The sequence below is a fragment of the Sorex fumeus genome, unplaced genomic scaffold (genome assembly GCF_029834395.1).
Source record: "Sorex fumeus unplaced genomic scaffold, SorFum_2.1 ptg000001l, whole genome shotgun sequence".
NCBI classification, from domain to species: Eukaryota; Metazoa; Chordata; class Mammalia; order Eulipotyphla; family Soricidae; genus Sorex; species Sorex fumeus.
The window spans coordinates 5,755,163-5,899,341 of NW_026606058.1; the positions used below are offsets into that span (position 1 = coordinate 5,755,163).

The window sequence follows — 144,179 nt, forward strand, 5'->3', positions numbered from 1 at the left end:
GGTATCTGATAATTTTCTAATAGTTCTCCTGCCTACTTGGTGAGGGGATTAGGTAGATATGTAGCCACATTTTTGGGTTGACTTCTACACGTGGCTATTTATAGGCATTTTTTCTTAAACTGGTTGATTTTTCTAAAAGGCATCTTTCAGCCAGGCAAGTCTGACTACAAGTCTAACCCACAGAAAAATCTATGGACTTTCACCTTATCTCCACTCATCTCTCATCTAACCTCCTTCAGAATGGGTTGCCAACCATTCCTCTCCCTGTTGTTAATATTCCTCAACCCACATCCTTTCCAATTTTCCTTCTGCAGAAAGTAAACCTCCATCTTTCATAGGTTGGGCGGGAGCACTAGCCAGAGAGCATAGACCCCGCAATAGGGTCTGGGTTCTTCAGCCAAATTTTCTTACAGACCCTCTGACATTTTGTCTACTGCACAGTCTGACTTTCAAAAGCATCTGGTGGCCCCAATTTTAAGCCTTTTTGAGGCTAAAATGCACAAATCAAATTGGATTTATTTCTCAGAGAATCAATTGGTTCCTTTGTCCCCTTTCTAGTTTTGATATTAACTTTCTCAAGTCTGCAAAGTTAGCAACTGCTCATTTAACTTCTCTGCAACTTCCAGAAGTGTGGCAATCACCCACTGAGTTGTGATTCCTTCTGACATTCTCATTGTGATTATAGACATGTTTTCTTCCTCGTTCTGTAGTGTCTGTTAGGCATAAGTGAATGCAGAGGTTAATGCTTCTGCTCAGTCTGTCTTTGTGTAATTGAATTAGTGTTTGGTTTTTGACCTTCTTTTGGAAGAGTTGTCAATGTTGTATTTAACAAAACCAGTGCTGTAAACCCTGAGATATGAAGCCCAGATATTTATTTTTAAAAGCTCTAAACAATATGGAAAAATCTGTATTTTTTCATGTAGTTTTTATTTCTTGTACCCTTTGTTCCTTTGCGGAAATCCAAGTGTCTATTGCCTATCATTTTTCTTCTGTCTAAAAAACTTTCTTTTGATAGTTCTTATAAGGAAGATCTGCTGGTTATAAATTCTTTTGGTATTTACACGTTTTAAAAATACTTTCAAGCCTGGCAAGCTACCCGTGACTTGCCAAACACAGTAACAACAGTTCTCAAAATGGAGACGTTACTGGGCCCGCTCGAGCAAAATCAATAAACAACGGGAGGACAGTGTTTGCAAGGTTAGAACAATAGTATGGCAGGTAGGTCTTGCACATGCCAACCTATGTTCAGTCCCTGGTACACCATGTGGTCTCCTCAGCCCACCAGGAATAATACTAGAGTACAGAGCCAGGAATAAGCCTCAAGCACTGCCAGGTGTGGCCCCCCAAACAGTAAGTAAATAAGTAAAAAGAAAAGTTAAAAAACTTTTATTTTTTAGAGGTAGCTTACTGGTTATAGAATTTCAAGTCAATCGATTTTTCATTATTTTTCTCTTTCAGTGCCTAAAGTATATCATACTGTTCTTGCTTGCTTTGTTTCTAAGAGAAATCTTATAGCATTTGTTGTTTTGTATTAAGTCATTTAAAAATTCGGCTCTTAGAATATTTCTCCTTAGCACTGGTTTTGTGCCATTTGATTACGCTGTATCTCAGTGTGGTTTCCTTCATATTTCTTGTCATCCAAGGTTCTTTGAACTTCTTAGAATTGAGTGTTTGTAAACTTTTATCAAATTTGGGAGAAAATGGCAATTATCTATTTTTTTGGCAGTTATTTCTAAAATTGTTTTATTTTTTTCTATCTCCATGTTCCACTTTCAGGAACCATAATTAAATATATATTTAGGCATTGTCATAGTTCTCTGGTTTCATAAAAAATATGAAATTCTGTTCATATTTTTAAATATTTTTTTCCCTGGTGTTTTATTTTGAATATTTTCCATTGTTAGTTCTTCAAGTTTATGAGTCTTTTGGTCACAGTGTCTAATCTGCTGTTGTTCTTGTTCCTTTTTTGGAAGGAGGACTCTCAACAGTGTTCAACGGCCCCAGAGACTCCTCCCGAGTGATTCTCCCTATGAGATAGTGTTGAATCAAGGACTGTGACTAGGATACTCCATCCAGGTTGTACCGAGCTTTGCTTGGAAATCATGTAGTACCAGAGAACAAACTGGAGTCTGCATGCAAGGCATATGTCTTTACCTGGTATTCTCTCTGACCCCTCACCCAGGATATAACTAATTTCTTTTTTTTTTTCAGCCTTTTGGTCACACCCAGTGATGCTCAGGGGTTCCTCCTAGCTCATGCACTCAGGAATTACTCCTGGTGGTGTGTGGGGGACCATATGGCATACCGGGTACTGAACCTGGGTCCGCTGTGTGCAAAGCAAATGCCCTACCCCCTGTACTATCGCTCCAGCCCTGATATCATTAATTCCACAAGCTATGGTTGCCCGTTTGAATTCTATCTTTTTGTGGGAGTCAGGGGCAGCTGCCAGGCTGTTCTCAGAGTGCTGGTTGTACTTCCATAGGTATAAACTATACCTAGATCACAGTCTACCTTGTTAACTAGACTTCTAGGCCTGCCGTTCAGTACCAGGATCTGAGATGTGGTGGTGCTGCTTGGGCCCTGCAGTGGCGTGGACTGCTAGGCCACCTCAGCTGTGTCCAGGGCCTGTAGGCTATACCCAATGACACTTTGCAAGCATGGTGGTGTCAAGGATTGAACCTGGCCCAGGCACCTGGTCCCAGCCCTTCTTTTCCATTTTTCAGAGAGGCTGTGGGCAGATTGGGGGTAGGGGGTGTTTGGGCCCACACCCAGTGGGGATAAGGGTTTATTCCTGGTTCTGTGCCCCAGGATCCCTCTTGGCTGTGATTAGAGGACCATATGGGGTATCAGAGATTAAATCTAGGCCGCTATGTATATAGCAAGCTCTGTAACCCCTCCATTATCTATCTAGCCCTGCCTTCTACTTTTTAACTTGTACAGTCTTTTTTGCTGCTTTTTGAAAATATGGAATTTATAATCACATTTTCTTACTTCATTTATTTTCACACCAAGCTCCCGGGAGAGAACAAGGCAGAATCTCCTACCCTGTGCCTGACCGTCCTCACCAGGGCCCAACAACTGAAGACCTCCGGGCCCCAGCCAAGGCCATGCTTGGACCACTCTCCACACACTTGGATGAGCCTCACGCATAAAAGAACTGGCAGAGGAACCCAGGTGTGTGGGACCCAGGACTGAGATCTCCAAGCCTGCACAGTTTGGGACTGGACCTGCCAGTAGCTAGACAGTTACACCCACCAACTGCCATGTAACCCCAACAACGGCCAGGATCCAGAGATTATCACACTCAGCTCCCAAAAGCGCGTGGCCGCATTCGCAGCTGCATGACATTTTATCATCTCATTCCTACTTTGGACAAACTGGCAGGCTACCAAATGTAACCTGCCCACACGGCAGAGTCTGGCAAACTCCCCGTGGCGTACCCAATATGCCAAATACGAGTAACAATGAAGGGTCTCATTCTCCTAACTCTGAAAGATCCTTGAATATGGCACTTTTTTTTTTTTTTTAATTTCAGGGCTAGGATGAAGGAGATGTTACTGGGGCCTGCTCGAGGCAATCGACAAATAACAGGATGGTTGTGATTGATTGATTGTGATATACTTTCTAAATTAAAATGCAGTTTTTACCAAATCATTTTAGGTTCACAGAAAAATATAAGCAGAAGGTTACAGAATTCTCATACATTCCTCATTCTCCCCTTTCCTCTCTAGAATTTCCCATATAAAATATGGGATCATTCTGCATTAATGTAGTATTTTTGTTACAACTGTTGATTCAGTATTGATAACATTATCCTCAACTAAATCCATGGTCGACACTAGCAGTCACTCTTGTACATTCTATGGGCACTGACATAATGACAAGTAATCATCTTCCCATTATTGTGCAAAAGTTTTTCACTGCCCTAAAAAAAATCTCTTGTGCTCCACCCATTCATCTCTCCCTCCCCACTCCAAACTCATGAAACCACTGACCTTTCACTCTTGCCATAGCTTTGTCTTTTATGAGACATCATATTGTCGCCTTTATATAATCATATAATAATATTGCCTTTTCAGGCTGCAATGAACATTCAGGTGTTGGTTTCTGTCTCACCAGGAGCCTTCACCTCCTTTGGGTAAAATTCTGGTGCGTGAGTGCTGCGTGTTTTACGGTAAAGGTATTTTACATTTCATGAGAAATTACCCATCTTTTTCCCAAAGTAATTGTACCATTTTGGAATTCCAGAACTCTGAGAGAGAGCTCTTACTGCTTTTTCCTAGCATTATCAGAGTTCTGTGTTTTGGCTCTTCTAATTGTGCCAGGCAGAGTGGGGAGGGGGCAGGAAGGGGGACTGATATAAAACACATAGCCCAAATGCATGAGGAATACATCCTTTTAAGATGTAAATCCTGAGCTCTTTGGAATTGGAGAAACTGAGGCACCACCCAGATGGGTTGGCCAGAGGAAGGTGGATCCCTCAGAGAAGGAAGAAGTCCAGGAGACTCTAAAGGTCTGATAAGAATATGAAAGAAAGCGAGGGGCTGGAGCAAAATCACAATGGGTAAGGCGTTTTCCTTGCATGAGGGCGACCTGGCTTTGATTCCCAGCATCCCATATGGTCCCTCAAGCATCCCCATGAGTGCAGAGCCAGGAGTAACTCCTGTGCATCACCAGGTGTGACCCAAAAAAGAACACAAAAGAGAAAGGCCCACCAAGAGTTCATGGCTTTCTCGGTGACAAAACCCACATTAAGGTAAGCAGAGAACTCTGGGCCAAGATGATTTGGAAGAACATCATATAACCTTCACCCAAAAGTGAATCTAGGCTTTTTCCCCCTCTGGAAAAGCCCACATTCTTCTTTTAACACATCTCTCCTTCTCTCTCTTTCTCTCCCCTCATATTTATTTAAGCAAATGTCCTTAATTAAAATGATTTTACTACACTATTTTGCCCCCTGCTGAAATCATTTTCTGCAAGGGAAGGCTATTGGCCTGGAAAGCCCATGCTACATCCAGAAGAACAATCCGTGCTGGCATGAATGTAGGAAGAAAGGGACTCTCACTCATGATTGGTGGAAATGCTCTCTGGTCCAGCCTTTTTGGAAAATAATATGGTCATTCCTAAAAAACTAGAAATTGAGCTCACATATGACCCAGCAACGCTCCTTCTGGGAATATATCCCAGGGGTGCAAAAACACAGGAAAAACACCACCTGTACTTCTGTGTTCATTGCAGCACTATTTAATTAGCCAGAATCTGGAAACAACTTGTGTGTGCAAGAATAGATGATTGGTTAAAGAAACTATGGTACATCTACACAGTGTATATGTATACATATACATATGCATAAATAGCTTATGGGAATATGTATACACATATATATTATGCAACTACCAGTGAAAATGAAGTCATGAAATTTTCTTATAAATGAATGGACATGTAGAGTATCATACTGAGTGAAATAAGTGAGAAGGAGTGGGACAGACATGGAGTGATTACACTCATTTGTGGGATTTACAGAAAACATAGTTAGAGACTAATATCCAAGGACAATAGAAACAAGGGCCAGGAGGATTAGTCCACTGTTGGAAAGCTGATTCAAGTGCTGGGGAGAAGGCAGATGGGGTTGAGAAGGAACCACTATGACAATGATAGTTGAAAATGATCAGTCTGGATAACACTACACACTGAAACAGGTAAAGAACAAACATGATAACCTCTCAGTATCTGTATTATGAACCAAAATGTTCTAAAGGAGGGAGGACGGAAGGGAGAGAGAGAGACAGAGAGAGAGAGAGACAGAGAGACAGAGACAGAGACAGAGACAAGAGAGAGAGTACCTGCTATAGAGGCAGGCTGTGGGGGGTGGGGAGGGAAAGAGGGTGTTAGTAGGAGGGAAACTGGGGACATTGGTGATGGGAAATGTGCACTGGTGAAGGGATGTGTTGGAACATTGCATCACTGAAACCCAATCATGAACAATTTTGTAATTGTGTGTCTCACGGTGATTCCATAAAAAATTTTCAAAGAAGGAAAGCCTGTGCTGAGGTGAGAACTGACTTTCCTTTCTAACCAAGAGCCCTTCCTGAGTCCACGGATCCCTGAGAAGCTGGGTAGCAGGGATCGTCTTCCAGGCTGTTCAGAACAAAGACTTGACGTGCATCTTGACAGCTGCCTTTTGGGGCTGGTGGGACACGAGCAGATTTTACCAATCCTGACCCAAGTCAGGCATTTCCAGGGTGGCCCAGGGTGGTGAGGAGAGGTGGGAGCACTCTTATAGAGTGTTCCCTCACTCTCCGCTATTCCAGCTCACAGCTGCATAATGTGTCATAACCTTTTATCACCTGTTAACTTATTGTAAGTTACCTTACATTCTATCACTGATGTCAGGTCAATTTCAATAGATTGATTGTTTTTTCTCTTCTCTCTATGGATTGTATCCTCCTGCCATTTTGCATGCCTCATGACAGTGTGTGTGTGTGTGTGTGTGTGCGTGTGTGTGCGCGTGCACGCACGTGCGTGTGCGTGTGTTGACCTGTACTCAGCACTTACTCCTGGCTCTGCACTCAGGAATCTCTGCTTGTGAGCCCAGGGCATCATATAGGATGATTCTGGGGATCAAACACCATACCCGCTGTGCCCATTCTGGCCCCACATTTTTGAATTTTTCTTTGAGTCTCTATTTTGTATTCCTGTAAATACCACTGAGGAGTCTTGTTCAGGATGTAGTTAAGTTACTTGCAGTCTGATCCTTGAGAATTTTTTCAGCTTTGTTAATATCACAGCAACATTTTATCTGGGGCTAAACAGCTCCTGATGTTGAGGCAGACATTTTTGCGGCCCTCTAATCAATGCCTCATGAGTGATAAGGTTTTAGATTCTGGCTTATGGAAATAGGAACAATTCCTGGCTCTGTGGAGCACTGGTGGTGGTGGTAGTCGGGGTTGGGGGATCCCTCTAATTCTTTAGGGGGGTAATTTCTTTTAACACTGAGTGGTTTCTTTATATGTTTGTCTTGGTCAGCACCCCACTGATACCCACTGGAGCCCTCTGACAATCTTTTTTTTTTTAATTTTTTTTTATTAGTGAAGCACCATGATGTACAGTTGTAGATTTAAAAATCTTTGTGCCTGAGTTTCGGTCATACAATGATCAAATACCCATCCCTCCACCAGTGCCCATTTCCCCCCACCCCCCCTCCCACCCTGCCTCTGTGGCAGGGCATTCCCCTTTGTTCTCTCTCTCCTTTTGGGTGTTGTGGTCTGCAAAAGAGGCATTGAGTGGCAATCATGTCCTCTGACAATCTTGGAGCCTCCAGACAACCTCGTCCATCTCCAAACTCAGCTTCCCTTGGCTTCCTTCTCCTTGTGCCAGACTAGAAACTCTTCAACAGCCCCAGGAAGCAGAGGCAATCAGAAATCTCACTTTGTTTCCCATCCTCCAAGGACTCTCCTGACTCTCACATCCTTTCCTGACCGAAATCCATCCAATGTCTTTGATAGCTTCCGTCTGGTTTAAGTTTTGTCAGGCAACAGTGGAGAAGGATGTTTTCATATCAGCTTGACCGGGAGTGAAAGTCTGAACTTAAAAAAATAAACTCACTAATTCATTGAGAGGAACAAATCCTTATCCCGGCAATGGACAGAATTGGCAGAATCTACAGAAGTTGTGATCATGATAGAAATAAAATTTACACAGCACAACTCTTAGCCCTTTTCACCAGCCCCGGGAGGTAGCCTCAGCCATGAAGCTCACTCCCACTACTTGAGTTCTCAAGGAGCTATGAACCCAGGCAGTGAAGGATTGCTCTTTGCAGGAAAAGGGAAGTTTGTCCTAACCTGAGCACAGGAATTCCAGGGCTGTTGCCTTCCCTCACAGAAAAAAAAATCAGCAGAAAGCAAAACAGGGAAGTAGTTTTATTTAAAGAAATTTACTTAAAGAAATATGAGTGGATTAACAGTTCTGTAAACAGACACATGTTCAAAAGATCTATGATGGTTTTGTAATCTTAATCTAATCTGTTTTAGATATTTCAATGTTTTTCCTCTTGGGAAATACATTTAGTGTAGTGTAGAAAATAATTCTTGACATTTTAATATATTTTCATATAAGTTTATGTAAGCTTTCAACAAAATTTGTTGTAGAAAATTTTTTAAAACATTTTTATCTAGGAGTTCAATTTCATCTGTTCTTTGGATATGTTTATATGTGCCCCATAAAAATATACTACAAAACAATTGCTAATGTAGCAATAAAAATACTTTGGATACTTCAGTCTCTTTGGAGTGTATCTATAAGTTGCAAACTTATATTGGTATTTTTTTCTGTGACAGTGATATATCCTACTAAATTACTGATGACTTTTGTAACATTTTTTAAAAAAGATCTTTTCCTTTATGTTGGTACCAGATTTGCTGTAAATAACTGCTGCTTTGGGGATTAAATTTCCTGTTGAGATACCACTGGAACACTAAGTTACAGATACATTTTTCAGAATAGATGGCATAGGTAAATTTGTTTGGCTTTGTTCAAATCTGTACACTATCAAACCTTGCCCTTTTTCCTCCCTAGAAAGTAATAATTTGTCTTTCAATGATAGGTTATAGTTTGTGCAGTAAAGAGAAAATTATTTGGTTTATGCTGTAATCTTCACTTATACTGCATTTTAAAGTTCTCTGATGTGTAAGGTAGCACTGTAGCACTGTCCTCCCATTATTCATCGATTTGCCTGAATAATGGGAGGACTTGTTACTATTTTTGGCATATCAAACACGGAATACTCTCAGTAGCTTGCCGGGCTCTCCGAGAGGGGCGGAGGAATTGAACCTGGGTAGGCCATGTGCAAGGCAAACACCCTACCTGCTGTGCTACCGCTCCAGCCCTGATGTGCATTATGCTAAATAATTCAAGATTGCTCGATTTGCTCGAGCGGGCCCAGTAACGTCTCCATTGGAGACTTTGTTGTTACTGTGTCTGGCATATCGAATACTCTCGGTAGCTTGCCGGGCTCTCCGAGAGGGGCGGAGGAATCGAACTCGGGTAGGCCATGTTGGCCGCTTGTAAGGCGAACGCCCTACCCGCTGTGCTATCGCTCCAGATTCAAGGCTCCTAAGAGTTTGGTTTGCTACCTTTTTATCTAAAATTAAATACTGTCTTTCCCAACCGTTGAAAGAAAAAGAAGTAAGAAAGAAATATGAGTAGAGAGGAAGAGAGTGAGAGATATGTGTTCAAACATGGGCTTCTCAAGAAGGGAAAATGTTTAGGATGGATTTTGGGAGAAGGTTACATACAATTTCTCCAAACTCTCTTGGTCTGGAGTTTTCTGCATGCATAGTTAATCTGGGGTGGGGGGGGCAGAGAGATAGCACAGTGGATAGGATGCTTGCCTTGAACATGACCAACCTGGGTACATTCCCAATACCCTTCGGGTCCTCTGAGCACCACCATGAGTGATCCCTGAGCACATAGCCCAGAGTAAGCCACATAGCCCAGACTAAACCCTCTATGCCAGTAATATGCCCAGAGTACTACTGACTGCGGTGATCAAGACTCTTACCCCACCCCCAACCTCAAAATTTAATCTGGGTCTTGCCTAGGAGTCTTGATGGTCTTTTCATATCCTTATATCACTCTCTTTTTCTGAGGGATCTACACTTCTCTGGGTGATGCCTCAGGTGGTGTTTAGTTGCTCCCATCTCCCAAAAACTCGGGATTTGCATCTCATTGTGGTCCTCCTGCCCTATTTACTCATTTCCTTGCATCCGAGAGAGTTTCTTCTTAGTTTTATTAATTCCTGAAAACCTATTACCCATCTACCTGCCTGCAATAATTTTAATCTTTAAATAAAATCAAAGCAGGATTAGATTGCAAGAAAATATCTGATTCAAAACTAAAGGTTGCATTTTTATTTTAAGAATCATGACGTTACAAATCTTTGGTGAGAATTTTACCCTTCTTTACTGTTTTACCGAGTTTACAGAGGATGTAAAGAGTCATCTTCTGTGAATTGAGGTGGGTGTGTGGGGGGGGTCTCCAAATTGTAAAAGAGAAAGAAATCCTCCATTGTCACTTCCCATTTCTACCAAATGTCAACCTCTAATCCCAGGCAGAGCCATCCAGGAAGTAAATTCGTGTTATCCCTCCCCCCACCTCTTCCTCAGAACAGGAAGCTGGTGGAGCCGTGAATCACCATGGGAGACTGAGGTGGGTTTCACCCAAAGGCCAGGGCCTCAGTTGCCTCAGTTGTCTGTCTCTGGAATGCTTAGAAAAGACAGGAGGCGGGGAAAGGGAAAAACTACTGAAGAAATTCTAATATCCAATCAATGCCAACAATGTTACTGTTTTTTCTTATTAGGCAGCTTTTTCTGTTCCTTGTTAAATCTCTCTGAGACCAAAGATTAGCCCTTGAATTTGGGTACTTCAAACGTTCATCTTCTTGACAGAATTCTTTCTGAAATTCCTTGCATGCTTGCCTGCCCCTGTGAAAGTAATAAAACGACAATACCAATAATAGCAATGGTTAACAACAAGTTTGGCACAGTCTAAAATTGATTTCCATGAGGGGCATAGGGAAGGGGTCGGTTACTCCTGGCTCTGCACTCAGGAATCACTCCTGGTGGTGCTCAGGGGACCATATGGGATGCCAGGGATCGAATCCAGGTCAGCTGCATACAAGGCAAATGCCCTCCCCACTGTACTATCGCTCTGGCCCTATACTACATTTTTAATTTGTGCAGAGGTCAGCCTGTTTCAAGAACCTGTCCTTGCTGAAGCCTCAGAAACGACCCTGGAACCTGGCATCATGCCTTGTCTTCCACTGATGAGTGAAGTTCTCCTCACCCTAGGGCATCTCCCCTCCCCTGTATTGCCATCTAATCACCCTGTACTTAGTGATTTTTTTTTTCAAAGAGGACACCCGATAGAGCTCAGGGCTTACTCCTGGCTCTGCACTCAGGGATCACTCCTGGCAGTGCTCGGAGGACTATAAGGGGATGCCAGGAATCAAACCTGGGTAGACCACATGCCAGGCCCCTACTCATCTGTCTTTGTGTCTCTTAGTTTTTCCAGTTTTTGAGCAAGGGTGGGGATTCACTGGTAGCTCTTGTACATGTGTAAGTTCCTGTCTTTCCCAACTGTTGTAATGTGTAATGTGTAAACTTACACATGTTGTACATGTGTAAGTTCCTGAGTTCAGTGTCCTAAATACACACACACACACATACACACACACACACATTCACACTCACTACACAAACCAACCAACCCAAAAAAAACCCCTTAGATTCTGACAGCAGAAAGGTTTTCTAGGTGCAGCATGGTAAAGGAGCTGTGAAGGTGTGCCGCATGTCCTTGGAACTTATCGGTCGGTCTCGGTCCTCCCGTTGTTCATCGATTTGCTCGAGCGGGCCCAGTAACATCTCCATCATGAGACTTGTTGTTACTGTGTTTGGCATAGCGAGATACTCTCGGTAGCTTGCCGGGCTCTCCAAGAGGGGCGGAGGAATCGAACTCGGGTCGGCCATGTTGGCCACTTGTAAGGCAAATGCCCTACTGCTGTGCTATGGCTCCAAGCTCACGACTCATATTTCTGTTGTGAGTCAACTGTACCATCTTAAGAGTCATTATACAGCAGACTGGGTGCTTACCTTGCATGCATCTGACCCTACACATCCCATATTATTCCCCCAACCACTGCCAGGAGTAATTCCTGACTACAGAGCCAGGAGTAACCCCTGTGCGTTGCTGGGTGTGGCTCAAAAGCACTGTAGCACCTAGCACTGTCCTCCTGTTGTTCATCGATTAGCCCGAGCGGGCATCAGTAACGTCTCCATTGTGAGACTTGTTGTTACTGTCTTTGGCATATAGAATACGCCACAGGGAGCTTGTCAGGCTCTGAGGTATGGGCAGGATACTCTCGGTAGCTTGCCGGGCTCTCCGAGAGGGGCGGAGGAATCAAAACAAAATAAACAAAAATTTATTTTTAAAAAAACTTGCTTTTTTTTCATTCTACAGAATAAATCATAAGATTTAACTATCTTACTAAAGGTAAAGGTAAAGCCCTCCCGTTGATCGTCGATTTGCTCGAGCGGGCCCAGTAACGTCTCCATTGGAGACTTTGTTGTTACTGTGTCTGGCATATCGAATACTCTCGGTAGCTTGCCAGGCTCTCCGAGAGGGGCGGAGGAATCGAACTCGGGTCGGCCATGTTGGCCGCTTGTAAGGCGAACACCCTACCCACTGTGCTATCGCTCCAGATGGATACTTTTATTTGCTGTGGATTTAGTATATGTGGCTTCCATGCACTTGAAACGTTATTTAACTTTTTTTAAGCCTTAGTTGCCTCGTGAGAAACTGTGGTTCAGAAATGATTCCAGAGCCTGCTCCACATTCCTGTCTTATTGGAGACAAGATAAGATAAATATATCAAACAAGGGTCACAAATCACTATGGGATGGAAGAAAAGAGAAGTAAATAGTTTCTACAATTTAATGACCCATTATTCATTGGACAGATACATGAATGTAACTTCAAGCAAAGAGAGTTTTCCCATCAACTTGGAAACTTCACTTTGAACCTTCCAGAAGTGACATTCTTATGTCAGTAAGCCAGGGGACCCTTCGGAGTGGCACCCTGAGTGGACTGCTCTGATGCAGTCTCTACCACATCCTATTACTAAGGTCTATCCTATCCGGGGACCACTCTCCACACGTCCAGATGGGCCTCTTGCATGAAAGAACTGGCAGAGGAACCCAGGCAAGCGGGTCCCGGGGCTGAAGTCTCCAAGCCTACTCGGATTGGGACTAGGCCTTCTCCAACCAGACCCCCCCACCCCCATCTTCCAGTAGGTAGGCGTCACACCCACCAGCTGCCGCCAGCGCCAGGTTGATCCCACCAATGGCCAAGACGCAGAGACTATAAAACCCAGCTCCTGGACATCTTATTATTTTATTTTTTCCTTTGGAGAACCTGGCAGGCTACCAAAAGTATCCTGCCCGCACGGCAGAGTCTGGCAAACTTCCCGTGTTGTACTCAATATACCAAATACCAGTAACAATGATGGGGCTCATTCTCCTAACCCTGAAAGAGCATTGAAATGGCTCTTTTAAAATCTCAGGGCTAGGAAGAAGGAGACGTTACTGGTGCCTGCTCGAGGAAATTGACGAACAACTGGATGATCGTGATCATGATCGTGATCCTATCCTCAAGATGCACATCGAAATTCTAAGTGTAATTCATTTTTTACTAGCCACTTGCATTTTGCAGGACTGAAATTTCACTGTCACGACCAACCCATTTTACCAAACTATTTTTTTCTTTTCCCTTTTGTTTTTGGACCACACCTGGTGATGCTCAGGGATTACTCTGGCTCCGTGCTCAGGAATTACTTCTGGGAGTGCTTAGTGGACCGTATGGGAAACTAGGGATTGAATCTGGGTCATCCATATGCAAGGCAAACACCCTACCTGCTGTATTATTACTCCAGCCGCTTACCAACCAACTTCCATTCGCCTCTGCCTATTAGGTCCAACTGTCCTGGTCAGTATTCAGGTCTCCCAAAGAAGAATAGAAAGAGCTATGCTTGGAATATCACGTTTCACTCAAACGAGAGAAAGAATCCGGAGTTCTGACATCCGTCGACGATCAAGGATCAGGGACGCTGTCTCATTTGCCAAGGTGTCGAAAATCAGATGGGCTGGTCACGTAATGAGATTTAAAGACGACCGCTGGACTAGAGCTGTTACTGATTGGATTCCACGGGATGTCAAAAGACCGCGTGGCCGCCCACCTACCAGACGGTCAGACTTCTTCGTCAAGATCATGAACGATCGGTTTGAGGCTCTTCATGTTCCCAGAGCGAACTGATGCCATTGGGCTACACTAGCTCGCGACAGGGACAAATGGAGACGTTACTGGCGCCCGCTCGAGCAAATCGACGACTAATGGGAAGTTAAGTGATTAAGTGATTAAGTCCTGGTCAGCATTACACTAACTCTAGCGTTTTGACATCCTCAGGCCCCCAAAGTCTTATCTCCATGCATTCAGTCTTGAGCAATGGTGAGTTTGTCACTTGCAGACTGTGATTTAATCTTTCCCCAGTCTTGGTGCAGGGACTGGAGAATGTTTCAGAAATGAAGAGTTTGGGGGAGGGCGCTGTGCATTGCCTTCACTTAGGTTTGTTTCACTGAAGCCAGCCAGAAACAGGAATCAGAGCCTTTCCCTATGGCAGTGTTGTCCAATAAACTCTTCGGGGGTGGGGGGGATATTTTTGTCCTTCTTATTTGTTTATTATTATTTAATAGTTTTTGTGGTCACAGCTGGCAATGCTCAGGGGTTACTCCTGGCTCCACAACCAGGAATTACTACTGCCTGTGCTCAGGAGACCTTATGGGATGCTGGGGATTGATCCCGGGCTGGGTGCATGCATGGCAGATGCTTTATCTGTTGTACTTTCTCCATCCCTCAACATGCATTTACTTTAGTGGTCTGGCTTCTGCTCCGACCAGAGCAGAGCAAAGACAGAGATAAGGCCCTTTCTGCTCTTACTCTCACCAAAACACTGGTTAGTTTTCTCTTCTCTCTATTAGTATGTTCTGTTCTAGCTTCCTTCCTTCATGCAGTGTGTCTTTAGTGAGTATCTGCTAAGTGCCAGGATTTAGATGACTAGTAGAAAAATGACACCGTCCCAGTGTCTCATACTATAGAGGACGGTGTTCATTTTATACATCAGTGACATTCAAATGAATTGGACACAACACGGATTTTACCTAGTATACAGGTGTGCATGTAGGAAAAAGACCTCTATCTAAATTATATGTACAACACATTAGTATGTTCTGTGCTGATAATTTGTATTAATTTTGGGGGGGGTGGCATTGCTGAGAATCAAACCCAGGACCACACACATGCAAGAGACAAGTGCTCTACTATTGAGTAATTATTTATTTCTTTATAAAATTTTTTAAATGAATCACCATGAGATACAGTTACAGACTTACAAACTTTCATGATTATGTTTCAGTCATACAATGATATGGAGCGATAGCACAGCGGGTAGGGCGTCTGCCTTGCATGCAGCCAACATGGCCGACCCGAGTTCGATTCCTCCGCCCCTCTCGGAGAGCCCGGCAAGCTACCGAGAGTATTCGATATGCCAGACACAGTAACAACAAAGTCTCCAATGGAGACGTTACTGGGCCCGCTCGAGCAAATCGATGATCAACGGGAGGGCCTTTACTTTACTAATGATCAAGTACCCATCTCTCCACCAGTACCCATTCTCCACCACCAATGTTTCCAGTATCCCTCCCACCCCCCCAAACCCCATCCGTCCTGCCCCTCCCCCGCCTCTGCTGCAGGCACATTTCCTTTTACTCTCTCTCTCCTTTTGGGTGTTATGGCTTGCAATGTAGGTACTAAGTGGCCATTATGTTTGGTCCAGTCTGCTTCCAGCATGCAACCCCCCTCCTGAGTGAGCCCTCCAAGCACCCTTTACTTGGTGGTCCCTTCTCTATCCCAGCTGCCTTTCCCCCCAGCATGTGATGCTGGCTTCCAAATTGTGAAGCAATCCTCCTGGTCCTTATCTCTACTATCCTTGGGTGTTAGTCTTCCGTTATGTTACTTTATATTCCACAAATGAGTGCAGTGATTCTATGTCTGTCCCTGTCTCTTTGACTCATTTCACTTAGCATGACACTCTGTGTTGATGATCCACTTGTGATGATCCACCAGTGATCAACACTCTGTGTTGATCCACTTACATGCAAATTTCATGATTTCCTCTTTTCAAAATGGGAGTTCAATTTCTAGTTTTTTTGAGAAACATCCAAAAAGGCTGGATGAGTCAGCATTCCCACCAGCAGTGAAGAAGAGTCCCTTTCTCGCTACGTCCACACCAACGCTGGTCGCTTTTGTTCTTTTGGATGTGGCAATTTTTTATTTTTAAATGCTGGTGAAGACTAGCACATTTATGTCAGGACTCACACATAGTCTGAAACACTTGACCTAAGTGCCAGAGGTCTGCAGCCTTGCTGATACCACTCACCATTCCGTGCCTCTGACTTTCCTGATGCCTCGACCTCAGTGTACTCCTGCCCTGCCCTTCCCTGTATCCCTGCTATAGGGAACCAGGGTCAGCCACAAGTAGGCAAGCACTTAACTGCTGGACTATCTGGTCAAGATAACTGTTTTGTTGTTGTTGTTGTTGTTTTTTGTTTTTTTGTTTTTTTGCCTTTTTTGGCCACACCCAGTGGTGGTCAGGGCCTCCTCCTGACTCTGCACTCAGGGATCACTCCTGGTAGTGCTCAGGGGACCGGATGGGGTGTCAGGATTGACCTGGGATTAGCCACATGTTGGGCAAGTGCCCTACCCACTGTACCATCTCTCTGACCCTCAAAGGTCACATTCTGAGATTCAGTAGCTCTGTGCATGTCACTGACCTTGTCCAGACCCAACTCTTACATTGATGCGTCCAAATTTGACTTTTACCCCCTTTATCGGAATCCTATTACTTTTCCTATACTTATTTTGCTAGTGGATCCACCCATTCACCCTGGGGAGATGCCGAGAGAACATCCTAAATGTACCCCTCACACACTGCATCACAATTAAGTATCTCAGAGAGACACCTGCCCTGCCCCATTCTCATGGCCATTGCTTTAAGTTAGGAACCTCCTCTCTTCCACCAGAGATAACATACCTCAATAATCTTCTAAGCCAACTCTGTCCATTAGAATTCTTAGAAACGTTGAACATTTCTGCATCTGTACTGGAGCGATAGCACAGTGGGTAGGGCGTTTGCCTTGCACACGGCCGACCCAGGTTCGATTCCTCCATCCATCTCAGAGAGCCTGGCAAGCTACCGAGAGTATCCCACCCGCACAGCAGAGCCTGGCAAGCTCCCCATGGCGTTACTCAATATGCCAAAAACAGTAACCACAAGTCTCACAATGGAGACATTACTGATGCCCGCTTGGGGAAATCAATAAACAACAGGAGGACAGTGGCAAATAGACAGACTTTTTGATATGGTAACTATGCATGACTCTTGAGCTCTAAAAATAAGACAAATACAGCTCAGGAACTAAACTTTCATTCAGTTTTAAATAGCATACTTTGCTAACACATTGGTCAGCTCTCAAGTCTAAATGATCTCCCTGCCATATTATAACTACTCACAGTCCTTGAACAAATAGACAACAAATTAAGTCCTATTGACTAAGCTAATGAATGAAATGCCAAAACCAAAAAGCCATATAAAAGTGTTAGCAATACCATTTGCTCGATTTGCTCGAGCGGGCCCAGTAACGTCTCCATTGGAGACTTTGTTGTTACTGTGTCTGGCATATCGAATACCATTTAGCAATACCATTATCTAGCAATACCATTTATTATTACAAAATAGTGTAGTATCACAATTCAAAACCAACTCTACTTCTCAGATAAATTTCTTTTCATAGGTAAAGGTAAAGGCCCTCCCGTTGATCGTCGATTTGCTCGAGCGGGCCCAGTAACGTCTCCATTGGAGACTTTGTTGTTACTGTGTCTGGCATATCGAATACTCTCGGTAGCTTGCCGGGCTCTCCGAGAGGGGCGGAGGAATCGAACTCGGGTCGGCCATGTTGGCCGCTTGTAAGGCAAATGCCCTACCCGCTGTGCTATCGCTCCAGCCTTTCAAGCACACGTTTTCCCTTGAACATCTATCTCTCTTGTTTGTGTCCTTTTGTGTTTTGTTTTGTTTAGTTTTGGTTTGGGGTCACAGCTGGTGGTGCTCAGGGCTGACTCCTGGATCTGTTCTCAGGGATCACTCCTGGTGGGGCTCTGGGTCTTATGGGATGCTTGGGACTGAACTGAAGTTGGCCATATGCAAGGCAAATACCTTACCCACTATCCCACTATGCCATCTCTCTGGACTCAATCCTGTTTTTTTTTTTTGACATAGAATTTCTTTTACAAATTCAGTCATAGTTGGAGGCTTGATTTGTTTGTTTTGGTTCTGTTTTGCTTTGTTTTGATATTTTTGTTTGACACAGAAAATATTTTATTTTGCTTAATTCAAAGCATTTGAATGTCTTCGTTGTTTCTGGATTATTATTTTTTTTTCATTTCAAAGCATCATGGTGTAAGAGAACAGTTGGCATGATTTCTGTCTTCTTGATTTTATGTAGATACCCTTTTAAAAATGAATTTTTAACACTTGAAACTGTTTTTAATTCATTTTAACGTAGACAAAAGCCAAGACTCTTGATACAATTCTGGAGTTAAAACTGATTAGATAACAGGGGGCTGGAGCAATAGCACAGCGGGTAGGGCATTTGCCTTGCACGCAGCCAACATGGCCAACACAGGATCGATTCCCAGCATCCCATATGGTGCCCCGAGCACCGCCAGGAGAAATTCCTGAGTGCATGAGCCAGGAGTAATCCCAGAGCATTGCCGGCTGTGACCCAAAAAGCAAAAAAAAAAAAAAAAAAAAACAAACAAAACCCAAACTGATTAGATAACAAAGCTCCAATATTAAAATAAATAGCACCGCACTGTAGCACTGTCCTCCCTTTGTTCATCAATTTGCTTGAGCGGGCTCAGTAACGTCTCTGGGTTTGGTTTTTTTTTTTGAGACTTCTTGTTACTGTGTTTGGCATATTGAATACATCACAAGTAGCTTGCCAGGCTTTGCCATGCGGGCGAGATACTCTTGGTAGCTTGCTGGGCTCTCTGAGAGGGGTGGAGGAATCGAACCCGGCTCCACCAGGCTGGCTTTATGCAAGGCAAATGCCCTACCACTGTTCTACTGATCCAGCCCCATTAAAATAAATAAGTATAAAAATCAAATTTTATGTGAAAATTATTATGTCTCATCATAGGGTTGTTAAGTCCTCGTTTAAGAATTTACTAAGCTGTTGGTTATTAGTTGAGCTTTCTGTGTCATTATTTTTGTTTGTTGAATTTAGTTGTCTTCTGTGTTACTTTCCCATCAAATTTGGAGTGCTCCTTCCAGAATTTCAGTATTGCAGAATTTGGAGGTGTCAAGCAGCTTCAGGGTCTAAGGTCTGACCCAATTAATTAGTCGACTTGGCAAGGGCTGGAGGCAGTTGGGGGACAGGAGAGTGGCTGCTGGGGCTTCTGGATGTATGGGTGAGTGGGGGGAGGCTGCCCACCCCCACTCCCTGAAGACCCTAGAGTTGTCATCCCGAGCACTGGACACCTAAAGTTATTCACAGTTTGACATCTCTGCAGAGAACATTAGTGAGGTGGTGGAATTGAGTTGTTGGTGTGACTGCAGTGGTGGGGTGTGGACGCAGCTGCTGGGGTTTAAGCTGGTGAGGACTTGGTCCACCGAACTCCTGAGGGTGCCCCAGAGTTTTCAGTCATGAGAAACAGTGTGTCCATAAATTTTAGCTGCTTGGCTTGTGGCTGCTCAGAGATTTAGTCCTCAGTGGGTAGAGCAGGGCTGGTGGTGAGTCAGCATGGTGGTGGCTGTGTTTATGTAGATATCTTTTCTGACCCTGAATGTGATCTTGGAGAATGTCCCATGTGCACTGGAGAAGAATGTGGACAAGCCTGGGCTGGGAACGGTCCTGCAGAGATGCCACAGGTCAGAAATGGAGGCTCCGGGAGAGCTTTACCATTATTACATTGTCTTTGCTCTCGTTCCCCTTGCTCTTGGGATTGAAATCCCAAAGACATCTCTAACACTGATGTCTTGATCAGCTCTGTGATCGCCTCTGTACTTTGAGTTTTTTGGTTTTAAATCCAGATTTTTAATCCATTTCAAATATGTTTTTTTGGGGGTGGGAGGGGTGGTCTAAATATAATCCAGTTAGCACAGCGGTAGGGCGTTTGCCTTGCACGCAGCCAACCTGGCCGACCCGAGTTCGATTCCTCCACCCCTCTCGGAGAGCCCGGCAAGCTACCAAGAGTATCTCGCCCGCACGGCAGAGCCTGGCAAGCTCCCCGTGACATATTCGATATGCCAGACACAGTAACAACAAAGTCTCCAATGGAGACGTTACTGGGCCCGCTCGAGCAAATCGATGAACAACGGGAGGACAGTAACAGTGATGGTGACATCCTTCTGCATGTGACAGTCCAGTTTTCCCAATTTTGCTTGTTTCTTCTTTTTTTTTGGGGGGGGTTATCTTTTTTTTTTTTTTTTATTGAATCACCATGGGAAAGGTTACAAAGCTTTCAGATTTAGGTCTCAGTCATGCAAATATCAAGCACATTTCCCTTTACCAAAACTTATCTTCTACCATGAAGAACCCCAACAAAACCCCACCCCCCACCCCTCCCAGTCCCCGTGGGGCAGATGAATTCTAGTTAACACTCTATCTGCTTTGATTAGATTCATTGTTTCAATAAAAGATTCACCACTATTATTTAGAGTTTACCAACCCCCCCAAGTCAGACATGCTGACAAAGCATTGTGAAGTGATTTGCTGTCTACAGCTGGGTTCAAGAATTAAATGTTGGTTTTGGATTTCTGCTATTTTACTTATTGACCCTGGAAGTATTTCTACTGAAAGTCAGATAGTTAAGAAATTGGTTTCTGTGCTCTGGAGTCGTGACCGTGCTGGAGAGCCGCTAGTGGGGGGCAACTGGTGGCCTCGGTAGGGCGTGAAGGGCGGACCGAAACGCCCCCCTTCCCATGAGGTTTTAGTCGCCCCCAGTCCCCCGGCTCATACCTGCTGTCCACAAGGCTCCCATGCGGCCGCCATCTTTCTTTCCAGAGAGGAGAAGGCGACTGGGGCAACACCCTTTCCCCTCCGGACAGACCTGATGGCCTGGATTAACGCATAGTCCCTTCACTTTTCTGCTCCAAGCTGTGCTTGTTTCTTCTTTGTCGTATGGTCTTAGCTACTGTATCATAAATTAAATGTTGGTAAATATGCAGGTTTACTTATGGTCTTCAATAATTTCCTTCAGTTTGTGTGTCTTTTTATTCCATACAGTTTTAACTAGTTACTTAAAAAATAGTTTGAGGGGCTGGAGAGATAGTACAGTGGGTAGGTGCTTGACTAGCCCTGGTCGACTCAGGTTTGATCCCTGGCATCCTATGTTGTCCCCTGAGCACATCCAGGAGTAAGTTCTGAGTACAGAGCCAGGAGCTACCCTTTAGCATTATTGGGTGTGGCCCCAAAACAAAATCCAAAAATATCTAAAGGGCTGAGGAGAAAATACAGGGGTTAAAGTTTGCATGTGCACACAGCTGACCCTGGTTCAATCCTCAGCATTGCTATGAGTAGCCTCAGAATGCAGAACCAGGAGTAAGCACTGAGCACTTCTGGCTGTGGCCCCCAAAACAAACATTTGAAATCTGAAATCAAGAGATCTGATACCTCCATTTTTGTTTTTTGTTTCTTTCGGGACTAGCTACACCCATCCATGCTCAGGGCTTACTTCTGGTTCTGTGCTCAGGGATCACTCCTGGCATGCTCAGGGGACCATATAAAATGCCAGATAAGCTATACACAAGGCAGGTGCCTTATCCATTGTACTATCTCTTCTGGTCCAGAATAAGCTGGCATTCCTTTTTTGGATGGATGGGGGGAACACCCAGCTGTAATTTTTCTTATTTCTTAAAAAGGTTCTATGTCAATATTAACTTCCGATTTGGTGCTGCTTTTTCTGTGTTTCATAGGTTATGATGCTTTGTGTTTTAATTTGTCTCCAACTGTTTTTTAAATTTCTACTCATTGATCCCAGTAGTTACTATTGGCATATTGGTTAGTGTCCATGTGTCTAAGGTTTTTCTATTTTTATTTTTGCAGTGGATTTATAATTTCTTTACAATGTAGTCAGAAAATATTCTTGTCATTTTTTTTTGTCTTCAAAAGTTTATTGGAATTGTTTTATGTTCAAGAATATGAACTATCCTCTGGGGTCAGAATGATAGTACAGCTGATAAGGTATTTGCCTTTCACGATTCCTGACATCCCATATGGTCTTCAGAGTCCTGCCAGGAGTGATTTCTAAGTGCAGAGCCAGGAGTAACCTGTGCACCACTGTATGTGGACCCCATACCAAATAAATAAGTTAATTAATTAATTTAAAAATATGGGCTATTCTCAAAAAATGTTCCATACGCATTAGGAAAAATGTAAATTTAACTATTTCAGGATGAAATGTTTTATTAATGTTTAAAAATATATGATCAATCTCATCATTTAAGGATAGTTTTCTTATTCTTGATAGCACAGCGGTAGGGCATTCGCCTTACAAGCGGCCAACATGGCCGACCCGAGTTCGATTCCTCCGCCCCTCTCGGAGAGCCCGGCAAGCTACCGAGAGTATTCGATATGCCAGACACAGTAACAACAAAGTCTCCAATGGAGACGTTACTGGGCCTGCTCGAGCAAATCAACGATCAACGGGAGGGCCTTTACTTTACTTTACTTACTTTATACATACTTATAGGTGAGGTGTTAAAATCCCCAGTTATTATTATATTATTGACAATGTCACTATTTAGTGCTATTATTGAGCCCGACAAGCTACCGAGAGTATTCGATATGCCAGCCACAGTAACAACAAAGTCTCCAATGGAGACGTTACTGGGCCCGCTCGAGCAAATTATTAACTACTTAATGTATTTGAGCACTCCTCCATTTGGTTCATACATAATTAAGTAGTGTAGTATCTTCTTGTACTCATATAAAGTATGAGAGGATAGTTCATATTCTTGAACATAAAACAATTCCAATAAACTTTTGAAGACTAAAAAGTTGACAAGTATATTTTCTGGTTACATTGTAAAGAAATTATAAATCCACTGCAAAAAGGAAAATAGAAAGACCTTAAACACATGGGCACTAACCAATATGCCAATAGTAACTACTGGAATCAATGAGTAGAAATTTAAAAATCAGTTGGAGACAAAACATCATAACCTATGAAACACAGAAAAAGCAGCACCAAATCAGAAGTTAATATTAGCTAACAGTCTTCATATAAAGGTTATCCATGTCTTTAATTACATTTTATTTTATTTATTTTTTTATTTATTGGTTTTGGGGCCACATCTGGCGATGCTCAGGGGTTACTCCTAGTAATTCAGTCAGGAATTACTCCTAATAGTGCTCAGGGGACAATATGGGATGCTGGGGATTGAACATGGATCAGCCGCATGCAAGGCAAATGCCCCGCCTGCTTTACTATCTCTCTGGCTCCTTTAACTACATTTTAAATCTGGGACGTTAGCCTGTGTAGTTATACTTGCAACTTTCCTTTTTTTTAAGTCTACTCTTTGCATGAAATATTGTCTTCCAAACCTCTTAGTTTAAGCCTGTTTTTGTCGTGATGTTTAGATGAATTCAGATGTAGTGGGAAAATTGCTGGATTTTTGTTTGATTTTGAACCACACCTGAAAGTGCTTAGGGTTTATTCCTGGCTCCGTGCTCAGGGATGACACCTGGAAATGCTCAGGGGATCAAGTGGTGTCCGGGATCACTTTTTATTGGTAAATTTAGAACATCAACATCTAGGATAATTATTTAAGTATAAGTATTTATTACTATTTTGTTTTTAGGTATTTTCTTAATTTTTCGGGTGGGGCGATAGCACAGCGGTAGAGCGTTTGCCTTGCACACAGCCAGCCCGGCCGAGCCGGGTTCGATTCCTCCGCCCCTCTCGGAGAGCCCAGCAAGCTACCGAAAGCATCTCGCCCACATGGCAAAGCCTGGCAAGCTACCCATGACGTATTCAATATGCCAAACACAGTAACAACAAGTCTCAAAATGGAGACGTTACTGGACCCGCTTGAGCAAATCGATGAACAACGGGAGAACAGTGTTTGTTTCTTAATTTTTCGTTGCTCTTCTTATTTTATTGTCTTGTACCTTAACATGATTATGTTAGAAGTTCTTTTTTTTCCTTCCTTCCCTCCCTCCCTCCCTCCTTCCCTCCCTCCCTCCCTCCCTCCTTTCTTTCCTTCTTTCTTTCTTTCTTTCTTTCTTTCTTTCTTTCTTTCTTTCTTTCTTTCTTTCTTTCCTTCTTTCCTTCTTTCTGTCCTTCCCTCAGAGGTGACTCCCAAATCAGTGCTTGAGGGGTTGCGCTTGGCAGTACTCAGAGACTAAGCCTGGGACTCCCGCATGGTACCCATTCGCTCCAGACATTGACCCAACTCTTTCATTTTATTTATTTATTTATTTATTAGTGAAACACCATGAGATACAGTTGTAGACTTACAAGTTTTCGTGCTTGGGTTTCAGTTATACAATGATCGAGTACCCATCCCACCACCAGTGCCCATTCTCCACCCCTACCAATCCCAGTATCCCTCCCACCCCCCCATCCCCCATCCCACCCTGCCTCTGTGGCAGGGCACTCCCTTTTGTTCTCTCTCTCCGTTGACCCAACTCTTTTAAACCTCCCTTTCCATTTTCTTTTGGTTTATTCCATAAATTTTGTTTTAAAAATTTCCCGAGTTACGTATGTAAGTTCTACATTTGCATGACCTATTGGGTAGATCAATTTTATACTCACTTTAGAAGGCTAAAAACCTTAACTTTTCTTTCCCCACCTACCCATTCTGTTTTGTATAATTTTGGTCTTATTCTATAAAAATTGCTTTTCATTTTCTAGGAGTCTATTTAATAGTTTGCTGATGCTGAACTATATTTTGTTGTTGTGGAGGGGACCACACCTATTGATGGTCAGGGGTTACTCCTGGTTCTGCACTCAAGAATTACTCCTTGTGGTGCTCGGGAAGCTATACGGGGTACAGGGATCCAGTCCAGGTTGGCCACATGCAAAGCAAGTGCCCTAGCCACTGTGTTATCACTCTTGACCCTGATGATAAACTGCCTTAACTTTTTGTTTATCTATCCTGCCCCCCCCCCCATTCTAATAGTAATCTGACAGGACAGAATACTTTTGATTAAAAATCTTTTTCCTTAGGACTTTTAATTAGTTAGGGGTCATACCTAGTAGTGACCAGGGACTGTTTCAGGTTGATGCTTAGTACTCCCTGAGGTGCTCAGGTGGTGGTCAGGGACTGTTTCAAGTTGATGCCCTGAGAATAATTCCTGAGGTGCCCAGGGGACCACGTGGTTTTATATAAATCTCTCTACTATGTTCTTTAGTTCAACTATCGTATTTAAGTCTGTTGTCTGTGCTTGAAGCTTTTTCAAATTTTGTCTTTCCTTGTTGTATTTACAGCCCTGCTTATTGTTTTTATTTCAGTGAATGTTGCCATAACTATTTACCTTAAACTCTTCTTTTGGTCTCTTCACTTGATTATATGACACTTGACTAGGTCTTTGTTTCATTTCATCATTTTTAGCGTATTCCTCTGTCTTTTTTTATTTTGTTTTCATGACACATTCACTCCTCTGTATTGAATTAAACAACTATATTTTATTAGTTTTTCAGTGTGGGCTTTCTATTAGATTTATAGACTCTAAGGCAGAACTGTAGAGCTGCAGGATACCATGGTATCTGTGGTTCTGCTTGTGGATATCCCTGTCCTTATTTAGATAACTGGAAATATGGTCCGATGCTGGGGAAAGATCAAGATCATGAACGATCGGTTTGAGGCCCTTCATGTTCCCGGAGCGAACAGATGCCATTGGGCTACACTAGCACGCGACAGGGACAAATGGAGACGTTACTGGCGCCCGCTCGAGCAAATCGATGACTAACGGGAAGTTAAGTGATTAAGTGATTAAGTGCTGGGGAAAATCTGAGGCAGGAGGAGTCAAGTGCTTACTATTTCTGTTTATTTGCCTGTTTGGGGGCCACACCCAGCAGAGCTCAGGGCTTCCTCCTGACTCTGCCCTTGGAATCACTCCCGATGGTGGTTGGGGGACTGTATGGGATGCCAGGGCTCAAACCCAGGACAGCTTCATAGAAAGCAAGCAACTTACCCCCTATATGATCTCTCTGCCCCCCCAAAGCAGTTACTATTGAGGGTCTCACAAATGTGAGCCTCCCGAAGGGCTAATTATATCTGTTTGATTTTTTTTTTGATGAAGCAATGTAGTTTTTATTGAACTACTTAGAAAGATGTGAGGAGAGAAGGAGAGGAAACGTGTTCGAGAGAGAACACAGGCTTCTCCAGAGTGGAAATAGGGACATGCTATTTAGGGTATACCAAATATATCATATTAGATAGAAATACTATTTAGTAAATACTGTAGCACCATAGCACTGTCCTCCTGTTGTTCATCGATTTGCTTGAGCGGGCACCAGTAATGTCTCCATTGTGAGACTTCTTGTTACTGTTTTTGGCATTTTGAATACACCATGGGGAGCTTGCCAGGCTCTGCTGTGCGGGCGGGATTCTCTCAGTAGCTTGTAAGGCTCTCCGAGAGGGATGGAGGAAGTGAACCTGGGTTGGCCGCGTGCAAGGCCAACACCCTACCCACTGTGCTATCACTCTGCCCTTGGTAAATACTATTTAGTATATACTAAATATGACATACTAAATAGGAAATACTCATTCAAGAGAGAACATGGGCTTGAAACCCCTATGTCTGAATGGAGTGGGCAAGACCTGCAACCACCCTCTCTTTCAGCCTGGCTCCATTAAGTCTGTCCCAGCCATTTAAGGTTCCCATCTTAAGTACGGGCTCTGGAGTCCCATTCTGTCACAGGGATAGAAGGAGAGAAATCTAGGAACTGTGATGTTTTAAAGGAAGAGGGAATCTGTCAGGTAGAGACAGGGAGATTCTTTGAGTTCAGCAAAGAGCCTGTGTGTATCTGTCTTTGACACAGCAGCTCACAGCGATATGTATTATCTCACACTTTCTATAGGCCAGGGATTCAGAAAGTAGTCTTGTGTGGTTGGTCTGGCCCAGCATGTCTCTGAGGTTGTTGTCAGGATGACACTGCAGGTTTTGACTGAAGTTGGAGGGTCTGTCTTCAGATGCTCACTTGCACTTGGCAGAAGCCTTGTTCCTGGCCTGCTATGGGCTGGAGAACTCAGACCTTCTCCTGGGGGCCTCCCGAAGGATACTCTGTCTCTATGACTGAGCAATTGGACTTGCAGCGTAATGAGAGAGACAAGAAGCAGAAGCCACAGTGATTTTTATAACCTTGCCTCTGGAGACACACAGTGACTTCTGCAGTTTCCCCTTTGTTGGAAGAGAGTCCTGAAGTCCGGCTTATGCCTCAAGGGGGTGAATCAGGTCCAGTGTCTCTTAGAAAGAAGTCGAATGGTTCTGTGATCATGTTCTCAAGTTCTCACCATGTACCAACATGTAGTGAGGCCACTCGCGGTGTGTTTGAAGAAGTGATGGTCGAGCAGAGTGTGGGATGGGTGGAGTGAGAGGGTCCTTGGGGAAGCAGCTGGGGGTTGAGGCCAAGTGCTCTGACAGGGGTCCGAGCTGCAGCCCTTGAATTGCAACTTGTTTTTTCTTAATATCTGCTCCCTAGGACCCCAGAGCTGTGACGGCCAAGTCTGTGGTTAACATGGGTCATCTCTGGAAACCAGGACCTTTACTGGACACCTCAGGCAGGAGTCAAGTAAAGGGGCTTTCTAGGCTGGAACTTGGCCTCAAAAGAGCTTTGGGACCTCAAGTCCAGAGTCCAGCCTGCCAAGGGGACAGCTCTGTGGCCAGTGCCCAGCTGTAGCCAGCTGTGTTACACAGCCTGAGCTCAGGTTCCAAGCTGCCCACCATGACCTGACTTAGAACTGTGGATGTAACTACCCTCTTCCACACACTCTCCTGCCATCTGGGGCTATGGAAACCCTGACTAACGCCCAGTGGATACCCCAGCTCTGTCCCATGTTTACTTTGATAAAGCCAATTTGGGACTTCTTCAGTTCTCGAGAGCCGGAGTGATAGCACAATGGTAGGGCGTTTGCCTCGCGCGCAGCCAGCCCAGCCGAGCCGGGTTCAATTCCTCGGCCCCTCTTGGAGAGCCTGGCAAGCTACCGAGAATATTCAATATGCCAAACACAGTAACAAGAAGTCTCACAATGGAGATGTTACTGGGCCCGCTCGAGCAATTCAATGAACAATGGGAGGACAGTGTTCACTTCTCGAAATGGTCCCAACAACCCAATCTCCCCAACACACATCTGTACCTCTCAGTCTTAGGAGAGGAACTTAGCTGACTTAGCACAGGGCTTGCAGCCAACACTCTCCCAGGGGCAGTGCAAGAAGGCAGGGGTGAGAGTTTGGTTCTCTGCCAGTATTCAGAGCTCTGGGTGCTCCAGGGTGTTCCAAATATAGCCCAGGTGTCTCTGGCTGCTCCTTCGCTTCAGTTCTAAAGATTGGCTAGATTAGGTTACCTCCAGCCCTTACACTCTGTCTTTGGAAAGTTCCACCCCTTTCTAAGAATTGCTCCCAGTTACCTTTTATGGTCACCTCTGACTAAGCTCCTGGTGCCACAGCATTCCTTGGGTCCCATGGGCCTCTGCATCACTGAGCTTCCTGCTCTGTGCTCTGATGATCCTGGTGGCAGCCCAGCCCTTTACCAATCCATAGACAACTTGACTGAAAAAGTTTAGGAAGAGGGATTTCTCTCCCAGCAGGAGTATATCCAGATCAAAATCCAAGATATCCAGTTAAATTTGAATCTCAGGTAAACAATAACCACTTTAAAAAATTCTCATTCTGGGCTGGAGCAATAGCACAGCAGGTAGGGCGTTTACCTTGCATGCGGCCAACCCAGGTTTGATTCCCAGCATCCCATATGGTCCCCCGAGCACTGCCAGGAGTAATTTCTGAGTGAATGAGCCAGGAGTAACCCCTGTACATCACCGGGTGTGACCCAAAAAGAAAAAAAATTCTTATTCTAAATATCCTTGTTCTCAACCTGGCAATACCAACAGCAATGCCAGCCTCCTCCAACTCAATGTTTGGTACCTTGTTTTTGGTCCTCCCCATACTGGGGGTTCCCGTGGGGGACCTCTGTGTCCCCAGCTCCCTCCTTCTTGCCATCTCCCACTCTCCCTCACTTCCTTCTGCTCCTGCGGGTCAGCTTGATGTCAATACTCCTGGATTTTTTCAAAAGGGCCTTTCATTCACCTACTTCTACTCTCCTACAAGATAGTTTCCCCTTCTTAGACGAACATCATGTGCTAAGGCATCTGAAGAGGACTCCCAGGGGAGGGCCAGGCCTTCTCTTCCCCTCAGGAATGTTGTTGGAGACTTTTGGCTGACTGTGGTGCTCCTGGGGGTGTCCCTGAGCCTGAGTGGGGCTCAGCACTGCCCACTGCATTAGTCACTTCACAGGATCCTGGTATAAAATGACCAAGGTCCTGAGCAGTGGGACACAGCATGGTGAGTGAAGCAAGCAATGAGTGTAGTTGGCACAGGATAAAAGTACACATATGGCCCTAAAATGCCAGCAAGGGACACAGCCTCGGAGGGTGTCCTGGAGAAAGTGTTATTTCAGCGAATGTGGGACAGATGACAGTGCATTGAAAGGCTGAGAACAAAATTGGTCTGGGGAGTGCAGGAAAGTTGGTGTGAGTGTAGATGTGTTAGAGGAGATTGTGTGTGTGTGTGTGGGGGGGGGTTGACGGGTGTCTGTGAGCGCCTCTTTGTAGGTCTCCCTACTCATGGTGGAAAGATGTCACCTATGTTCATTCTATTCAAACTGAGAAGAATATAAATGAATCCATTTCTATTGTCAAAAAACAACTTAAAACAAACATTGTGTGTGTGCATACGTGCATGTGTGTATATAGTTTTGGGGTCACAACCTGGGGTCCTCAGGTCTTACTCCTGGATCTACACTCAGGGATCACTTCTGGCAGGTTCAAGGGACTATATGGGATGCCAGGGGTCAAACCCAGGTCAATCATGTACAAGGCTATTGTCCTACCTACTGTACTATTTCTCCAACTTTAGATTTTTAAAAATTAAAGGCCTCCCTTTCGATGCTCAGAAGGGCACTGGGGGTACAACGATAGTGACAGTCCAGAAGTGTAAAAATGATAGTTCGATGTTCAAACTAAGCAATGCAACATTATTTAGGCCTAGTGATGCTGGGGATCACTGGAGCCAAACCTGATAGTGGTCAGGGTCCAATCCTGTTCACTGGGAGGGCACACAGTGTGGAGGATAGATCTCAGGACCCTAAACATGCAAGGCATCCTTCTTGGCTCTCTGAGCTAACAACCCACCAACGACATAGCATCTTAAAACATATTATTCCCTCAGTTCCTGAGGGTCGGGAAGCAGAGCATGGCTTACGTGGATCTTCTGCTTTAGGGTCTTCTACTGAAATCAGAATGGAAAATAGGGTGTCAGTAAGGACTGGGTTCTAATATGAGACTTGTTTGAGGGAGAATCTACTCCCAAAGTCATGAACAGAGTTGGTGGTAATACTCAGCATCTTGCAGGTGGCTCCAGGGAAGGCCTCAGACCTCTCTGACCCTTGTACGGGGAGCCCTCAACATTCATCACTTATTCCACGAAAGCCAATACGTCGATAGTTTTGTTGCAAATCAGAATGGCAGGCTTATAGGGACTGGAGAGAGAGTACATAGGGTATACTTGCCTCCCAGGTGGCAGACCTGGGCTTGTTCTCTGTCACCCCCGAACCTCACCAGAAATGCTCAGAGTCAGGAGGATGTCCTAAGCACTACTGGGTGTGACTCCCAAATAAAAAAAAGATTGTAGAATTGAAAGTTTGTGGACAAGAATATTCAGAGTGACACCTCATCATTTTTTGTCATGCTGTGTGAGTTAGAAACATGCCATAGATTGTGCACAGATCTTAGAGGAGATTGAACAAGGGCATGAGCGTCAGTGGGGCTGCTGGAACCATCTTTAAAATCTGCACCGCACTAAGCAACAGTGAGTCATGTCAACGTGACGTGTGGGAGCCGTGAGCTGGACCTGGTGGTTCCCTGGCATGAGGGCAGGTGGACCTCTCCTGGAGGGACCTACAATCACAATACTACTCTTGTCGATCAGAGTCTGATCTTCTTCCTCCACCTCTGCGCGACCTTCACACACTCCCTCTGAAAGATGCCAGGCTGACGCTTGCTGTTGTCATGGCCATGTTGAAGGGATTTGGTGCCCTCACCCTAGTTTCATCCTTAGAGCCCTGCATTTCTTGCCCAGGAAGCTGAATGAGGGGTTGGATCAGGAATGGGGAAGAAAAGCTGTTTTGGAACTGAGAAGGTAGTGTTGGGAGACTAATGATGGATTGAATGTAGCAGTAGAAGTGTCAGAGAGGGAAAAATAATTTTCCATGCCAGGAAATGGGTCAATAGTGGTATCATTCACCAGCAGAAGAAATACAGGTTGGGCCTTTGGCTATGCTGGGGTTTCTTTTGTTTTTGTTTTGGGGGGGACCACAGCCATACCAGCTGTGCTTAGGGCTTACTCCTGGTTTTTCATTCAGGGATAATGCCTGGAAGTGCTTGGGGGGACCATAAGGGATGTCAGGGATTAAACCTAGGTCATGTGTAAGGCATGCATCTTACCTACTATCTTATCACTCTGGTCCCCCATCCTGGTTTTGAGGTGCTGATGCTAATAAAAAGTAAAAGGTAAAGGTAAAGGCCCTCCCGTCGATCGTCGATTTGCTCGAGCGGGCCCAGTAACGTCTCCATTGGAGACTTTGTTGTTACTGTGTCTGGCATATCCAATACTCTCGGTAGCTTGCCGGGCTCTCCGAGAGGGGCGGAGGAATCGAACTCGGGTCGGCCATGTTGGCCGCTTGTAAGGCGAACGCCCTACCCGCTGTGCTATCGCTCCTGATGCTAATAACTAGGATAATTCCAGAGCACCAGCAAGGATGCAGGCTAGAGGTGAGCAGCTGGGAATTAGTGAGAGAAGGTGGTAAGGGTGTTTTCTGAGCACCCAAGCAGAGCCAGAGTTGGCCTAGTTCAGACTCCAAGAGGAACATCCAGCTGCTGAGAGCTGGCGGGAGGGAAACCCTGGGACAGATAGAAAGAACAGATAGAGTTGCAGGCAAAGGTTAAGGCAAACCAGGTGAGTTCCATGCATGTGGGGTGGCTGACAGCTTCAGAAATGGATGTCAGAGATCAGGCACAGTGTATCACTATGGGATGCTGAGTAGCCTCTAGACAAGACTCACTGTCTCTGAGTCTCGTTGGCCTATTGGTTGCACAGTCCCAGAAGACCAGGGGCAAGAAGGATGCCCCAGTGATTGTGAGGTTGGCAGGAGCTGGTGCAGTGGCAGTGTGGGGGAAGTGGGTCCCAACTGATTGTGGGTTCTGCACTTTTGAACATATTTCGATCCCCAGTTCTAAGTTTCCTGTGTGTGTAAAACACCCACAATTTCTGTAGGCATGAGCCCTGTCTTCTCTCCTCTCCTGCAGTGCCTCTTGCATCCTTGAGCTTGGGAGCTTCAGACCCATCCATCTGGAGTTACCCCAGTTTGGGAAACTTCCTGATTGTCTAGTTTCCACACGAGCTTCATGTGAATGATGGCGTAAGTTCCTCTTGCTAAAGAAGTCACCAACCCCTAGATGTAAGTAGGGCTCCCTGGGTCTCCTCTCCAAGGGCTAGCCCAGTTCTAGGCATGAATGGAAGTGGTGAGAAATAATTCGCCAACTGACTGTGTGACTTCAGACTCATCACTTGACTCCTCTGGGCTTCAGAGTTCTCTCCTCTAGCGTATGGAAGGAGGATTATTTACCTCCGGTATCTCTCCAGCTCTGCTAATCTCTGACTCTAGCTCCAGGGACCCTCTGAAGCAGCCACTGGTCAATGCATGTGGCCAGACTTGGGAGAAACAAAAGGGTGACAGAAGGGAGAAGAAACTGAGGTGGAACATCAAGGTGTGAGGCCCACCCACCCAAGGGGTCAAAGAGCCACGCGTGATTTGATGGGAGGAGCTGAATGACACAGAATGGAAATCAGGGCCTTGAATTTGTACGCTTGCGGTTCAACTGGGAGTGAGTCTAACACCACCGTGAGTTTTGGTAAGTCCACATCTGGAGAGTAAGTCATTTGCATGGCCACACACACACACACACACACACACACACACACACACACACAAACGCATGCATGCACTCATGTATGCACATACACACTCACGCACAACACACACCAGAGATGCACACTGTTCACTTCAAACGCACACAGAGTCTACAGCACTCACATCATCAGAACCCTGGAGGGTCCCCCCTGACCCTCTGAGTCCCATGGTCACTCTTTCCTCAGGCTTCCCACATTCCCTGCTGGTCTCATGTTCAGGGATGCCTGCCTGCCTTCTGTGCTCAGGAAGGAAGGGTGACGTGGCCCTGCAGGTGTGCAGCTATTTGCATGCCCAGATACCCTGGGCTGAGCCACCAGAAACTTGGAGTTATGCAGGTGCAGCTTTCAAGAGAACTAGAAACTAGCGGTTGTGTGTTGGTGGCCCTGGCCTATTACCTGGGTGCTTTCGTTGTACACAAACAGGCTCATCCATGGTCTTGATTGCATGTGCCCACCCCCCCACCCCCGTAGAAGGTATTTCTAGGCAAGGAAACTGAGACTTGTGCCCAGCTGGTAGTTCCCCACAGGATGTGTGAGAGCAGCAGGTGTGGGCCTTGCTCTTTCTGGCAGCTTCAGTTCTGAGCTCTGCCTCTGCCTCTCAGGGTCCAGCTTTAATGCCAGCATGCCCACTTCCCTTGGACACGGACTTCTGGTAGACCTGACCCTGCTGAGTGGGGTCGTTTGGGGTGACTGGGTGTTGAATGGGTCACACAGAGGTCAATTCTCAAAACCTAACAACCTAAAGTTAATTAGAATCCCAATGGACTGTGGACAGTTTCATCAGCTTGCTGATAAAGCACAACTTCTCCTTCCCTCCCTTCTATCCCTCTCTCTCTCTCTCTCTCTCTCTCTCTCTCTCTCTCTCTCTCTCTCTCCCCTCTCCCCCCTGTCTGTTACACACACACACACACACACACACACACACACACACACACACACTGTGACGTGAGTGGAACTGGAGCAGGCAAGATGTTCAGGTCTAAAGAATCTCATCACATGGGGTCCAGTATCTCCCACATCACACTGATGTGGAGGACCACCTGAGCACCCCTCCAGTTTTTGTGACCCTCCCCTCGCCACCCTGAGGTGCTCAGGGACCATACCTGCAGTTCAGGTCATTGAGCAATCTCTCAAGCCACCTGCGGTACTTATTTATTTGTTGTTTTTTTAATTTTGTTTTGGGAGCCAGACCTGGTGGTGCTCATGTTTTATTTCTGGTTCTGTGCTCAGGGATCCTTCTAGAAGTCCATACACAGGCAAGTAAACTGGGACTGGACTCATGTGAGGCAAGCACATGACTGTCTTCTCTCCAGCCTTGCCACTGAGGTACTCTTTTAAGTGATGCATTTTGACCTGCCTTCATTCCAGATCTCCAGAGCTGGAGTCCATAAGGGAGGAGCTAGAGAAATGGTATCTTTAATGGAATTCCAGAAACTTTTTAATTTTTATCCCAGGAGAGTTTAAAAACATTCCACCTAGACAATGCCTTTATCTCATACTCAAGTTTTAGTTATCTTGAGAGGCCCGGGGTAGAGTTGTACATGAATTTATAGTCCCCAGTCCACAGGGAGGAGAAAGGACAAAAGGAAACTGGATATTAAATGTCAGCCGTGGGGTCAACTTGGGATTTGTGTTCAGAAGTCATAGCAAAGTGCCCGCTGGGTGCCACCTTGCATGTGAGACACTCGCTTGTGCCACTTGTTCCTAACTGGAAGTCTTGCTAGGGACGCAGTCCCTCTTCAAGTAAATAGGTAAGAAATCAGGTATGCGGGACTGTTTCCCCTGCCACAGAGGTAACAGGAAGCAGAATAGGATTTGAACCTGAATTCTGGAGAACCTCACTTAGAAACTCTGTACGATGAGCGTGGAAAGCTAATTGACTTTTCCCTGTCTTATTCACCTGATACTCACAAATGCTTGCAATATCAGCACTTTCTTTTCTAAAGATACAGGACCTGAAACTCAGGCAGAAAAGAAAGCTAAGATCACACAGCAGCCAAGATGACTGGCTTCTGTCCTGGTGTAGCTTCTGCCAAAGCCCACATGCTTCTCAGCAGGGGGGCGCGAGAGGCACCCCAGCATGCCCCAGACACCCCTTCACTGGTGGTCTCTGTGCCACAAGGATCCTTTCCCACACATGCTGTAGCACACCAGAGTCAGAACTTCATGGGCTAGACCCATGTGTGGTTCCCTGTGTGGTTCCCTGACCCTTACTCTGCCATATCACTGACAATATGAGAATCGCGAGTATGACTCACTTCTTCTATTTCCTCACTGTTGTTGACCCATTCCTGTTCTAGACGAATTCTCAAGCTGCCCATTTAAGCAGATGTCCTTTTTTATTTTTTTGCTTCCTTTGGGCAAGAAAACATGTCTGTGAGAAGATTTGTGACAGAAAAGGGCCTCTATGTGTCTGCCCATTGAGAACCTCCTACCCCAAAGCAAGAAGGTCCTATCTTTGATGATTGTTCATCCCTCTGTTTTCCATCATCCATCCATCATCCATCCCTTCATTATCCAATCATTATCATCCATCATTCATCTGTCATTCATCCATCTCTTCTTCCCATTATCACCCATCCATTCATTCATTTGTTCATCATTCATCCATACGTACATCCGTCCATGCACTAATTTACCTATCCATCTGTCCATCTGTCCACTCATCCATACATCTTTCATCCATCAGTGGCCAGGGTGAGTGTGGGCATGTACAAACCTCACACTCTTGTACGTCCATGTACATGTGATGGTCCTGTTCCAGAAATTTTCTACCTGGTTGTCAGAATTGTTTTATTTTCTGGGGTGTTTCAGTGATAGGATGTTTGCCTTGCACGCAGACAACATGGCCGACCTGAGTTCGATTCCTCCGCCCCTCTCGGAGAGCCCGGCAAACTACCGAGAGTATCTCGCCTGCACGCCAGAGCCTGGCAAGCTCCCCGTGACGTATTCGATATGCCAAACACAGTAACAAGTGTCACAATGGAGACGTTACTGGGCCCGCTGGAGCAAATCGATGAACAACGGGAGGACAGTGACAGTGACAGTTTTCAACTGAGAGAGAATGTGCTCTGCCCTGACCCCATGCGCAGAGCCCTAGTAAGAAGTCTGCTTTGTGCTCCATTAAGGACAAGACCCTGGGCCCGCCCAAGCATCTGCCTCGCCTCCATCTGTCCATCCCTTCTTCACTGCTTCTAATGACAATAAGATTTACTCTACTACCTGAAGACTATTTTTATGTAATTAATGTATGCCTTCTTGTTTATAAATGTTTGATTTAAAAAGAAAAAAATATACATCCATCTGTACTTCTGTCTGTGTCCAACCATCCACTTCCTCAGAATGTCTCAGCATGCACCTGCCATGTGGTATGGGCACTGTGCTGAATGGGCATGAATCAGCAGATGGGTCTCTGCCCTCCAGGATGGTGGAGCTCAGTGGAACCACAGGCTACCACTGTGGGAAGAGATGAGAGGATCATATAACGGGAACCTTCCTGAGCAGTGCTGGGGGAGGAGTGACGCTTCAGCTGATCCTGGAACTATGAGCTGCAATCACTGAAGTAAGTAAGGCCCGGGAGAGCTGAGATGCTGAAAGAAACAAGTGGTAGGCTGCCAAAGGCTGTCTGTGAGGTAGATGTGCACAGCTGAGGTGTCCCTTCACACTTGACTGTTCTTTAGTTCATTTTGAGCCATACCAGGCCATGCTGAGGGGTTATTCCTGGCTTTGAGCTCAAGGATCATTCCTGGTGGGGCTCAGGGGACCATATGGGGTACCGGGGATTGAATTTGGGTGAGCCACATGCAAGGCAAGCACTTTGCTGCTGTACTACTGCTTCTGCCCTGGACCTGACTGTGTTCATCCTGTTCAATGACCCAGTGGTCTAGTCTTCATCGTGGGAGGAAGGGGTGCAGCTGTTTGAGTTAGCTGGGGAGTAGTCATAGATGGGACCAGTTCTCTGAAAGATGTCTGTTTGTTGTTTCAATTTATGAGTTGACTCTCTCACCTCATTTAAGAAAAAAGAAAAATCCAAATCACAGATTATGGTAGTTAGAGAGTTTCAAGTTTCAAGGTGAATGCTTCAGAATAAACATTTGTGATGTATTCTTTATTTGACACATATCATGACTTACTGTCATTAACTTTTGAAAAGATTGAAAGAGGCCTGGAAGATGGTTAAAAGGGCGAGAACATGTGCTCTGTGGGCAGTAGCACTGGTTTGATCTCTGGTGCTATATGATTCCCTGACCATGACCAAGTGTGGCCCTAAGCCAAAAATAAAATAAAATTTAAAAATATAACTTAGTAATTTCTTATTCTTTGTGTTCCAAAGACTCAGTATAGCTTTAACTCCTGTGCTAGCTTTCCAGTCTTCAACACAGATTTATTTGTTTATCTATTGGCTTTTGGGTCATACCTAGTGATGCTCAGGGCTTCCTCCTGGCTTTTAACTCACGGATTACTTCTGGCAGGGCCCAGAGGACCATATAGAATAACAGGGATGGAACCTGGGTCAATAGTGTACTAGGCAAGAACCCTACACGCTGTACAATTGCTCTGGCCCCACAACACAGACTTTTAATAAATATATCAGAAACACCAACTGTGTAAGTTAAATGGAAAGTTGATGCGAATACTCGTTTTGCTCTTGCCTTTCATTCTACTTCCCAGGACTCTTCCATTCTCAAGAGAGTCTATGCTTTGAGCGTCGGAGCGTTGGGTTTTATTTATCCCCTTGTGTGAGAACCTTCTTTGTCAAGCAGGACAGTAATAGAAGCCGTGTGCCCCAGGCAGGGACTTACAGCGTGTTTGGGAACTATGACAAAGGTAATACGGAGTGTGTGGTGCTTTCGTGACAGCAGAGCCACAGGAAGCTGATGCCCTGATGGAGACCCAAGATCCCTTGGAAGGACATTCTTGGCAAGTGCCTCCTGGACTGCATGCTGTGTTCATCCCCCCTGAGCCCTGCAGGAATGAGGGAGCTGCCGAGGGCTCTGTGCTGGCAGCTAGAACAGTCTCAGGGGTGGGGCAGGGGCGGCTGAGCTCTGCTGGCAAGAAAAACGAATAAAAATGGCAGGAAGCAGGTTGGCATGGTGCTGCAAACTGGGTCCTCTCCAGCAACCCCGGGGGGAGGCCCCAAGACTGGGAGACGGGGCCGTTGCTGAAGAGAGGAGGGGTGGGTGTGTGGACATGCGGGGGAGTGTGATTTCTAATCTAAAATGACAGGCACCCTGAGAAAGACCACTGGGTCAAAGGTGAGCAGTAGGAAGCACCCCAAGGAGCCTGGTGCTGGGGTGTGGAAAGGGTCACTGCATCAGCGCACAGATGTTGACTGCGGCTCTGTGGTCATGTCTGGGGTTTCCTGAGCTGCAGAGCTGCTCAGCACCACAACAAGGGTCGAGGCAGTGGGGCAGGCAGGTAGTAGCCTTCTCGTGCTCCCAGGGCTGATTCTGTAGGCTTCTAGAGCTCAGTGGGCTGGAGCGATAGCACAGAGGTTAGGGCCTTGCATGCGGCCAACCCGGGTTCGATTCTTCCATCCCTCTCGGAGAGCCCGGCAAGCTACCGAGAGTATCCCGCCTGCACCGCAGAGGCTGGCAAGCTCCCCGTGGCGTATTCGATATGCCAAACACAGTAACAACAAATCTCATGATGGAGATGTTACTGGTGCCCACTCGAGCAAATTGATGAACAACAGGAGGACAGTGCTACGTGCTAGAGCTCAGGAGCTGAGCATTTGTAGTCATTTACTGCCTGCAGAGGACCCACCAGGGTATGCCCCCACTCCCACTCCCAGGGTGCCAAACGGGTCTTAACCCCTGCAGATCTACGGCCTCTGCCACTCAGGAGGCAGCCTGGCCTCATGTGGCAGTGCTGTTCGTGCACAGTCCCATGTACAGTACTAAAAGGAAGATTTACAGCCCCAGGGACGTGGCTCTGTGGCAAAGCACCTACCTTGGCAGACTGGAGGCCAAGAGGAAAGAGGAAGGAAGGAGCGGGGCCGGGGGTGAAGGGAGGGGAGGGAAGGACCCTGCGTGCGAGTGGGTCCTGCTGCACCGACATTCCGGATCTCGAGATAAGTTACAGTCAAGTTACAGTCAAGTCCGTAGCATCCTCAGTGTGTTGGCAGCACACCAACAAAAGTAAGGGGAAATAAATAAACACAGAAATAGAACACAGAATATCTCACAGCACGAACCTCCTCCCTCCTTCCCTTCCTCCCTCCTTCCTTCCTTCCTCTCTCCCTCCCTCCCTCCCTCCCTCCCTCCCTCCCTCCCTCCCTCCCTCCCTCCCTCCTTCCCTCCCTCCCTTCCTTCCTTCCTTCCTTCCTTCCTTCCTTCCTTCCTTCCTTCCTTCCTTTCTCTTTTCTGTCTTTATTTCTTTTTTTCTCTCTAGTTTTTACTTTTTCTTTATCTCCCTCTCTCTTTTTCTTTCTTTTTTTTTCCCCCTTTATTTTATTTTATTTTTTTTACAGTTGTAGATTTATAATTTTTTGTGCTTTGGTTTCAATTATACAATGATCTGATACCCATCCCTCCACCAGTGCCCATTTTCCACCACCATGGATAATATCCCTCCCACCCCCATCCCCCCATCCCCCCTGTCTCTGTGGCAGGGCAATCCCCTGTGTTCTCTCTCTCCTTTTGGGTGTTGTGGTCTGCAAAAGAGGCATTGAGTGGCAAACATGTTCAGTCCATAGTCTACTTTCGACATGCATCTCCCCTCCTGGGAGGATCCTCCAAACATACTTTATTTGGTGCTCCCTTCTCTATCTGAACTGCCCTTTCCTCTAGGATTCCTGGCTGGCCTCTAAGTTATGGAGTAATCCTCCTGGTGCTGATCTCAGCTATTCTTGGGTATTAATCTCATACTTTGTTACTTTATATCCCCCAGATGAATGCAATCTTTCTATGTCTATCCCTCTCTTTCTGACTCATTTCGCTTAGCATGATACTTTCCATATTGTACCACTTGTATGTAAATTTCATGACTTCATCTTTTCTAACAGCTACATAGTACTCCATTGTGTAGATGTACCAAAGTTTCTTTAACCAGTCATCTGTTCTTGGGCATTCAGGTTTCTTCCAGTTTCTGGCTATTGTAAAGAGTGCTGCAATGAACAAACAAGTGCAGATGTCACTTCGACTATACATTTTTGCCTCTCTGGGATATATTCCCAGGAGTGGTATTGCTGGGTCAAATGGGAGCTCAATTTCTAATTTTTTGAGAATCGTCCATACTGTTTTCCAGAAGGGCTGAACCAGTGGACATTCCCACCAACAGTGAAGGAGTGTCCCTTTCTCGCCACATCCACGCCAGCATCGGTTGCTTTTGTTCTTTTGAATGGGTCAGTCTCTGAGGTGTGAGATGGTATCTCATTGTGGTTTTGATCTGCATCTCCCTGATGATTAATGATGTAGAGCATTTTCTCATGTGCTTTTTTGCCATTCGGATTTCTTCTTTGAGAAAGTTTCTGTTCATTTCATTGCCCCATTTTTGGATGGGGTTGGATGTTTTCTTCTTGTGGAGTTTAACCAGTACTTTGTATATCCTTGATATCAACCCCTTGTCAGATGTGTATTCTAAGAATATCCTTTCCCATTCTGTAGACTGTCTTTGTATTTTGGTCACTGTTTCTTTGGAGGTGCAGAAGCTTCTTAGTTTAAGATAGTCCCATTTATCTATCTCTGTTTTCACTTGCTTGGCCAGTGGCGTGGCATCTTTGAAGATACCACTGTCTCTTATGACCTTCCTCACTCTGAAATCGATGTGGTCTGATATAAGGATGGCTACCCCAGCTTTTTTATGGGAGCTGTTTGCCTGTAGGATTGTTTTCCAGCCTTTGACTCTGAGTCTGTGTTTGCTTTGTCTTTTTCTTTTTTGTTCTTCCATTTTCTTTCTTTCTCTTTTTCTTTCTTCCCTCCTCCTTTCCTTCCTTTCTATCGCTTTCTCTTTCTCCATCTCATTTTTCTTTCTTTCTTTTTGTTCTTTCTCCCTTTTATTCTCTTTCTCCTTTCCTTCCTTTATTCTCCCTCCCTCCTTTCTTGCTTCTTATCCTCCCTCCCTCCCTCCCTCCCTCCCTCCCTCCCTCCCTCCCTCCCTCCCTCCCTCCTTCCTTTCTTTCTTTCTTTCTTTCTTTCTTTCTTTCTTTCTTTCTTTCCTGTCTTTCTTTCTCTTTCTTTTTTCTCTCTAGTTTGTACTTTTTCTTTCTCTCCCTCTCTCTATCTTTTTCTTTCTTCCCTCCTTCTTTCCTTCCTTTCTCTCACTTTCTCTTTCTCCATCTCTTTCTTTCTTTTTGTTCTTTCTCCCTTTTATGCTCTTTCTCCTTTCCTTCCCTTTCTTCCTTTTTCCCTCCCTCCCTCCTTTCTTGCTTCTTATTCTCCCTTCCCCCTCCCTTCCCCCTCCCTCCCTTCCTTCCTAACCTTCCTTCCTTCCTTCCTTCCTTCCTTCCTACCTTCCTTCCTTCCTTCCCTCCTTCCCTTCTTCCTTCCTTGCTTGCTTCCTTCCTTCCTTCCTTCCTTCCTCCCTTCCTTCCCTCCTTCCTTCCTTCCTTTCTTCCTTCCTTCCTTCCTTCCTCCCTTCCTTCCCTCCTTCCTTCCTTCCTTTCTTCCTTCCTTCCTTCCTTCCTCCCTTCCTTCCCTCCTTCCCTCCTTCCTTCCTTCCTTCCTTCCTTCCTTCCTTCCTTCCTTCCTTCCCTCCTTCCCTTCTTCCTTCCTTCCTTCCCTCCCTTCCTTCCCTCCTTCCCACCTTCCCTTCTTCCTTCCTTCCTTCCCTCCCTCCCTCCCTCCCTCCCTCCTTCCTTCCTTCCTTCCTCCCTTCCTTCCCTCCTTCCCTCCTTCCCTTCTTCCTTCCTTCCTTCCCTCCCTCCCTCCTTCCTTCCTTCCTTCCTTCCTTCCTTCCTTCCTTCCTCCCTTCCTTCCCTCCTTCCCTCCTTCCCTTCTTCCTTCTTTCCTTCCTTCCCTCCCTCCCGCCCGCCTTCCTTCCTTCCTTCCTTCCTTCCTTCCTTCCTTCCTCCCTTCCTTCCCTCCTTCCCTTCTTCCTTCCTTCCTTCCTTCCCTCCCTCCCGCCTTCCTTCCTTCCTTCCTTCCTTCCTTCCTTCCTTCCTTCCTTCCTTCCTTCCTCCCTTCCTTCCCTCCTTCCCTCCTTCCCTTCTTCCTTCCTTCCTTCCTTCCTTCCTTCCTTCCTTCCCTCCCTCCCTCCCTCCCTCCCTCCCTCCCTCCCTCCCTCCCTCCCTCCTTCCTTCCTCCCTTCCTTCCCTCCCTCCCTCCTTCCCTTCTTCCTTCCTTCCTTCCTTCCTTCCTTCCTTCCTTCCTTCCTCCCTCCCTCCCTCCCTCCCTCCCTTCCCCTCCCTCCCTCCCTCCCTCCCTCCCTCCCTTCCTTCCTTCCTTCCTTCCCTCCCTCCCTCCTTCCCTTTTTCCCTCCCTCCCTCCCTCCCTCCCTTCCTTCCTTCCTTCCTTCCTTCCTTCCTTCCTCTTAACTCACTTGGATGAGCTGGGAAAACCATGTGGTGCTGAGGATTGATGCCTAGGCTCCTACATGCACCCTCTTGAGTCTTCTCTAAGGTCCATTTCATGAATTTTTCAATTACAAAATGACTTGAAATTCTAGGAAGTTACTATTGCGAGTCACACAGCTCTACAAAGATCATGCTCTACCTAAGAGCAGAGCCTTTGTTTTCTGTGCTTTGAAACACAAAGTCGCAAAGCGAAAACCAACTTCCCATTGAGAGTCCTGTACACTCCCCTCCGCTAGTGAACTGGGGGTCTGTGTCAGTCAGGATGTTGCTGGGCTGCCTTCCTCTGCTTCAGAGGCGCAGGTTGCTCTGGGCTGGGGGATGAGGAGAAGCCCCACTTCCTTCTGCCCTCAGCAGAGATCAGGCTGTCAGTTGTGGAAGCAGCCTGGTACAGCCACAGCCTGGTTTCAGTGGGTTGGAAGGAAGCCCCTCACAGAAACCCTCTCCGCAGAGTGCCCACTGACAGGTTATCTTCTCACTGCTGGGAGGGGCCTGTGGACCTTCTGTCCGTCCCTGGACACTGACAGCAGCCACTGCTGCTCCAGCGAGTGCTCTTCTGCCCACGCCAGCGAGGCCCGCAGGAAGCGCTTTCTAAAATCAGATTGGTGGCCCCGAGTGACAGTACAGTGGACAGGGCCTTGCACACTGCTGACTGGAGTTTGAGTCCTGGCCTCCCATGTGGTCCCTGAGCCCCATGAGTGATCCCTGAATGCAGCACCAGGAGTAAGCCCTGAGCATCACCGTATGTGGCCCAAAGGCAAAAAAGACATTTAATTAATAAAATTAAAACAAATCGGCGGCCCCCTAAGTGCGGTTAAATTCAGGTGGTTCCCAAGGGAGCTAGGGAAAAATGCAGCTCTTCTGCCTGAGACCTCCCTGTCTCCCACCCCAGCCGGCTCCTCCCGCCCCCACCCTCAGCCGCTGGGCCAGGCTGGCTCGCCTGGCCCCATGCATGCAATCCCCAGATAAGGCTCTTCAGAGAACCTGCCTAGCCGGGCTTCGGCAGCTCTCCGAGGGAAAGGCTTAGTGGATGTTTGTGATGTGTTCCTCAACGTCCAGAATCTGCCACGTCATGCACTTTCAAACAGCTAGATAAGTGGTTTGAAGTCCCAGATAAAATAAAGGTTGCAAGTCACAGAGATCTTTGAAGATGATCTTGTAAATGACAGCAGAAGGGTTTCGTTGGGTTTAGTTTTCTTTTTGCTCTTTGAAAAAAATGAGAGAGCGTGTGTAGATTTTTTTTTTAACCTGTTGAAACTTGCTTGCCTAATCTGTTCACACACATGTACACCCTTGTGTGTGAGGGACCTTTATTGCAAAGGCCGGGCAGTGCCTGAGTGGACACGTGTTCTCTTTCACTGTGTCTGACTCTGTGTTACTGTGTATCTCTGTCTTTCTATATATTTCTTCGTGCCTCTGTCTCTGTCTTTGTTTCTCTCATACACGTACACACGCATACACACACACACACACACACACACACACACACACACAGACAGCCTCACGTTCTGTTTGATTTCTGGTCTTCTGAAGTAGTTAGCTTAAAATATTTGAGTGTCCTACAGCATATGGCTTGGAACGACCTCAGAGGTGAATCAGTTGCTACTTTTCCTAAGTAGTTTCGATTGCCTACACTTTCTCCCGGTACATCAGGTGTATGTAACGAATAGGTAACACTCAATTACAAGTTCACAGAGACCCCAGAGTCTTCCAGGTACATGCCCTTAGTTTGCTCTTTTTGGGACGAAGGTGGAAGGGACACACATGCCAGTGCTCAGGACTTATTCCAGGTTCTGTGCTCAGTGATTACTTGTGGTGGGGCTTGGGGGGACCACTCGGGGTGCTGCATGCAAGACAACTGCCCTACCCACTGTACTATCTCTCGGGCCTGACCACTTGGACTTCTGAGGATTGTGTACCGTATCAGGAGAAGCACAGCTTTGGAAGTCTAAAGGATCTGGCTTGAGTGATGGTCTCTGTCACCCTGGGCAAGGACCTGTCTGGAACCCCAATTTTGTGTCAAGAAAATCAGTTTCTATGGGAATATTTGCTTATAGGATTGCGGCTGGGATTGCAGAGATGGTGTGCAGGAAGCCCATACTGCCTGCTTGGCTTTGGGGGTGGTGGGAGAGGTCAGATCATCCCTTCAGTAACTAGTCAGAGAATTTCATCTAGTGAAGTGTGTGGCCTCAGAGATTATGACCAACCCTCACCCAAGCTATTCTGCTCTCCTGGGTACATGCCCAGAGCACCAGCACCAACTTGCAGCAGCAGCAGACCTCCAGGGAAGGGTCCCAGAACCCCAAAGTCTTATTATCTGAACTAACCCCCTGGATTTATAGCCTCAGCTTGACCAGTTCTAGGTACAAGGAAGAAACTCCTCCAGGAGGGAGTCTACCTCATTGTCAAATACTTGGAAAGCACTTTCTGAGTGACTGCCTTGACAGTAAAATATTATTATCTTGTTGCTACTATATCTAAGTTCTAGGAAAGTGACTGGTACATGACAGTATTTAGACCAATAGTCTAGATAAATGGAACATAAAGAAAAAGAGAAACCAGAAACAGACCCAGATAGAGATGAGTGATTGCAAGGCCATCCAGAGATCAGAGAACATATTTTCCTTTGCCTCTGGATAACATTAACTAGGTACTTCCATAACTGAAGTCCCACGCATGTCCTCATCCTGTCAATTATGACCAATAACTCACCAGATTCAAATGAATTTTGAGCACACACATTTCTAAAAATCCTGTTGTGAAAACCTCAAATACCAAGCACTCTGACGAGTGGGCTTTCAGTTTGTGATGACTATTTATGGCTCTTTGGTGGCTTACTGGAAACCTTATCACTGAGTGTGTGAAAGAAAAAATGACACCTTGAGGTTGTCTCACACATAAGGGCCAGGACTTCCCCTGAAGGGACACACAGTTAGTCACTTCTGAGCACAGTCTCAGCACAAGGTGGTCATAATGAGACACTCTCAATCAGGGTAAGCTTTGTGGGTCACCTATGGCTATAGGACCTCAGGTAAATCATTTATCATTTCAAAGGTCTGGTAATGAGAGGAGTTGAGAGAACACTACCCAGCACTCTACTGCACCATGATCTTAGTGTTACTTTTTTTTTTCTTTTTGGGTCACACCCAGCGATGCACAGGGGTTACTCCTGCCTCTGCACTCAGGAATTACTCCTGGCAGTGGTGCTCATATGGGATGCTGGGAATCAAACCTGGGTCGGACGCATGCAAGGCAAATGCCCCACCCGCTATGCTATTGCTCCATCCCCAGTGTTATTATTCATTTTATAGATCTGTAGGACTTTAACCTTTTCAGGGTTATTTGAGTCACAACCAGTGTGCTCTTCCTGGTTCTGATCAGGAGTGAGCCCTGACTTGCAGTGCTTGGGAGATTATACATAATGCTGGGATTGACCTGGGAGGCTGGCTATATGCAAGACAAGTACCTTAATTGCTGTACTGTCTGTCTCTCTGACCTGGATCATTAGATCTTAATCACCTTTTTTTTGGAGTCACTAGGAGATTTTACTAAACAGAATTTTGTCTCTTTCAAGTCCATCCATTCTGAACTGGCCCCTCTAAAATATATTTCCAAAATAAATAAAATATATTTCCAGGGCTAGGTATATTATATGGTTAAGTGGTGAAGCTCATGCCTAGCGTGTGGAGAGTCAGAGTTCAATTCTCAGCATCGTGTGGCCCCTTGAACACCATCAGGTGTAGTCCTGGTGACCCCTGAGCACTGCCTGGATGACTTCTAAATTTAAAAAGTGTATGTAATAAATAAATAAAACTGACAACAGATGTCTTTTCCCTCCAAGCAAAATCTTCCAATGGCAGCAATTTACTGCTTTCCTTCTTTTTTTCCACTTTAAATTTATTTTTAAGACACCGTGATTTATAAAGTTGTCCATAATAGAATTGTTTCAAGGCATAAGATGTGCCAACACAATTCATAATTACAGGTTTTGCTTTCTGCTTTTGTTTATTTTCACGTCTGGTGGATTTTTAAAAATTGGTTTATTTGTTTGTTTAGTGTGCTAGACTTTGCAAATGGTAATGTGTCAGAAGTCTGGACATTTTAATATTCTTCTAAAGAGTTCTGTTCTCTGCTCCCAAGGAGACAGCAGAGCCCTCCCTGCAGTGGCCTGTCAGAAGTGCTTTGAGTTTCCTCATCTCTCTGAGTCTTTCCAGCAGCAAGCTCTGAACACAGCTGGGTATGGCCCCCAACAAAACCAGATCAGACGAATAACTCACCAGGATGAACGCGATTCTTTTTATGGAACCCTTCTGTTCACCTGGCTGGAGCGATAGCACAGCGGTAGGGTGTTTGCCTTACAAGCGGCCAACATGGCCGACCCGAGTTCGATTCCTCTGCCCCTCTCAGAGAGCCTGGCAAGCTATCCGTGATGTATTCGATATGCCAAACACAGTAACAACAAAGTCTCCAACGGAGACGTTACTGGGCCTGCTCGAGCAAATCGATGATCAACGGGAGGGCCTTTACCTTTACCTTATCTGTTCACCTACTTCCCTGTGTTCTTGTTCAAGTTCTTTCTTTGATCTGGGAAACACCTTCGGAACTGGCCCCACGGAGTGCTCCCCACTACCACCTTGGCCTCCCGATGCTGGCGGCACAGCTGGACCCTCCTGCTCTGTGCTCCCCGTCTCGGTCAGCCTGTATGGACATTCAGAGAGCCAGAGCCAACACCCCTGCTGGGGAACTGAGGGACTCCAGCAGAGAATCTGCTGTAAGCTGCCTGTGTGAGAGTCGGTAGGAAGCCCTGCCCGCGTGCCACAGTGGGCGAGGAGAAGCACAAAGGTGACGAGAGGTGATGTTGGCCCCTGGTGAGTGTAAGGCGGGTCCAGCAGATGGTGAAGGGAAGTGACGAAAGGCAACAGCGGGAGGCCTGTGCCCTGAGCCTGGACCCACCCGGGGAAGTCTGGGACTTTTTTCTTCTTAGAAACACACTGGGTATTTCCCTTTTATTATAACATGTTGACTTTTAAAAAATGGAAAAATTTAGAAAAAAAGAGAAGAAAATCACCCCTTTCAAAACCAGGAAGTTGACATTGGCACAATCCATAGACCTTGCTCCGATTTCATTGGCTTTGCATGTTATGACTATTTCGTTAGCATAGTTATAAGGGACTTGTATGTGCAGTCTATAGTTGATATTTTGCAATGACCTTGATTTTATCTGTCTTTCTAAAATATGGCATCCTTTTTGTAACCATCATTTGTAATAACTTTTGATGAACACAGGGCAGTTTTGCTGAATTCTTTTCTCCTCATTTGAAGTTAATGTTGCTTTTAGTTTCCCTGTTATGTACAACTCTGTTCTGTATTTTATATTCTTTTATATTGTATATGCCGATCTATGTTTTATATTCTTTCTTAGATTTCCCTAAAGAATGAAGAGAGGGTGACAGATGGTAATAAAATCTTAGAGAAATACATAGAGGTTAATGCAGCAGTGGCCCAAATTCTTTCCTCTTTCCTTTATATATTCCAAGCTGCTTCTGTGTTACCTTGAGTTTCTCTCCTGGAAACACATTGTTTATTTTCTCCATGAGGTCTACTTGGATTGGGGCCGAGCATCCTCCACCCAGATCCTCCAAATTCCAGTAGGCGGGGGTCACACCCACCAACTGGCCCCCTGGCGCCATGTAATCCCATCAACGGCCAAGACTCAGAGACTATAAAAACCAGCTCCCAGAACTGCGCGGCCGCATTCGCGGCTGCGCAACATCTTATTATGACATCTTATTATCTCATTCCTACTTTGGACAAACTGGCAGGCTACCGAATATAACCTTCCCACACGGCAGAGTCTGGCAAACTCCCCGTGTCGTACCCAATATGCCAAATACCAGTAACAATGATGGGTCTCATTCTCCTAAAGAGCCTTGAATATAATCTCAGGGCTAGGATGAAGGAGACGTTACTGGGGCCTGCTCGAGACAATCGACGAATAACAGGATGATTTGTGATTTGTGAGGTCTACTTAGACAGAAATGATAGTTCTTAGTCTTTTGTTTTCTTTTTTTGGTCACACCCGATGATGCACAGGGATTACTCCCAGCTCTGCACTCAGGAATTACCCCTGGTGGTGATCAGGGGACCATATAGGATGCTGAGAATCAAACCTGGGTCAGCTGCGTGCAAGGCAGACGCCCTACCTGCTGTGTTATTGATCCAGCCCCTATATAATTCTTAGTCTTTGGGGAACCTCCTGGGGCATAGAATATGTCATCAAAGTCTACTTATTGTTTGTTGTTTGAATTTTTCTAGTTTTTGAACTCTTTTTGGTGGTGTGGGGCCTCACACATGGGAGAAAAATAACTTACCACTGAGTTACATCCCCAGTCTGTAATCTGTAACAAAATCAGGCTAACGCCTGGCCCTGGATAGAGCTCAAGGGAAAGAGAAAATGGATCAATATAGATTAAAAAAAAAGACTTTCCCAAAAGGATTGTTGAGTTTGGTCCTATGCCTCGCAAAGACTAGTTCTCGTCTACTTTACTGCTAGATCAGCAAAAGATGACAAATCTTTACAATCCATAAAGGAATTTTACCTTTGTGTAAGGAATTTTACCTTTCACTTGGGGTTCCCAAGCCATTCTCTGGGCACTTGGGGGCTACTCATGGTGACACTCAGTCAACTGGATCAGATGATCCACTGCTCGCGAGCCATGGTGCCTAGATACCTCCTGGTATTTGGGACAGCACTGTGTTGAGGATTAAATGTAGATCTTTGCATGTGAAAGTCATGAGACCCTGAGTCAGCTACTGCCCCATCCCAGGAATTCAAATTTTCAAGGCACCTGTCTCATCTTGCAGAGCTGAAGTCATAAAAAGAGAGAGAGAGAGAAATTAGACTTTAAGATGCACAGGAGTCCAGTCTGAGGGCAGGGTTGCCATGCATAGTTGCTCAAACTGTGTGCTGCAGAAATGGGCCTGCCCAGGGCTCTGTGAGCAACACAAGAGTGCAAGGAGCTATTGGACAGCTAGGTATGAGCTGGCGGTGACAGGGCAACAGCGGCCTCATGGGATAGGGGTGGAACTGACCCGTCCTTCCTGCCCCTCTGAGACCACCAGTTGCCCTCCATGAGCAGTTCTCTGGCACGGCCATGGCCCCAGAGGCACACGAACCCAACTTGGAATCCAGTGGCTTTTGGTGAAAATCCCTCCAGACTTAATTAGTAAAATATCAGAAATCCAAATTTGCACGGCCACAATAGCAGCCGCGCGACATCATATGCTCTTCATACTCAGCAATAGAAAACAAATTATTTAACGATGTCTTTTCGGCAGGTCTGATTGTTGGGGGAAATAATAATGGTGCATCCAAGTTATAATGGTGCATCTTTTGTCGAAATAATGAATGTAATCAAAGTAGAGAGAGTTAAGTGGAAATTATCTGCCTCACAGGCAGGGGGAGGGGTGGGATGGGGGGTATATTGGGGTTCTTGGTGGTGGAAAATGGGCACTGGTGAAGGGATGGGTGTTTGATCATTGTATGACTGAGACTTAAACATGAAAGCTTTATAACTGTTCTCACGGTGATTCAATAATTTTTTTTTAAAAAAGAAGAGTGCAAGGAGGCATACATGTGCATTCTTTTCTATTGGGAGGGGGCTTCCAAGTGGTCAGGGCTTCTGAGAGCCACGTCCAGCAATAATTCACTCAGATATGTGAGCCTAAAGCTTCATAGCTGAGGCCTGGCAGTACTCAGGGAGCTACATATGTAAGACCTGTGCTCCAGCCCTTTGAGCTATTTCCCGGACTCCTGCCCCATCTTTGAGACCTAAGCACATATCTGTATGCACAGGACCAACTGAGGTCAAGTTGTGGCATTCAAAGGAATCTTGGATGCAAATACAATAAAGAAATAGTTTGCAGAATTAAAGTGTCTGTAGCGTTCAAGAAAAGCAAATGGTTTTGAGAGAGATTATGGGGAATCATGTCTGCCACAGAGGCAGGGGGAGGGTGGGAAAGGGGGGGTATACCGGGGATATTGGTGGTGGGGAATGTGCACTGGTGGAGGGATGGATGTTTGATCATTGTGTGATTGTGTGATTGTAACCCAAACATGAAAGCTTGTAACTATCTCACGGTGTTTCAATAAAATTTTTAAAAAGTCAAAAACAAACAAACAAACAACACCAAAACAAATGGTTTCATTGCTAAGACTGCTGAGATGCATTAAAATAAAATTTTCACCCAACAGAGAAAACTTGGCTGAAGTCTGACTGAAATAGTGCCATTGATACTTTGATATCTGCATGATCCACTCTGCTGCTCACAATACCCCTGGCTTGGCAATCAGAGTTTTGTAAACCAAAGTTAAGATTTGTTTTCATTCCCTAGTTCCTTGTCTTGTTTTTCTATATCAGATGAGTGAGACCATCCAGTATTTATTCTTTTCTCTCTGACTCATATCACTTAACAAGATACCCTCCAATTCCATTCATGTTGCAGTTAACTTCAAGATTCAATCTTGTCTCTGTAGTGTTCCATTGGGTATATATACATATACATGTATTATATATTTTATTTATTCATCTGTCTTTGGACCTGTGGATTATTTTCATATCTAAACACTACAATTAACATAGGAATATGCATATTTTTTTCAAGTTATGTTTTTATGTTTGGAGGTAAAATTTAAAAAAAAGCAGATTTTTTTTTTTTTTTAGGAATCTCCACATTGTTTTTCACAGTCTGAACCAGAAGACCAGTGAATGAGGACTCCTTTTCACCACATCCCTGCCAACACTAACTAACTCTAGACTTTGACATATGCCATTTTCAATGCATGGAATCATAAAACTCTCATTGAAAGTCAAAGCAATTCTAAGTGGGAAAATGATGGGAAATATTGCATTGCCTGGCTTTAAATTATACCATAAAGCTGTAGTAATCAAAGATCTGTGATATTGGAAGAAAAATAGACTCTCAATCCAAGGAACAAAATTAAAAGCCTAGATATAAACCCTCAGATATAGGGACAGTTAATATATGACAAAGGAGTTATGTGCATGAATTGGAACAAGAAAAGTCTCTGTTGGGAAAGCTGGATAGACACACGCAAAAAAAAAAAGTAATAATAAAACTGTATCTGTATTTGACATCATACATAGAAGTTAATTCAAAGTAGATTAAAGGCTTGAGATTAGATAAGAATCCATAACCTGTATTGAAGAAAATAAAGGCAGCGGTCTTCAGGATCTGGAGAGTTCAAAGTATTTTCAATGTGATTCTACTGGCAATGACAACAACAACAACAATTACCACATAAAAGGGACTGTATCAAATTTAAAAGTTTCTACATGGGGCTGGAGCGACAGTACAGCAGTTAGGGCATTTGCCTTGCACGCATCTGACCCGGGTTGGATTCCTAGCATCCCGTATGGCCCCTCGAGCACCGCCAGGAGTAATTCCTGAGTACAGAGTCAGGAGTAGCCTCTGTGAATTGCCGGGTATGATCCAAAAGGTAAAAATAAATAAAATAATAAAAGTTTCTACATGGCAAAAGAAACAGATTAAAACTAAACTCTCTACTGAATGAGAGGAAATATTTGCATATCATATATATATAAAATAAATGACTACTATCCCATGTACATAAAGTATTCATATGGTTAACAAAAACCCCATTATAAAAATAAGGAGAGGAGATGAAATGTCACTTCCTTGAGGGAGACACGTAGATGCCCAGTCGTCATATGAGAAAGTGCTCATGGCCACTTACTGTCGGGGGAAATACACATTTCTGAAGTGGGCAACGTTCTTGCTCCGTAGAAATGGAATCATCGTGCAGATCCAGGGAGTTGGCCGAGGGTTTGAGGGCAAAAGCTGAGGTCAAGGTCACAGAGGGAAACACATAGCAAGAAAACCTTGGGTCAGTGGGTGTGGGCGGATCATCCTTGAGTTTGTAGGAGAGGAAGAGTCTTGGGCTCAAGGGACCCCACAGCCTGTCATGACTTCCCTATCACTCAGTAGATAAGAATCAAAAGGCCTGGACAAGGACTGGCTCCATGTCACACCCTTCATGCCCTGGACAGCTGGAGAGAAAACCCAGGAGGGACCTTTTCTTCTTCACCTTCTTTCTTTCTATTCCCATCAACTCTGCTGGAGCGATAGCACAGCGGTAGGGCGTTTGCCTTGCATGCAGCCAACATGGCCGACCCGAGTTTGATTCCTCTGCCCCTCTCGGAGAGCCTGGCAAGCTACCGAGAGTATTCGATATGCCAGACACAGTAACAACAAAGTCTCCAATGGAGACGTTACTGGGCCCGCTCGAGCAAGTCGATGAACAACGGGAGGGCCTTTACCTTTTTACCTTTACCTGACAAACAGAGAGAATGGTGTGACAGTAAGGGGCCAGGAGCAGGGCATCAAATCAGTGCCCCCCAGAGTAGAGTCCTTCCTTTAGAACGGGGGCCAGCAGTCTCCCTGGTCCCATCAGCCTTAGGGCCACTCTCCCTGTTGCGTGCAGTGCCCTGTGGGGCTGTTTGCATCTCAGATCTCCTCACAGAGCATATTCCTGGAACAGCCAAAAGTCCTTCACATCTTGGGCCATGTCCTTTCTCGGCCACACTGACCTGTGCCCTGATTAAGTGTCAGGAAACGCCCCTTGTAGCAGAATTGCACGTTGAAACCTAAGTGCATCAAACGCTGGGTTCTGACACACTTTTGGATCAGCACCAGCTGGGTTTAAACTGCCAGAATGCCATCTGAAATACTGCTTTTCCATCACTGACAGAGGGTGAGGTGGACCGTGGGGGCAATATGGGAGGTCTGTGTACATAAAAGAGACCCCCAAATCCCTGCCCTGCACCCCCACACAGGCTCACTGGCAGCTGGCCCCAAGACACACCATGGAGCAGATTCCCATGGTCCAGTCCTGCGCTTTCTAAGCAGCTTCAGGTCACCCCCTCCCCGCCCCCCAGACTCTGGAGAGCGCTGCAGGTCCTCCTTCCAGCTGGCCTGGTGCAGAGTAGCCAGCCAGAGAGGAGCAGCCTCCCGGACGCTTCCTCCACTTCCTCTCCCGACACTTTCTATTTTCTTCTCGTGTGCGCACAGGGCTTGTTTGGCTGTTTGGCTTCCTGCCTTCCCAGGAAAGTGCCTTTGCTTAGAGGCATGGGCAAGTGCTACCTCTCGGCCATAGCCTACAGCCTCCCTGCTGGCCACTGAGGAGTGTGGAGGACCAGAGTGGAGGCTTCGTGTGCTGAATTGCTGCCAGGTGTCAGGGACACACAGAGGCTGGTCCTGGACCCGGAGTCCTGGGGCAATGATCTGTGACCTCATCATTAACCTCTTTCACCCTGGCTGGGGTTGGGGACACGATGCCGGGGAGCTGACTGCAGCTGCGGCTGCAGAGAAGAGCAGTGGGACACTGGATGACCCCCAGGGAGGGGACGAGTGCCTGAGTCCAGAGCAGGAAGCATCAGGTCAGAGAGAGAGGATGGAGGCAGTCAGCAGGCTGGCAGGAAGTCCCAATGCCAGGCCTGCGCCTGAGAACGGGCAGGTCTCAGTGGCTGCCAAGGTAGAGTAGCACACCTTTTCTCTTTTAACCTTAACCCCAATGTTTGGGGGCTGAAGCCATAGTACTGCAAGTAGGGCATTTGCCTTGCGCAAGGCCAACCTGGACTCAATCCCCAGCATCCCACACGATCCCCTGAGCACTGCCAGGAGTAACGCCGGAAGACCAAGCTAGGTGTGACCCCTAAGCATTGCTAAGTGTGATCCAACAGTCAAAAGCCAAAAAATAAGCCAAACAAAAGATACCCCAGTACCTGGCTCATGGGAGATGCTTGAGAGGCAAGGACTACATTCAACTGAGGTCTGCATTCTGCTGCTCGCCTGTCTAATGCCCGGACTTGGAGGCCAGTTTAGGCTCCGCAGAGCTGGGAAGCTTCTGGAAGCTTGCCTGCTGCTTGTGCCTCGCGGGGTGCTGCTGGGCTGCCCAGCTCAGAGCTCGTGCCCGCCTGTGCCGACACGTTGCTGACAGGCTCAGAGAAAACCACTTCTGCTTTGCTCTTCCCATCGATGGGACAAGGAAGGGGCAGAGATTATAAGGATTCAGTCTTGGGGGTTCGGCAAAGTCAGCACGGGAGAAAATCTCCGGAGAAATGAAGCTTCCTTGGGGCCAGAGTTCAGTGTATTGAAGAGGCAGGAAAGGTGTTTCCCTAGTATAGTCCGAGGCCAGAATGGGAGAGAAAGTGACTTCTCCTTGACCTGGGGGGCGGGGGGGGGGGGGGGTTGTCACAGAAATGATGACTCAGCGAGGTATGCGTCAGGGGTCAGGGGGAGTGACGTCGGGGCAGAGGTGCCTAAGGACAGTGGTGGGGGGCTTTGCGCTCTTTGGTAATGGGGGGCAGCAACTTTGACATCGAAATCATAGACTTTAACATAATTAGAGCCATTTCCACCCCCACCACACACACACACACACACACACACACACACACAGTAATCATCTTGCTAAACTACAACAACAACAAAAATTTAAAAACGCGCTAAAAACTTCCTGTCACCTCTGACCTCCCCTTGACAGGCTTATACTTACAGGTTCCTGGCTACCCAGAGGGTCAGGAAACATGTTCCTTTGTGTTGTGGTCCAAGTGTATGCCTGTGTTTAAAAGAACAAAAATCAAACTCACAAAGATTTCACAAACAAAAGTCTGCATGGCGCTTTTCAGATCATTGCGACTCATGTACTCACTCTTTCAGAATAACATCCTGTGGCCAGCCTAGCATGACAGATGGTGGTTGACAGGAGGGACGCAGTGAGAGCAGAAAATTATTCCACCAGGCGACAAATGACCCCGGCCTGACTGCCTGCATTATGGGTGGTTATCAAGGTCTCACTGCCTTTTTTTCTGGAATAAATGGTGAATTACATGCCCATAACTGGTCACAAGAGGAGGACACAGAAGCTCAGAGAGGTGAAGTAACTTACCCAACCTCACACAGCCCTTAGCAGATTTAGTCCTTCCCCTGCTACCTACGCCATGGATGTCACGTCACGAGTCATTTCCCTTTGATGGTCATTTGGGGAATCTCTTTTGCTGTATTAAGCCTCTTTCATTTCCACCTTGAAGAAAATAACTGCTGGCCCGAGTTTTATTCTTGGTACTGCATAGTCCCCTCAATATGGTGGGTGCAGCCCTTGGGGCACCCAGTACCACCAGCATGGCCCATTACCCCAGGTCCCAAGCATCCTCACAGCCTCAGGCCCAGATGTCTGAGAAACACCAGACTTCCTGGGCAACATGGGGGGGGGGGGGCGTGTCCTGACCCAAACTTCCCCCAAAGTAAGTACTGGATTCTGTTCTTTCTAAAGCTGAATGACCTAATGGACTAGTGTCCTCTCTGGTTAGTGAAGGTGTGTTCAGATTCTCATTGAACTGGAAATTCATTTCCGCCCTCCCCTCCATGAAGCACCTCTGTCTTTTTTTTTTTTTATTATTAGTGAGACACCATGAGGTACAGTTGCAGACTTACAAATTTTTGTGCTTGGGTTTCAATTATACAATGATCAAATACCCATCCCTCCACCAGTGCCCATTTCCCACCAGCACGGATCCCAGTATCCCTCCCACCACCCATCGCCCCCATCCCACCCTGCCTCTGTGGCAGGGCATTCCCTTTTGTTCTCTCTCTCTCTTATTGGGTGTTGTAGTTTGCAAAAGAGGCAATGGGTGACAATCGTGTTTGGTCTATAGTCTACTTTCAGCAGAAGCACCTCTGTCTTTAGGGCATCGGGGAACAGTCCCTTGTGCCTCTCGGGGGCTGGTGGACCCTGTCTCAGTCTCCTGGAACTAACATTTACATTGCTTCTCCTTCTGTCTCCTAGAAATAAAATGCTTCCCTCTACCCCCAGATTAAGAGCTGGGTTCCCTAAACACGGGCAGAGGTAGAAGCCAGGGAAACCCTCCATCCTTGAGCTACTCTGCGGGTGGTAGAAGAGTAGTAGACACATTTGAGCAAGGGCTGGCCTTTGCTGACACTGCTAGCATTCCACTTCAGGCGCACCCCAGCTGATGTCATGCAGGTAGAAACTGGGCCAGAATCACCAACCCTGTGTGTGCAGTTCCTGTGCATGCATGACCCAAGGAGCTGCAGTGGCTGGAAAGGGATTGGGCGTTGGTCCAGTTTCCGACACAGACAGATGGTGGCTCTGGTGAACAAACCATGACCCCCTCCCTGACAGCCCGAGACCCTGAGGGGACAGGTTGAACCCTGTTCCTCCCACTTTCCCCTGGCGAGTGGCGAGGCACAGAATTGCTGGGAGAGATGTAGGATGTGCCATGAGACATGGAGTCCCCCTCCACAGCTTCAGGCCTGAGGCTCGGGAGCTCCAGGCAAACAACCCTACCAAGATGAAAAATGGAAGCTGGTGACCCCTGTCTGTTCCCGCCATGCCCTGGGCTCCCTCAGCCATCTCACCGCACTTCTGTGGGGTCTACACCCAGTTCTCCATCTGCTCTACCACCTGAACACACTGAACCCACAGAGAGATTCCCCTCAGCTCACACTGTACCCACAGAGAAACCCTCTAGGCTAACTCTACTCACAAAGAGATTTCTCTTGGCCAACACTGTACCCACCTAGAGCCCTTCTCAGCTAACACTGTGTCCACAGAGGAACCCCTTTTCCTATGCCACATGCCTCCTCTGCCCAAGTCCTCTCATTCCCTGGTTGGGGTTCCCTGCACCAGGAGAGTCAAACCCAGTGTGAAGCAGCTGGTTACGGGCTTGGAAGCTTCCTGGCCTCCCTCGGAGGCACGGAGAGGGGGCTGGGTGCTGAGGTGTGTTCCCCTCTCCTGCAGCCCCCCAAGCCCGAGGGCCCACTCCTTGGGTTGGAAAGCTGCCATGCCTCCAGGTGGCCAGCGGGGGTGTGGGCATTTCACAAATAAGGAAAGCCAGGATAAGAAAGAGGCAATGTTTGCACCTACAAAACGTGTTTGCAATAATCCAGATTAGATTGCTCCCAAGCCATTGTTTCATCCACGACAGCTCTCCTCCTTCTGTTTTTTCTTTTTTCTTTTTTTTTTTTTTTAAGAAATCAAAGGCCACAGTTGTTCACCTTCCCTTTGAAGTTTTGTGTCTATTTGCTTCTTTGAGTGAGACAGCTTGAGAAGCATATGGTTTTGCTTTTCATGTCAGAGTTTTCTCCTCAAAGCCACAGATTCGTCAGAAACAAATGTCAGTGGAATAAAAACCTACACCACGAAGACTGACTGCATGGAAAGTATGTATTCACACGTGAAGGCAAGTCACAGAGGCCGTGTCAGGAATTACGGACTACCAGCCAGATGCCTGCACGGCCGTAGGTGGTGAATACTGGGTGGACGCCAATTGTTTCTGGAAATTTCAACATCAGGTCTTCTCGGAGAATGGAGTTTTCGTGGTGGTATAATCTGAAAAACATTTGACTTACCCGTGGCCTACATATTGTTATTGCTTTTCTTATATTTTAAAAACACTTGGGGGACAAAACCCAGACATTCTTCATTTATGCAGAACAGAGTGGAGAGAAGCTGGACGAGTCCAAAGACAGATTCCATGATGCCCCAGGTCAGGGCACAGGCCAGCACAAAGCAGGGGGAGGCGGAATGTCCCTCCCTGCCAGGGTCTTGCAAATTTGAACTCTGGATTTTGAGTCCCCATGGAAGATGTCTCCTTGACTCATGAAACAGGACATGAAAAAGACATCAAGCAGGTTCCTGTATAGGTTTTTGCTTAAGACTCAGCCCAGAGGAGGGGCAGCTTAGTATTATCCCTCTCCTGATGACCTGCTGGGGAGATGCCACTGCCACTCCCTTCAGTCGGATCATTTGAGAGCTCGGCCAAGCCTACAGGGCCCCCTTGCCCCCATATCCTTTGGCAGAACTCTGGTCCCTTCTGGAACAACAATCTCACTGAGCTTTATTTTCGCATCAGGCAAATAGTTGATCTTTCTGTTGAACTGAAATTGGCCTCCCTGAAGTCTTCCCTAGATTCTAGTCCCTTCCTAGGGAATCCTGCAGCCTAAGCTTAGCCTTCATGTGTATGACTAGACTTGAAATATATGAGAACCAATGTGCGGTGCAGCACTTAGTACAATAGCCAGGGTATGGAAACAATCCAAGTGTCCAGCAATGAATGAATAAATCAGAGCGTTGTGTCAAAGATACATATTGGGGGACTGAAGTGATAGCACAGTGGGGAGGGTATCTGCCTTGCACTCAGCCCACCCAGGTTTGATCCCCAGTATACCCTATGTTTGGCATATCAAATATGTCACGGGTAGCTTGCCAGGCTTTTCCATGCGGGCGAGATACTCTTGGTAGCTTGCTGGGTTCTCTGAGAGGGGCGGAGGAATCAAACCTGGGTCGGCCGACTTGGCCTCGTGTGAGGCAAACACCCTACCCGCTATCTATTGCTCCAGCCATATGTAGAGAGAAAACAGCCAGTATTTGTCCTTTTCCTTATGACTAACTGTTCTTAAGATGATACCCTCTATTTCCTATAATTTATAAATGGGCTGGAATGATAGCAGAGCGGATAGGCCCTTTGCCTTGCACGCAGCCAACATGGCCAACCCGAGTTTGATTCCTCCACCCCTCTCGGAGAGCCCAGCAAGCTACCGAGAGTATCTCACCCACATGGCAAAGTCTGGCAAGCTACCTGTGACATATTCGATATGCCAGACACAGTAACAGTTGTCACAATGGAGACGTTACTGGGCCTGCTCGAGCAAATCGATGAACAACGGGAGGACAGTGATAGTGAATATATAAATATATAGAATAAAATATGTAATTATAAATATATAATAATTATAATATAATAACTATAACATATATATACTCTATTTCTTCTATAATCCCAAGCACTGCCAAGATTAATTCCTGAGTGCATAGCCAGGAGTAACCCCTATGCATCTCTGGGTGTGATCCAAAAAGCTAAAAAAAAAAAAAGGATACATAATGGAATAGCATGCAGCTATAAGAACAGATGAAATCATATAATCCACTGAAACATGGATGGAAATAGAGGGTATCATCTTAAGAGCAGTTAGACATAAGGAGAAGGACAAATACTGTTTTCTCTCTACATACGGGCTGGAGCGATAGCACAGTGGGTAGGGTGTTTGCCTTGCACGAGGCCAACCTGGCCGACCCAGGTTCTATTCCTCTGCCCCTCTTGGAGAGCCCGTCAAGCTACCGAGAGTACCTCACCTGCACGGCAAAGCCTGGCAAGCTCCCCGTGACGTATTCGATATGCCAAACACAGTAACAAGTGTCACAGTGGAGACATTACTGGGCCCGCTCGAACAAATTGATGAACAACGGGAGGACAGTGACAGTGACAGCGATCTAAACATATATATGTGTGATATAGAGAAATAAAACTACAGAATAGACAGCCCAGAGCAATGGCAAACCCTTGGTATTGGGATACAGAACCAAATACCAAACAGAGGAAGAAGACACAGGAAAGTCAGGGAGGGTTGTGGGCACTTGTGGTGGTAGATATACTAGTTTTGAATATCAATACTGTAAGCTTGAACATTACTGCTTTACATAAAACTATATTAAATACAAATGATTTCTTAAAATACATGGGACAATTTTGAAAATAAAACATCTAAATTCCTTTATCTTGTCAGTGGTTCTACTTAATTTACAGGCTGGAGATTCCACGAAACCTCTGTTCATCTTCTCATAAAAATACACACCCATGAGTCTGTGTCCACTGCTGCCCTTTCTGGTCCACACCCATGAATGTGTGTTCACTTCCCACTTTCTAAGTGTGTCTGCGGATCCCTAGGAAGGGATCTTGCAAGGTGGGACGCTCTGGGTCTCCTGCTGTGGCCCTGGAGGTGGCCACCTGGGTGATAGGGACCCTGAGAAAAACAGTGGAGAAGACTGAGTGCAGGCTGTCCCCCAGGGAGGGACCCCAGCATGCAGCCTTGGTGTCTCTTCATGGCATTGCCTGAACCTGCACTGCGTTACTGGTTGGCAGGCTGGCATCGGACAGAAGCAGTTATCTTCTTCCTAATGCACTCGCCTCCCTGACTGCTGCGTCCCCTCCCCCACGCCTAGCTCTTCCTCCCTGGTCCACTAAACAAGCTCTTTTCATAAAGTTGCTGCTCCTTGGTCCTTAATTAGCTGCTCCATCATCTGATTCTTACTGTTCACTGAGCTCAGGCAGGAGAGAAGTTACCCTCCTCCCTCCCCCACTGCAATTAGCTCGTTTTACAAGTATCAAGTCATTTCGTTGTGTTTTATACCTTTTTTTCTTTAACAAAATACTGAGGAGAGAAAAAGAGAGAGAGAGACAGACAGACAGCGTGTATATTCACGTGTGTGTGTGTGTGTGTGTGTGTGTGTGTGTGTGTGCGCGCGCGCACCGTGGAAGGTTGGGGGGACTGTAATTTGACAGCCAAGCACTTGTTTTGCATGTGTAAACGCTGGCACTGCAATAAACGGACAAACACAAAACCCTCAAAATACTGTGGCCACTGTACCATGAAATATTCTGGGTTTGGGAGAAGGAGGAAGGCAGAGATGGGGGCGGGGGTGGAGATAGAGCAACAGAGAGAGACAGAGAGAGAAGAGAGAGAGGAGAGAGAGGCTGTAGAAGATAGACAGAGAGGAAGGAGAGGGAGGGGAGGAGAGAGAGGCCTGAAATCTGGGATGAGCTGATTCGGCAGCCAGCAGGGTGGGCGGGCAGTCGGGGTGAATGGGCAGCAGGGGTGGCAGGAGTGAGTTGGGGCGGAGGGGCAGTTCACTCTGGTCCTTGTGGCTCTGGCTTATGCGGCTGCCCCTTTCCTAGACTGACCACGTTTGTGGGTTTCCCCAGGGCCATGCTGGAGCATCTCTGAGTCTCTGGTACCCACAGAGGTGCTAGGTTTCTTGGGAAATGTGCTTACTTATGGCACTGTGACCCAGCCGGAGAGCCAGCACCCCCCGCTGTAAGAGACCTGCCTTCTTCCTGTGGTGCCTGGCTGCCCCTCAAGGATACAAACCATATTGATGGTTACCTGTGGTGATTTTCTATTCCTTTGAATTTAGTTTTTGGAGACAGAGCTCCTAAGTAGTGCCCAGGAAGCCTCTGGGACCCATCCAGAAATTCTTCACCCATGGGGGAAGTGGTTCAATGTCAGGGTTCTGTGTTTCCGGGGATGATTCGGCCATCCCAGCACAGCTCCAGGGCCAACAGGGCATTTCCCAGAAATGCTCAGGGAACTGTGTGGAGCCAAGGAACCAGCTGGGGTATAACCCATCTGCTGCAGGCAAGGCAAGTGCCTTAACTCCCGTAGACTCTCTCTGATCCTTGATTTTAAACATAATAGCTGCTTATTTGTTTTGTCGGGGTTTTGTTTATTTTGGGGGCCATACTGGGCAGTGCTCAGGGCTAACGCCTAGCTCTGTGTTCAAAATTACTCCTGGTGGTCCTGGGGGTCCATATGAGCTGTTAGGAATTGAACTCGAATAGACTGTGTTCAAGGCAAATGCCCTACCCATTGTATTATCTCGCAAGGCCCAAACAGGTGTTTGAAAGTTCTACCTATTTCTACCTTGTGTTCTGGTGTTCTATAAGTCACTCCAGTGCAATCTCTTCAGACAATGGCTTCCTGCCTTAGCCCCCCATGCAGACCAGAGGGGGACGCTATCCCAGCTCCAGCAACACCTGGGCACCATATCCTCTGGCCTGCATCATCCCCTGTGGCTGTGATCTGAGAAGTCACTGAGAGCAGGGACTCAGGGATGCTCACCTTGGCCTCCTGAAGCCGGCTGCACAGTATTTGGTCAGGTGATTTTCAAGCTATGCCCAAATGGTGCCCAGAGAAACCAGGAAGGAGCCTGTGGGACTGTGAGTGTGACACCACCCCTCACCCCATCCTTCCTCCTTAAGAGGAACCCCTCGGCTTACCTTTGTTGAAGATTGAGCTTCCACATAGTATTTCTTTTTGGGTCACACCCAGTGGTACTCAGGTGGTACTCAACTCTGTGCTCAAGGATCACTTCTGGTGATGCTCAAGGGAGTGTATGGGTTGCCAGGGATCAAAATCTGGTCAGTCACATGCAAGGCAAATTCCCTATTCTCTGTCTGATGGCTCCAGCCCTCAAGATTTCACTTCCAACAGGGGGTTCTTTGCTTTGAAAACAGAAAAGAGGCTTGAGAACGGTCAGTGTCATCTGCTTCCTCGGGTTTTGTGTATTTCCCACATACTCACGGCAATGAAAAAAGTTCTGCATCTGAGTATCAATCTCTTTCTTTTCCCCCATCTACTACCAACATGTGTGCCCCCTCCCCCAGTTCTTCCCAGTCAGAAAAGAACCTGGCACATGTCGTTGAGTGAAAGTCCTCTATTCAAGGAACTTCATTAGTGACGAGCAAGAGAAACAGGAAAGTTTTATGGCCAACTCACTCCAACTTTGGTCTTTTATGTGGGGACCATATCCACAAGCATTTCCACGTAATTGTTCTAGGTGGCACCGAGAAGTATTTTGGAATTTGAGAGTGACATTGGAAAATGAATATCTATACCCAGAGTTTTAAGTCCCAAAGGCAAAGCCCCACAGTCAAATTTCCAGTGAGTGAAAGGAACAGGGCTCTGGAACCATACGTCCCATCTGGGGTCTCCAGTGCTCACTTTATCACTGTTTTTTCAGACACATTCTTATTTGGAGGTGGGGTGGGCTATACCTTCTGTGTAAGGCTTACGCCTGGCTCTGTGCTCAGGGATCATTTCTGGTAGTGCTTGGGGACCACACACAGTGCCCAGGAAGGAATCTGAGTGAGCTGAATGCAAAGCAAGCAAGCACCTAAACCCCAGTGCGAGCCCGCTGCTCCTTCAGACACAGTCTTCACCTCTGTATCTTGGGTTTTGTCTCCAAGAGTTCTTTATTCCGATGACCAAATAAGACAAAACATGCTCAATATCTCTGGAAGCTATAAAAATTTACTTTAACATTTTGGTTGTGACCGCAGTCAATGATTAATCCAAACCAGAAGAAGGGGAACCAGTCCATCTTCCCAGGAGAGGAAACCTTCTTCCAGAGAGCCAAGGCCTCAAGGGTTTCGGGAATCTATACCGCCTTATGGTTCTGGTCTCTTCCAAGCCTGAATACAAGCAGGGTTTCCTACTTCTAACCCCAAGCCTGTAGTCTGGTACCAGATCTCAGGACACTGAGCATGCTGAAAGAGAAGAGCTGTCAAAGCAAACGCAGACTGGGTTGTCCTGGTTCCTGCACTAGCCTGCCATGGACTGTCCTCTATGACTCCTGACTGACAAATGCAGATAATAGAGTGACCTAGGGATTCCTTGGATGATTCCGAGGTTGGCACTGGGGTCCAACCTCGGTCATGCCCATAGCTGGGGCCCTTAAAGGCTAAGGTCACTGGAACACCCTCTTGTCCAACATCAGCCCCTAGTTGTCCATCATGAGAAAGGGAGAAACGGGATGGTGGACGAGCTAAAACTCATCAAGTACCCCAAACTTTAGAAGCTGAAGCCAACACGCCAAGGAAGCATGGCCCAAAGCAGTGCCATGGCCAGTGAAAATGGAGGCTAGGTCTTCTCCTGCCAAGTCCAAGCCTTCCCTGCATCCCTGATCTTCACCCTTCAGAGGCTGCATCCCTATTCTTCCTGCTCAGTCTCCCTATTCCTGCCGTCCCGCTCTCACTCCTTCTTCTGTCTGTATTGACTTAAATTGTTTTTTCTCAAGTTGCCAAAATGTGAACAGTTATATAAAAAGAGCTATCAACTGGTCAGTCATCAAACCCCGAAACATAAGTAAATGTTCAATGTACAGATTAAAGATCATCAAAACACACCATGGAGTTCAAAGTCTCCTTACTGTGATGCGATGGAGGTGGCTTAGCTGAGTCAATTGCCTCATAAAATGACAGCTATGGCTCAGTTGCTTTGCTGGATGCCGTGTACTGATGACATAAAACAAAACCTTGGGGTGGCGATCCCACACGGGCTGGCTTTGATGCAGAACAAACACATTATTTCCATATTGCATCTGCCTCTGTTCATTATTTGTCTTTTTTCGCCCAGGAAAGGGCTGTGACTTCCTGCCCGGTGCCAAGAGCAGCCTTGAAATAAAGTCCTCAGTTAGAAGGTCTCTTTGGAAGAATATGCTTGTACTTTTGATCACTTGATCACTTGACTTCCCGTTAATCGTTGATTTGCTCGAGCGGGCACCAGTAACATCTCCATTTGTCCCTGTCGCGTGCTAGTGTAGCCCAATGGCATCTGTTCGCTCTAGGAACATGAAGAGCCTCAAACCGATCATTCATGATCTTGATGAAGAAGTCTGACCATCTGGTAGGTGGGCAGCCACGTGGTCTTTTGACATCCCATAGAATCCAGCGCTCTAGTCCAGCGGTCGTCTCTAAATCTCATTACGTGACCAGCCCATCTGATTTTTGACACCTTGGCAAACGAGACAGTGTCCCTGATTCTTGATTGTCGACGGAGGCCAGAACTCCAGATTCTTTCTCTCATTTGAGTGAAACACGATATTACAAGCATAGCTCTTTCAATTCCTCTTTGGGAGACCTGAATGGCGTTCTCATCTTGTTTGCGTAGGGCCCAGGTCTCTGAGGCATATGTTAATGCAGGAAGAACAGTGGAATCAAAGAGATGTGCCCGGAGCCGGAGGTTCTTCGTCCTCTTAGCTATTTCTTCGACGTTCTTGAAGGCGTTCCAAGCCGCTCTCTTCCTCCTGTGCAGCTCGGGTGCCAGGTCATTTGTCATGTCATTTGTCATGTTGACTTCTCGACCTAGGTACACATAGCTGTTGCATTCGGAGATGGTCATTCCGTTGAGAGCGAATGTACTTTTACTTATTAAAAAAATGAGAGCAACAAATTAAAAGACTCTTTATGCAAAGGTTGTGGATTTCCTGGAATATATCGGTTCTAGGGCTAATTTGTTGTTCCTGGGACTTTTGAAGGAAAAGAATTAAGTGCCATCTGTGGGTGAGGTGGCAGATGGGATTTCCTCCACACTGCCCTCTTGTGGCAGACTCCTTCACCACACTCTTGACAGGGTCCCCCCACCACTCTTAGATTCCTAAGGAGGGTCCCTCTCCTCTGCCTTAGACCACCAGCAGAGTATGTTCGAATTGCTGGGAAGAGGGTTTGGGGCAACATGATAGAAGAGGGGTTAAGTCTGAGTTCTCTCTTTCACCTGATCGCCCTCTCTTGTTTTTTGCTCTGCTCCTTAGGATAAAGGTAAAGGTAAAGGCCCTCCCGTTGATCGTCGATTTGCTTGAGCGGGCCCAGTAACGTCTCCATTGGAGACTTTGTTGTTACTGTGTTTGGCATATCGAATACTCTCGGTAGCTTGCCGGGGTCTCCGAGAGGGGCAGAGGAATCCAACTCGGGTACCATGGTTATTTTTGAAAAGTAGCATGAAGTCTCCAACTGTCGAAGAATCTCAGATCCTGGGAGAGGTGGGGATGTGGATCCGTTTGGAAGAGGTAATTCTGAGCATGAAAAGAAAGGACTCCAGGGGCAAGTAGCAGGTGGCTCCTGGCTCCCTCTGCTCTCCCTCGGGACCCTTTTTCTGCCCCTCCCACCTTCAGAGATGCCAGAGAAGAAGGTGGGTTTGGACTAGAAGGATGCTGTAAGAATTCTGGATTCTCCAACTCCCATCTGCCTCCATTAGAGCACTGGTCCAGGAGACAGTTATCACCCACCAGGGACTGGAATCTGTCCTCTTAACTACAAGAACAGTGTCAGACCCCTGCACAGAACAGTGCCAGTTCAAATGGACTTGGGAATCTCACAGACCAGCTGGTAATTTTTTGTTCTGATGCTTCATAATTGAGGTATCACTCCCCCTCCCTCCCTCCCTCCCTCCCTCCCTCCCTCCCTCCCTCCCTCCCTCCCTTCCTCTGTTCTTTCCTTCCTTCCTCCCTTCCTTCCTCCCTCCCTCTCCCTCCTTCTCTCCTTCCTTCCTTCCCTCCTTCTCTCCTTCCTCCCTCCCTCCCTCCCTTCCTCTGTTCTTTCCTTCCTCCCTTCCTTCCTCCCTCCCTCTCTCCCTCCTTCTCTCCTTCCTCCCTCCCTCCCTCCCTTCCTCTGTTCTTTCCTTCCTCCCTTCCTTCCTCCCTCCCTCTCTCCCTCCTTCTCTCCTTCCTCCCTTCCTTCCTCCCTCCCTCTCTCCCTCCTTCTCTCCTTCCTCCCTTCCTTCCTCCCTCCCTCTCTCCCTTCTCTCCTTCCTTCCTTCCTTCCTTCCTTCCTTCCTTCCTTCCTTCCTTCCTCCCTCCCTCCCTCCCTCCCTCCCTTCCCCTCCCTCCCTTACTTCCTCCTTTCCTTACTTCCTTTCTCTCTTCCTCCCTCCCACTCTCCCTCCCTCCCTCCTTCCTCCTTTTTCTTTCTGCCTGTAAGCCTCAGCTCATTCATCTGTAGACCTGAAAAGATTGTGCCTTTTGCTCAGACTTGTGATGAGGGCGTGATAGAATCACATCTTCAGGGTGCCCTTGGCTGCTTGCTAGTGGGTTGAAACCTCCCAGAAATACCCCGGCTCTACAGGGTGAAGCAAGGTCAGCTCTGACCACACTGGAAGTGCTTTAACTTCACCCTTACTCCCCTTGCTCAGAGTCCCTGAAGATATTGCCCCCAACAAAACAAGCCTGGGTTTGTATTACCATGGTCCTTTTTTCCCCCCCAAAGGATTTTGCTGTGCCGAGTCCTGTGAGAGCTGCCTGTTTGGCCCTTCTTGGTTGTGCGTCTCACACCATCCTGGAATTGTGGTGGCGCCGGCAGCTATTCTGAAGGCTCCCTTCTCCTCCCACTAGTTCAGACTGCAGCTCAGATGTGGGAGAGAGCCAGGCACTCTCTGTCCTTGTCTCAGCCACAACTTCTAAGACTGGTGCTTTCATGTTGCAGACACCCTCAGATCCAAAATAGTCCCTGCCTGGAAGTGGTGACCAGACGGGCTTGACTGGAGGAGGGCTAAGTGTGGGACACCCGCCTGCAGTCAGGCTCGAGGGGGTTGGGGTCAGGTTGGGTGATAGGTCTGAAGGCAAGACAGCTCTGGCAAGGCAGCCAGGTTGACCCCCTCACCCCCAAGGGGAAGGTCTGCTGGAGAAGAGACTGTGTCCCCTGGGGCAGCGACCTTCAACTTCCTGTTATGATTGGGGAAGGGAACTCACTTCCACCTGCTGAGTTCTCTCCTGTGTCCTTCTGGGTTGGAATAAGGCCATAAATATTAGAATGCCTAAGATGTGCCACACATGGTTCAAGGCAATATAAGTGTGGACGAAACTCCCCAGTGTCATGGGGTTTACGGTAATAAAAGAAAGGCAATAATAAACTTGCATTGCTTTTTGCAGTTTGCAAAGCACTATTCTATATACCTACTGTAACCAGAAAGCCCTGTACTCAGCATTAACACCTTCTTTTTTTAAAAAAATTATTGAACCACCATGAGATAGTTACAAAGCTTTCATGTTTGAGTTTCACTCATACAATGTTCGAACACCCATCCCTCCACCAGTGCACATTTTCCACCACCAATGTCCCCAGTATACCCCCCCAGCCCAGCCCTCCCCCTGCCTTTATGGCAGACATTTCCCCCATACTCTCTCTCTACTTTGGGGAATTACGGTTTGCAATACAGATACTGAGAGGCTATCATGTTTGGTCCTTATCTACTTTCAGCACACATCTCCCATCCCAAATGATCCCTCCAACCATCACTGACTTAAGTTATTCCTTCTTGATTCCAGCTGCCTTCTTCCTCAGCTCGTGAGACAGACTTCCAACCATGGAGCAATATTCCTAGCCCTTGTCTCTATTGTCCTTGGGTGTCAGTCTCATGTTATGTTATTTTAAAAGGTAAAGGTAAAGGCCCTCCCGTTGTTCATCGATTTGCTCGAGCGGGCCCAGTAACGTCTCCATTGGAGACTTTGTTGTTACTGTGTTTGGCATATCGAATACGTCACGGGGAGCTTTATATTCCACAAATGAGTGCAGTCATTCTATATCTGTCCCTCTCTTTCTGACTCATTTCACTTAACATGATACTCTCCATGACCATCCACTTTTAAGCAAACTTCATGACTTCATCTTTCCTAACAGCTGCATAGTATTCCATTGTGTAGATGTATCAAAGTTTCTTTAACCAGTCGTCTGTTCTTGGGCACTTGGGTTGTTTCAAGATTCTGTCTATTGTGAACAGTGCTACAATGAACATACAGGTGTAGATGTCATTTCTACTGTACTTTTGTGTTAACACATTCCGTGTATGATAAGCAAGTCATAACCTATTCTTATGTCTTCCTATGCAATCCTCTAAGTTAGACACACTCCTTTTAAAAGAAATTTACTACTTTTATTTTAAATTTTTAGTGAAATGGGCTGGAGCGATAGCACAGCGGGTAGGGCGTTTGCCTTACAAGCGGCCAACATGGCCGACCCGAGTTCGATTCCTCCGCCCCTCTCGGAGAGCCCGGCAAGCTACCGAGAGTATTCGATATGCCAGACACAGTAACAACAAAGTCTCCAATGGAGACGTTACTGGGCCCGCTCGAGCAAATCGATGATCAACGGGAGGGCCTTTACTTTTACCTTTAGTGAAATAATATTAGTCTGTAGCATGTAGGTATATGAATACATCGTTAAAAACCATCATCTAGAATCGGAGCGATAGTACAACACGTAGGGTGTTTGCCTTGCATATACTGATGAGTTTCCAATCCCTGGTACCCCATATGGTCCCCTAGACCACTGGGAGTTATTCCTGAATGCAGATTCAGGAATAAGCCCTGAACACTGCTGGATGTGACCCCCAAACAAAACAAAGAAAACTAACACCTATATTGTTATAGATGATCATAATAATTTGTAAAATATCATTTGATTTAAACAAGCAAACAAACACTATCCTCCTTTGTTCATCGATCTGCTCGAGCGGGTCCAGTAACATCCCATTTTGAGACTTGTTGTTACTGTGCGTGTGGGCGATATACTCTCTGTAACTTGCCGGGCTCTCTGAGAGGGACGGAGGAATCAAACCCAGCTTGGCTGGGCTGGCTGTGTGCAAGGCAAATGCCCTACCAGGGCTGGAGCAATAGCATAGCCGGTAGGGCCTTTGCCTTGTACGTGGTTGATGCAGGTTCGATTCCTCTGCCCCTCTCGGAGAGCCTGGCAATCTACTGAGAGTATTCTGCCCGCATAGCAAAGCCTGGCAAGGTACCCATGACATTAGATTTAAAAATGATTAAAATTACATTTTTTGTATTGTTATATCTGATCGATGAACAACGGGAGGACAGTGATGGTGACAGTTACATCTGATGATCTGAGTGCCACCAAAATTCTAGTTTCTCTTCATCACCAAAGTGACTCTTTCACCTAACTCTCCCCCTCATCCCCACAACTGTCTAATCTGGTAAATTTTGTTCTCAGATTTAAGATCTGGTGAGTAGAGGGTACAGAGCAACAGTACAGGGTGGTTCAGACACTTGCTTTCCGTGTAGCTGACCCTAGTTTGGTCCCACAGGGACTGTTAAAAGTAACCCCTGAGCACAGAGCCAGGATAAACCTTGAGTATTGCCTCCCCCACCCACCCACATCTAAGAATTCTTAAAAAAACAAACAGATAAGTGAGAACACAGGATGATATCCCTTATCCTTGGTTTATAGAATATTGGATGAGAACATATATTCTAATAAAGAGGGGGTGACTAGGTCATCCTTGACCCCCAGTGTTTATAAAGGAGAAGGACAGAGAAGAAAAGAAATCAAAGGGGGAAAGAAGAAGAGAATGGGAAGTAAGGGGTAAACAGGAGTTGGGGCTTCAGTAACACTGGCGTCTGGGTGAGTGGGACGGCCATATATGCAACGCACAGGCCCAACAACACTGACAACGTGAGATCTAAGCTGAAGCCAGAGGAACTCTATAATGTGCCCGACAAGGTGGCAGGCAGGAGATGGGGCAGGCGTTGAAGGTGGGGATGAAATATGGGGACACTGTTGGAGGGAAGTTGACACTGGTGATGGGACTGGTGTTTATTTGAACCTAAAACTCAACTATCAATAACTTTGTGGGGATATGGTGCCATCCAGAAGGCCAACCTGTACCTGCGGAGCGAGTGCATCAGCAGCCTGATGGTGACTTCAGACTTCCTGATGCTCCAAATTGCTGCTGTGCCTCTGGCTGAACCCCAACATCTTGGGGCCAAGCTTACCAAGAAGTTAAACAGCTAAAAGTTAGGGATGTGGGAGTCACGCCCACAAACCACCTCCAGCTCTGCTATTTAAGTTCATTTCTTGGCCTTGCTTCAGAGACCCATAAACAAATCTCAAAAGAGATAAAAAGCAGGCCACTTAAGTGCATTAATGGCCATGATTCAGACTCACAAATGAATCTTAGAGGATAGCATCACACAGCCACAGAGATGTCTCCCCACCCCGCGCCAGGCTGATTTCACCAGGGCACCTTGGAGGGGGGGAGGTGTGTCCCTCCACCTGCCCCATATGAACCTGGCAGCTGCAAACCTCCAGAATCCAGTTGCTGCCATGGTCACAACTGATCTTCATAGGCTAGTCCCAATCTCCCAGGCATGGGAATGAATCTGCTGAAAAACCTGGGTATGTGGCACCAGTGACTAAAAACTCCAGGCTTCATGGAGTCAGGGATGGGCGACTTCCTGTCATCTCCCAGCCCTTCGGGTTTCCTGGCAGTCATGTTCAAGAACTGCCTCTGAACGTCACTTAAGCTCTTTAACATATATGATTCAGAGACTCACAAATGAATTGAGGAAGAGCGCAGCATGCCACAGATATGCCTCCGGAGCCCGAATATTTAAAAATTTTAGAATTCCAGGAGCATGTGGACACTTTTGTAGTCACATGACACCTCATACTATTCATGGCAAGCAATACAAAATAATTTCACTTAATCACTAAATCACTTAACTTCCCGTTAGTCGTCGATTTGCTCGAGCGGGTGCCAGTAACGTCTCAATTTGTCCCTGTCGCGTGCTAGTGTAGCCCAATGGCATCTGTTCGCTCCGGGAACATGAAGGGCCTCAAACCGATCATTTATGATCTTGACGAAGAAGTCTGACCATCTGGTAGGTGGGCGGCCACCCGGTCTTTTGACATCCCGTGGAATCCAATCAGTAACAGCTCTAGTCCAACGGTTGTCTTTAAATCTCATTACGTGACCAGCCCATCTGATTTTTGACACCTTGGCAAATGAGACAGCGTCCCTGATTCTTGATCGTCGACGGATGTCAGAACTCCGGATTCTTTCTCTCATTTGAGTGAAACGTGATATTCCAAGCATAGCTCTTTCTATTCTTCTTTGGGAGACCTGAATAGCGTTCTCATCCTGTTTGCATAGGGCCCAGGTCTCTGAGGCATATGTTAATGCAGGAAGAACAGTGTAATCAAAGAGATGTGCCCGGAGCCGGAGGTTCTTCGTCCTCTTAGCTATTTCTTCGATGTTCTTGAAGGCGTTCCAAGCCGCTCTCTTCCTCCTGCGCAGCTCGGGTGCCAGGTCATTTGTCATGTTGACCTCTCGACCTAGGTACACATAGCTGTTGCATTCGGAGATGGTCGTTCCATTGAGAGTGACTCCATTGAGGTCGTTCCAGTAACTACAACTGGTCTCATTCACCTGACAAAATAATTTAGTTAGCATATATCTAAGGGGCAGCCTGGGGTGGTGGTGGGAAGATTCAAAGTAATGGTGGTGGGATTGGCGCTGAAATATTGAATGTAAACAATTGTTGCGAACAACTTTATGGAAAATTTATTTTTTTTATTTAAAAAAGGTAATGCAGAATTCATGACTGCTTCAATCAGCTTAATCAGTGGCTGAATAAATAGCCACATTTTTCTACATTTTAAAAAAACTTTGTAAATCACAGTTAAATATAAAAATGTAAAATATAAACTAAGAAACATTTTAAAAACATTTTTATTGAGGTACTGGGATTTACAATACTGTTAAATATTTCTTTCATTCATGCATTATTCTAACACCACACCCATTTCCCTCTACGACGTCCCTGGGACCCCTCCCATCCTCCCATCCCAATATAAACTCAGTTCCATAAACAAAATTCCAAGCGTTCTTGTTTCGTTTCGATTTTCGTCAAGTATCAGGTGTGCTGGCAGATATTTTCTTGTCTTTATGTGCTGCATTATGCTCACCCTCAAAAGTGCAGTTTCCACAAACACAGGGAACGCCTCACAGATTTGCATCCCCTCCTTGCCAGGGCCGTGCTCATCTCTGCATCTTCCCGACTTAACAGAGTGATGCTGCCAAGACCCAGCATAGCACCCCTATTCCCCACCCCCACTTTACTGACAAGGAGACATGCACTTAGAAGGAGACTTGACTGTAGCTGTGTGACATCCACACCACCCTGACACAGCCAAGCAAGACCTGAACCCAGGGGTGGCTGCCAATCAGCATCGGGCAAGATCTTTGCCACGATGCGCAGAACTAGGGGTACCCTGGACAGATGCAGACCTGGGAGGCACGGACAGTGGCAGGGGCCCGCTGTGTTCTGGGAATGGTGAGACATCGAAGGTTGAGGCTGACGTGGTCAATGTTTGGCAGCCCCTTGGAAGCACCTCCTCCTTCCAAGCACCCTCCCGATCTAACACCGATTTGCTTCTTACAGGCAGGGAGAGGCCACCTCCTCTGCATTCCTGCAGCGCCGGCCCACATGCCTGCTCCTGACTTATCTCCCCTGGGAATAGGCCAGTCTCGCCCATCAGTGCCAGTTCTGCTTGAGCCCTGATGGCTCCACCAGGTGATTGCAGAGCAAGGCTAAAAGAAAGCCTTAAGTGCAAGCTCTTTCTCGTTGCAGGGAGGGGTAGGGGCTGCTTCACTAAGGGAACGGCTTTCTCATCTCCTAGCCCCGGAAACTGTTCCTAAGGCCTGGCACTCTGTAGATATCAGTGGCTTCTGAGTTTTGTCTGAAGACATTTTTGAAGACGATGGGCCTTTTGCTGCTGCTGTGCCTGACCCAGATACCTGCCGTGAGCAGACTCAGAGGGAAGGAAGCGAACAGGGGGTCTGAGCATCCTGAATCTTTTCTACCCAGGTGCAGAAGAGACAGAGGCTTGAAGACAATGTTCAGGAGGGCCTGGAGGGAGGAGAATTCATCTGCAAGGTGGGAACCAAGGCAGTGCCAATGGCTGTGACTCTAAGGTTGTTCCTCCCCTGGGAAGCTACTGCGGCCCCAGAAGAACAGCTAGTGACAGCACCAGCCTCCTGCCTGGTGTTCAGGGTCCCTGAAATGCTGCCCTGGCAGCATCCCTGGACCATAAAGTGTGACTGCAGAAACAGCCCTCCTCCCCCAGACCTCCCTCTGCAAGCGAACATTCTCCCTCGCCACAGCCTTCTCTTTGCCAAAGCCAAATAGCCCAACAAACACATAGAGTTTTAGTTGATGAATTCTTCTCTAAGTCTCTGTTTGCTCCTATACCCAATAAAAGTCTATTTTTGTCTACAATTTTTCCTTCGGTTCAATCCTCATTTAACTGGTGTCCTGAAGGCTAAATAAGGCAAACGAGTTCTTTTTCTTGGGGTATGCTGGGGGAGTGTGTGTACCTGTATTGGGTGTGCTGGACTCCAGAACATTCCTGAACATTCTAGAACAGGATTTTTAAAAGAAGGAAATAAAGCAATGCTTTCAAACACGATTAACTTTTCCGGTTGTTACAGTCCATACCACACTGTAGAGTGTGGGAACATGTAATGGTGAGGTGTCTGATACAAGGCCCCACTCCCTGGACCTGAGTTTCAGGTGCTCCTCCTTACTAGCCATGTAACTTAACCTCTTGGTAGTCTTCCTTTTCCTTTCTTTCTTTTTAGACCACACCTGGCAGAACTTAGGGGCTACTCCTGGCTTGCAGTCAGAGATCACTCCTGAGTACGCTCAGGAGACCATATTCAGTACCAGGCATAGAACCCAGGTCAGCTGCATGCAAGGCAAATGTCCTACCCACTGTTCTATTGACCTGGCCCCTAGTCTGATTTTATTTATAAAGCATGCATCACCACCGTGACAGATGATGCCCACGTCATAGGCTTGTTGTGAGGATTAAATGAGTTGATGTATCCCTGTGTTGAGTGTAGGGTTTGGCATTGGAGATCCAATGGATAGCTACTCAGCCTGACTGTTTAGGAATTGGGATTTGTCAGGGGACAAAGCAGACTCATCTCAGCCCTGACAGCTCACAGGGGTTGAGGTGGTAAACTCTGAACTGAGAAAGCAGAGTGTAGAACAAACAGAGTGCTGTATGCTGTGGAGAAAGACAAGGCAGAGAAGCTGGGAGAGCGTTCTGGCTGGGGATAAAGTCAGAAAGGACGGTTAGGGAGACCCATCTCACAACACCAGTGGGAAGAATGCAGGGAAAGGGAAGCGTGGGTTTGGTGGGATGCTTGGGAACTGTGTTCAGGAGGATAGAAATAGTAAGCACAAAGCTTTGGAGGCAGCAGCCCATCCTGTGTTCTAAATGGTCAGGGATTCTGACTGCCTGCCTGACCCCCTGCTCATAACTGTCCGTGGAGGCTGAGCCTTTGTCTCTGGCCTGGCTTCAGAAAAGACACAGGCAAGAGCCAAGGTTGGAGAGTTGTGCCCTCCATATCTTCTTCTTGGGGGTGAGCTCTCTAAGGACAGTGACCCTGTCCCAGGCCAGGGGCTCCCTCAATGCCATCTGTCACTGATGGTGGTTTGCACAGATACAGCGAGGGTCTCTGCTCCTGTACCACAGGCTGGAAGAGGGAGGGAGGAACATAGACTGGCCCAAAATAAGAAAGAAGCTTTTTGTAGGGTTCAGTATGGTGGGTGATTCCAGGCCAACAACCTGGAGCTCTAAAGTGAATTTTGTCCCCAACTTAAAAATGGGCAGTTGGTTTCACTGCAAGCTCCACTCCTATTCTGATGTGCATCCAAGCATCATGGAGAGTGTCTGGTACGTGCCAGAACTGCTATTTCAGCGGGCAACAATTTGTGTGCCCACCAGGAAACCAGGTTTGGTGTGAAAATAGCTACTTCTCCTGGCATCCTGTCCTCTAGCTGGGACCCAGCAGTAGCTGACTTCCATCCGTGCTTTTTCTTGTGGAGAAAACAAGATCTGCCTAGAAAGTGGAGAGGAAGGGGTGGGGCTGGTGTGGAGGAACAACTGCCAAGACTGCAAGCTATTTGCAGACACAGGGCTGAGGGTCAGGCTTCCGTGGAAAATGAGAAGGGGAATAGCCAACCCCGTGGGGTTATTGTCGGGATTATAGACCAGGTCCTAGTGCAAGCTCCCCCATATTGGGGGTACTGGGAAAAAATCAGTTCCTTTCCTTCTCCATTCTGGACGCTGGAACACAGTGCTCCATCAACTCAGGAGGGTGGTGGAGAGGGAATCTGCTGGGTGAGATGTAAGTTCTGGGGGACACACCCCCAGCAGGAACTGGGCTGCTGGGCCTCACTGGGAGGACGGGAGCAGGTGTAAGCCTCAGTGCTCCCTGGACTGCATTCATGAGGGGGTTCGCCTCCAGGATGGGTCGTGCAGTGAAATAAGACACAGCATCACCTGCGCTGGCCAGGGAGAGAAATCGTAGACCACAGCTGGCAAAAGGAGGGTGTAAGGGCCTCTTGTGACTCTCCAACCTCTCGGCTCTAGTCTTGCTTTACAACGAGAGCATACGAGATGCAGTTTTGATGACACGGGTCAGAATCTCACTGCAGAGAGCGAAAGGAAGAAAGTATTTGTCCCACAATCTTCAGATCCCGAAGAACTAAACCCTATGGAAAGCATGGGTGTGGCTGGAACGAGAGGCTTGAAATGCCTCCTGACCGTCTCCCTCTTGGCCGCTTATTCCCACCTGGCTCACTGCACCTGCAGTGTGGCCTTCTGCAGACAGGACTGGCAGTTACTTTTCCCACAGGAAGGAGTTTGACCTTGACTTTCACCAAGGGAAAAAAAGTTCTTTGGTTCACCTTGAGTCAGGACCCATCTTTAGGTTAGTTATCTCTGCCCAGCAAAATAGGGCGCAATCATGCAAGACTCAGGACACTCTTATGTGGAGGTCTGCAAGGCTGAGAACCTTGGAAATACACAATTCTATGGGTGTCTGTGACTCATGGCTCATGAGTCATCCTGGAAACTAAAGGCTGTGCAGGCACTGGTGGTCCCTTGAGAAGTTCGTGTTATCCTCTTGGTTCTTCAGAAGGGTGCAGTCCTCAAGCTTTGATGGGCAGAGAACGAGTCAGGGCCACGGGCTTCCTGTAGCAGAAAGGGGCAAGGGGCTCTGAATGAACACAGGCAGCATCATGAGGGGCACGCTGGCACCTGCTTTCACCCCTTTTGTGTTCTCTACCCCAAGGCTCTGTCTCTCTGGGTTGTTCTTGCATAATGAATCCAGGGAAAGTGCTTGGTTAACTTTGGGTCAATTATATGCTCACAGTCAAGCAACCATTGATGCATCTGGCAGACACACCTCGAACAAGTACTATTCTAACTCCTCTGGAAAAGTTATTTTCTGGATTACCACACCTTCTATCTCTCTCAGAAAGAACCAGTCCAAGCTCTTCCTTTGTTCATCAAAGCATGTGTGTACCCTGCTGGAAAGGTGTCGGTAATAGCCATAAGACACAGACAATAACAACAATAAAAGTCAGAAAAAAAAATCAAGGAAGATGTAGGCAAGTTTGCATAAATAGTCATACCAACAAAAAAAGTCAGATACAAAATAAAAATACGTGTTGAAGTGCAATGAAAGAATAAAGTAAATAAATTCATAATTTCACAATTATATTTATGTTTTGGGGGTAAGGAAAATAAGTTGATACTTGTACAAAGATCTATCATGAATATTAGTATTTTTTCTTTGATGACCTTTGCAACTTTGGAATTGATTTTGTCAAAAGTAATCTTTGTAGGGCAAGAGTAGTGCCTGACTAGTGTGTGAGGTCCTGAGTTTGACACCCAACACCACCTGCCTGCCCCCCAGTTCCACTGAGGTCCACCAATGCAGCCTTGGTGAACTCTGAGCACCACTGATCTAGCATTGTGGAAGTGGTCCCTAGAAAAGACTCATCTTTGCATGCTTGTGCTCAATAAGCAATTGTGAAAGATATGGCCTTTGAGCTTTGCTCACTGGGGCTAAACGATAGGTCTCTGCAATTCTATGCTATTTTTGCTTAACTTCAATCTCCTGCTCAGATCGGGGTATCTAGTACAATAGGCGCACAAAGTGGGTTTGAATAATTCCAAACTGTTAGGAGTTTACCTGAAAGGAACATCAGTGGCTGAGTCCGTGTGTCATGGGTCCCAACTGGGGATTCTCCGCACTAACTTCTATGTACGATGCACATTATTAATTAATTATTATTAATTTGAGGCTTATATATTTATTACCAAAACTCACCAGTAATGCAGCAATTGTTTAGAAGTTACACCAACAAAAGGTTTTTAAAAAAATTTTTTAGGAAGGAGTACTTTATCACCAACATTATTTAGCACATAAATAAAAGTAGATTTATTTCCAAATGGTTTTATTGTTGTTGTTTTAATTTCTTTACAGAATTCCTTATAGCCTGCACCCAAGGCAGTCTCTCCACCTTCTCAATCTTTGGTTCACGGATGCATCCAGCTATTGTGGTGGGGCTGGGGGGGAGGGGGTGCGTGGAACTTAGAGACTAGGACTCTCGGATCACCTTGGCTTTTAGGTGAAGTGTGTACACAGAAGGGGAACTGATACTCCCCATGGAGTCTGTCAGAGTCTCCTATATTGTTTAACTTAACACAGACACATACGTGAACACATGCCGTGAACTTCCTCCCTTTAGTAAGATTCTCCTGCCCCATATGATCCGGTGTGTGCACATACAAACACACCTGCAATCCAGTGCAGTCACGGGGCTGCTGCCTCCCAGAGCCACCATTCTTTAGACCACTGAGCAAATGGAGCTGCTAAGAATATAGCTTCTCCTGCAAACTGATGCCAACACAACTTTTCCCATCTTACTGATGCTCCTCTGTCAGGTCTTGTTTTTGTTTACACTGATTGCATAATCACTTCTGGGTCATGTTGAATTCAGTGGCTGGGCACTACCGGGTACTTGAAGCAGGAGGATGCAGAGTTGCTTCCTTCCAGATGATGAAAGTAAGGTGAAGTGAAGAAAGTCTCTGAAGGACTTCCATTCCTCTGATTTTTCTGGTCCCTCCATATACCACAATTTCCATTGACAAGAGTCCACTTTTTGCTGATGGTGATATTTCCATAAATGAAGCCAAGTAGCTTTGTAAAAGTGAAGGCATAATTCAACAGTCTGAATAGTTCATTGCTGAATTTGGGCTTTTTTTGTCTTAAGTGGACTCATAGTAAGGGCTTGACTTCAGATTGATTTTCATAGTGAAGACCTGGGCTGGAGCGATAGCACAGTGGTAGGGCATTTGCCTTGCGTGCAGCCAGCCCGGCTGAGCTGGGTTCGATTCCTCCACCCATCTCGGAGATCCCGGCAAGCTATCGAGAGTATCTTGCCCACATGGCAAAGCCTGGCAAGCTACCCGTGACATATACAATATGCCAAACACAGTAACGACAAGTCTCAAAATGGAGATGTTACTGGGTCCGCTAGAGCAAATCGATGAACAATGGGAGGACAGTGACAGTGACAGTGAAGGCCTGGGTACCTATCTACTATTCTCCTATGGTATATTGTTCTTGGTCTCAATGCACTCAGAAGCCCATCTCACCCTGTGATCTCAACCTTTTGTGAGGACATTTTCCCAAGGAGTGCTCTGGAGGCAGGAGGACACTATTGGTGGTTCTGGGTCAACTAGGCTGATGGTTCCATGCAAGGTCCCAAGGATATGATTCTGCCTCGGCCTGGGGTGCTGGGCGTACTTGGACCACCCTAGCAGTGATGGAGGCGGGGAGGGTTCTAGGGCTGCACTTGGCCATGCTGGGGTTGAGGCGGGGGAGCAGTTCCAAGTCTACATATAGAAACGCTAGGAGGATCATGTGTTTCCAGTGAATAACCCTGGGTTAAAAGCATTCCCTAAATACGTGCCGTTTCCTGGTGTCTTGGCCTTTCTTGGATCCTTATGACTGCTTTATGGAAGCAGCTATTGGGTTCTCATCCAAACTTTACCTCTTACGTGTTCCCAGATGATCAGAAGAAATACACTGATGTTTGCCATTTTTAACCCATGTTACAAGTATCCTGTTTGAATACAGGGCAGTATCCTACCTTGACACAACACCCTATTTCATTTTCCTCAAAGGTCTGAAATTCACAAGGTACTATCTAGAACTGATTATGAATTATTTAACCTTTTCTTTGAAAGCATTAAATTTGACTCAAATTTATTTCAGTAAAAGTTAAGGTGAGGACATTTATTGAAAAACACTGGGGCATTGACAGCTGGTGAACTGTCAAAGAAACAGCTCACCAGTGGTTAGGGGAGATGCTACCACCTGTGAAGTGCCTGGTCGCAGGAGATATGGCCTGTGTCTGGGATCTTTTGTTCCTGTCAGTCTGCCTCACTGTTGCTCTGCAGAGAATTTGCAATTGGCCTTGCTTAGACCTGCAGGATAGCCCTTACAGATTTGAGCTTTACCAGAGAGGGGACAGTTCCAGGGACAGACAGTAACTGCAAGTAACTGTTCCAGCTTTGGGGATGGAAGTTGTATCTTTTTCTTCCTTTATTGCCCCATGTCTCTGTGCCTACCAAAGTCCTTGAAAGAGTCTTGGCTGAGAAGTTCTGAAAAAAAGAAAAAGATTATAAAAGATAGTAAAAGAAGTTCAGGCCAAAGCTGACTTCTGAACAGAAGGAAAATTGTGATTTGGTAAAAGACTAAGAAACAAAACCAAAGACAATGTCCTCTCTCCCCAAGAGAGCAAAGAGTCAAGTAGAATATCAGAGAAGTAAAGTGAGGTCCATGCTTTCTCGAGGGAACCCCAGGAGGCACTGTACCTCCCTTCTTCTTGCCCTGAGCACCCCCAAACACTGCCCCATTCAGACCCACACCAAACCATACCAGGGGGAAAATTTCAAAGGAGAGCATTCATTTGTGTGACCCTGAGACTTTTCCTGGAATCCTTGGTTCCCAAAGCACTCTCTCGGCTCATCACCTATCGCTCATCTGAGTATGAGCTTGGTTCCTCTGCCTTTCACTGTAGCTTTCTACACACACGCTCCATATCCTGAGCCTGCAGAAGGGCAGGATGCATAACTTCCATTTTCTTTGGTATATCTATATCTAATATGTTGCTCTCTCACACACTAAAAATACAACTGATGTAGACAGTTGTAACAGGCAGCTCAGATGACAAAGCATTTGGCAAGTTTCTGAATTTGTCTTTGATTAAAAAATAAAAACCAGCAACCTGCAAATGTAGTATAAAAATGAATAATCCATTTAGAATAAGATTTAAATAGTTATATAAGTAGAGTTTAGGTTTGTTTTTAATTTTATTTTGGGGGCCATGAATGGGACCCAGGGTCTCACACATGTAGGGTAGTTGACCTACCACTGAATCATATCCCTAGCACTTAATTATTATTACTATCATCATCATCATCATCATCATCATCACTGGTATTATTATTATACCTGGCTATGGTCCAGAGCTAAGGTAAAGGCCCTCCCGTTGTTCATCGATTTGCTCGAGCAGGCCCAGTAACATCTCCATTGGAGACTTTGTTGTTACTGTGTTTGGCATATCGAATACGTCACGGGGAGCTTGCCAGGCTCTGCCGTGCGGGCGAGATACTCTTGGTAGCTTGCCGGGCTCTCCGAGAGGGGCAGAGGAATCAAACTTGGGTCGGCCATGTTGGCTGCGTGCAAGGCAAACACCCTACCGTTGTGCTATCGCTCCAGCCCAGATGGTCCAGAGCTTAGGGCTTATTCCTGGCTCTGCACTCAGGGATCATTCCTGGCAGTGCTCAGTGGTCACTGCTGGTGGTGCTCAGTAGGACCATTTGTGGTGACTGGGATTGTACCTGGGCTTCCTGAATGCAAAGCCTATGTTCAGCCTATGAGTATCTCTCCTGCCCTGTGCTTCAGTTTCTATTTGTAAATAACAGGAGTAATAGCACCTATATTGTAGGGTTATCAAGAGTTCAAAGAACTACAGACTAGGAATGTGGTTCAGTGGTAGAGCACTTGACTTACCTTTGTAAGGTCCTGGGTTTGATCCCCTGCCTTGGATAAAATAATTTCAAAATATAAAAGAGCTCTGACAAAAACATAATTTAAGTCCTCTGTAAATGTTAGCACTTGTTATGTCTATTTGCTATCTAATTATTGAGTTTTCTGGGCCAGCCTGGGTGTGTACCTGTTCCAATAGTGAGAGCACGAATACTTACACAGCCTGTACCCATTTGTTGAGTGTGAACCTGCCTTATCTTCATCAAGGTGGGCTCTGAGTCTGTTCTATTTACTGCTGGGACAACTGCCTTGGCAGAGTTGGTGCCCAAGTGCGTTATCTGGGTTTTGACTCAAATTCCTCAACACACACACACAGACCCACACACACATATACATGAACACACATAAATCTCAATAACTTGCTCGTACAGTTACTCACACACTGTCACTATCACTGTCACTGTCCTCCCGTTGTTCATCAATTTGCTCGAGCGGGCCCACTAACATTATGAGACTTGTTACTGTGTTTGGCATATATCAAATATGTCACGGGGAGCTCACACACAAGACTAGGGATGTGAAATGTCTGCTTTGCAGGAACTTTGTTACTAGATTAGAGGTTGATGAGCAAGTGAAAAGACAGGGATTTTGTTAGCACCGTCCAGTCAGGAAATATGTCTGTGTACTGACTCTGAGGTTTCAAGAAAAGAGTTAACAACTTTGGAGGAATCACTGAGGATGTGAGAAGTTGTTCCGGAAGAGGTGATTGCTAGTGGAAGAGAAGACAGGAGAGTTGTGGGGTGTCCCTGGGAATCTGGACGTGAGAACATGGTTACTGATTGACTGCTATGACCTCCCACCCACGAGACTGCTCTGGGCCCTTCTGGGGTCTTTTCTGGGGGCAAATGGCACCTTCTCCATACCTAGTGCAGCAGTAATTCCTTCCTTAAATCAGCCCAGAATTTGCTCTATTGACATCGGGCCACTCAGTTCCTGGGCGTGTCAAGTCCTTTGCTGTAGTTAAGAATTTACTGAAGAACTTTCCTGTAAAGGAGTCCGAGAGTCCCTGACTGACCCACTGCAACACCACATTGAACCCGAGGGTCCACTAAGTCTGCTCTGATGTCACATCGCACCCACACAGCAACAGGCTCGGAGCAACTGGAGCTGATTCCAGCAGCAGCTCTCGGTGCTTATCGAAGGGGAAGGAAGTCCAGGTGTTCCTGACAGCAGGCATCTCACTCCCACTGGGCTTGACCTTTCTCAGTCCACCTCCTCAGGGACTCCAGCTGCAATGCCTCCCAGCTGTGCAGTTCCACAGGCCCATTCAGCTTCTCCTGGGACTTCCAGGAAAGCAAATCCTTCTTTTCTTGCTCGTCTACGTCTCCGTTCTGGTATCTCTGGAGTCAGTCCAAGCCTGAGCAGACAAGTCAAAGAATGTGAGGGCAGGAGTGAATCATTCCTTATGCCCTCTGCTCACTGGAGAAAATGCAGTGATGTAGGTCATTGGAGTTGAAACACGTACATGAAGTCCTAAATTATTACACCAGCACAGACTTCGTTAGAATATTCATCCTCATTTGGGAAATTAAAAAATTCTGGGCAGAGACAGAGAGAGACAGAGAGAGAGAGAGGGAAAGAGAGAGAGAGAAGAGGAGAGAGAGGGGGATAGAAAGAGGAGGAGGGAGAGAGAGAAGAAGGGAGGGAGAGAGAGAGAGAGAGAGAGAGAGAGAGAGAGAGAGAGAGAGAGAGTACCTGCCGTAGAGGTAGACTGGGGTTAGGAGCTGGAAGGAGGGAAACTGGAGACATTGATGGTGGGAAATGTACACTAGTGAAGGGACGAGTATGACCGAAACCCATCATGAACAACTTTGTAACTGTATATCTAATTTAAAAAAATCTGGGATACACTCAGGACTTTGTCCCGGTTCTGTGGGTTAGAGATCCCTCCTGGGGGTGCTTAGAGGATCTTGCTTAGTGCTGGTGGTTGAAGTGGAGCTCTCTGTGTGCAAGGCAGAGACAACCCATTTGGGGATTTTTTGAGGCTTATTAGTACACTCTATCACCCTATTGTTTTGACAAACTGACCACATAGAAAGAAGACCCTTTACCCCTTAGAGGGTTAGCTACTCTATTTTGTCTTGGATTGTTTTGGGCCTCCCTAGCAGTTCTGGGGGACGCCAAGATTCCTCTCAGGGATGCCTGAGGGGTCATGCAGAGCTGAGGCTGGAACCCAGGGTCTGGTATAGGCCAGGCTTGAGCCGTAACCCCTGTGCTCTCTTCCTGACCCAGGAGCCAACCACTTTAGCAGCAAGCCTCCAAACACAGTGAATGAGCAATTTGTAATTTTTAAAAGCATTTAGTTGGGTAAGAAATGATGGGTCATCACATGTTCTTTTATTTTTTTTGGGGGGGGATGCACATCAGTGATGCTCAGGGGCTACTCCGACTCTGTACTCAAGGATCACTCCTGGTGGTGCTCAGGGGACCATATGGGATGCCGAGGATTAATAGAACCTGGATATGCAAGGCAAGCACCGTGCTCACCTGTGCTTTCTCTCTGGCTCTATCAAATGCTTCTTTATTTAAGCATTCACTTATTAAAACCCTGGGCTGGAGCGATAGCACAGCGGGTAGGGCGTTCGCCTTACAAGCGGCCTACATGGCCGACCCGAGTTCGATTCCTCCGCCCCTCTCGGAGAGCCCGGCAAGCTACCGAGAGTATTCGATATGCCAGACACAGTAACAACAAAGTCTCCAGTGGAGATGTTACTGGGCCCGCTCGAGCAAATCGACGATCAACGGGAGGGCCTTTACCTTTACCTTTACTCTTGCTTTGAGGAAGGCTGGAAAATGGGAATACTGAGATAAAGTAGGAGAAAGTCCCGACTTTGCTGCGCATATTGTGGGGACTTTCACGATCATTGCCCTTAATCTTTGTAACTATTTTGTCGGGGGTAAGTGTGGCAAACATTAGTACTTATCTCCCCGTAATCTCCTCTTTTCCACCTTCCTTTTAATAACAGAAACTTTTCCAGTCAGACTGGATCAAAGCAATGTTGGTTCCATCCCAGTTCTTCTGAAGAAATATAAATAGATGGTTTTTGCGGGGATCCATGAGTAAGTTTCGGTTTGTCTGGGCAAGTGAGGTTATGAGACAAATAAAACCCAGGTCACTGGCTGGCCTAGGAGAAGTCTCTTCCCTGCCCTTAACCCACACCCACCTGTGAGTTATTATGGGAAAACACAATGTACTTTCTTCTTATTTGGCTCTTTTTCTTGGTGGGACAGGGGTGTCTGACACACAAACGCAGTTTGTTCAATTCTTGTACCATGAAGAATCCTTATACCATTAAGAGACCATTCCTAAAGATGAAAAAAAGAAGTTTCTAAAAGGTTCCGCCTGCCAGAACTAGGGTTCAGATTCATTTGCTGTTCTCTGCTTCCTCAGGGCATTTTCCTGAAAATACACAGAGTGACATGGGATTGGGGGGAGGGGATGAGGGAGAGGGAAAATCTCTGGACTTTTTATGAAAGACTTGCACTGCTGCAGTTTTAAGAATTCATCTTATACAGAGCTTATCAGAAGAGAGGCGCCTTTCACATTCACTGTGTGCCTACTATGTGCTCACCATCCTAGCACGTGCCTTGCATAGGTCTCACAGCAGGGACACAGAGGCTGAACCTCGAACACGTGCCACCAAAGTAGCCTATATTTCACAACATTAAGTTCCACGCAAAAGACACTTGAGTGCAGAGGGAAGAGAAACTGTATGTGGCTAAGGCAAGTGGTAGTACGGTCACGGCATGGATCTGGAAGACTCGGCAGCACAGGTGGGTGAGAGCACTGCAAACAGAGCAGCAGGAGCCATGGATGAGAAGTAGGAAATCCCAGAAGCAATCACTCAGCAGAGCAAATGGAAGTCCATGAGGGGTGGCAGGACCTGCCCGATGGGCCAGATTAGGGCTCAGTGGGTCATGGAGGTCACACCTGCTGTGTGGGACTGGGGGATGCCTTTAGGGTTCTGGTAAGACAGTGAAACATCCAACATTCAGCAGTTAGAGTCTTTTGCGGGGCGGGGGGTGGCGAGCAGGGGACACATCCAGTGGTGCTCAATGACTTGCTCCTGGCTTTACACTCAGGGGTCATTCCTGACTGGGTTCATATGGGGTATTGGGGCTAGAACCCAGGTCAGTCGAATGCAAGGCAAGCAGTCGCTTCTGCCCCAGCAGTTGGAGTCTTCACTGAGCACACAGATAACACACAACCCTCCACCTTGGCCCCTCGGCAGTGGATGAAGACAAAAGCATCAACCGCGGTGGCTCTGTGGAGGAGGTGGACAGGAAGCCAGCAAGCCAGTGGAGGAGGCTGGCTGAGGATTCAGCAGTTAGAGGAAGGGGTGAGACGGTGCGGGGAGGAGTTGAAGGCCGCCCTGCAGCTGTTGGCAGCCAATTAGGAGTGGGAGGTAAGGAAGAGAGTTTGTTTATGTCTAGCAATTTGAAGAGGAGAAACAAAGATATTCTGACCCGCTTGTGAATGGACAGATGACAGGCGCCTAAAGGGACCTCCCTTTCCTGAGGCGAGCTTAGTGAGATAAGCCTGAGAGGCCCTGATGCTGCCCACCGTGTTTCTCCGAAGAGGAAGGTGGTGGTGTTGAATTAGAACCAAGGAACTCTAATGATACGAAGACAGAAATTCCTGCTTTGCTTGGGAGTGTCACGGCCAAGAGGACCAGGGGCAAAGGCTGGTGGGTCCCTCTGGCTGACTTTCTTTTAACACCCTACAGATAACCTTCTGATGTGTAAATGTATTCAAAGTCTGAAAATGATTCACCTTGGGGAATCTTAGGAATTTTCTTAGTCAGTGAGCAGACCTTCTAGATCTCCATGAATAATATGGACAGGCTCAAATGTATCTCACAGAGACTGGGCCTTGGATTGGGGTCTCTGAGGAGCTGGACTTTCACCTGCACCAGATTCCTCTTGCTTCCCCTTACCCCTGCTTCTTCCATCACGTCCCAGCAGGGGACACACAGGTGAATGATTGAGAGGTGTTCTCTGCTCGGAAGGTAAAACACAATCAGAGCGAAAGGCAACTAATTGTTCGATCGTGTTTCAAGAATTTTAAGTTCAAGGAGTCAAATATTCTACCTTCCTAAGAAATCAAATGGGTTTCTTATTCTGGTGAATTTTTCCACATCACACTTTGCCACACAGACTATGGGGTTGTGTCTTTCTGAGAACTGATGCGTCATTAAACTTGGAATGAGAAATCGGGAGGAAATTTTTGTATCTATGTTTCTTTAAAATTCGTCAACGAATCTATGAAAAAGAATCAAGGGCAGGTGACAGAACTCAGGGTTCTGTCTATGGATGCTATTCATCAAAACCAACACACACACACACACACACACACACACACACACACGCACGCACGCATGCACACACGCAAGGGATGGGCTGTTTTCTTGGACCTACTCTAAAGCTAAGTCCAAGCACTTCACTTCTTAGTGCCACTGATGTCCTGCTGAGGCTCAGTCAGCAGTCCAGCAATGTCCTTTACTTTTGTGGGGAGGGAGCCTCCTTCTTGGTGCTCAGGGGGCCACAAGCTACTCACTTGGATTTTCGGCTTTGAGCTGAACTACACATACTCAATCTACCAGCACTACCTTCTACTAGCATGTGACCTTGGGCAGATTTTCTGACCATTCTCCACCAGAGTCCTCCGTGGTGAAACAGGGAATTGTGAGATTTCTATGAAGATTTAGTGAATGAAAACTGCTGATGTCTTAAGACAGTGCCTGGGTCTCCACTGGCATACATAAATGCTAGCTTTTATGATGTCTTAGCAGAAATACCATAGCTTCCGTAGGTAGTCAGGCTGCCAGCATGTGAACCCTGTTCAACTCTACCACCTGCTGACAGTGTCATTTTGAGTAAGTTAAACTTTCCATGCTCTGATTCTCTTATCTTGAAGAACATATTAGATTGTGTTAGGATAACTTCACGGGAACAGGATTGTTTTTAAAAGACAGGCCCAAACCGGCAAGATTCTTACAACAGTTCTGGCACATAGTAACCTGCCAACAAATATTAACCTTTATAACAAAATTGAAGTTATGTGCCCCTACTATTAGCAGATGCTAAAATTTTCCATATTGTCTCAGAAGTTTTTCCATAAAATAAATCGTTACAACTTAGCAGAAGGACCAATTCACCTTCTACTGCCCACCTGCATGGCCATCCACTCTTTTGATGACGGTGTGTCTCTTTCCTGTACTTCTTGTTATGAATATGTATGTAACTATAGGCAACACCTGGATATGTTTTTATGTCCCTAGCTTTTTATAAGCTATCATGATATATATTCATTTATAACCTGGCTTCTTAATCCTTTCAACTTTTACCCCTAACCCCCTACCCTCTGTGTTCCCTCTACTCAAGCTTATGAGATTTATCTATCTACCCATTCATTCTAGTTCATTCTCTTTGAGGTGGGGGAGTTGTTTGGGGCCCTCACCCAAGAACGGTCAGAAATTACTCCTAGCTCTGTACTCAGAATTACTCCTGATGGTGCTTCGGGGACCGTTGTGGGATGCCAGGGATTGAACCCTGGTCTGTCGCGTGCAAGGCGAGTGCTCTACCCACTGTACTATTGCTCTGGCCCTGAGCTAATTCATTTTTACCACTGTATTGTACACCATTGGCAGACAAGAATTTATTCACCGTTCTCTGAGGCAGTTCCTGTTCCGGCAAATAATGGGCATGAGCCATATTCGGTGCACGCTTTCTAGAATGATCTGTATTTGTAATTGTATATTCTCTACCTGCTTAATGCTGGGAAAGCACCAGGCTTTGGACTGACAGTGTTGAGAATTGAGTCAATAAACCTAAAGCATTGTCTCTTCTAACCTGCACTGTGATTCAACAATGTAGGTGGCAGGACGGATTGAATAGTAAGGCCCTGAGCTCAATACCTGGAGAAAGACAGAGAGACCGAGAGGGAGGAAGGAGGAGGGGGGTTAAAACCAATGCTAATACCTGGATTCAAAACCCAAATCCTCCACGAACCAGGCCTTTACAATCACTTACCACCTTGGTGCCTCAGGCCCCTTCTGTACACAAAATAAGTGATAACTATATACCTCTTTCTAAGGTTGTTGCCAGATTAAATAAATTATGTAAAAGTACTCAGAACACACTAACACACAATGAGTATACTGTGTAAGTTTTATGATCATGTGGCTTTTAGCTCTTTAGTAGAAGGGGAACCAGTGACTCAAGGAAAGTAAATAACATTTCCAGACTCAACCAGCTAAATAGCATGCAGGCCTGTAGAGGTATGTGATGGAGCTTGTCCAGTCCTGATGTTACAATCTTCCAGACACCGTGCCTGAATCACATGATATTTTCTCCGTATAAGAAGCTTAGATTTCATGCAATAAATTGTTTCTCAGCTAGAAGCCTTAGTGCCCAAATTTTAGCTATTGTACATCGTCTCTTTTCCTGAAGCTCTAGAAATATCTACAGTGGGACCAGAACTCACATATGGTTCTAACTGGGTCCTCTATTTTCCAGTAAATGCAGCCACAATTATATATTAAATTGGAAATGTGGACAATACAATACAATGTATTGTACACCATTGTACAATACAATGCCACAGAGAGTCTGTCTCTCCAGCAAACGGCACTAAAACCACTGACATCCATTTATAAAAGAAACAAATCTAGATTTAAACCTCACACTTAATAAAATTAACTCTAAATGTAAAATTCAAAAGTATAAAACTTATAAATGATATAGGAGAAAATCTACATAAACTTGGGCAGGAGAATGCCTTTTTAGAGGCAATAGAAAGACATGATTTATGAAAAATTAGTTGATAAATTGGTTAAAACATTAGGATTCTGCATTCTGGATCATAAAGCTTCTGCTCTATGAAAGACAATAGCACTGTACCACTGTCTTCCCATTGTTCATCGATTTGCTCGAGAGGGCACCAGAAATGTCTCACAACAAATTGTGAGACTTGTTACTGTTTTTGGCATATCGTATATGTCACAGGTAGCTTGCCAGCCTTTGCCGTGTGGGCGAGATACTCTCGGTAGCTTGCAGGGCTCTCCGAGAGGGACAGAGGAATTGAACTTGGGTCAGCGGCATGCAAGGCAAACACCCTACCCACTGTACTATCACTCCAGCCAAAGTCAATATTAAGAAAATTAGTATAGGGGCTGGAGCGATAGCACAGCGGGTAGGATGTTTGCCTTGCACACAGCCAACCCAGGTTGGATTCCCAACATTCCATATGGTCCCCCAAGCACTGCCAGGAGTAATTCCTGAGTGCAGAGCCAGGAATAACCCCTGAGCATCATCGGGTGTGACCCAAAAAGCAAAAAAAAAAAAAGAGAGAGAGAGAGAGAAAGACACAGATTTTTTTCCCTTTATTTTATTTTATTTTTTTTAAAGTTGTAGATTTACAATTTTTTGTGCTTTGGTTTCAATTATACAATGATCAGATACCCATCCCTCCACCAGTGCCCATTTTCCACCACCATGGATAATATCCCTCCCACCCCCATCCCCCCATCCCCCCTGTCTCTGTGGCAGGGCAATCCCCTGTGTTCTCTCTCTCCTTTTGGGTGTTGTGGTCTGCAAAAGAGGCATTGAGTGGCAAACATGTTCAGTCCATAGTCTACTTTTGACATGCATCTCCCCTCCTGGGAGGATCCTCCAAACATCCTTTATTTGGTGCTCCCTTCTCTATCTGAACAGCCCTTTCCTCTAGGATACCCGGCTGGCCTCTAAGTTATGGAGTAATCCTCCTGGTGCTGATCTCAGCTATTCTTGGGTATTAATCTCATACTTTGTTACTTTATATCCCCCAGATGAATGCAATCTTTCTATGTCTATCCCTCTCTTTCTGACTCATTTCGCTTAGCATGATACTTTCCATATTGTACCACTTGTATGTAAATTTCATGACTTCATCTTTTCTAAGAGCTACATAGTACTCCATTGTGTAGATGTACCAAAGTTTCTTTAACCAGTCATCTGTTCTTGGGCATTCAGGTTTCTTCCAGTTTCTGGCTATTGTAAAGAGTGCTGCAATGAACAAACAAGTGCAGATGTCACTTCGACTATACATTTTTGCCTCTCTGGGATATATTCCCAGGAGTGGTATTGCTGGGTCAAATGGGAGCTCAATTTCTAATTTTTTGAGAATCGTCCATACTGTTTTCCAGAAGGGCTGAACCAGTGGACATTCCCACCAACAGTGAAGGAGTGTCCCTTTCTCGCCACATCCACGCCAGCATTGGTTGCTTTTGTTCTTTTGAATGTGGGCCAGTCTCTGAGGTGTGAGATGGTATCTCATTGTGGTTTTGATCTGCATCTCCCTGATGATTAATGATGTAGAGCATTTTCTCATGTGCTTCTTTGCCATTCGGATTTCTTCTTTGAGAAAGTTTCTGTTCATTTCATTGCCCCATTTTTGGATGGGGTTGGATGTTTTCTTCTTGTGGAGTTTAACCAGTATTTTGTATATCCTGGATATCAACCCCTTGTCAGATGTGTATTCGGTGAATATCCTTTCCATTCTGTAGACTGTCTTTGTATTTTGGTCACTGTTTCTTTGGAGGTGCAGAAGCTTCTTAGTTTAAGATAGTCCCATTTATCTATCTCTGTTTTCACTTGCTCGGCCAGTGGCGTGGCATCTTTGAAGATACCATTAGCTTCAATGTCATGGAGGGTTTTGCCAGCTTTATCTTCAATGTACCTTATGGTTTCTGGTCTGATGTTGAGGTCTTTAATCCATTTTGATCTTACTTTTGTACATGGTGTTAGGCAGAGTTCTGAGCCTATTTTTTTGCGTGTAGCCGTCCAGTGATGCCAACACAATTTATTAAAGAGGCTTTCCTTACTCCACTTCACACTACTTGCACCTTTATCAAAGATTAGATGAGTATATGATTGAGGAGAGATGTCAGTGTACTCAACCCTGTTCCATTGGTCTGCAGTTCTGCCTTTGTTCCAGTACCATGCTGTTTTAATTATTACTGCTTTGTAGTACAGTTTGAAGTTCGGGAGGTTGATTCCTCCCATTTTCTTTTTCCCAAGAATTGCTTTAGCTATTCGTGGGGGCTTATTGTTCCATATAAATTTCAAGAGTGTTTGCTCCATTTCTTTGAAGAATGTCATGGGTATCCTTATAGGGATTGCATTGAATTTATACAATGCTTTCGGTAGTATTGCCATTTTGACAATGTTAAGTCTCCCGACCCATAAGCAGGGGATATCTTTCCATTTCCTCATGGAAAGACACAGATTTTAAAAAATATTTTCAAAAGACCCATCTAAAGGACTATTCTCTAAAATATACTTTTAAAATACAACAATAAAAAAGTTGATTAAAAACTAAAAAGAACCCAAGTGCCCAAGAACAGATGAGTGGTTAAAGAAACTGTGGTACATCTACACAATGGAATACTATGCAGCTGTTAGGAAAGATGGAGTCATAAAATTTGCTTATAAGTGGATAGTCATGGAGAGTATCAAGCTAAGTGAAATGAGTCAGAAAGAGAGGGACATATATAGAAAGACCGCACGCATTTGTGGAATATAAAATAACATAATATAAGACTGACACCCAAGGACAGTAGAGACAAGGGTCAAGAATATTAGTCCATGGTTGGAAGCTTGCTTCATGAGCTGGGGAAGAAGGAAGCTGGAATCAAGAAGGGATAACTAAGTCAATAATGGTTGGAGGGATCATTCGGGATGGGAGACATGTGCTGAAAGTAGATAAAGGACCAAATGTGATAGCCTCTCAGTATCTGTATTGCAAACCATAATGCCCAAAAATATAGAGAGAGAATGGGGAAAATTGTCTGCCATAGGCACAGGGGGAGGGTTGGCATGGGTAGGGGGAGGGTATACTGGAGACATTGGTGGTGGAAAATGTGCACTGGTGGAGGGATGGGTGTGGGACCATTGTATGACTGAAACTCAAACATGAAAGCTTTGTAACTGTCATGGTCACAGTCCTCCCATTGTTCATCGATTTTGCTCGAGCGGGCCCAGTAACATCTCCATCGTGAGACTTGTTGTTTCTGTGTTTGGCATATTGAATACATCATGGGGAGCTTGCCAGGCTTTGCTGTGCGGGCGAGATTCTCTCGGTAGCTTGCCAGGCTCTCCGAGAGGGGCGGAGGAATCGAACCCAGCTCGGCTGGGCCAGCTGCGCACAAGGCAAACACCCTACTGCTGTGCTATCTTATGGTAATTCGATTTAACAAATTTTTTAAAAAAGAAAGCAATGGGACAAATATTTTAACAACACAGTGAAGAAGACATACAGATGGCAAATAAGCATATGAAAAGGTAATTCAAATCACATATCATCAGGGGAATAGAAGTAAAAATCAAAACAATCGTGAGATGTCACTAGATTTCTATTAGAAATGTTTTAAATTGAGGGTTAGCAGATATAGCACAGTGGTCAGAATGTGTACTGATATGCGCCTGACTAGAGCTAAACCCCCCTGCACCCTCTGGCCTCTTGGACATTGCTGGGTGGTGGCCCTAAAGCTCTCGGTACTGCTGGGGAGGCCCTGGTGGTCCCATACTGCAGGTCTCAGCAACACTGAGTCCTTGGACACAAGCTCTGAACTACCCGGTTGCCTGACTATCCCTGGAAGTGGCCCCATTCCCCATGTCCCACAGCATCTTTTCCCCTCCTGAGCCATCCCCACCCCCTCAGTCTCGGAGCAAATCCCAGGATCTCTGGTCACCCTGTAGAGGTTTGTTATTGTAGAAGGAAAATCAGTATCTGACTATGTTGGGGCCCCAAACCCCAGGCTTGAGTGTGAGCTCCAGGCTTTGAAGTTCCAGGGAAACTGTGCCTCTCCCTCCTTTCCAGGCCTCCCTGCCTCCATGGCTGCAAGGATCTGCGAGAATGTCTACCAAAATGCTTTAAAGGAATGCTTGGAAGGCCTTGCTGAGGTCTCAGAGGGGCCATTTTGGCCACTGTGCTTTGCATGGCCCGCTCAGCAGGTCAGCACAGCCTAGGTCCCTTTAGACAGCCGCATGCTGGACCCTGGCCTGGCAATCTCTCTCTTTCTTGCTTGTACCTCTTCCTTTCGTTGCGGGAGAGAGAGAAACAAACACATTTAGAGTTTAAAGGAATGAAACCAGTCTATAAAATGCTTGTCTGAAGAAGTGAGTGTGGCTATTGAGTGGACAGAACTTCCCAGAGTTTTCTTCCAAATTAAACATAGGAATCAATAAAGTTCAGAGGCAAACACTCCCAGGGGATGGGGGAGTTTCCTTCGTAGAGTAGGATCTGCTCTTGTCTCTTGCTGGAACCTGGCCTCCTCTCTTGCAGCCCAGGCCTGTTTCTTCTAGTCTACCTCCTGGCTAGGTGGTTCACACCCATCACAGCCAATACAGAAACCGTGTGTGACCTGCGACAGCCTCTCAGACACCCAGGCTGTGATATGAACCCTGAGCAGGTCAAGTTAGTGTGTGGCTCTGTGACTTCCCTGAAGCTCAACATCCTTGGGAGACAATGCAGGATATTCAAATACCACATGGAACAAATACTTACATTGAAAATGCATCTAAAGTTTGGACTGGATCATAGAATAGCAGGGAGGGTGTTTACCTTGTACATGGACAACCTGGATTTAATACTCAGAATTCCAGATGATTCCCTCGAGCTCACCAGGAATGATTCCCAAGTGCAAAGTCAGGAGAAAGTTTTGAGAACTGCTGGATTTTTGTCCTGCCCCCATCCCAACCAAAAAAAAAAAAAAACTCTTAAATTTAACTGGACCTTCTCCATTTTTATTGACTAAATCTCATCAATTCTTCCGTATGAGTTCACTTTTACTTCTTGAGTAGAACAGGTATCCTCCTTCAATTCTTGCTTCCTGGTCCCTCCTTTTGTATTCTCCCCAAAAATGTAGTAGGCAGGTTCCCAGATATTACTTTCTAAAGTAGGCTCCAGAAGTATCAGATCCTAGTAACCTAAAGAGCAGGTGAGAAATCTTAATATGGGACTTAGAAGAGATCAAATGGTACATTTTGCAGGATCTTGAGAACTGCTGTAGACTCAGAAAATATTGTTGCAATTGGGTTAAGTGAGTGACTCTGCAAGGAAAATATGTGTGAAAGGCTTTTGGCTGGCCGTGGCCTGTGCTAAGATGCTGGAGGTGAGATTCAAGACTCCTAAATTAATCATCCTTCCTGAAGCATGCTTTTTGATATTGTAGTTTTGGCTGCTGCCAGGTAGAACCTCATCTCTCTATTTATATCCAGAATTTGCTAGGGCCCTGGGAGAAAAGGTGTCAGATTTGCAGTCTCTTTTCTTGAACTTCAAAATAAAGTCTCTTGTGATGTATTAGGGAGATGTGTTGGAAGCTAGATAGTAAGTAAGAAATGGGGTACCCCCACAAAGAAAGACAAAGAAGGAAGGACAAAAAAGGACTCATGAAGGAAAGTACTAATTCTAGACACCTTGTGTGGTTTTGTTCTCACCCTGGTTCGTCTGGGAGGTCTTGTAGAGAGGATACTGTGCATATAACCTGAAAACTCTACCACCAAGCTTTAAATCCAGAGGATCCAATCAGTTGTTCTGTTAGATGCTCTTATTTGGGTATGTTTTTCCATTTTTGGTTCTTTAAGACAAGACAAATTGGTAAACCTTGTACAGGAAGCGGTAGAGACAGCCAGATGGGCTCTGGGAAAGGTTAGAGCACTGAGTCCCTTAGCTTAAACCCCTGGAGATTGGTCAGGATCTTGGCAATGATACCTGCAGATTAGAGGCAGCTGAGATGGGATGGATTAGAGTTCAGTGGTCTGAGATTAAGTAATGTCTGGGTTCCTCCTCTGCCAGTAGGTGGCAGCAGTTGGGCAAAAAGGAAGACTGAGGTGGGGATAAAAGGCATAGGGGTGTGTGTGTGTGTGTGTGTGTGTGTGTGTGTGTGTGTGTTTAGATGCATGCAGTCTGGGGATGACCACCTGAATAAGAAGATGGTCCAATTTGGCAGATGGGGACTCTGAGTCATAATTTGCTTTGTTTTTGTTTTTGGGTCACACCTAGTGATATACAGGGGTTACTCCTGGCTCTGCACTCAGGAATTACTTCTGGTGGTGCTCAGGGGACCATACGAGATGCTGGGAATCGAACCTGGGTCTGCCACGTTGAAGGCAAACGCTCAACCCACTGTGCTATTGCTCCAGCCCCAATATAATTTGTTTTTTAAAGGAAATGGAAGGGCCTAAAAGATAGTACAGGAGGTGAGTCACTTGCCTTGCATGCAGCCACATTGGCTATTTGGGTTTTTGCACCCTGACTTGAGTCCACGGTACCATATATAAACCTTGAGCACCATCAGGTGTCACTAATACAACAGTGTCAGGAACAGCCCCTGATCAAATTTTTTAAAAGTTTAAATTTACTTTGGATGAGCCTCATGCATGAAGGAACCGGCAGAGGAACCCAGGTGTGCGGGACCCAGGGCATAGATCTCCAAGCCTGCTTGGATTGGGACTGGGTCTCCTCCACCTAGATACCCCCCATCTTCCAATATGTAGGCATTACACCCACCAACTGTCCCTGTGCCATGTAATCCCATCAACAGCAAAGACCCAGAGACTATACAACCCTGCTCCCAGAAAATAGCACAGAGTCTCCTGCCTCCATGCCTGGCTGTCCTCACCGGGGCCCCTTGGAGGAGGGTGGGTTGAGTTTCCCTCCCCACCCCGAGCAGAGCCCTGGCAGCTGAAGACCTCCAGTTCCAGCCACAGCCATGCTTAAGACCATTCTCTACACGTTCGGATGAGCCTCACACATGAAGGAACCGGCCGAGGAACCCAAGTGTGCGGGACCCGTGGTGTAGATCTCCAAGCCTGCTCAAATTGGGACTGGGGCCTCCTCCACCCAGATCCCCCATCTTCCAGTATGTAGGCGTTACACCCACCAACTGCCCCCATGTCATGTAGTTCCATCAACGGCCAAGACTCAGAGATTATAAAAACCAGCTCCAGGAAGCGACATCTTATTATCTAGTTCTTACTCTGAAGAACCTGGCAGGCTACCAAAAGTATCCTGCCCACACGACAGAGTCTGGCAAACTCCCCAAGGCATATTCAATATGCCAAACACCAGTAACAATGATGGGTCTCATTCTCCTGACCCTGAAAGAGCCTTGAAGGTGGCACTTTTTAAAATCTCAGGGCTAGGATGAAGGAGACGTTACTGGGGCCTGCTTGAGGCAATCGATGAACAACAGGATGACAGTGATACAGTGACAGTGATACTTTAATGTAGAAAAGTCACAACTGTTGATACAATTCCAGTATTAAAATCAATTAGATAACAAAGCTGCAATTCCAAAATAATAGGTATAGAATATCTAATTACGTGGAAATTGTTATATCTGTTTGCAAAGTTGTTAAGTTCTTATCTAAAAATTTGTTAAGGTGCTTGTTGCTTCAGGAGGTGCCACGTGGCCACATATATGGCCACGTAATCCAGAGAGTTCAGGATCTCCGGTCTGGGCCGACGAGTTGACGTGGTGGGTGTGGGGAGGCTGGGGGTCTGGGGGAGTCTACCTACACTGACTGAAAATAAAAAGTTCTCAGCCCGGGCACTGGGTACCTGAAATTATTCACAGATTGGCATCTCTGCGAAGAATATTTGTGAACTGGTGGAATTAAGTCTGTCACAACATGGCTGTAGTGGTGTGGTGCGGGTGCAGCTGCCGGAGTTTCAGCCAGGTGAGTATTCAGCCCAAGTTAAAAAAAAATTTTTTTAATAAAATGGAATCTGATTGTGTAGTTAAGGGTTAGTGAGAAAGACTTTTAGATATCTATTTGGAAGAAACTGTCCAGTTGTATATACACTGATACCAAGAACTTCTTTTGACTAAATTTCTTATGACACGAAAGTAAACTGCTTCCAAATGGAAGATATCAGAATGTTTAATTTGTTAAGTGGGAAAAGAGAGTGGCTTGAGGCTTACCTTTCAAAGGTGCCCTCTTTTTATGAGTGTATATAATTCTGTGAAGGCAGGCTGGATTTTATCCCCTGATACCTCCAAACTGTGCATCTCAGCATGACTTTAGACTGTGAAAAATAATGTACCAGAAAATAAGCTCATTACACACCAGGCCATTGATATAGTCGTATAATTGGTGGATATTTACTCTCTACTTGATACTAATCTAAGCACTGTGTATATTTGCTTGTAATCTTTTGAGCTGCTAGGTGGCTCTTTAAGACGAGGAAGCAGTGTAACACAGCGAATGTTAATGCAATAAAGTTGGAGCTTAATCTGCTCTCTCAAATGCCTGCTGTCTTGCTAGATATGGAAATATTAACTGCAGCAGGCAGGCAAATGGGCTAGAAGAAGGCCAAAAAGGAAGGATGTTTAAGAAAATTCAGGCACAGCAATGAAAAAATGAGAAAGAAAGTAAAACAGAGCTATGAGTGAAATTGATAGTAATATGTTTGCCATGAAGTCCCTTTACCAAGAGAAGTCACAGGCATATTTATCTCTGAATATTTTTTTAAGCAACTAGAAGATGGAATCACAAGTATTTTTAAGACTCCCAGTGTCTGTAATACATTGTATTCAAGAATTAGAAGAAAGGGGCTGGAGCAATAGTACAGCAGGTAGGGCATTTGCCTTGCACGCAGCCGACCCGGGTTCAATTCCCAGCATCCCATATGGTCCCCTGAGTACTGCCAGGAGAAAGTCCTGAGTGCAAAGCCAGGAGTAGCCCCTGTGCAATGTCGAGTGTGACCCCCAAAAAAAAGCAAAAAAAAAAAAGAATTAGAAGAGAAAATACCTAGAAAATATTCTAGTTTATGAAACTAGAATAAGGGAATTAACTCCAGTTGGATGCTGAAGAGTCACTTATCCAAGAAACATGAGATTCTCAGCTAGAATTTGACCCCCTATCACATGCCTCTGGAATCCACATACATAACAAGACTCAACACTGCCTCTGATTCTGGACCTAGTGCTCTCTCTAAAATGTGTGCCAAATGCACAAGATGAAGAATAGAATAGAATCAGAAAAGTAGTTCAGAGTTTCTGGGGCAATGTTAACAAAAGTTGATGCTGTTGTGTCCAGTTATGTGTAAACATTGTTTATAAATTTCAAGCTCATGTCCAAGGATTCTATATTAATATAAGCTTATTTCATCATAACCTTGTGGCAACAATCACTACACCGTTAAACAACAACAACAACAAAATAACAAGTGTATAAAAGCATTCACTCAGAACATCAATCTTTTTCTTGCTAAGAATCCCAGAGTTTGGAATCAACTGGATATGAATGGAATTTCACTTACAGGTGTTCTATAGAGACTCACTTTCTCTCTCTCTTCTCAGAAACGAGCACAAGACTTAATATCACATATTATATTGCTCTTCCAGATGTAGAGACAGGATACTATTCAGTATAAAACTGCTTATAGCATTCTTGTAGCAATTGAAAGAAAAAGAAGTATTAACAGCTAAATCCCACTTAGCCTACTCTTCATTAAATAAATAAATTCCTTCGAGCATGGTAATCACTCAAAGAGGCCCTCACTCAACATAATTGAGCACAACCAGTGGGAGGTAGCAGATGGCCTTGAATCCATAAAAATCCTCAAAGCTCCATAATCAGACTTGTATTTTCACTAAATAATATCTACAATCCATGGAGCACCTCTTAAAACGTGTGTCAGAAACAAATACACATTGAGAGCCTGCTACAGTCTGGCATGATGGTCGGTCCCATCGAACGCACTCCTTCCTTTGGGATGACCACAATCCTAGGAAATAGATCAGGCAGATGTAACTATTGGATTTTCGTAAAGAACACAAGCTTAGAGAAATAATGGAGTTTGTCAGATTATAAGTGAGTATGGACTCTGTTAAAACCAGTACAGAATCTAGAATTCAAACTCGGGTCTTCAACACACTCTGTTCCCTGGCCTACCTATAAGAAGGAGAGAAACCACCACCCACTTGAAGGCAAAAAGGATGCAAGGTTCCAAATGTGCCTATGCTCACAGCTTCTATAGAAGCCTCTTTCCTGGGCTGGAGCGATAGCACAGCGGTAGGGCATTTGCCTTGCATGCAGCCAACATGGCCAACCCGAGTTCGATTCCTCTGCCCCTCTCGGAGAGCCCGGCAAGCTACCGAGAGTATCTCGCCCGGACGGCAGAGCCTAGCAAGGCACCCGTGATGTATTCGATATGCCAAACACAGTAACAACAAAATCTCTCGAGCAAAAGGTCAGGAAAGGTACGCTGTTCCCATGTGAAGACTTCACACTAAGGGGCATAATCATGATCATAGGGGTATTCTCACTGTGTGCCAGGGAGACTTTCCTAACTCTTCTGACGTTCTGCACAGGTTAAACAGGCATCAGGGAGGTAGTACAAGGGTTATGGTGCTTACCGTGCACTGCTAGCCTTGGTTCAGTCCATGGCACCATATATGGTCCCCCAAGCACTGCCAGGAGTGAACCCTGAACACAGAGCCAAAAGTAAGTCCTAGGTATTGCTTGCTGCGGCCTAACCACCCATTTGGTTTTTTTTGTTTTTGTTTTTGTTTTTGTTTTTATTAGTGACACATCATGAGGTACAGTTGCAGACTTACAGATTTTTGTGCTTGGGTTTCAATTATACAATGATCAAATACCCATCCCTCCACCAGTGCCCATTTCCCACCACCACGGATCCCAGTATCCCTCCCACCCCTCATCCCCCCCATCCCACCTTGCCTCTGTGGCAGGGCATTCCCTTTTGTTCTATCTCTCTTATTGGGTGTTGCCAACCACCCATTTGTATGCTAAAAAAAACTATATCACAATAAAATATTATTCTCTCTTTGTTTACTTATTTGGCAATTTTTGAGTGTCAAGCACTGTTCTCAATTATGAAAAAGCAGATGTAAACAAAAGTTATTAAAATCTATGTCTCCAAGAATTTTATGCTCTTTTTAATATAAGAACTTAGAGAACTATAGATAAAATACATAATTCTAGTATTAAAACCTAAGATAAAGAAAAACTAGGTGAGGTAATAGAGAATGCCAGCTCCTGATAACTCTGTTTTAAGAGGTGACAATTAGACTGCATTTCTGAAGATGAGGGACCCATCTAAGTCATAACCTCGACAAGAACTTGGCAGAGATAGAGTGAGATTCTTTTTCTGTGGGTGGTGCCGTGAGTTGAACCCGGATCTCATGCATGCAAACCATGCACTTAACTACTGAGCCAAAACCCAGACCCTGGAAAGTCTTTAAAACTTTCTCTCTATAAATGCATGTCACAAACAAGAAAAAATTTTCCTTTCCAAATCTGATGTCTTTTGTTTCTTCCTCTTGCTTAATTGTTCTGGCTAGGACTTGGTGTGGTAAGTGTGGTCATCCTTGTCTTGTTATTGTCTTGGAAGGAAAGTTTGCAACCTGATGTTAGCTGTATCCTTGCCATATGCCCTCTATTATGTTTAGGTACTTTCCTATTGATATGCGACTTTTTATTTTGTTCCATTAATATGGCATGTCCCATTTATTGATTTGCATATATTGAGACATCACTGCAGCTCAGGGATAAATCCCACTTGATCATGATGAACGATCCCTTTAATCTGCTGCTAAATGCAATTTGCATGCATTTTATTGAGAACTTCTGCAGCTGGAACTGAAGAGCTAATTCAGTGGGTAAGGTGCTGTCTTGCACATGGCTGATCTGGGTCCAATTCCTAGACTACACATGGTCCGCCAGCACCTCTAGGAGTGATCCCTGAGCACAGAGCCATGAGTAATCCCTGAAAACAGCTAAGTGTAGCCCCCAAACAAACAAACCAAAAAAATGACAAAGAATTTTTGCATCTTTTTTGTCGCTTTGGGGCCACACCCAATTGTGCCCAGGGCTTACTAGAGGTTCTGTGCTTGGAAATCACTTCTGGCAGGAATCAGGAAACCTTATGGGGTGCTGAGAAACAAACCTGGGTTGGCTATGGGTAAGGCAAGAGTACAACTCACTACACTATCACTCTGGTCCACAGCATTAAATTCCTGAAACAGTGGCCGGAGCAATAGTATAGCGACATCCCTTATTGTCTACCGAGCATTTCCAGGACTGATTCCTGAGTGCAGAACAAGGAGTGATCCTTGAGCATCACTGGAGACCCAAAATCCTTGAGCCCCCAAACCAAAACAAATTTAAAAAGTAAATGAATTCCTGAAACATTAATGTATTGTAAATCATAGTGGCTAAGTTAAAAGAATTGGTCGAGGTATCACGATTTGCAATGGTACTTATTATTTTAGATTTAGAATGTCACTGCATCGCACCCACCACCAGTGTCAATATATTCCTCCACCACCATACCTCCTTGTCCCCTGACTGCAACACCAGATCGATTGACAGTATCTCTGGGTTTGTTTTAATTAGCCATTGTTTATTTCTTCTCCTCTTCCTTCTACTTCTGCACGTGACTATTTTCTCAGCATCATTTGTTGATGAGATTTTTCCTTGTCCCGTTTACTGCACTTATCTTTCCTTGTCATAAATAAACTTATACATATACCTGAGGGCTTAAGCTCCACGTTCTCAGTTCTGTCCCGTTGTCTGAAAGTCTGTCTTTATTCCAGAATCACACTGTCTTGATTATTGTAACTTCACTGTATAGTTTAAAGTCAGAAAATGTGATTTTTTCTGAAAAAAAATTCTTTTTTTCAGAATTTCTGGAATTGCTAGGGCTGGAGCGATAGCACAGCGGTAAGGCGTTTGCCTTGCACACAGCCAACATGGCCGACCCGAGTTCGATTCCTCCGCCCCTCTCGGAGAGCCCGGCAAGCTACCGAGAGTATCTCGCTCGCACGGCAAAGCCTGGCAAGCTCCCCGTGACGTATTCGATATGCCAGACACAGTAACAACAAAGTCTCCAATGGAGACTTTACTGGGCCCGCTCGAGCAAATCGATGAATAACAGGAGGGCTTTTACTTTTACTTACTTTACAGAATTGCTTTGGCTACTTGGGAATTTTTATAGTTCCACAGAAATATTAGATTTTTTTTCTATGTTCTGAATGCCATTGATACAGATGACACTGAATCTGTATATTACTTTATGTAGGATGGCCATTTAATGATATAAATTCTTTTAATCCATCAACAAAGAGTATGTTCATCTTTACTCTGTCTTCTTTATTTCTTCTCCTGGTAATTTATAATTTCCACTAAATAAATCTTTCATTTCCATTGTTGATTCATAGGTACATGATAGTTTTGACATAGCACTGTAGCACTGTCCTCCCGTTGTTCATCGATTTTCTCGAGAAGGCACCAGTAATGTCTCCACTGTGAGATTTGTTGTTACTGTTTATGGCATATTGAATACACCATGGGGAGCTTGCCAGGTTCTGCCATGCGGGCGGGATACTCTCAATAGCTTGCTGGTCTCTCCAAGAGGGACAAAGGAATCGAACTCAGGTTGGCTGCGTGCAAGGCAAACGGCCTACCTGATATGCTATCGCTCCAGTCCAGTTTTGACATAACTACAAATAAGATTGGGTTTGGGATAATTTTCTTTTTTACCTTATTGTTTGCATATAAAATGTAACAGATTTCTGTACATTGATTTTTTAGCTTGCTATTTTTGTATTGGATTATTATTTCTAGGAGTATTTTTATGACACTTAGATTTTTAAAATATACTGTATCCTGCCAACTGCATATAGTATTAAATTTTTATTTACGAGTCCAAATATTTTAAATTTTCCCCCTTTTTATGGAATATGATATTAAATATCAGGTGAGAGCCTGATCTTAGAGAAAAGACTTTTAGTTTTTTGCCATTGAGTATTATATTATCTGTAAGTTTCCACTATATTATCTTTACTATAAACAAAAACAAAAACAAACAAACACTATCCTCCCGTTGTTCATCGATTTGCTCGAGCGGACCCAGTAATGTCTCCATTGTGAGATTTCTTTTTACTGTGTTTGGCATATTGAATACTCTCGGTAGCTCTTCTATCCCCATTTTATTAATTTTTAATTCTAAATGAATATGAGCCTTTCCTTCTGTCCTGGGGTCCTACTGCTGCCCAATGCCTGAGCCCCAGGCCTTCCCCATGGTGTGGACGTCTGTCGGAATTAGAACAGAGAATAAGCACTCTCTCTTCTCAGAGGGTGCTCATGGTACTTGGCACGGTCTTTCCTTTCCTTACTTTCCTTTGCCTTATTCCCACCTGCTTCCAGCCTAAAGTACAACTTATTTGAGCTCCGGATTGCTTCATTTTTCATTCATATAAAATAATAAAAGTTCAATTTGGCATCTATAGGATAGGTGTGTACTGATTTGTACTGATTGATGGCAGAGAATAAAATACTTGACATCTTATAATATGTGTCTATACAAAGACCATCATACACAATCAAGACAAAGATCATCATCATAATGTAAAGGCCATTAAATTATGCCATCACACATAATTTAAAGGTGTAATATTATTTTGCATAAAATTAATATATAAGTCATATATGAACTATAATAACCTTTACTTTATGCACATAAACAAAATATTATTTTATATTTTTGTTTGTGCTTTTGTTTTTTTAAAGCATCTATTAATTTGAATTTTACTGTCAGTTATTCATCATCATTTTTTTATTATGCTGATTTTTTTATATTAAAAATTTTTTTAATAGTGAGTTTAATTTGTTTGTGCTTTTGGACAAGGTAGCTTGGGTCTTTTTAAAATCTGTCACAAAATATTTATTTTTTTATCATTTGATAAAAATTTCTGACAGCATGGGGCTATCGGATATCCGAGAGTGCAGGAATGATGCTGGTTTTGACTATAGGGAGTGACCCCATGGGCCCAGAACATCTATGGCCTACCTCCAAATGTGACTCAAAAATAAAATTAAAAAATTCAAAGCAGTAATCACGAATCACGAATCACGACCATCCTGTTATTCGTCGATTGCCTTGAGCAGGCCCCAGTAACATCTCCTTCATCCTAGCCCTGAAATTAGTGCTATATTCAAGGCTCTTTAGGAGAATGAGACCCATCATTGTTACTGGTATTTGGCATATTGGGTACGCCACGGGGAGTTTGCCAGACTCTGCCGTGTGGGCAGGTTACATTCGGTAGCCTGCCAGTTTGTCCAAAGTAGGAATGAGATAACAAGGTATCGTAATAAGATGTCGCACAGCTGCGAATGCGGCCGCGCGGTTCCGGGAGCTGGTTTTTATAGTCTCTGAGTCTTGGCTGTTGATGGGATTACACGGCGTCAGGGGGTCAGTTGGTGGGTGTGACCCCCGCCTACTGGAATTCGGAGGATCTGGGTGGAGGATACTCAGCACCGATCCGAGTAGGCTTGGAGATCTCAGCCCCCCCGGGACCCGCTTGCCTTGGTTCCTCTGCCGGTACCTTCAGGTGTGCGGAGAGTGGTCTCAGCATGGTGGTGGCTGGTCTGGAGGTCTTCGGCTGCCAGAGCCCTGGTCGGGGCGGGGAGGAAAGCTCAACCCTCTCCCCTCCAAGGGGCCCCGGCGAGGATAGCCAGGCACAGGGGCAGTAAATAGAGTCATAAACATCACCTCATTGTGTGCTTTCTTATACGTGGAATATAAAAGAAAAATTAGTAAGGGAATAACACTTGGACAATGGTTAGAGACCATGCGTGTTGGCCTATTGAACTGCTGAACGCTGGGTCCGCCGAAGGGATGGTGTGGGAGGGCATGGAAGAAAATTGTTAGACATAGGAGGAAGGGTGTAGTGTCAAAACACTGTATGCCTGAAACTTTCTTACTGAGAGTATTAAAGACCATAGTGCCTCAATAAAAATTGAAAAAACACTACTGCAATCCCAGATAACTCTTAGTGAGGAGCCTACTGGAAGGTTTGCAAGTAGGGAGGGGAAGGTGGGGGGGAGGTGCTTTCCATTTTCTCTTTTAACTATATGCTGTTTAGATGGTCTAACTTGTATATATAACGCTCTTGTTTAGAAATGTGAGGATTAACAGAGACTGGGAGTTTGTCAGTGACATTTTTAGGTTTTGTTTCTTGTATTTAAGTTCTAGCCACATTTGCACACACTCACGAAACTAAATAATCAAGACAAAGACCATATCTATCTCCCCCACAAATTCTCCTGCACCCCTTGTTATTTCTGCTCTCCTAACCTGTCCATCTACTTCCAAATAATCACTGCTCTGGTTCTAGCTTGGAGTTATTACAGTTTGTTACAAGTAAAAGCTATTATGAGCATTCATGTATAAATCTATGGAGAGTTTCTCTGGAGCAAATTACCTAGAAGTAATGACTAGATCATATGGCAGTTGTACTTTTGACTAGAAGGCTAGAAGGCCCTCCCGTTGATCATCGATTTGCTCGAGCGGGCCCAGTAACGTCTCCATTGGAGACTTTGTTGTTACTGTGTCTGGCATATCGAATACTCTCGGTAGCTTGCCGGGCTCTCCGAGAGGGGCGGAGGAATCGAACTCTGGTCGGCCATGTTGGCTGCGTGCAAGGCAAACGCCCTACCCGCTGTGCTACCAGGGTGGTTGTATGATTGTATGGTTGTATCTTTCCCCACTCTCTCCAGTTTATAAGGGCTCAGCTTCCTTTTGTCAGACCTTTCACTGAAGACTTTGGAGAGGTTGATAGGGGTTTTAATTTGCCTTTCCCTCATGACTATGGCTCTGAATACTTTTCATAGAAATAATTTTCCATCCATATACATTTTCTTGTGTCATATCTTTTATATATTTCAAATATGTTAACATTATTTTAAAATTTGTTTGCTTCTTTAATTTTGAAGTTTACAGTTCTCTAGAGTTGGGGTTTGTGGCTCAGTGGTAAAATACATGCTTTGTGCATGAGACAGACCTGACTTTGACTCTGGACATTGAAAAATAAAAAAAGTAAACTATTAGAGTTCATGTATATACCTGAATACAAATGTCTTTTTCATAAATTACCTGCTTTTCAAGTGTTTTCTTCCAGTCTGTGGTTTATCTTTTCATTCTTTTGTGTCTTGAAAAGCAGTCAATTCTTCATTTTGATGAACACATTGCCAATCAGACTTGTGTTTAAACTCTTTCCTCTTGTTTGTCCTCTATTCTTACATGTAGTCCCAGGCTCCTTATATTTCTGGTCACAAAGATGTGGAGTTTTCTCTGTAACCCCTGCTGAGTGTCCCCTAATTTAAGTCAGGTCTGGCACAGTTGACCGGAGGTCCTGTCAGCTCTCAAAGGTGAGATGCTCAGTCCCAGGAGACTCCCCCATGAAAGTTGCAGAGAAGACACTGTAAGTGCCCAGTTACCCAGAGCTTCTATCGAATTTGTCTACAAGCTTGGTTTCTGTGATACCCTTTAGCCTTGGGTTAGCTACAGTGATTAGCTACAGTGGCTCGCAGAAATCAGGAACACACTTACAGATACTCATTTGTTAAAGAATGTTCTAAGGGTCACTGATGGACAACCAGATGAAGAGGTCCAGAGGCCAAGATCTCAACGGTCCCAAATGCTAGAGCTTCTGTTCACTTGGGTCGTCTCAGCCTCCCAGTACATGCATGTGTTCACTGAACCCCATTCTTTTTGCGATTTTAAGGAGAGCGTCTTTATCATGAAACAAATGGATCCTTACTTTTACTTTCAGCCCTTCTTCTGCTCCAAAGAATGGGGGGTGGAGCTGAAAATTTCAAACTCCTAATCATAACTTGGTTTTCCGGTGACCAGCCCTTATCCAGGAGCCCACCCAAAGTTGCCTTGTTAGAACAAAAGACATTCCTATCACCCAGGAAATTGCAAGGGTTTCAGGAGCCCTGTGTCAGGAACCAGGGTCAAAGACCAAACATTCAAACAAAAGGTGCTCCTGGTGCTCTTATCAACGAGGAATTTCAATGCGTTTAGGAGCTCTGTGCCAGAGCAGAGTCAAGACCAAACATATATTTCTTATTATGCATCACAATATCACAAACTTGTTTGGCTCCTGTATCTAAGAAGTTTTTGTATGATCCGGTGTCACAAAGATTATTTCCTTTGTATTACTTCCGGCAAGCTCCCCGTGATGTATTCGATATGCCAGACACAGTAACAACAAAGTCTCCAATGGAGACGTTACTGGGCCCGCTCGAGCAAATCGATGAACAACGGGAGGGCCTTTACCTTTACCTTTACCTTATTACTTCTGAACTTTCACACTTTGTATTTATGTTTAATCTTTTTCATTACATGATTTAGATATTTAGCTAATTCTTTCTGTGTGGTTCTGGAAGTGGAATTCACGGCCCGATGCACAGAGAGGCAGATGCTACAAAAACTGAACCACATCACTCGGCTGAGGCTAATTTTTTAAATGAATTTTTGCACATTATGTAAGGCACAAATTAAAGTTCATTTTTTATTGTTGTTATATAAATATCCAATTGTTCCGCCACCACTTGCTGAAGAGATATCTTTTTCCACTGAATTATTTTTGCATTTTTGTTAAAAGTCAATTAAGCACACATCATCATCACGACCACCCTGTTGTTCGTCGATTGCCTTGAGCAGGCCCCAGTAACATCTCCTTGGTCCTAGCCCTGAGATTTTTAAAAAGTGCCATATTGAAGGCTCTTTCAGGGTTAGGAGAATGAGACCCTTCATGTTACTGGTATTTGGCATATTGGGTATGCCACGGGGAGTTTGCCAGACTATGCCGTGTGGGCAGATTACATTCAGTAGCCTGCCAGTTTGTCCAAAGTAGGAATGAGATGATAAGATGTCCGGAAGCTGGGTTTTATAGTCTCTGAGTCTTGGCCGTTGATGGGATTACACGGCACCAGGGGGCCAGTTGATGGGTGTGACCCCTGCCTACTGGAATTTGGAGGATCTGGGTGGAGGATGCTCAGCCCCGATCCGAGCAGGCTTGGAGAGCTCAGCCCCGGGACCCACATGCCTTTGTTCCTCTGCCGGTACCTTCATGCGTGTGGAGAGTGGTCTCAGCATGGTGGTGGCTGGTTCTGGAGGTCTTCGGTTGTCGGAGCCCTGGTCAGGGCGGGGAGGGAAACTCAACCCGCTCCCCTCCAAGGGGCCCCTGCGAGGACAGCCAAGCGCAGGGGCAGGAGACTCATACATGGCTTTATTTATGGGCTCTGTTGGGTTTCATTGGTCTGTTTTATTCTGATAGCAATGCATAGCTGCTTTGAGGACTAACTTTATACAAATTCCTGAAGTCAGGAATGTATACCCTCAACTTGGTCCCCGTGCTCTAAAAAAGGATTAAGTTATACTAAATACTTTATGTTTTCATGTAAAATTTATAATTGACCGCTGGGCACCACTGGGACCTCTGGCCCTGCTAGGCCCAAGCGGCACTGTACAGAACCATCAGGCCTGCAGTGATGGCTGAGTGTCCTCGGGGGGTGCTCTTTGGCCCACAAACACTATTGGAGGCTTCCAAGTTAAAACATAAAAGAAGTAACTTTTCATTTTTAAAAGTAGAATTATTAAAATTCATAATCAGTTTGTTAATTTAGTTTTCCTTTTCCCTTTAGGTGCTGAGGATTGTACCTAGGGCCTCACACATGCAAGGAATATAATCTACAATGAGATAATTTCTGGTTCCCAACTAGCCAATTTTCATAAAATATCTCCATGGCATTTTGCAGTCATTTTCCTCAATAGACTCTACTATATTCAAAGATAGTGTATTAATGCACAGTATTGTTAATCTTCCTAATATCCTCGTAGAAACTGCCCTCAAATGTAGAAACCAACATTGTTACACAATACAAAAATACAGAATACAAAATCAAGAACACTCTAAAAGATATCCAGCTATAATAGGTCTGTGTAACACTAAGACCAGAAATCAATTGGGGGTAGGGGATGGGAGTTGGGTGACATCTACCTGTTCTCAGGGCTTACCCCTGACTCTGCACTCAGAAATCACTCCTGGTAGAGATCAGGGAACCATATGGGATCTTGGAGATTGAACCAGGTCAGCTGCATACAAAGCCAAGTGCTCAATCCACTGCACTATGGGCTCTGGACCCAATAAGTAGGTTTTCTAAATCAATTAAGTCCTATTCTTTCATTTGTTAGTGCTGATAGCTCAGAAACAACTCCTATGTTTTTGCTTTTTTTTTCTGCAAGGGAGTGGTTGGGCCACACTTGGCAATGCTCAGGGCCCACTCCTGACAGTACTCAGTGGACCATGTGCTGTGCAGCAGATCAAACTGTGCTTGGCCGCATGCAAGGCCAGAACCTTAACCCCTGTACTATATTTCCTTAGTTTTCCACTTATGTTAATTTGATAGAATTTCTTTGGTTATGGTTTAAAGTTCCCTGACAGTTCCAAAGTCTTCTTTAAGAAGACTGGAACCGCATGTTGGGGGGTGTTCGAAGGCCAGAGAGACATTGGGGGAAGAAGGTGGAAGTGTGCATAGCCAGTCTGCAGTTTGGTATTAAAAGGGCACTGAAACTTCTGACTTTAGAAAGATATTCGATGACTAACACACTTGGAAGGGAGCATTCTATGCCTGTGGTTCCCAACGGCCAGGCCTGCAGATTCTTAGATTAGTTCCAGAGTCTCCCAGGCCTCTAGCAGGGTGGTGAGGAAGAACAGGCAGTTAATAAATGATCTATCAGAGACTCTCTGAGCAGATGCGGGGGAGGGCTGTGGCTCACACGGAGAGGCTAAGTCTGTTGTTTAAAGTAAAGGAGAACAAACAGGTTTTTCAATGACTCCACCGCTGACTTCCCTCTCTGATCATGTCTTGGGCTGCGAGCTCTGCTGTTGGAGTCTGGCTTAGGGCAATACTAAACACATAATAAGAACACAACCATGTTCTAAGAAATACTTGCAATAAGCTCCAGATTCAGAAGCAATCCCTAACACAGAAGGAGTTGGTTCTGTTTGTGAGGCAGGGAGAAGGAGCAGACCAGATAGACCTAGGTTTTGAAGGATGAATGTAAGTTTGTCAGGGCTGGAGCCATTGCACAGCAGGTAAGGCATTTGTCTTGCATGTGACCGACCTGGGTTCGATCCCCAACATCCCATACGGCCCCATGAACACTGCCAGGGGTAATTCCTGAGTGCAGAGCCAGGAGTAACCCCTGTGCATCACCGGGTGTGACCCAAAAAGGAAAAAAGAAAAGTTTATCAACTATTTAAGGTTCAAGTATTGGTCCAGAGTGACAGAACAGAGGGTAGCCCACTTGTCCTGCATGTGGCTGAGCCAGATCCGATCCCCGGCACCCCATCTGCTCCCCCGAACCTGCGAGGAGTGATCCCTGAGTGCAGAGCCAAGTTCAAGCCCTCAGTGTCGCTTTCTGTGGCCCCAACCCCCCACCGCCACCACCACAAAGGCACAAGTAATTGAAATATGAAAAGCGAAGCTGATGTGGCTACATAGATGTTCAGGGATTACCTATCGGCTATCAGCAGAACTACATATAAAATAGCTACATCTGTACAAGCTTAAATTTATTTTAAAATTTCCTTTTAGGGTGAAGGAAGGACTCCTTAGGAAAACCAGCATATTTCTCAACATTAACATGGCCCATCACACACTCATTCTTTATTGTATTTTATTAATTTTTATGGTCTTTCCCACAAAGTTTTATACCTCTTTGAGTGCTTTTAATTTGGTGTTACTGTTTACTGTGGGAGTTGCTATTTAAGAGATCAACTTTTTGTTGCTATAACTCCTTGTCCAGCGTGTTTCTTTTCTCCTCTCCCCAACTTATTTCTCTCCCCCATCCCTTTCTTTTAGGTAACCTCACAATCACGATCACGACCATCCTGTTGTTCGTCGATTGCCTCGAGCAGGACCCAGTAACGTCTCCTTTGTCCTAGCCCTGAGATTTTTTAAAAGGTGCCATATTCAAGGTTCTTTCAGGGTTAGGAGAATGAGACCCATCATTGTTACTGGTATTTGGCATATTGGGTACGCCACGGGGAGTTTGCCAGACTCTGCCATGTGGGCACGTTACATTCGGTAGCCTGCCAGTTTGTCCAAAGTAGGAATGAGATAATAAGATGTTGTGGCCACGCGCTTCCAGGAGCTGGGTTTTATAGTCTCTGAGTCTTGGCTGTTGATGGGATTACACGGCGCCAGGAGGCCAGTTGGTGGGTGTGACCCCTGCCTACTGGAATTTGGAGGATCTGGGTGGAGGATGCTCAGCCCCGATCCGAGCAGGCTTGGAGATCTCAGACCCGGGACCCGCATGCCTTTGTTCCTCTGCCAGTACCTTCATGCATGTGGAGAGTGGTCTCAGCATGGTGGTGGCTGGTTCTGGAGGTCTTCAGCTTAGGTAACCTAATAAGTTCTATTATTAATAACTACTGCTCTGTCTTTCTACTTCATTTTTTCTGTGCATCAACTTACATTTATATTGTTCACATGGGGAAAATCATCCAGCAGTTGCATTTTTTCCTTCTGACTTGCTTCACACTGCATGGCTCTGCCGCTTTCCTTCCAGGGTGCTGCAAATGACCACAGACCATCCTTTTTCCTAGGTGAATAGTAGTCCACTGTATAAATGTATCATGTGAGGGTCAGATTGATAGTAAAGCAGGTAGGACATTTGACTTGCACACAGTCGACCTGATTTCTATCACTAGCATCCCACACAGTCCCCTGAACTTGCCAGTAGTGATTCCTGAGCACAGAGCCAGGAGTAACTCCTGAGCATTGCTGAGTGTGAGTCCCACTATTAATTAATTAATCAGATTTAAAAAATTAATCTTTGGGGTTTTATTTTTTTAAAAAAAGATGTATTGTGTCTTCTTTATCCAGTTATACATCAACAGACACTTCGGTTGCTTCCATATTTTAGCTCTTGTAAATAATACTGCAAATACTTTCAGCAAATAGTAACCTGTCTTCAGCTTAGAACAGAGGACTACGATATACATCTTATTAGGAAGATCTGAAATAATGGGGGACGTTTAAAACTTTGGGGGTAGGTGGGAAAGTGTGATAAGCGTGAGTGAGACTGTCTGATAATGGAAGGAAAGGTTCTGGGGAAGAACCCTTGAGGCTGGGCTAGATCCAGATCTGTCCAGTAGTCCTTTAGTATCTGCTGGATTTCAGCTGTGCAACCAAGAGCCTCTGGTAAGACCCTTCACTAGGGACCAGAACCATGGCACAGCAGCTAGGGTGATCTCCTTATAGGGTGAACCCCATATGGTTCCCTGAACCCCATCAGGAGTGATCCCTGAGTACAGAGCCAGGAGTAAGCCCTGAGCACAGCCAGGTGAGGCTCCCCACCCCCCCCCCCCAAAAAAAAACCAAGTTTCATCATAGATTTGGGAGTCACTGGGAAGAAAAGGTCCAATGCACAGGATCCCTGGTGCTCTCAGGAACAAGGCAGAGATCCCCACCTGGACAGACCCTATCTATCTGCTCCACCTGGGACAGCCTTGGGGCATCTGACAGAGATGACTGGGAAATTCATTTGCTTATTTTGTTTGTTTTGTTTTGGGAATGCACTGGGTAATGCTCAAGGTTTATTGGTTCTGCACTCAGGGATCACTCCAAGCCAGGTTTGGGAACCATATAGGATTTGGGGGATCGAACCCAGGTCAGCCACATGCAAGGCACGCGCCCTACCTGCTGTACTATTGCTCTAGCCCCAGGCCAGGAACTTTTCCATCTTTTCCATCTAATCCTGATAATATGTGAATGAGCAAGTCCACATGACAGTAGACTCAAGAAGCCGAAAAGACAAAGAAAAACAACAGCAAAAACCTTGCTGAAGATCTGACATTGACGTCAACCTCTGGCCAGAGCTCCAGAAACACGGGCTTCCTGAATTTCAGGCACCTCCTTCAACACAGGTTTGCACCATATGAGAAAATAAGAGCAGATGTGTCACACAGGAGCTAGGGGAACAAAAGGTCACAGAGGGCAAAGTCAGCAGTCTGAAATTTAACTTGTTGCCGGCTCTTGCCAAATTCAGCTCTCAGAGAGAGTGAGGACAAGGTCGACAACCCCCTGTCCATGCTGGACTCTTCCTTTGATGCTCCCGGTGATTCTGCTTGAAACTCCCGAAGCCCTTCCTGGGTTGCTATCCTGTCTGGGTTTGCTGCTCTGTTGTTTTCCAGGTTTCTTTCTACCTCTGGCAAGAGCAGCACCTCAATGTTTCACCCTGGTTTCCCCTGGGAGATCCTGGCAGAGACCCAGAGCTCTGCTCTGAGATGCACTCAGGATTCTTTCCCTAATTTTGGGAGTCAAATCATTCATCTGGAGAAATAAAATTTCTGGAAATTTTAACTACCAAAAGGGAAAAATTCCTCTTAACATAAAATAAAAACAACTTTTTAATGCTGACCATGTCTTCAAGTGCTTTTTGGAAGCAAAGTTGATTTAAAATCATTTTTTACTATTAATTTAGAGCCATAAACAAGATTATAGTTCCGTTTGTTCTAAAGATTATCACATCTGGTAATGTTTGGAGGCAAGTAGGCTTAGAGAAAAATGAAAAAAATATACAGGGATCCTTATTTCTCCTTTTGAGTTTTTCAAGGATACTAACATTATTCTCAGGGGGGAAAATTTCTGCAAGATCCCTAGTCATGCTTATTGTGATCCAGAAAAACATGCTCATGAAAGCCAGCTCTCCTAAAAATACCTATCATATATTTTCACACATGTATATTATCCTTATGATTTCCCCATGTAGTCGGCACTCAAAAGGCAAAGGGGCCTTGCTTTCTGTAAGAACACTTACACCCAAAATGATGCCTTTTCCAGAAGTGAAAAGGGTTGAGTCCTGCACAGAAATTCCAATCTAAGTTTCTAGCTAAGGCATAAGTATGAATAAATTTCTGAAGGAATTCTTATCCCCATTTTATAGACAGAATTCACTGTAGCACTGTAGCACTGTGCTCCCGTTGTTCATCGATTTTCTCGAGCGGGCCCAATAACATCTCCATCGTGAGACTTGTTGTTACTGTGTTTGGCATATTGAGTACGTCATGGGGAGCTTGCCAGGCTTTGCCATGTGGGCGAGATACTTTTGGTAGCTTGCCGGGCTCCCCAAGAGGGGCGGAGGAATCGAACCTGGCTCTGCCAGGCTGGCCGCGTACAAGGCAAACGCCCTACCACTGTGCTATTCCTCTGGCCACATTTATTAGTTTTCTTCCCTACTAGGAGATAGTTAGAGAATCTAAATATAAGGGCTCCCAGTATCTTCACTGAAGTTATCTCCTTGGCCAATGACTCAAACCAGCAGACACCTCCACCATTGCCCAAGACTTCCCACTGTACGTGCATCAAAGACTTGCTGGTAGAAAGGTCATTTGAAATATATCCTTTGTCCTTGGCCCCAAAGAAACTAGCCAGGCAGGGAGAAGCGGGGAGAAGGGGGGTGCAGGTAGAAGGACCAGCACGTGAAAAAAGGAAATAAGTAAAAGGGAAAGAACTTGCACTTTTCTGTAGAAATACAGGAATGTCATTTATACCATGGTCGTGAAGAAGGAATGAATCAAGATAGAATGGCAGAGGAAGGCAAGCACTCTAAGATAGAGTTATTGGACTGTGGGTTTTTATAGGAGTCAGCGATTATTTTCTGGAAAGGGACAAATAAGGGACCTTTTAGGATTGGAGGGTTGGGAGATGTCACATGGCCTCTGTCACAATAACCAAATTCTTCACAGATGGCATAAAACAACCAGCATATAAGGTCTGGAAAGATAGTATGGCAGATAGGATGCTTTTCTTGCATGTAACCAACACAGGTGGGATCCCCAAGATCCCATATAGTCACTAGAGTACTGTCAGGAGTGATTTCTGACCATAGAACCAGGAGTAACCTCTGTGCATCACCAGGTTTTACCACCCCACCCCCAATCTCCCAGTATATGAATGAGCTGAGTATGACTATATTTATATATATACACATATAAATATATATATATATAACTCAAAGAGTCATATTTACCAAAAAAGGCCATCAGTCATATTGGTATGTGAGTCTATGTTTGTTGACCCCTGAAATAAATCATAATCACCCAGATTGCAAATCAACCCACCCCAACTTGTCCAGGACTTCCTTGATTTTACTGTTGGGAGTCTCCCATCCTTACCTGTTCCTCTAATCATGAGGGCAGATAGAACATGATAATTGTAGTTGACTTGATTTGTGATTAATGTCTCTGTGTGATTAGGGCTCACAGCACCCTAATTACTCCTTCCTGATTCTTTCCGGGAAAAAAAACAGAATCTGTGAGCCCATACCAGGCACTATGGTGGTGATCTTAGGGCCATCCAGATGGTGCTGGGAACTGAACTCCGGGTGTCCACATGCCTGGTTCCCCAGCCTTAAAAAACACAACGACCTTGGTTTTACTCTGTAGATCCCCCTTCTGAAGGAACCTACAGGTGAAAAATGCTGTCTATAAGCAAAAGAAAGGGCAGATGGCTTCCTCTGCAGGTAGGAATGTGTATTCAACTCTTTCCCCCCTAGGAAGTTTGAGAACATGGTCTCAGGGGCCTTCGAAGAAGAATGATTCAGCACAACAGTAGCATCTGGTCTGAGACGGGACATTGACTGGCTTATGTAGGTGGCTGTTCTACACCATTATTCCTTCATTCCCTCCAGACATGAAGAAGGAAGTGAGGCCTGAACGAGAGCCACAGCTCAATTTCCAGCAGACATAAAGGACAATCAGCAGAGGGAGTAAGAAACACTGGGGCACAGATGTCAGTCTGGGGGAGTTGTTCATGGTCAGCCCTTATCAGCAATTGCTCTGAACAGCCAGGTCTGAAATTTTCCTTTCTAAAGCAACAGGTGTTTGACTTCTGTTCAGAACTGGCAACTGTTTGACCTGAGCAAACAAAAGGTTTGCACTAAAAGGACTCATAGTACTCTCCTTACTTTCTTTAATCAATCTCTTTTTAATTTAGCTTTATAGCCATGGAGGAATTTTCCACTTCATTCTAAATAGTGCTTTCTATCTTCTGGCTGGTTCCCTTCCCAAACAGGTGGGTCTTATTCAATATGTGAAAACCCAAGCTCACCGTGCAGATAACTTGAATTACATGAAAATTCTTAATATTTGTATATGTGGCCTTTTGTACACTTCGGAGTATGTTTGTGAACCATTAGATCCATTAACTGTATGGGCAGCAGTCTCTGTTTTTTTTACCAAATGAAGGGAACTAAGAAATGAAGATAAACATTTTTGTACCTGTAGTGAAATAGTTAGCCTTGTGGTATTATGCAGCAGAAATTGTGGTTCAGATGCAGAAGTATAAGATGTTATTCCAAGCATTGCTTCAATTAACTCTTTTATGTTAAATGATTCTTGAGATGTGTGGCTTTGTAGACCCTCAGTTCCCTTATGTGTGAACTAAGAATATCAATAATTCCTCCCCCATAAAATTGCTATATGCACAAATAAGGTAGTATGTATGAAGTGCTAAGCACAGTTAGTACTTAAGTGCCAGCTATAATGCTATTGTTATGAAACTAACAATTTTACCTCTGTGTTTTTAGTATAATGAAGGAGTGGGCTTCTAACATCTGTTAATTATCAGTTTGTCACATCATGTAGAAAAATAAAAAAGAGGCCTGTGTGCTTGTTCGGTGCGGACCTGATGCCTCTTTTGTGAAGCGGTCTCTGAGATTTCCAGCGTTCACCTTGGCCGACGAAAAACCCAAGGAAGGCGTCAAGACCGAGAACAACGATCATATTAATTTGAAGGTGGCGGGTCAGGATGGTTCTGTGGTGCAGTTTAAGATTAAGAGGCATACACCACTTAGTAAACTAATGAAAGCCTATTGCGAACGACAGGGTTTGTCACTGAGGCAGATCAGATTCCGATTTGAGGGGCAGCCAATCAATGATACAGACACACCTGCACCGTTGGAACTGGAGGACGAAGATTCAATTGATGTTCCAGCAGCAGACAGGAGGCATCTCCTAACGGAGCCCACAACCTTCCTCCAGAACTCAGCTCCTGCAGACCAGGAATACAACCGCAATTCGAAAACCACAATTTGGTTCCACCACATCCTTACTACTACAGTATAGTTTTCTCTATTTTATTTATTTATTTATTTTTGCTTTTTGGGTCACACCCAGCGATGCACAGGGGTTACTCCTGGCTCTGCACTCAGGAATCCTTGGCGGTGCTCGGGGGACCATATGGGATGGTGGGAATCGAACCCAGGTTGGCCGCGTGCAAGGCAAACGCCCTACCCGCTGTGCTATTGCTCCAGCCCCTAGATTTCTCTATTCTTTCATTCTCCCCTTCCATACTCCTTTATTGTACATAAAGTAACTGATGTATGTGCACAAGCATCGCATTTTTTTTAACTAAATGGCTAATAGTATGTTTAGATTGACATCAGATGGAGATGGGATGGGAAAAAAAATATTGGTTCTGTGAAAATACCCCCTTCCTCCATGAGTGGCATACTCATTCAGGTCTTATCTTTATATTCCAGTAAGTTATTTTGCCCTCAATGTTTAACAAAAAAAAAAGAAAACCATAAAAATTCTTGCATACCTTGTTTGATTGGAGAATTTTAATGTTTTTCATTTATCACTATAAAACCAAGGACAATTTTATAACTTTTTTGTACATAGCTGTTACATGTAGGGAAATCTGTCTTTAAGTAGGGATAAATTACTCTGAAAGAAATGAATCCTAGATAGTTTTTCCTTCAAGTCAAGCGTCTTGTTGTTTAAATAAACTTCTTGTTTAAAATGAAATAAATAAATAAATAAGAAAGGAGAGCAGGACTATGTGGGTATAAATACATCACTCCTCCAGATACCCTGGAAAGCAGCAATGAGTTTGGTGGTTATATACACACAGAGGGAACATCTATTTGATAAAACATTTATTTGAGAGAATCAAAAGTGATAGTATGGAGAAACACTACCTATGACCTAACTAGAAGGTGGACATCACCACCATCTTCCTATTCTATACTTAAGAACCAGCTTAGATGTTAAGCCATTCAACACTAAAATCAGACAGGCAGCTTGCTCATCTAAAAGGAGAGTATCCAGTAAGTTTTTAACTTATATCACTGGCATTTTCATTGTGCAAACGGTGGTTGTGGAATTGTCAAAGATGATAAAATATTGACTTCATGAAAGAACATGTTGATGCTAAAAATCAACTTTGGGAGGAACTTTGGGAGAAAATGTTGTCTCTCTTCAAAGATACACATATTTACACTAGGTAGACCTATACTAGATAGTACTTCAAATGATGGTGATTTCAAAATGGAATTCTACACCCACAAATTATACCTGTAAAGGATAAAGTAATAGGAGGGTTTAATGGCAGTATTAATTTAATATAGGTTTTATTGAACCTTAAGCACCTCCCACTTTCCAGGTTCTATACCACATATTGGGAGACAGAAACTTTTGTTAAATGCTGTTGTCCTAATGGAGCCCACAAGCTCACAGTATAGTTCATGGTTTTGGTGTGAAGTACACAATTTGAATGCAGTTTCAGTGCTACCAAAACCCAGTTTCTCTAAGATGGAATTTTGCATGGGACACTATAGAATCTCTCCCTCTCTCTCTCTTTCTCTCTCTGTCTCTCTCTCAGACACACACACACACACACACATACACACACAAGGGGATAGCTGAGTTGAGTTTTGAGGAATGTTTAGAAGCATAGGGAAGAAGTGCAGATATGAAGGAGATTCCATTCTGAATGGAATTCTATAAATGCTCAGAGTGTAAGTTTGAAACAATGAGAGAGTCACTAAAATGGAATTTTCATTACACAGTGAAGAGAAATGGGGGCTGGCGAGTAGAATGAGGCTAAACTAAACTGTGGTGATCAGAGCCTTGAATGATGGCGTGGTTTATGGGTTTAGATGTTACGCTGGAGGCTAAAAGGACACCACAAAAGAATACGAATCAAGGAAATTAAGGGTCTAAGTTCTATTTTGATCCATGGCATCATATAAGTAACTTTATAGGGGGCAGATTTGGCTAAGTGGTAAAGCACATGTCTTGTATGTAGAGAAATAAAAAGGAGAAAACAGGTTGTTAAATCAAAACTGAAAACAACACCAGTGACATAAATCTAAAGGAGATGAGAAATGAGCCAGGAGGTGATAAAAAGATAAAGGGGAAGTAGATTCAACTGTTCATTAGGTGATAGAATTTATGTGATTTTTCTATGGGTTGGGTATGAAATTATGAAAGGACCTAATTCCAGTATTAATGGTAACATGCAAATAATGTTGATAGTTGAAAACAAAAGAATAGGTTAGATAATCCAGGAAGAGAAGGTGGTAAAAGTTGAAAAGGAGAAAGCATGAAGAGCAAGCCAAGAAAGAAGAGGAAAATAAATAGAGAAGTAAGAAATAAGTCAGGAAAAAGTCACCATAAAAAATCAAGAAAAGTTTCATAGGAAGTTAATAGAGTTTAATAATTGGACTTAGAAGCCAAAACCCAACTCTTGATCATGTCAAGAGTAGTATTGCAGGGAGGTGGAGACATGGGCCAAGTTGCAGTGGGTTGAGGGGTGAGTGGGAGGTAAGGAATTGGAGACAGAACTTTGGCTGCTTTCTCAAGAGACTGGATTGTGAAGGAGACAACAGATAGCTGGATCGAAAGGAATTATTTTTAAGAAATTAAGAGACCTGAACATGTTTATTTGGAAAGAGGCGGAGGCAATCAGAGAGGGGACAATTAAGAGAGAGGCTGAATATAGAAAAATATTCCTGGCAATAGTCATGATGCCCTTTAAAGAGTCGAACTCTTTACCCCATTAAAGCAGATTGGTTTTGAGGGATGCTTCCTGGCTGAACCCAAAGATACAGGCTGAATCCTTCCGACTCTTGGATTCTTCAGTATGACAGATATTTCTTGATATTTTCCTACTTGGTGTTGCTATATTGCAGAAGGAACATTCACAGAGATTGAAGTTACCTGAAGGGTGGAAACATCCAGTTCTGCAGCAGGGGCTATTGACCAACTGGATACCCCCAAACACCAACCCCTTTGATGAAAACCTGAAAGTTCTTGTGTAGAGATGCTTGTCAGGCCAGCCTTATCAACCTTCCCATGCTACCTGGGGAAAATTCTAGGCAATGGCATGTTTCCTTACCTATTAAAGCAATATTTGGATTCAAAGTCTGCCTGATATTTTAAGTCAACTCAATTCAATTAGTTAAAAACCCATCAAGTGTGCTAAGATCATTTGATGACAGGAATATGTTCTCTGACCCAAAGATTGTGGCCCTTCCTCATTCATCCTCCGCCCCCCCTCCACCTTCTTTTCTGTGGGCTCTAGAGGAAAATGAAAGAGAAACCAAACTAGAAATTGGGGCATTGGTTCTCCAATTATGTGCACAGCCCCCTCAGATTCTAAGGAGGTGCTCTTTGACCAAGGATGTGGGTAGAAATACTAGAGGGATAGGTTGACGGCCTCCAATCACAGCTTCAACTCAAGGTGCCCTGTTTTCATGCGTTTTATATATTTTGGATGTGAAACGTTTTTGATTGAACCAAAAGTTTTGTTGCCAAAGGAAGTGGATAGTTTCACCAAATTAATACTTATTAATCAAAATCAAGAAAAATATCTTAATATAACACATAAAATTAAGAATCGGACAAAAAGCAGATCAAAAACATTGAATAAAAATTGGAGCAACAGTATAGCATTAAGGGTGCTTACTTTGCAGGTGGCTGACTTCAGTTCAATTGATTCGCAGAATCCCAATGGACCCCAGGAGAAATTCCCAAGTGCAGAGCCTGAACTAATCCTGAGCATTGTTGGGTGTGGTCCCCAAACCAAAAGAAATAAATTTTAAAAAGTGTCAGTGTGGCTTTCTCAAAGTGTTCACAAGTCATTTTATTCAAAAAACAAACGTAGGTCCAGAGGCATAGAACAGGGTAGTTAAGGGTTTACCCTGCATGCAAGTGAAACTGGTTTGATCTCAGGTACCTCATGCTCTCATGAGCATCACCTGTGTCACCAATGAGCACAGAGCCTGGTGTTGACCCCAGATCACCAACAAGTGCGACCCCAATTTCCCTACTCCCCGCACTTGGACAAAACATAAAACAAAACCAGCAGTAGACGTTGTACCAGACCCAGGCTGGCAATCCAGGAAATGGAGATGAGAAAGCCTGACCTCTGCCCTCAAGGACTTTGAGATTCGTATTGGTGACATAGTTCGATGGGTTGAAAAGTGCAGTGATCAAGGTATAGGATAAGTGTAGAGGGGAGACAAATGGGACAGGGTGGGGGGTGGGGGTGGTTCTGTTTTGTTTTGTATTTGGGAAGGTGTCGCAGCACTGGAATTGCACCGCGGTTGCATGGTGAGGTGCGGGGACAACCCCCCAGGCAAACCCTCCGTGCCCACTCCAAATTTCGCCCTTCCCCTCCCCCACCAGGCGGGAAGGTGCACGGGGAGGGTCTTCTGCCTGTTCCGAGGCCCCCAGGGACATCGGGGCGGCGTAGGGGCGAGAGGGACACGGGGAAAGGGAAGGAGGCCTGGGGATCTGGGGCAGCCAGGACTCGCAATGGGCCATCCGCCCCCAGTTTGTTTAATTGGTTTATTAAGACTTTTTTTTTAATTTATTTTATTTTTATTTTTTTACAGTTGTAGATTTACAATTTTTTGTGCTTGGGTTTCAATTATACAATGATCAGATACCCATCCCTCCACCAGTGCCCGTTTTTCACCACCATGGATAATATCCCTCCCACCCCCATCCCCCCATCCCCCCCGCCTCTGTGGCAGGGCAATCCCCTGTGTTCTCTCTCTCCGTTTGGGTGTTGTGGTCTGCAAAAGAGGCATTGAGTGGCAAACATGTTCAGTCCATAGTCTACTTTCGACATGCATCTCCCCTCCTGGGAGGATCCTCCAAACATCCTTTATGAGGTAATATTGGTGCATGAGAGTGTAAAGTGTTTTAGGGGTATCCTTTTGGGGGTTGGTTTGCTTCTATTTTTGGTTTGGGGCTACAGCTACCTGTGCTCAGAACTCACTCTTGGCTCTGGGATCACTCGTGGTGGGGCTTAGGGGGTCATGGTGCTGTTGGAATCAAACCTGGGTAGACCACATGCAAAGCAAGTGCCTTGCACACATCTTATCCTTCTGACTCTGCAGGTACAATGTCACCATACCACACCCAGCCTTGAAGGGCCAACATTCTCCCGCCACTGCCCTTAAGATCCTTTGAGTCCTTTACCCACCAACTTGGGTAACTATCATTAGTGTCTAAGGGTCTGTTTTCGTTGGAAACAGACACATTTTCTCTTCCGCTGCTTTGTTTCTTCATATGCCACATACTAATGAGATCATGCAACGTTTATCTTTCTCCTTCCAACCTATCTCACTTAGCATGAATCCCTCTGGTTCCATCCTTGTATTCAGAGGCAGGACTTCATCTTTTACACTAGAGACCTGCTGGAGCTGAATTCTAACGGAGTCACATGGGGGATACAGGGTGGTGGTGGTGGGGGGTATTTGCCAGCAGGAGGAGAAAGTGATCACCTATTCTTACAGCAGAGTCTGGAGTGCATGAGGAGGAGGAGGAGGAGGAGGAGGAGGAGGAGGAGGAGGAGTAGGAGGAGGAGGAAGAGGAGGAGGAGGAAGAGGAGGAGGAGGAGGAGGAGGAGGAGGAGGAGGAGGAGGAGGAGGAGGAGGAGGAGGAGATGACCACAGGCAGGTGCTCAGCTAGTCTGTGGGGACGAGCTCGGTGAATGACCTCCAGAGCTTTCCCCTCCTGAACATCTGGGAAGAGCCCCTAACATCAGACCCTTTCCTGTCCACCAGGAGCTCTGGGTCTGGTGCTTCCCACTGCTGCCACCTAGCGTCCAGAGTCAATGCCCACGTTTCCTTGGAGAATCCTGGGTCTGGAAGCTGAATATTCTCTTTCCTTCTATGACTGAGGAAACAGCGAACAAATTACAGTGACATATCACACCTCCAGGAACACACGATTTGTGAAACCGTGACGAGAATATAACAACCAAGCTCTGGTTACTGCAAGATCATGTTGGATGGGATTCAGTTCACCTGACATTTGGTGGCCACTTCTATAATGTGCTTAAAAACCCCTCTCCTAGAGTGGTGTAGCTATATATCTAAAAACACAAACTCAAAAGACTGAAAACATGATCTCTAAACTGCAACCGCATTTGTAATGTGCCTGTCAAGGTGACAGGCGTGGGGTGGGTCTGGGGATGGAATATGGGAATATTGGTGAAGGGAACACTGGCAGTGGATTGTTATTGAAATATTATATGCCCAAACCTCAACTATCAATAGCTTTGTAGACCATGGTGGGTTTTTTTAATTTTTTGGTCACACCCAGAGATGCTCAGGGGTTACTCCTGGCTTTGCATCAGGAATTACTCCTGGCGGTGCTTGGGGGATCATATGAGATGCTGGGGATTGAACCCGGGTCGGCCACGTGCAAGGCAAGCGCCCAACCCACTGTACTATCACTCCAACCCCAACCATAGTTCTTTAATTACATTTAAAAAATGTTTTAAAATTCCTGTCCTAGTTGGGGTGTGGTTCATCAGTAGAGCACTTTTTCTTGCTTGTGTCAATCCTGGGTTCTACCTCTGGCCCTGAAAAATAAAGTTTCTTTATTCTAGGCTTTCATGGTATAAAAACACTTCAGGACACAAGGTATGCGGGAGTGAGTATAAAGTTGAAGGAATAAGAAGGAATATTCCCCCCCCCCACCTCACTTATCACCCAATCTTCCAACCACCTATCAATCCGAAAGGTGCCAAAGTTGTATACACCAGGCAGTGGGAGCTATGACGTCCGGGAGGGAAGAGAAACACTCGAGCTTTCTGAGAAAGAAGTGTAGTGAGGAGCCCATAGTCAAAGGCCAAAGAGAGTACCTTTGCGTCTAGAGACCTTTGGGAACACTTGTCAGCTGCTGAATGCCTAAAATAGAATTTATTCAAATAGGGTCCTCTGCCCAAGTCAACCATTTACATGCAATAGGTTTCTGCCCTTAGAAAACTCTTCCTGGCTTTAACCTACACCTTGACAAAGCCATGAAATCAACAATCCTGATCCAACTTCACATGTTACTCTATATTATACATAACAGCTGGCTCTGTGTCACACATATGTCTTACACCTAGTCAGTACAGAATAGACCTTTAAGAATTTACAATAAATATCATCAGAGGGAGCTGAAGCAATAGCACAGCAAGTAGAACTCTTGCTTTGCATTTGGTCTACTGGGGTTTGATCCCTGGCACCCCATAACCACCCCCCTGAGTCTACCAGAAGTGATTTCTGAGTGCAGAGCCAGGAGTAAGTCCTAAGCACCACCAGGTGTGGCCCCCAAACCAAAGATCAATAAATACATACCATCAGAACAGTAAGACTAATAGCCTGACACAGTGAAGAGAAAGTAGAAATGAGAAGGAAAGGAGGTGGGGGAGAAAGTCTACTTATCTACTTAAAGTGACTTGGGGCAGGAACTGGACTATAATAATGATATGATATACAATAATACACATAGTAAAATACTCACGGCCCTCCCATTGTTCATTGACTTGCTTGAGCGGGCCCAGTAACGTCTCCTTCGTGAGACTTGTTGTTACTGTGTTTTGGCATATCGAATACATCACGGGTAGCTTGCCAGGCTCTGCCGTGTGGGCGAGATACTCTCGGTAGCTTGCCGGGCTCTCAGAGAGGGGCAGAGGAATCGAACTCGGGTCATCCATGCCCTACCCGCTGTGCTATCACTCCAGCCCAGTAAAATACTATACTATACTATACTATACTATACTATACTATACTATACTATACCATACCATACCATACTACTATATACTAAAATACTATACCATACTACATAATAAAATAGTACCTAAATTACTATGAAAACAAGGCAACAGAATAGCATGACTATAAGCTTCAATCTCAGCATCCATAATTCTAAAAAGAGAAAAACATAACTGCTCTTTGTTGAGCCCTGAGTGGGCACTCCTGATCAAAACATTCCTTGAGTTGTTGGTGGATGGCCCACACTTAACACTGGGCAGCATGGCCCAGGATCAAAGCCCTGGAAGCTCTTTTTATATCCATCGAACTGAATTTACAGAGGGAGAGAGAGGGAAAGGGAGGAGAGGCTGGAGGCTGCCTCTGATTAGGCAGGTCTCTCCTGCCAGAGGGAGATGTCCTCTCTGGGGACAATTAAACAGTTCTCATGGACCCATCAACTGGGTTCTGCCGAGTGTGGAGTGTCACTCTTGTCTCCACCCGGCCTCAGCCCTTCCAAGCCATGGACAGACCATGAAGTCAGAGAATCTAGTGCTCTCCCCCACTCTCTGCTCTTCCTCCCTTCCTGCTGCCCCTCTCAGAAGGGTGAACCCAGGAGTACCACCTGCTCAGGGCTCCTGAAGGGAAGCTTGGGACCCATGCTTTGGCTGTGCTGGACTGTGTGACAGGGACTGGTGGCCCCAATGTCAAAGGAGGCTCCACAACCCTAATTACAGCCGAGGATGAAGCTGCTAGAGAGGCAAGGCCCTGGTTTGGACACAGTTTGAAGAACAAACTTGCAGCTTACTTTGCTGTTATTGTTGTGGTGCTTTGGGCTGGAGCGATAGCACAGCAGTAGGGCGTTTCCTTGTGCACGGCCGCCCCGGCCGAGCCAGGTTCGATTCCTCCATCCCTCTCGGAGAGTCCAGCAAGCTACAGAGAGTATCTCATCCACACGGCAAAGCCTGGCAAGCTACCTGTGATGTATTCGATATGCCAAGCACAGTAACAACAAGTCTCATAATGGAGACGTTACTGGGACGACTTGAGCAAATCGATGAACAACTGGAGGACAGTGCAGTGCTACAGTTGTGGTGCTTTGAAGTGGACTGACATGTGGGATGGGCCAGGGGCCAGCACTGGGCAGCGCCCGCTGAGCCCGGCTCAGACCACATCTTTGCATTGGCAAAGCACACAGGGCTTCCGGCCCCTGCCCCCTCAGGCTCTGCTCCCTGCCCCTGAGCCTTCACTTCATTGTCCTTCTGCGCATCGAGTACTGTGTGAAATGCCATTTCTGACTTGGCAGGGGCTGACCTTCAGGGAAACAAACAGTTGAGCTCACCTGTTAGATTCTCAATGATGCTGTGAGAACACAGAGCCAGTCTTCTGCGTGAGAAAAACCTCTGAGCCAGATCTAGGATGCAGAAGAAATTTTGGGGTTCAAAAGGGAAGAGGGAAGTGCAGGAAAATAAAATGGCTCTCAGCTGGTATTATGCTTGGGTTGCATACAACTGCTTACTCCTCCGTCATCTCATTTGTTCCCTCGAACAGGGCTTTTAGATGAGGGAAGGAAGATATTATAGTCCTGGCCTCAAAGCACTGCACTAGGGTTAAGGCACATGACTTGGTGCCGGGTGAACCCTGATTCCACCCTCAGCACTACATGGTCACTCAAGCATGACTCACTGCAGCCCTGGAGGCCATCCCCACCCCCAGCACCACTGGGATAGCTCAGAACCCAAGTAGAATGTGTCCTCCCGCCCCTGAACTGAACCACAGTTTCTGGTTGACCAAGAGTGACCAGAAGTCCAAGGAATCATCAACAGCCTCGTAAGCACTAAATAAGGAGCCCTCCCAAACACTGGAATATGTAATTCTGGTCCCTACCTGGTATCTAAAAAAAAAAAAGGTTTTCATGTGAATTCTTCTCTCTATTAGAGATGAGGAAATTGAGGCTTCAGAGAAGGTAAATCATTCCCAAGTGGGAATGCTGGAAGTTTCCCACCAAATGTTGGTCTGGGGTGTTAGTTCCACAACCCCCTGCAGTTGTCTTGCCAGTAAGAATTCTCTATGGTGGTTTTCACATGGTGCATTAATTTTGTTGATAGTTTTTCTCTCCAGTCCGGGGATAGAATCCAGTTCTCATGCATGCGAGGCATGTACTTACCACCAAGCCACATACTGATAATTTAGCAAAGGAATGGAGATAAATTCTGGTTCACCAGGATAAGTAAAATATTTTTTGTTTGTTTGTTTTGGGATACTCCCTACTGTCTTCTGGGTTTACTCTTGGCTTTGCACTCAGGGATCTTCCTGGAGAGACTTGAGGGACCACACAGGATGATGAGGATTGAACCCAGGTCAGCCGTGTACAAAGCTGCTTCAATGTCTCTCCAGCCCCTGATTAGTAAAATCTTGCACATGTAAGATTTTGGTACCTGCATCTTTGTGCTTGCAAAACAGAAGCCCTGCACAGTTCGCTCTGAAATGCAAAGGAGACCAGGAAGTAGTTGTCATACAAAATATAACCTGTCACCACCAAGAGCCAGGGTTTCACAGTAGCCTAAGTAGAGAAACTTAGAAGTAACACAACAGTAATGTGGCATGCTAAATGCAATAAAGCAAATACCATAGCTGTAATTACCATGTTTATGTTGCCAGTGACAATTTAATTTTTACTAAACAGCAGTATTAGTTACAACGAATTAACCCCAACTGGCTTTTAAAACAATAAAAGGAAATTGGGCCGTTTACGTAACTGAAAATTCTCAAGGCAGCATGTCACAAGATGGATTTGGTCAGGGCTCCAATTCCCCGTAACACTCATGGGCCAGCCCTTTGCCGTGTTTCTTCTTCGAATGCAGCCTGATTACAGGTTCTCCACTGACAGCGATCTTCATGAGTCTTGATGTCATTCAGGGGGAAAACTCTTGACAAACATAAATGAATGTCCTGAGCAGTGCATGGATTAGACTGTGTCCTAACCAACTTCTACAGTCAAGGGAAAGCCAGGAAGTGAATGCTCTAGGCCCGGCTGGCTAAGTAGGGCCATTCACTTTCAAATGAGAACAAAAGCCTTTCGAAAAGGACAAAAAGCTCTTGGAAAGACTGCACACTGCACAATGTCCACTACAGGTGCTAAGAGCATTCCACAGAAAAAAGTATCCTGAACAAAAGTGCCACCAAAATTTCTACCACCATCAAGCTCAAGGCCACTTCCCACATGCTCGGGCTGAGCCTCATGCACGAGTGAAGTCCCACGGAACCCAGGTAATGTGGAACTTTGTGACTTTGGACTCTGGGCTCAACGGGACCAGGAGTGGAGACTCTCTGTCTGCTTCCCGCAGTCTACAGTGACTCAAGGGTCACGACCATAAGCCACCTCCTGCCCTGCCGGTGCCAGATAATCTCATTATCGGCCAACGCCAGATCCCACGGCTACTTCTCCTGGAAGGGAGCATAAAATGAGGCCCGCATACCCATGCCACTGGACTCTGCTCCAGGCTGTTACACACAGGGCGCCCCAGAGGGGGGCAGGTGAGAGTCCTCCCTGCCCCAAGGGGCCCAGCTCCAGCAGCCAAAAACCTCCACAACTCCTCTTCCTTTTCATCCCCCAAGCTGAGCTGGTCTTCTCCCCACCCAGGTCAGGTTATCTGCCACTTCTCAAGCCCGGGACTTGGATTTCACCCTGCAAGCCCCCCAGGCGTCCTCTCGGACGTTGGGAGACAAAGAAGCTCTGAGCCTCTGCCTCTTCCTTTCGTCCCCCAAGTTGACCTGGTCTTCTCCTACACCCAGTCTTTACTCCCACCCCACACACCAGGTTTCCGTGGGGGTGTGGCTGCTTTAGAAGTGGGCGTGGCTTCTATAGAAGTGGGCGTGGCTTAATTTCCCATGGGGCAACGCTCACGCGGCCGCAGGTAGTTTAGTCATACCAAGAAATCTAGTCCCCACACATACACACCAACATGAAGAAACAACGGAACTCCCCACCACAGGGAGAGGACGATGAAAAGAGTCCAGAAGCCTCAGTAGGTGCTATTCACCTAAGGGACCTCTCTGACAAAGAATTCAGATATGAAGACATGAAGATGTTCAATCAACTCAATGAAACAGTCAGACAGATATCCAGTAAATTGAAAGAGGACATGAAAGAAACAATGGATCGCACAATCGAGAAAAGACAGGAAGAAATGAGAGCAGAAATTGGAAAACTACGCACAGAAATGTCACAAATCAAAGATTCCATAGATGAACTAAAAAACTCAGTCTGTGCCCTCAAAAATAGAAAAGAGGAAAGAATCAGTGAGCTGGAAGATCAGCTGCACCAAGCCAACAGGCAACAACAAACAGAGGCAAGGGACTTCAAAATAGCTCGAGAGAGAATCAGAGTCCTAGGAGACAATTCCAAGAGAAACAACATTAGAATCATTGGACTACTAGAAGCTCAGGGAAACAATCCCAATGAAAAAGACACGGTTAAACAAATCTTCGCGGAAAAATTCCCAGAGCTCCACAATGCAGCCATTCAGATTCAAGGAGCCCGAAGGGTGCCAGCTAAAAGAGACCCTAACAAAAGCACTCCAAGACATATCATAGTTAGAATGAGCGATGCTGCCAATAGAGACACAATACTGCAAGCAGCAAGGGCAAAGAAGGAAATCACATACAAAGGAGCACCCCTTAGATTCACAGCAGATCTATCAGAGGAAACCCTCCATGCCTGAAGGCAGTGGCGAGATATAGTGAAAAAACTCACTGAAATGAATCCTTCACCAAGAATACTTTATCCGGCTAAACTCTCACTCAAAATTGAAGGAATGGTACACTATTTTCTAGATAAACAGCAACTCAGGAACTTCATAGACGCAAAACCAAACCTAAAACAAGGGCTAAAGGGGCTACTATAAGACAAGACAAACTCTACAACCACAAACACCCTTACAAAAAGATGACACAAAACCCCATACCAGTAATCTCTCTCAATATCAACGGTCTAAATTCACCATTTAAGAGACACAGAGTGGCAAAATGGATACAGAGACAGAACCCAACATTCTGCTGCCTACAAGAAACTCATCTCAACAGTCAGAGTAAACACAGACTCAAAGTGAAAGGATGGAAAACAATCCTGCAAGCAAACAACTCCCTCAAAAAAGCTGGGTTGGCCATACTAGTATCCGACAACATTAATTTCACGTTGAAAAAGATTAGAAGAGACAGCGAAGGTTATTTTCTTTTCATCAAGGGATATGTACAACAGGAAGAAATCACACTCTTAAATGTATACACATCTTTCTTTCTTTCTTTCTTTCTTTCTTTCTTTCTTTCTTTCTTATGGTTACTGAGTCAACATTTGTTTGCAGGAGTGTAAATATTCCTACTCTTTAGAGGTGGTGTTACTATATCACACCCACCACCAAAGTGCCAATGCACTTTCAACAAGAATCAGTTAGCCCCTTTGAACGACTCCACTCTTCAATCTCGATATTGGTGAATTCAGTTCTGTGATCATTCTTAGATTTTTAATGTATAAAGGAGCCAACTCATGTGGTTTGCACTTGGGACAGCTGACAGTGCTCAGGGCTAATCGGGCAATACATTGTGAAGCTGGGTAGAGAGCATTAGGGGCCAGGGATAGAACTTGGGAGGTTGCTCAGAGTAGTAATATGCTTTACCAGTTGAGTCATATCTTGCTTATTCGGGTTCATTTTCTCTGGAAATTGTCCAGTCCCTTACTTTGTTTCTTTATATACCACATATGAGTGAAGTCATCTGGTATTCTTTTTCCTTCTGACTTCTATCAGTATGACCTTGTCCAGTTCCATCCATGTTATAGCAGCAAGCAAGATGGCATCTTTTCTAATGGCCAAGTTACCTTCCATTGTATATACATGCCCAATTTGGTGTGTGACACTTGAATGATTTCCAAATCTTGGCCATTGCACTTTAGTGCTACAATGGATTTAGGTGTGTATATTGAATTACTGCTCTACTGTCTTCCATTGAGGCTGACCCTGTTTGCATCCCCTCAGCAGTGATGGAGAGCTTCCTCTAGTCCACTTCACCACTCACACTTTCAGATTCTGGTCCTTTCAGTGTGTGTCATTCTCACTGGTGTGAAACGATACCTCATTGTCACTTTGATCTGCATTTCCATGATAATCAGTGAGGATAAGCTGATGTATCTCTTGGAACTAGTTAGGTCTAATATGGAGAAGTGCCTTTTCATCAGTTTTGCCAATTTTTAAAACTTTGGTCCTTTTTGGTTGTTTAGTTGTGTGAGTTCCTTATGTGTCATAAATATTAGCCCTTTGGAGAAGGTCAAGCACTGGATGACTTCACTCATGTGCTATATAAGGAAATAAAACAAGAGTATAGATAAAGAGTATAAATAAAACAAGAGTACATAGACTCTTAAATAGTCTTCTACAGGGGCTGGGCTCTTGTCTGACCCTTTCATCCTACTGACCCTCGTTTGAATCCCCAGTGCCACAGGTGGCCCCCTGAGTACCTCCAGGAGTCACTCCTGAGCATAGAGACAAGAATAACCCCTGAGCACTACCTGGGGTGGCCCTACTAAAACCCACAAATGACTAAAAATATTAAATCTTTTTACACTCCCTGAATAAAAACCTTGATGAAAAGAGCTTATTGCCAGTAGGGTAATGTTCCTTGTGTTCTATACCCTTTTTTGCTTCTTTTTCATTTTGGGGGGAAGGTTGGGACCATGCCTGGTAGTCCGTAGGGATGATCTCTGTCTGTGCTCAGGAATGACCCCATTTTCAGTGCTGGGATCACATCAGGGTCAGCCACATGTCAGGCAAGACTTTAATGCCTATGCTATATTTCCACGACATTTTTGCCCCATTCTTGACTTCCATTGTTAATAATCTTGACTTCCACTATTAATAATAATTCTGACTTTGTACTTAATAACCCATATTATTAGGAAACAAAAGGTTTTAGAAGCATAAGGTAAGGTAAGGTAAAGGCCCTCCCGTTGATCGTCGATTTGCTCGAGCGGGCCCAGTAACGTCTCCATTGGAGACTTTGTTGTTACTGTGTCTGGCATATCGAATACTCTCGGTAGCTTGCCGGGCTCTCCGAGAGGGGCGGAGGAATCGAACTCGGGTCGGCCATGTTGGCCGCTTGTAAGGCGAACGCCCTACCCACTGTGCTATCGCTAACAAATAAATGATACTGACTTTTCTTCATCTTTTATATTTCTGGGTTAGGCACTCTTGCTTTTGCATGATTACAGTTCTGGGAAAATTTTCTTATACCTTCTATTCTTCCACTTACTCCTGATAGTTTTGGTGAAATAAGCATGAAAGGCTATATTGACTTATGAGAGCATAACTGCAACATGCTTATTTCACCATCTTTTTGCTGAGGGCAATGCCATTAATTAGTTTGACAGGGTTATTGAAAGAGTCCATGAAGGTTTTGCTGCTATGAGTTTAAACCCTGTGCCAATTCCTAAACCTGCCTAGAAGGAAGGAGTGGAAAATTGGCAAAGAAAAGATGGAAAAGATGACCATAAAAAATTGTCAATTTACAGCCCAGAGTGGCCTGGATCGATAGCACAGCGGGTAGGGCATTTGCCCAGCATGCGGCCAACACGGCAGACCTGAGTTCGATTCCTCCACCCCTCTTGGAGAGCCCAGCAAGCTACCGAGAGTATCTCGCTTGCACGGCAAAGCCTGGCAAACTACCTGTGACGTATTCGATATGCCAAACACAGTAACAAGCCTCACAATGTTACTGGGCCTGCTCAAGCAAATCGATGAACAACGGGAGGACAGTGACAGTGACAGTGACAGCCCAGAGCAATAATACAGTGGGTAGTGCACTTGCCTTGCATGCAGTCTACCTGGATTTGATCCCCAGTGTCACATATAGATGCCGAGACCCAACTAGTAGTGATCCCTGAGCACAGAATCAGGCGTTAGCCCCGAGCATCGCTGGAAGTGGTCCCAAATCACCATCATCACCCCCCAAAAATGTTTGCCAATTTAGTTAGACTGTTATTCAAAGGAGTTTAAAGTCTTTCACTTAGGGCTAGAGCAATAATATAATGGATAAGGTGCTTGTCTTCCATGCAGCCAATCTGAGTTCAATTTCTGGCACCACATATGGTCTTCCATGCCTGCCAGGAATGATCCCTGAGTGCAGATCTGGGAGTAAGACCTGAGTCCGGCAGATATAAATAAATAAATAAATAAATAATTTTATTTGTTTGTTTGATTAAAAAATGCTGAGATGAGACCTGAGCAATAGTACAATAAGAGTACATTTCTTTGCACACAGCCTACCCAGTTCAATCCCCTCCATCCCATATGGTCCCCTGAACCCACCAGGAGCAATTCCTGAGTAAATCATGAGCACAGCTGTGTGGGGCCCCAAAATTGAAAAAAAATAAAAACAGAGAAATGTTGAGATCTCAGAATTGTGGTGATTCAAGACCTTGATTTGTTTTATCCCTTTAATCTATAACATAATAGGTCAACAGAGGTTTCTTTTGCATCAGAAGAAGAAGAAAGAGAAAGAAAGCATGCTTATTTAAAGGATATAATAGAGAGCTTCCCAAACCTAGGGAAAAATAATACTCATTGTTACAGAGCTAATAGAAAACCTAGTTATCTGCATGCAAAAAGAACGGGATCAAGTAGATCTTAGTACAGTACATTTTTCAATAGTAAGAGATCACGGTGAGATCACTGTCCTCCCGTTGTTCATCAATTTGCTCGAGAGGCCCAGTAACGTCTCCATTGAAGACTTTTGTTGTTACTGTGTTTGGCATATCGAATACATCACGGGGAGCTTGCCAGGCTCTGCCATGCGGGCGAGATGCTCTCGGTAGCTTGCCGGGCTCTCCGAGAGGGGCGGAGGAATCGAACTCGGGTTGGCCATGTTGGCTGCGTGCAAGGCAAACGACCTACCACTGTGCTATCGCTCCAGCCCTTAAATAGTAAAATTATAAAAAAAAAAAAGTCAATGATAAGTGACACTATTAAAGATACTAAAGGTACAATGCATGTAACATATAAAGGTACTCATCTCATGACACATCTGATTTCTCAGCTTAACCTCTACAGGTCAAAGGAGAGTAGAATGACACATAAAAGATGCTCAAAGATAAAAACCATCAGCCAAGAATACTCTATTCAGTGAAACTATTTTTCAAAAGAAAAAGGGAAAATAAGGTTTCCCAGGAAAACAAAGGCTGAAGGAATATGTCACTACTAGACTTTCCATATAAAACTCATGCCGAAATGTTCTATGTGAAACAAAAAGATAAAAGCACATAAAATGTGAACAAGGTGAAAAATAAGAATCAGAAGGTCACAACTCTCCAAAAGAAACAGAAAAAAAACAGAGAGAGAGAGAGAGAGAGGAAAAATGCTGCCATAGAGGCAGGCAGGGGTGTGGGAGTGGTGTGGATGTAAACTGAGGACCTTGGTGGTGGGAAATTTACACTGGTAAAAGGATGGGTAATGGACCATTGCATGACTAAAACCCAATCATGAATAACTTTTTTAACTGTGTATCTCACTGTGATACAATAATTTTTTTTAAAAAAAGAAAGTTGCAATTCTATTTTAAAGCAAGGTCTATAACATTGAACTAAGGGATAAAAGCTAAAGGTACAGAAACACTGAGAATCACTATAGGAAGATAGCTTTGGTAGAACACATGCCTAGCATGCGTAAAGCCCTGAGTTTAATCCCCAGTGCTGCCTGACTGCCCCTAAACACTGCTGAGCAGAGCTCTGGTCAGCCTTGAGCACCACCTGATCCAAACAGCACTGCACTCTGAGAGCAAATCATTGGGCCCCCAACACAGGCCAAACACTGCTGGGTTTGACCCAAAATCAAAAGAAAAGAAAACAAGAACAGCTCTACTTATAAAAACTAGACTTTCGGCTAAAAACTTTAACATGATAAACATGGGTATTATATCATCATTAATACATAATACACAACTTGTTCACGGTCACGGTCACGGTCCTCCTGTTGTTCATCGATTTGCTTGAGCGGGCCCAGTAACGTCTCCATTGGAGACTTTGTTGTTACTGCGTTTGGCATATCGAATACGTCACGGGGAGCTTGCCAGGCTCTGCTGTGAGGGCGAGATAATCTCGGTAGCTTGCCAGGCTCTCTGAGAGGGGCGGAGGAATCAAACTCAGTACATGTATTCTAAATAGGAGTATCAAGTAGATAAAACAATAGATACAAAGGGAAATACTGGCCGAAAGAGAATAAGAGTAAGAAACTTTAACATTTGACTTACATCACTGAACGGATTATCTAGACTAAGTGCCACAAAGAGTGGCTGGAGAGAGTAGAGTGGCACTTGCCCTGCATGTGCCAGGTGTGGATTTGATCGCCAGCCCCCATACAGTCCCCTGAGCCCTGCCAGGAGAGATCACAGAGTACAGAGATGATAATAAGCCCTGAACACAGCAGGTGAAGCTCCAAAATAAAACAAAAATAAATAACAAAAATAATGGAATAGCACTATAGCACTGTCCTCCCGTTGTTCATCAATTTGCTCGAGCAGGCACCAGTAATGTCTCCATTGTGAGACTTGTTGTTACTGTGTTTGGCATTTCGAAAACGCCAGGGGGAGCTTGACAGACTCTGCCGTGCAGGCAAGATACTCTGGGTAGCTTGCCAGGCTCTCCAAGAGGGGCAGAGGAATCGAACCCGGGTCAGCTGGGTCAGCCACATGCAAGGCAAACACCCTATCCACTGTGCTATTGCTAAAAAAATGGTCTTAAATAACATATTGGACTATAGACAGCTGTATTCGGAACATACATTCCCAAACATCAGGATGCACATTTTTCTCAAAAATATTTGGAATATTCTCAAAGATAGACCCAGAAATGTGTTGATACCTAAAATGAAGATGTTACATAAAAACATAGACTAATGTATCTCATGAACATAAATCAAATTTTTTACAAAACATGGCTCATGTATGTTTGTGGTTTGCAACATAACTGGCATGCATTTGTTTAAGGCGTTCCTCTGCCAGAGATTAAAATTTTTAAAAAACACCTAAATTCTACATTTAGGACAAACAAATCTTCCAATTTTCTTAGCACAGGTTTTCAAGAAAATGTCAAAATAAGCATATTGGCTTTGTTTTATTGTTATTCATTGCACAAATTCCAGAGCTTTAACGAGGCCTTAAGCTACATAGGGTTCTCTGGTACCCCACACTAGTTTGGACTTTACTTGCTTAACTGCTCACTTTGGAGGTCTTCCAAGTAGTTCTCAGGGAATCCAGGGGGCACTCCGAGTGATCCTCCACCAGTCAGGCTGGTGGTCCAGGGCTACTGGGTGGTGCTCAGTAGTCTCCAGGACTACTCCTGGTGATGCTTGGGAGGGCAGCAGTGCCAGGGAATGAACATGCCTTCACCTTAACATGTTAAGGCATGTATAGGACATAAAAAAATGTCCTATTTTTTTTTTTTGCTTTTTGGATCACACCTGGCGATGCACAGGGGTTACTCCTGGCTCTGCACTCAGGAGTTACTCCTGGTGGTGCTCAAGGGACCATATGGGATGCTGGGAATCGAACCCGGGTCGGCCGTGTGTAAGGCAAACGCCCTACCCGCTGTGCTATCTCTCCAGCCCCAACATGTCCTATCTTTTTGTCCTCTACCCTAGACCCCTAGACTTTTAAAACACCCATTTCATTTTCTCCTTGTTCTCAATCAAAATGTCCTCTCTCTTAAAGAAGTGTGTGTGTGTGTGTGTGTGTGTGTGTGTGTGTGTGTGTGTGTGTGTGTTGGGGGGCAGGGCGGGGAGGAATGTAGAGTAGGGTTTCCTTTAGTAAGGAAATGTTTGCCATGATCAGAAAGTAGACTTCTTCTGGATAAAATCTCAAACTGGTCTCGAGTAGAATTTCAGGCAAAATAATAGAAAGGTTTTTCTGTTTTGTTTTGTTTTTTAAATCAGTTTGAAGATGGTGTTAACTTTCCAGATTACTTTTATGGTTTTGTGTTTGTTTGTTTGTTTGTTTTTGGACCACACCCAGCAGTGCTCAGAGAATGCTCCTGGGTCTGCAGGCCAGGCGACCATATGGGTCAGCTGCATTCAAGACAAGTGTCCCACTGGCTGCACTAATGATCGGCCCCACGGTTACTTACTCTCATTGAGTGTGTATATGGTACCTTTGGGCTATATCTACCATCAGTGACTTCTTAACTTGTTTTAAAGTAACTACGATATACATATATATACATACATACAATGGAATACTACTTGGCCATAAGAGAAAACCATGCAGTTTGCTGTGTGGCAAACTCAATACATCAAGAATATCATGCTGAGTGAAGTTAGTAACAGGGAGAGGAACAGACACAGAATGATCTTTCTCATGGGTAAGATATAAAGAAAAGTGGTGAGAAATAGAAAATGCCCACAGACAACGAACTTGAAAACCTCTCCCGTTCCACGGGCAAGGCTGGGGGGAGATAGAATGAAGTGAGGGTGGGGGATCAATGGAACAATGGTGGAGGGAAATTGATACTCTTGTAGAGCGTGTGGTGCATAAAACCTTAACATTAACTTTACTGTAAATCATGGCACCTAACTTTTTTTAAAGAAAGGGGGGGAAAAAAGAAAATTTATTTGATTCTTCAGCTACTGGAACTCTGGTCGGGATGGGGAGGGAAACTCAACCCGCTTCCCTCCGAGGGGCCCCGGCAAGGACAGCCAGGCACGGGGGCAGCCAAAGACCTCCAGAACCAGCCACCATCATGCTGAGGCCACTCTTCACACACATGAAGGTACTGACAGAGGAACAAAGGCATGAGGATCCCTGGGCTGAGATCTCCAAGCCTTCTTGGATCGGGGCTGAGCATCCTCTACCCAGATCCTCCAAATTCCAGTAGGCAGGGGTCACACCCACCAACTGGCCCCCTGGCGCCGTGTAATCCCATCAATGGCCAAGACCCAGAGACTATAAAACCCAGCTCCCGGAAGCGACAACCTTATTATCTCATTCTTACTTTGGACAAAATGGCAGGCTACTGAATGTAACCTGCACACACGGCAGAGTCTGGTAAACTTCCTGTGGCGTACCCAATATGCCAAATACCAGTAACAATGATGGGTCTCATTCTTCTAATCCTGAAAGAGCCTTGAATATGGCACTTTTTAAAAAAATCTCAGGGCTAGGATGAAGGAGACGTTACTGGGGCCTGCTTGAGGCAATTGACGAACCACAGGATGGTCGAGATCGTGATCGTGATCATTTGATTACCTCAATGCATGCAGAAGAAATATTTTACTAAACTATGTCTAAAACTCAAGGCTGAATAACTTTGTAAATCACGGTGCTTTAGTTTAAAAAAAAAACTTTAAAAAAATATCAGAGATAAGGCAAGGCTTTATACTGGGGTTCTAATCAGTGCAAAAAGGCAAGAAAAGGAAGCAAAAACCCTCAGATTGGAACAGAGAAGTATAACTGTCATTATTGGCAGAAGGCATGATTTGCTGTAGTAATCTGGTAAAGATTCACCCAAAAAGGCTACTAAATATAATTGATAAGTTTATCAAAACAACAACAATCATAAGATACAGGATCAATAATCAATAAGTCTACAACTGTACCTCATGGTGTTCCACTAATAAAATTTTTTAAAAAATGATCAATTATAAGATTATCAATAATAAATAATTAATTATATAATCAGAAATTTACATTTCTCTCTATAGAAATAAAAAGCTAACCATTTGTAATAATAAAAGAACTACAATGCAGATTGACACTATTATCAGGAAACTCAAAATTGGTAATAAAAATTTTTTCTTCCAAATTAGTCTATAAATTTAAGGTGAGCCAAATAAAAATCCAAATAATTTTTAATGGAAATTGACATAGGTTCAAAAATTCATTTGGAAAAGCAAGAAATATGGAACAGCGGAAACAATTTTGAAAAAGAACAGTTGGAAGACTAGCGCTACCAACTTCCAGATTTGTTATAAAATTTACAGTAATCAAGACAGCATGATGCTTGTGTCAAGAGAGAGGAATGGATCAGTGTTAAGAACAGAGTCAGAAATAGGCCTACATGTATACTATCAAGTGCATTTCCACAATATGGAGAGGAATCTAGTAAAAAAGTCTTTTCAACAAATGATGTTAAAATGACTTTTTTTCATATGCAAAAAAGAATTTTGATTTAATATCTAATGTCACATATAAAAATGAACTCATATGAATATAGATGTAAATTTGTAAAACATTTAGAAGATTTGATGATGCACCATCAAAAGCAAGTAAACAATTAGTTCACTCTTTGAAAGATACTTTTAAGAGAAGGGAGAGACATCTTGGAAATGAGTGTTACATAAAAAGTAATATTTTATAAAAAAGGTGATGAAGGGTCCAGAGATATTGTGCATCTGGTAAGGTACTTGGCTTGCATGCAACCAACGTAGGTTGTATTCCTGGCACTGCATATGTTACCTGAGCACTGCCAAGAGTAAGCAGTAATTCCTGAGTACAGAGCCAGGACCAAGCTCTGAGTGCAGCTGAATGAGACCCAAAAACAGAGAAAGAAGAGAAAGAAAAGAGAGGCTAAAGAAAAAAATATGCAAAGCTCATATCTGAGCAAAGGTTTGGTTCAGAAAACTATGAAGCACTCTCAAAATGTAATCATAAGAAAATTATTCTTGTTGCGGAAAATTTAAAAAGGGCAGAACATTTGGGCACTTGATCAAAGAAGACCTTTCAATAGCAAATTAGTGCATAAAAATGCATGTAAGTCACTAATCATTAGAGAAATGCAAAATAAAATTACAATGAAATATCTCTCCCCTACTAGGATAGTCACCATTTCTAATTCTGACCAAAACAACCATTGGTGAGGGTATAAAGTAATTGAAATTCTTTTTTTTTTTTTTTTTTGCTTTTTCAGTCACACCTGGTGACGCACAGGGGTTACTCCTGGCTCTGCACTCAGGAATCAGTCCTGGCAGTGCTCAGGGGACCATATGGGATGCTGGGAATCAAACCTGGGTTGGCCGTGTGCAAGGCAAACGCCCTACCCGCTGTGCTATCACTCCAGCCCCAGTAATTGAAATTCTTATAAACTAACGTCCTGACTGTAAAACAGCACACCTATGGCAAAAAGTTTAACAGTTTCTTACAGACTTAAATATATACTTACACATGGTCTAGCCATTTTTCATCAAGGTATTGGCCCAAGAGAAGTGAAAGCATGTGTCCATTCAAATATTTATACACAAATATTTATAGCATTATTATTTATAATAGCCCAAACATGTCTCACTGTCCTCCCATTGTTCATCGTTTTGCTCTTGCGGGCCCAGTAACATTGTGAGACTTGTTACTGTGTTTGGCATATCGAATACATCACGGCCAGGCTTTGCCATGAGGGCGAGATACTCTCAGTAGCTTGCTGGGCTCTCCGAGAGGGGTGGAGAACTCGAACTCTGATCAGCCACGTTGGCCGCGTGCAAGGCAAAGAACCTACCCGCTGTGCTATTGCTCCAGCCCAGCCCAAACATGGAAACAATGTAAATGACCATTACAGCTGAATGGATAAACAAATTATGGTAAAGAATTAGGCAATCGCTAAAAATCGATGGACATGGAGAGTATCACGCTGAGTGAAATGAGTCAGAAGAAAAAGGACAGATAAAGAATGACTGCATTCATTTGTGATATATGTATGTATATCACTGTGTCACTGTATTGCTGTTATCCTGTTGATGGTCAAATTACTTGAGGGTGCACCAGTAACATCTTTATTCCTCCCAGCCCTGAGATTTTAGCAACCTCTACTTACTCATCTTTTCCCAATGATTGGAGGCTTTTTCAGTATCAGGGGAATGAAACCTGTTGCTGTTACTGTATTTGGCATATTGGATACGCCATGGGGATCTTGCCAGGCTCTGCCCGTGTGGGCGGGATACTCTCGGTAGCTTGCCGGGCTCTTTGAGAGGCATATTTTTATATATTTTTCTCTATGATATGGTGTAGTAATTGTGGAAAATGGGTTGGAAGTGTCTTATAATGTGTCACGTGGCTGCTTTGTGGCCGCGCAGTCCGGAAAGCGTCCTGGAGCATGGCGGTGGTTGGATAGTGGAGGTCGGCTGCTGGGGCATATATATATACATATATATAGTAGAAAGAATAATATTTATGACCAGGGTAAAAAGGGATTAGGAGGACTGGTCAGTGGTTGGAACTAACCACAAGTGTGTGGGGGGGCTGAGGGTAGGTAAGATAAAGAAGAGACCACTTTGACAATAATAGCTGGGAATGATCACGCTGGACAAGATCTGAAGGTTAAAAGTATGTAAGGAATATTCTTGATGACATTTCAGTATCAATATTTCAAACCGCAATGCTCAAACGGGGGGGGGGGAGAGAGAGAGAGAGAGAGAGAGAGAGAGAGAGAGAGAGAGAGAGAGAGAAGGAAAGCACCTGCCATAGAGGCAGGCAGTGGGTAGGGGGTGGGGGCTGATGGGAGGGAACCTGGGAACACAGACTGGGAAATGTTCACTGGTAGAGGAATGGGTGTTGGAATACTGTGAGACAGAAATCCAATCATGGATGGCTTTGTCATGCTCTAAAGAAAATTTGAAAAAAGAATTTGACAATCGAAGGTCATGAACTATTTAGGCACACAAAAGTATGAATGACCTTAAAAATAATTATACTGAGTAAAGACAGCCTGGTGAATAAAATAGTGCATATTGTATGCTTTCATTTATGTAAAATTGCAGGAAATACAAAAAATATAGAGTAACAGAAACCCAATCATTGGCTGTCGAGTTATCAGTGGTTGTAGTTGGCCCCAAAGCAATGGCAGGACTGAGAGGTTGCAAAGACTTTTGGGCATAAATGTACATAATTTTGACCACAGTGATATGCCAAGATGTCATAATATTTTTTTTATGACATCTTATTGTCTCATTCCTAATTTGGACAAACTTGCAGGCTATCAAATGTAGCCTGCCCACAGGGCAGAGTCTGGCAAACTCCCCGTGGCGCACCAAATATGCCAAATACCAGTAACAATGATGGGTCTCATTCTCCTAAAGAGCCTTGAATATAATCTCAGGGCTAGGATGAAAGAGACGTTACTGGGGCCTGCTCGAGGCAATCGACGAATAACAGGATGATGAAATGAAATGAAATGAAAATGATATGCCAAAAACGGTCCAGTTTTGAGCTTACATTATGCATTGCTTATTGTGTATACCTTATAGTACATCAGTTATAAATCCATAAGTTTTTTTTTTAAACAAAACTCAAGTGTAGTAAATGTTTTGATTTCTTAGCTTAAATGAGTCATAATTGGGGCTGGAGAGATAGCACAGCGGGTAGGGCGTTTGCCTTGCACGCAGCCGACACGGGTTCAATTCCCATGAGCACCGCTAGGAGTAATTCCTGAGTGCAGAGCCAGGAGTAACCCTTGTGCATCGCCAGGCGTGACCCAAAAAGCAAAAAAAAAAAAAAAAAAAAAAAAAGAGTCATAATTTTCTTTTAATTTTTCTTTCTCTTCCTTTCATTTTATATTTCTTTCTGTGGTTCCAGGATCATATTCAGGGATCACACCTACAAAGCATGATCTCTACCACTGAACCACATCTTTGGCTCTTAATTTCTGTTAAGTAAACAACATTTTGCAATAAGAGTCATCATCATATAAACTAAATACTTATTCCCAGTCAAACTAGCTTGTTTCACTGTCACTGTCCTCCCGTTGTTCATCGATTTGCTCGAGCGGGCCCAGTAACGTCTCCATCATGAGACTTGCTGTTACTGTGTTTGGCATAGCGAATACGTTATCCAGATGAATACGCAGTATTGTGAGACACAGATGCTTGCATGATTGGTAGGTTAGCAAGAGAAGGAAATACAAGACCTGGAGGTCTCCAAACAAGCGTTCCTCAAATATGATGTGAATCTGAATTTAGAGTTTACCATCCAATACAGGCATCACTAGCCATGGGTCTCTAAGTTTAAAAAACAAAACTTTAAAATTAATCCAGGAGTCATGCTGGCATTTAATAGTCACAGTTGACTTGTGGATCCTATTTTGGATAAGACAAATAAATAAAGAGCATTTCTGTCATTGTGGATTGCTGCTTCAAAGTCTTGCTTCTCTCTCCCTCTCTGTCTCTGTTGTCTCCGTCTTTGTCTCTTTCTCTCTCTCTTTCTCTTCCTCCTTCCCTTCCTCCCTCTGTCCCTTTTTCCCTCAGAGCCAAACCCAGAGGTGCTCAGGACTTACTCCTGGCTCTGTGCTCAGGGATCACTCCTGGTGGGTATCGGGGAACCGTATGGGATTCCCAGGATCAAATCCAGGCTGACAGCATACAAGGCAAGTGGTCTACACACTATATTATTGCTCTGGCTCCAAAGTCTTGTGCTCCTGATGTGTGGATCGACACTGGCATTGCTTGAGGGTTTATTAGAAATGGTCTACTAAGCAGAGGATTTATACATAGTAAAGTTTTAGATGCCCTAATCCAGAGAGTCTAGAGATAACTGCATGATGGATTTTTCTTAGGTACATGGGATTTAGTGATGCCTATAAAAACATGAGGTTTGGGGCTGTTGTTTGTATTACCACCTTGGAATCAAACTGTTAGGAAAAGCAGGTATCAGTAATGAACCCAAGTTGGGTTCTGAAGAGAGTTAGAACGCTGTGACAGCAGGTAGAGAACCTCCCCAAAGTCAGGGTTTGGTTATTGTATCAAGACAGAGCCCAGGAGGATGATTGGATGTGCAATTCTATTCTCACCGGCTGGGAGGGAGGAGATGC

General features: G+C 45.1%; 1 non-coding gene and 1 pseudogene across 1 annotated transcript; both read left to right on the top strand.

The window, feature by feature from the left end:
* The first annotated feature begins 65,881 nt into the window (after nt 1-65,881).
* On the top strand, nt 65,882-117,549 carry LOC130024736 (small ubiquitin-related modifier 2-like; annotated as a pseudogene).
* On the top strand, nt 115,679-115,819 carry LOC130035401 (U8 small nucleolar RNA). Its single transcript, XR_008794236.1, has one exon. It is a non-coding gene; the product is annotated as a U8 small nucleolar RNA (small nucleolar RNA).
* Nucleotides 117,550-144,179: the final 26,630 nt, after the last annotated feature.